This window comes from Rhinoraja longicauda, chromosome 37 (genome assembly GCF_053455715.1).
Source record: "Rhinoraja longicauda isolate Sanriku21f chromosome 37, sRhiLon1.1, whole genome shotgun sequence".
NCBI classification, from domain to species: domain Eukaryota; kingdom Metazoa; phylum Chordata; class Chondrichthyes; order Rajiformes; family Arhynchobatidae; genus Rhinoraja; species Rhinoraja longicauda.
Window position 1 is genome coordinate 9,229,625 of NC_135989.1, and position 110,378 is coordinate 9,340,002.

Sequence of the window (110,378 nt, forward strand, 5' to 3'; positions counted from 1 at the left end):
TTTCCTCTTCCCTGATTCTCAAGTCTGAAGTAGAGTCTCGACCCAAAACGGCACCATTCCTTATTCTCTCCAGAGATGCTGCCTGTCCTGCTGATTTACCCCGGCATTTTGTGTCTCGTCTTCGAGCAAAGTGTGAGCTTGAGTCCCTGATGACCTTTGGAGCCTCCGCCTCACTGGATCCTCCGCCTCACCTGAGCCTCCGTCCCGCCTCACCTTGCCCCGCCCTGCCTGAGCCTGGACAGAGTCGAAGGCGGAGGGTGGGGGAAAAAGAGGATGCATGGGTTACTTTGAAGTTAGAGAAATCAATATTCATACCACACCTGAGCCTCCGCCCCGCCTCAACTGAGTCTCCCACACTAAACTTTTAAAGGTTTAGTTTAGCGATACAGCTTGGGAACCGAGTCTGTGCTGACCAATGATCATCCATACACTAGTCATCCCAGTTTTTCATCCTATGCACTCGGGGCAATTTACAGAAGCCAATTAACCACCATAGCTGCATGTCTGGAATATGGGAGTCCCCACCCCCCCCTGAGCTCCGCCCCGCCCACCGCTGAGTGGCGGGCGCGTCAGCCAATGGGCTTGGAAGGGGAGCGGAGGCGGGACTCAGAGCGGGAATGGCGACTCGCTGGCTGCTGCTGCTACCCAGCCGCGCTGCGCTGGCCGCCAGGGCCGGCCTGAGCTGGCTGGCCGTCCGCGCGCTGACCGTGGTCTTCTGCGCCGCCTTCCTGCTGCGGGCCGCCGTGGTGGTGGTGAGGAAGCGACGGCGGGCTTTCGAGTGGCGGGTGCGGGAGAAGCCGCCCGCCTGCCTCAGTGACCCGTCGCTGGGGACTCACGGCTTCGTCCGCCTCAAGGTACGGGCGACCGTTAAACCGCCGCCTTTCAAACCGCGAACCGCCGCCGCCGCGCGCTGGCATCACGTGCACCCCCGTGAGAAAGTGTCCGTCGTCGTCTCGAACCCCCCCCGTCCGAAGAAGCGTTTTGATTCAAAGCGTCACCTATCCACAGATGTTCACCAGAGATGCTACTTGACCTGCTGAGTTACTCCAGCACTTTGTGTCTTTTTATTGGAGATGCGAGGACGTTTTTTTAAAAATGCTGTCATGCTGTAAAAACGGAGAGGATGAGACAAAGTTTCTTCCCACAGGCCATCAGGACTGTTAATTATTATAACTCAAGGGACTAAATTTTCTTTTCTGTATTATTTTTAATTTATATGCTGTTTAAAGGGGACGTACAACGAGATCTGGGTGTCCTAGTGCAACAGTCACTGAAAGGAAGCATGCAGGTACAGCAGGCAGTGAAAAAAGACAGAACAAGAGGAGTTGAGTATAGGAGCAAAGAGGTCCTTCTGCAGTTGTATAGGGCCCTAGTGAGACCGCACCTGGAGCACTGTGTGCAGTTTTGGTCTCCAAATTTGAGGAAGGATATTCTTGCTATTGAGGGTGTGCACCTAGGTTTATTAGGTTAATTCCCGGAATGGCGGGACTGTTATATGTTGAAAGACTGGAGCGACTAGGCTTGTATACACTGGAATTTAGATGGATGAGAGGGGATCTTATCGAAACATATAAGATTATTAAGGGGTTGGACATGTTAGAGGCAGGAAACATGTTCCCAATGTGCTTTGCCTGAAATTGGAGAAAGTAACATTTATGCCATTGGATTGAAAATTACCCAAGCAGAATAAGAGGGACAGTTCTTCCAATTTGCATGTGGCTTCAATTTGGTGGTGAAAGAGTTGCTGGGAATGTTGTAAAATAAAATGGGATTAGTGTTAGATTACTGTGGATGGGTGTTGCAGCTTTACATGCACATCATACACAATAGCACATCAAATGAACATAAAGTAAATGATCGGTTAAATTAGATAAACCAGACCACAATAGTGCAAGCCAAAGTACATAATGCAATCTTTGTGGTACAAAGTCCATGGTAGTTTATAGCTGAGGTAGGGTTATAAAATTAGCTCAGAAACCTGATGCTTGATGGGAAGAAGCTGTCCCTGATTGGAAATCGAGTTCCTCTGTTTTATATCTGACTAGACCAAGTCAGATAAATGCAGATGCTGAAACCATGGGCCCAAACCTCTCCTGCATTGGTGCAGCACCCTCTCCCCCCCCTCCCCTCCCTCCCCCCACTCCCCTCCCTCCCCCCACTCCCCTCCCTCCCCCCACTCCCCTCCCTCCCCCCACTCCCCTCCCTCCCCCCACTCCCCTCCCCCCCCCACTCCCCTCCCCCCCCCCACTCCCCTCCCCCCCCACTCCCCTCCCCCCCCCACTCCCCTCCCCCACCCCACTCCCCTCCCCCCACTCCCCTCCCCCCACTCCACCCCCCTCAACCACACTTATCCTCACCCTCTCCCTAGGAGATAGAATTAAACTTTAAAATGTGAACAACTTTAAAAATATAACACCGATTTCAATGAAACTTCTTTCATTAGCACCAAAGGGACGACGGTGAGTAAGGTGGACCTAAAATTGTTGCACTATCTTGTACCATTTTGGCTGTAGTTCAGGAACAAACAAACAAACAAGAGTTTTAGTATATAGATATTAACAGCATGATGATAGTGTGGCTAGGATGGTGTAGGTCTTTGATGATATTAGCTGCTTTTTTGAAGCAATCCATTTGATGGTAGGGAGGTCAATTCCCTTATGTACCAGACAATATCCACCCTTTCTACAGCCTTCCTTATTCATAGGCATTCAAGTTACCTTAGCAGGCCGCATGTTCTCCACTGTGCACCTGCAGAAGTTTGGTAGCGTATTTGGCGACATGCTGAATCTCCTTAAACTTCGAAGGAAGTAGGAGCATTGGTGAGATTCCATTGCTTCATTGGGTTGGGCCCAGGACAGATCATCAGAAAGCTGCTGAATCTATTGACACTCTCCACCATCCTGTTGATGAAGACAGGAGTAAAACAAAGTAATTTAGACCCTTGTTCATCACGTAATAGTCATGCATGATCCATGATGACATATCCAGCTCCTCATCTCCACCAAGTCAATCTCTACCGCTACACACTCTATCCTGACAAACTGCATCACTGAAATAAAATCTTGGCTTCAAACCAATTTCCTCAAACTAAACTGTGACAAATCCGAAATCATCATCCAATCACCAAAAACGCTCACCAAATCCACCCACAACTGCACCCTCAACGTCGACGGTTTCTCAGTATCCACCTCCCCTCACATCCGGAATCTTGGCATCATCTTTGATCAAACCCTCTCCTTCGACAAACACACTAAACACATCACCAAGGCAGCCTTCTTCCACCTCAAAAACATCGCCCGTCTCCGTCCGTCCCTCTCCTCCACAGCTGCAGAAATCCTCATCCACGCCTTCATCACCTCCCGTCTGGACTACTGTAACAGCCTCCTCTATGGTTCACCCTCAAAAATCATCAATAAACTCCAATACATCCAGAACTCCACTGCCCGTCTACTCACCCTCTCCCCGACCCATGACCACATCACCCCCGTCCTTTACAAGCTCCACTGGCTCCCCATCCCCCAGAGAATCTAGTACAAAATCCTCCTCATGACCTACAAAGCCCTCCATAACCTGGCCCCATCCTACCTGACTGACGTCCTCCACAGACACACTCCCACCCACACCCTCCGCTCTGCTGCTGCTAACCTCATGTCCCCCCCATCCGGACCAAACTCAGATCCTGGTGGGACAGGGCTTTCTCCATCGCTGCTGTGGAGCAGGTGAGCAGCACCAAATTCCTGGGGGTGAACATCACCGAGGATCTCTCCTGGAGCAACAACACCACGTCCATCGCCAAGAAAGCCCAGCAGCGCCTCTACTTCCTCCGCAAACTGAAGAGAGCGGGAGCCCCCACACTCATCATGTACACTTTTTACCGAGGCGCCATTGAGAGCATCCTCAGCAGCTGCATCACTGTGTGGTTCGGAAGCTGCACAGCCTCCAGCCGTAAGACCCTGCAGCGCATAGTGAACACTGCTGAGAGGATCACTGGCGCCTCACTCCCAACACTCCTGGTCCTTTACACCACCCGCCTCACCCGCAAAGCATTGAGCATTGTGGGTGACCCCTCCCACCCCTCCAACAGCCTCTTCACCCTCCTGCCTTCAGGGAGAAGGTTTCGCAGCCTGAGGTCGAGCACCACCCGACTAAAGAACAGTTTTTTCCACCAGGCTGTCAGGATTCTGAACTCTCTCCCCTCCCTCCCTCCTCTCTCCCCTGCCCCCATTGGACCTGGACTTTAACACCCCACACACACGCACATCCAGCACCAGACACTTTTTTAACGTTGCTATGGACAGGCTTTGCACTACTGTTCATTATTTTTTATTGTAATATATTCATCTTCATCTTTTTTTCATTGAAGTGACTATATTTTATATTGATTGTTGTTTGCTGTGCCTTTTTAATTTTAACTTAATTTAATGCACTTTATTCCTCGGGATTGTGGGAAACGGTATTTCGATTTTCTGTCTGTGTAAACTAACTGAAAATTGACAATAAAGTTGACTTTGACTTGACTTGACACTCTGGAACTCACTACCTCAAACCATCAGAGACTCCTCCTCACTCACCACATTCAAAACATCACTTAAGACTCACCTGTTCAACACTGCCTTCAACCACTGACCGTCGCTTCTCCTTATCCTTCCTTTTTTGTTCGTTTATTTATTTATTTTTATGTTTTACTTACTCTGTATAGCATCTTTGAGTTTCCAGAAAAGCGCTATACAAATGAAATGTATTATTATTATTATTATTATTATTATTATTATTATAAACATTGCCTTTCCCCAGAGTATTGTACAGTTTTGGTCTCCTTCCAAATAAAATAATTTGCTTGGAAATGGAATGCAGCAAAGATTCACCAGATTAGTTTCTAATTGATTTTTTAAAAATCCATTAATTTGGGAAATAGATTTTTTTAAATGTACCTGCCTGCATAAGATATTTCCACATTTTTACCACCCCCTACTAAGCCTTTGACTGTGCAACTCAGTATGGGTATTGAGGTCCTGCACTCTGGAAAAATGCTGACCTTTATAGCCACCTGAAGGTGCTTGAAAGATTCTAGTTTAGAGAATGCATGTTAGAATGTAATAATTACAAGGGTTACCATAACTTAAAAGATGGAAGTCCTTCTGTTTGAAAGCTACGGCAGTGGTTTCTTAAGCGACGGTTGTGTTGGATGGTAACTGACTTCTCAATCCACTTTCTACAGGATTCAGGGCTGAGATTTCACTATGTGGCAGCTGGCGAGACGGACAAACAGTTGATGTTGCTACTCCATGGCTTTCCTGAGATCTGGTAAACACTGTCCCCTGCTATTTACTTACCAATTTCTCCTGTCCATAAGAGCATTGACCTCCCTACCATCAACGGGATCTACCGGAAGCACTGCTTCAAAAAAGCAGCTAATATCATCAAAGACCTACACCATTCTATCATCATGCTGTTAATATCAGAAATAAATTAGAAAGTTGCCCATAATTTAGTCATGGCAAAATAAAGACTAATGAGGACTTTACATAGAACTGTACAGCACAGAAACAGGCCCTTCAGCCCGTAATGTCCACACTGGATATGATGCTAAGTTAAATTAATTTCCCCAGTCTGCACGTGATCTATATGCTTCATGTGTTTATATATTAATTTTGTCTTTTGTTGTATGTTTGCGTGATTGAGCTCCAATTACAAGGCTCAGTTTGAATGCCATTCATGCTGGTTCAATTGGTAGGGTATTTGAAGATACCAGTGCATTAGTTGCTATTGGGAGCCCAGTCAAGCTGATTAAAGTAAAGAATGAGCTGCACAAAGTGAATATTTGTGTCCTTTTCATCAATGCTGTTGTGGTGAGATCTGACCCATCCTGATGAATACATCTCCTTGGTTGTGTGACCACTGAAAATGAAATGACTCAATGCATTAGATTATATTAATTATAATCTTGAAGAAATGTGGAACAGGCTTGAGGTGCAGAATGTCCTTTTTCTTATGTTCTTACATTATCCCCTCTGGCCTCACCACAAATATCAGCACTCCAGCTATGGCCTTTTGCCTGTCATCCCAATTTTTGTAATTACTTGACCATTGGTGGTTTTCTCTTCTGCTGCAGAGGGCCCAAGATTTATATTTTCCTCCATTAATCTCTTTCCTCCTTGAAGGTGCTCTTTTATGCTGCCTAATTACCCTCTTCCCTAACAATTCCGTGCTATCTTAATGTCAAATATGAATATTTGAGGCTTCCTAGTTTGAGATGTGGTACTATATTAAAATAACTTTCGTAAATTAAGTTGTAAAACCATTAGCTGTTCTTCCACTTGGATTTAAACGATTCCATGCATTATTTGAAGAAAAACAGGTGCTCATCTGAATAGTCATTGTTGCCTATAAAGTAATTTAGGATGTCATTTAGATGCTGAGTGACATTATACATTTGAATCTTTAGACTTTAGAGATGCAGCATGGATACAGACCGTGTCTGTGCCGACCAGCGATCACCCCCATGCACTAGTTCTATCCTACACACTATGGACAATTTGCAATTTTTACTGAAGCTCATTAATCTGCAAACCTGTATGTCTTTGGAGTGCGGGAGGAAACCTGAGCACCCGGAGAAAACCCATAAGGTCACAGGGAGAACATGCAAACTGTACAGACAGCACCCGTAGTCAGGATCAAACCTGGGACTCTGGCGCTGCGCCACAGTGCCGCCCCGATCTGACTCATCCTGATGAATACATTTCCTTGTGTGACCACTGAAAAGGAATCTTTTTTAACAGGAAGAAATCAAAAAATACTGTGCTGTTTATAGGAATGAAAGCCTTTTATTGATTCTTCAGTATGTGGCTACAGGTACATTGTTACCAAGGGCAATATCTGCATGTAATCATCCGAAGTGTGTTGCAGGCCCGAGCTTGTTAATTGTTGCTGCGTTGGCAGTGTATTACCATCTCATTGACACTGTTTGTGTCACAGGTATTCTTGGCGTTACCAGCTGCGGGAGTTCAAAAGTAAGTACCGAGTGGTGGCAATGGATTTGCGTGGATACGGGGATTCTGATGCACCCCAAGACCGAAGTGACTACAAGATGGAGTATTTGCTGGCTGATATCAGGGGAATGATTGAAGCTCTAGGTATGCTAAAAACAAAATTATTATTTTGTATTTTTCATAGGGGTAGTTCAGGACTGCTGCATGCAAATAGCATTTATGTGGAATTTGATTTTCTGTAAACCCCTGATCTTATAATTTTGAAGGCTGTCATTTTTTTTCCAGAATTTGTGCAGGTCCAATGGGTCGCCAATGAAGAATTAAATTTAGTAAATGTTTGCTGATTTGGAGCCTAAAACTTACAATCTACACTTTTTTAAGCATACAATTGAACCAAAGCTGAGTTTACTTAATTGTTGCACTTGGCAGCCATTACGGGATCTAACTCACATTCACATACGTGGAAGAGAAACAAGGAACTGTAAATGCTGGAATCTCGAGCGAAACACAAAGTACTGGAGTAACGCATCAAGTCAGGCAGCACACGGAGAGGCAACATTTTTGAAGAAGGGTCCCAACACAAAATGTTGGCTGTCCATGCCTTCAAGAGATGCTGCCTAACCCATTGAGTTACTCCACCACTTTGTGTCTTGTTCACATATGTGGTGCATTGCTAGAAGAGCAACAAAATAAAACAACAGGTGCTGAAAACAATAAGTAGATAGAAGTGCAGGAAATACAAAGCAAATCAGACAATATTTGTGGAGCGAAAAAGACAGTTGATTTTTCAGTTGAATTACCTTTCAGCACAATTGGTAAACGGTGTTCATATCATATCATTATCATATATATATATGATATCATATATCATATATATACAGCCGGAAACAGGCCCTTTCGGCCCACCAAGTCCGTGCCGCCCAGCGATCCCCGTACATTCGTTGGGAGATCTGTTACACCCACTGCTGGAGTTTTAGCAGGCTAATTCCTGGGATGTGCGGGTTGTCCATCATGACATGAGCAACTAAAGAAATTAGATATACACTGATCAGCCAAAACATTGTGACCACTGACAGGCGAAGTGAATAACATTGATTATCTTGTTACAATGGCACCTGTCAAGGGGTGGAATATATTAGGCAGCAAGTGAACAGTCAGTTCTTGAAGTTGATGTGTTGGATGTAGGAGAAATGGGCAGGAGTAAAGACCTGAACGACTTTGACAAAGACCAAATTGTTATGGCCAGACGACTGGGTCAGAGCATCTCTGAAACGTCAAGGCTTGTGGGGTACTTCCGGTCAGCAGTGGTGAGTACCTACCGACAGTGGTCCGAGGAGGGACAAACCACAAACCGGCGACAGGGTGTTGGGCGCCCAAGGCTCATCGAAGCGTGAGGGCAACGAAGTCTATCTCGTCTGGTCCAAACCGACAGAAGGTCTACTGTGGCACAAGTCACAGAAAATTTTAAATGGTTGTCACGGGAGGAATGTGTCACAATACACAGTGCATCACACCCTGCTGTGTTTGGGGCTGCACACAGAGGACCAACAGCATATTAGGCAGGTGGTCATAATGTTTTGGTTCATCAGGTCATAATGTTTTGGCTGATCAGTGTATATTCTCTGGAGTTTAAAAGAACGAGGGTGATCTTATTGAAACATATCAGATAAGGGGACTGACGGGGTAGTTGCCAAGATGTTTCCACCAGCAGAAGAATCTTGAGCATGGGCACATAATTCCAGGATTAAGGGGTGATCATTTAAAACTGGGAACTTGGAATAGAAAAGTACAGCACAGTAATACAATGTCTGTGTTGAACAGCTTGCCAAGACCAGCTAATCTCATCTGCCTACACATGATCCAAACCCCTCATTTTCCTGCATATCCATATGCCTACCTAAAAGCCTCTTAAATGCTGCTTTCATATGGGGCATTCAAGGGCCACAGTCTTAGAATAAAGGGGAGGCCATTTAAAATGAGGTGAGAAAAAACTTTTTCACCCAGAGAGTTGTGAATTTGTGGAATTCTCTGCCACAGAGGGCAATGGAGGCCAAATCACTGGATGGATTTAAGAGAGAGTTAGATAGAGCTCTAGGGGCTAGTGGAATCAAGGGATATGGGGAGAAGGCAGGCACGGGTTATTGATTGGGGACGATCAGCCATGATCACAATGAATGGCTGTGCTGGCTCGAAGGGCTGAATGGCCTCCTCCTGCACCTATTTTCTATGTTTCTATATCTGCATCCACCACCACCCCTGGTAGTGCATTCCGGGTACCCACCACTCTCTTTAAAAAAAACTTGCCTTGCACACCTTTAAACTTTGCCCATCTCACCTTAAAGCTATGCCCTCTAGTCTTTGACGTTTAAACCCTAGCAAAAACATTCTCTGAAGACAGTGAATTTCTAGATCTCTACCCCAAGGGGCTGGGGAGGCCACATCGTTGGGAAGTATTTAATGAGGAAGTAGATTGAAGTTTAAGGGGAAACCTACTCAGCAGAGAAAATGAGACCTGTAGCAGATCAGCCGTGCTCGTATTGTGGGTGGAATTGCTTGCTCTGTCTATTTTTAATAATTTACTAATTTCAGCATCATTCTAGCTTTTCTTTGCATCTGCAAAGAGTTTTTAAGAATCCCAAGGAAAACTCCAGAGACTTGCTGGTGTGGAAGGAGAATTAAAACATCTTCATCGGGGTGTACAGAGGTAGCGACAGTTAGAAACTACTTGAAATTTGGCAGCTTCTTCTGGTGCCATGGAAATATCAGAACAGTACAAGAATAGGATATGTCAAGAACTTTGTTACATCTCTCATTCCTTGACCAATGGATAAGATTGGCTGGGCGTTATACTATCAATGACTTAGAAAGTGGTGGGTATATGGAATGAGCTGCCAGTGCAGGTATTTGAGTCAGGTATGTGGGTGGGAAAGGTTTAGCAGGATATGGGCCGAATGTGGGCAAACAAGAACTTGTTTCTGTGCTGTATGACTATTGGGCTCTGAACCTGGTGTTAGATTTACCCAGTGGTCTTTGTCTACAACTAGCAACAAGTTGGATTAACATCTTGCTTAATGTAGCCTAACTCAACAATCTGATAATACTCTTTTGTTGTGTTTTCAGGATATAGCAGCTGTATTCTCGTTGGACATGACTGGGGAGGTATCTTAGCTTGGAGTTTGGCTATTCACAACCCAGAGTTGGTGGAGAAATTAATCATCATGAATGCGCCACACCGAGACGTGTTTTTTCGTGAGTTGAAGGCCACAGTTTGTTTCCGGGAGGGAGAGAGATAGAGTGTTTAACTGCCATGTACTGACGATGGAACAGTGAAATACTTGCTAGCAGCATCTTAACAGGCCCCTAGGATGCAGCCTCCTCTGGAGGCTGTCCTCCAGACTGATCTTCACTGCTTCAAGCACTACCTTCTGGCTGATCATGAATGCAATGCAAAGCTCAGGCTGTGTACTGCAACGTTAATCACACATCGCCCAGGCATGTGAATTTTCTTTGGTTTTCCGCGGTTTTTAAATCCATTTTCTGCACTTTTTGCATGGTTTCTGCGTTTTTCACTTTGCCAAATAAACGGAGAAATCGGATCGAAAAAATGAAAGAAAAAAAAAGAGACGATGTACAAACTTGTAATGAACACTAGGTTCCGTTAGAGGTCGTTAGGGGTTCCACGAGAAATCCCCTCCGCACGCCCTGGAAGTCTCCCCGGAAATGTGGCACCTAGGCTGGGCAAGGCAGCTAATCTCGACCTCATCGGGACTTCCATGACCAATTTGTCAATTCAGTCGCTAGGGGTTCCGTGAGTAATCCCCCATGCCGCGGAAGTCTCCCCGCAAATCTGGCACCTAGGCTGGGCAAGGCAGCCAATCTCGACCTCATTGGGACTTCCACGGCCGATCGGTGGGTTGAATTTGCAACCTGCGGCCGGGGCTCTGGAACTCCAGCCCAGCTGGAGCCAGCAAATCTATTCCCCATAGCCAACTTCCTTAGCCGGCTGGATAAACCAGCAAAGCTCTGGAACCAAGAATGCCAGAAAATCAGTGGTGGAACTGTAATGAGTAAATATTAAATTTAAGTGCAAGATTATATAGCTAAATTAATTAAAACAGGGTTAAAATATAAAACACAGCAGAAAAGCCAATTACCACCTTTTTGGGCTGATTATCAATGAATGTGAATTTACTTCAAAATGTTATTAGTGTACAGTGACATATTCACATTATTTTGTAATGTCTGTTTTTACTTTGAAATACACTAAAAGAGGCTTGAAATTGGTAATTTTGTGTGTAGACTTTTGACCCCCCTTTATGCCTCATGCAAGCGCTCGGCTCTTTTCCACTTGTTTTTTACCTCTCATGCTTGATAGCCAGAGTGGAGATAATTGGGTGCTTCTTGTCAATTGTGCCTAGTGATCACAAAGTTACAAATGGCTAAGATTCATCTTAAGCAAGACACACAGATAACTTTTTTTTAAATTCAATATATTAATAACTAATACTCACACAAAACAACTCCTAAGTGCAACCAAAGACAGTCGATAGAAGTTCATAGTTGCTGAGGTTAGTGTTGTGTTGAGTAGTGTGCAAAAGCCTGATGGTTGTTGGGAAGAAGCTGTACTTGAAACTGGTGGTCACGGTTTTCAGGGTCCTGTAATTTCTTCCCAATAGTAGGAAGTTCTGTTGGCTCCGTGAGTCGCTTTAAGTGGAGACTGCCGGACCCCAGAAGGAACTGAAGTAGTATGTTTTCAACCTTTAACTAGCATTAATTACTGCCGGATGTGGGATTGTAATCTGAATTGACCACAAAAAGATAGTCAAAGCTCTTAGAGATATTAATGAGCAATGTTTTAAAATGGCATATAAATTTGTATCTTTGCAATTTGGTTCTTGCTAAACCAGCACACATACACTTGTTAATATCAAACTAGAAACTGTACTGGGATTCTGCTTTATATTTATGTAAAGGTTTAGAGCAGGTAATGTGAGTTGACATTCTGTGTTTCAGGCTACATGAAACGACATCCATCCCAGCTGCTGAAATCCAGCTATATATTCTTCTTCCAAGTACCAAAACTTCCAGAATTTATGATGCATATGGAAGATTTCAAGGTACACTACTCTCCTACCTTGAAAATATTGATTACTTCCTGATTGACGTGTTCTACAAAAAAAGGCACAACAGGCAGAGTAACAACATGTCAGCCACATCTCTGGGGAACATGGACAGGTGACGTTTTGGGTCGAGATCCTCTGAAGAAAGGTCCCAACCCAAAACGTCAACTATCCATTTTCTCCAGAGATGCTGCCTGACCCGCTGAGTTACTCTAGCACATTGTGTCTTTTTTTATAAACCAGCATCTGCAGTTCCTTGTTTCTACATTTGAAGTGCTCTACGGACCCTGGTTGCTTTTACTGCCTAATATTGTTCCTCATTTCCTTATGGATCAATGCTTGGAATTATGATGTTGTGGCCATTACAGAAACATGGTTGCGAGGGGGTGGTGGTGCTGGTCTAACATTTCTTTTCTCAACTGTATTTTGATCATTTCATATCATATACTTATTTCCCCAGGTTTTATTTTGCTTTAAAAATTGTTTTGACATTTACCGCTGTGTCATGTTTATTAGACTCTGAAGAGTGTTTTTATGAGTAAACGAATGGGGATCCAAAATAAAAATAATAGATTTACTGAAGAAGAGTTGGAGGCCTACGTGTTCAGTTTTTCTCGGCCTGGAGCATTGGTGGGTCCCCACAACTACTACAGGAACATTTTCAGGTAGGGAATTCAACCAATGACTGGACTTGCCTTTGTGCCTCAATGTGACAATAAACAAGATCATTGAATGTTTATCTTGTGGACAAAATTGTGAATTTGTACAAAGCCTCACTGTATATGATTTCATTACCATGCTATTGACGAAAAGTAAATGGTAATCTTTTTGATTTGCTAAATTCTCATATTGCAGATCATAGTGATGCTTGATCCAAAATAAAAATTGCCAAAACAAAACTGTTTTGGGGCCATGGTGGATAAAAAAAAAAAATTAAAGAAAAATTGATGTGCTGTGGTCAATATTCTTGCTGTTTTGAGTTTATTGTGCATTTTTATTTCCATATATACAGGCACTCGCGTATTGAAAGGCAGCACGTAATTCAAAAATGTGTAAATTAGACATGTACACGACTACACTGTCAGCAGTAAATTTGAGTGTGTTATCCTGAAAATACCAACACATAAAGCACTCGTATATTAAAGGAACAAGCCTGTTACTTCAAAAATACACGAATCAAATATGCATAAACGCAAAGTGCCTGTATACTCAATAAGAAGCATTCTGGCATTATGTTACATCAGTTAAAACTTTTAATAGGTTAATGTTTCCTTTCCTGCCATTTTGCTTTCTGTTATTGCTTTTGTTTTCTCTTTTGTCATCGTTCAGCACCTCTTTCATCTCAGTCTTAGCCTGTCTCTCTCTCTCTCTCACACACTGCTCCGATTGCCTGTTTTGTCTCCCTAGCTTTGCTAAGATCAGCCATCACTTGACTGAATGGTGAAACAAGCTGTAGAGGCTAAATGCTTCATTCCTAACCTTCTCCAGTTCAACATTTAACTGAACTTTAAATGCCCCTCAATTTTTTCAAGCAAAATAATCAACTGAGAAAGAGGTGAGCTATGAATAAAGTGGTGGAGTCACTCAGCATGGTAAACAGTCAATGGAGTGAACACTGGGAAGAAGGTTAAGGTTATAAAAAGAACTGATTTTGAACATTTGTGATAAATGTCCTTTCTCTTTTTATCAAAGTGTCATCTTGCAGCTGCTTTGGTACTTGTTTTTACTACTAGAGACTGTCAGTGAGCTTTGAACACCAACAGCAGAAGTTCTAGGTCTTGACTCTACTCTTATTAGCAACGCTTTAAGTCCATGGCATAGTCCTTTGCCTCGGAGAAACATTAAACTGACAATACACAGTGGGGCAATGAATGCTTTATGCATGGGGACCCCTGCAGAGCCTCTTGCTCTGAATACATTTAAATCACATTTCCATATTCTTGATGTTGGCCCCAAGTAATAACAAGCAATAGCATTTATATAGCATCTGTTACACAGTGAAATGTTTCCAAGGATTTCACTGGTGTGTTATTGGATAACATTTGGAATCAAGCCTAAGGAAAATATTGGATGTTCTTGGCTGAAAAGCCATGTTTGAAGAAACATCTCAGGAGAGAGGCAGCGAGAAATAGAGGAGTGTCACCATTCATAAAAATAGAAGATAGATAGGGGAAACAGGAGTCCATTTACCCCTTTAGACTGTTCCACCATTTAACTGTCTTCGCTGATTAATTAGTCTCTTTCGGTTGTAGTGATAAAATTATAAATTTATAATCAATGATTCAATCAAAAGAGAAATAGCGGATAGTTAATAACTTAAGATGAATCTTAGCCATTTGGAGCTTTGTGGTCACTAGGCACAATTGACAGGAAGCATCCAATTATCTCCACTCTGGCGATGTGTGATTAACGTTGCTGTACACAGCCTGAGCTTTGCATTGCATTCATGATCAGAGGAGCCAGAAGGTAGAGCTTGAAGCAATGAGGGTCAGTCTGGAGGACTGCCTCCAGAAGAGGCTGCCTCCTAGAGGTCTCTGGAGAATTATTTGGCTGCACACAATCTGAACATTTTATTCCCAAGCAAGAGGTATTTCATTTTGAAATTGGGGATTGAAATTTTTGCAAAAGGTTCAGATGATACAATAACTTCAGACACTAAGTTTCTTGCTTATATAGTTTGCTTGTTTCATGTTTGGCTCTCATATTCTCTCAAATTCTCCAGAAGGTTTGCTCAAGTTAATCGATTTTTTTGTTTTTGGTATTCGCTCAAGTAGCTGAATTTCTGAACAATCAGAACGTCAGCCAGTTATCTGTGTAGAAGAGAAAGACAGAAAAGGTCATGAGTTAGGGTGAAGCTTTTCACTGTACCTCGGTACACGTGACAATAAGCTAAACTCAAATTCAAAATTGCCTGCACTGGGAAAGGATTAAGCCGTCTCTCGACTGAACAGTCACAGTTCCTGGTTGGTGATTTCACTTAGATGTGATTATACTTGTGGAAGAAATGCCCTGTTACCAACTGAATGAAGTTTAGTTTAGTTTTGTGATATAGTGTGGAAACAGGTCCTTCTGCCCATCAAGTCCGCACCGACAGACAATCACCTGTACACTAGTTCCACAAATTAGGAACAATTTACTGAAGCCAATTAACCTACAACCCCGCATGTCTTTGGGATGTGGGCGGAAACTGGAGCACCCAGAGGAAACACACTCGGTCACAGGGAGAACATATAGACTCCATACAGACAGCACCCATAGTTAGGGTGGAACCCGGGTCTCTGGTGCTGTGAGGCAGCAACTCTACTGCTGCACCACTGTGCTGCAGCATTGGTAATTGTTGACTGAATGTGATTGCTTCTATTGCAGCAACCAACCAGCGAAGTGCCACAATGTGATGGCACCCACCCTGGTGATTTGGGGAGAGAAGGATATTGCCCTGGAGGTTGGCATGACTGCGCACATGGAACAATACATACAGAATGTGTTCCAACTGAAGGTCGTGCCTGGGGCCAGCCACTGGGTCCAACAAGACGAACCCGATGTGGTCAACAAACTCATGTGGACGTTCCTGGAGGAAAACGACAAGTAGACCTGAATCCACACAAACACATGCCACTCCTTTACTTGAATTACAGTTCATTTCAGATTATAGAATACACGATTTATCATGAATGAATTGAATTTGCACATTTATGAGTAATATAAAAATATTTTTATAATCTTCTATTTGAATGTTGTCATATAATGAGCTTCATAATGGCACATGGCTCCATCCTTGGTTATAAAACAAGAACTTGGTTATTATGGACCCAAGGATCTGCAGATGCTTATTTATTTATTTTTAAATCAGGTTTAACTGTCATGCCAAAGCATTGTTCACTCACTGTTACCACAGCGTACTGTGGCTAAGTTTCCTGCCTTTTACACAGCAGCCTCTCTAATAACAAATCAGGCCAATCTATGATTCAAAAAAAGACAAAGTGTGGGAGTAACTCAGTGGGTTCGGCAGCATCTCTGCATGACATGGGTAGGTAACGTTTCTAGTCGGGACTCTTCCCCAGACAGTATGTAATTTGGTTGGGGGGGGGGGAGGGTACCATCTATTCTCTGAATCGGTATCTGAAGTACCATCTATTCTTATTTGATGCATTTGTTGAATTGTATTTCATTGTATGATCTCTTAGAATCTGATGTTAACTAACTAAGCCTAAATGATTTGATGTCTCTGGCCTGGAGACTCCACATTGACCTATCATTTGGCATACTTTGTGGCTGAATGTGCAGTATTCTGACTGGAAGATTGTGCTCTCTGGTGGTGTGACGCATGTTGAGCTTTCAGACTTTAAAATACTGTCACTTCTTGCTTTTCCGCTTTCCCTTCTTGTAGCCTCTGTATCTACCTTTTCTTCATCTTTCCTTTTTTGTTTCTCTTGTTCCCTTTTCTCTACTCCATGATACCTGCTTTGAACAATATTAGCCCTTGCAGAGAAGGCACTCTATCTCAAGTTATATTGTGCAAGTTATCTTGGATTTCAAATTACTTAGATTTATGCTTGCCCACTCCTCCTTTCCACAACCCAGAATTGCCCAACCTTTTGCACTGAAGCTTTCCAATTCTCAACTTCAAAAACTATGCAATATGTTCTAGTTCTGCTTTTGGCTTTCTCTGTTGGTTGGCCTTGTTTGCAATATTATGTGCCTGAAGTTTAATTCATAAAACAGTATCAAAATCGGAGAAAACAGGTGCAACTTTATGTGAATGTGTTTAAACATTTTTTGGGGGTGGTACCTGGACAGCACCGCTGGCAGAGCCACTACCTCTCGGTGCCAGAGACCTGGGTTTGATCCTGACCTCAGGTACTGCCAAAATGGAGTTTGCACGTTTGTAGGCTATTTGTCCGCTGTAAATTGCCCCGAGCGTTAAAGGAGTGGATGTGAAAGTGGGATAACATAGAACTAATATGAAGTGGTCAGCACAGACTTGGTGGGCCAAAGGAACTGTTTCCATGCTGTATCTCTAAACTAAACTAAACCTGAAAGTTTTGCCTCGATTCTCTTGCTCACCCTCTCCCTCAACCCCAACAGCTGTAACGTCAGCAGCCTAAGAACTCCCTGTACTCTTTGGCTCATCTTTTTGGATCTGCCTTAAACGATTAAGCGTAAAACTCTATCCTCCCAGATAGTTGTAGCTCAAAAGGCGATTAGGGGTATTCCCATTCCAAACAAATTTCTTTAACTCAACTGGTATTGTTTAACATGGCATTTGCTCATCAATTGCTTGTGGTCTAGTAGAATCGTTCCACGCACAAATTACCTCTTACAATTCAGATCTGCTACAGCGAGATTTTTTAAAGCCTCATTCTTTGATAATTAATCTTCCTATATTTAGGAAGAAGGGTCTCGACCCGAAACGTCACCCATTCCCTCTCTCCTAGATGCTGCCTGACCTGCTGAGTTACTCCAGCATTTTGTGATACCTTCCTATATTTCAGATAGCTTTCACATTGCATTATTGTGAATGGACGAAAGGATCCTCAATTTGATGTATATTTGGTGGAAAATGGGGAGAGAATACGCTTATTTAATTCCCTTCACCTCAATGCTTGGTAAACACCAATTACTAGTTCAGCACAGAGTACATTTGTCAAAGTTATATAGGCAATTTCACAATCGCAGCATGTACAAAGGTGCTTTCCAACTAAGGAAGTGCAATGGATGGGTGGTCAATTTTGTACTTTAGAAAGCCAAAATGTTTGCAGCACAATTCCATTTAACAGTGGTAACTCAGAACAAGGATAGTGAGATGGTTTTGGAGCTGATGCAGCACTAATTATGATTATGTCAAATTAGCACTTGATCAAAGTATTTAGAAAAGAGTAATTGACCCAATGGACCTGTTGACTGAATTGTGCCATACACACATGCAATAGACTAAATCTTCCAGTCCATTGCATCAAAACCTTTGATGATAAGTATTAACCGCTATTTAATTATTGAAACTTTTAAGAGTTGAAGATCAAGCATCTACAATTTGTAATTAGCCGAGGGAATGGACATAAATGTAAAGATTAATTTTGTTTGTAATATGTGTGGAATATGTCAAATCTTCTAAATAAAAATTATGATAACTGGCTGGGATTTCATTTATTTGATGGAGGACGAGGAACTAAACTACCAGCACCAAGAGGGGGGAAGGCTTCCTGAGGAGACCTCCTTCCCATCCTGCTTAATTTGGTTAGGGACTGCCAGAAGCTAATGGAATTTTGGGACTTAGGATTGCTCTTCTATGATCTGTTTTTACCATTTAAACTTAAGGTCAGATTAATTTCAAGAATGCAGACAAAGATCAAATGGGAAAATTCAGATTTCACCAAGAAATTGATTATGGAAAATAAAATGCAAGGGTGATTTGGTTAAAAATTTCAAAGCAGACTAGATTTTATATTTCCATAGATTGAATTTTTGAGTGGATTTCTCAATATGCCAGAGACTTTAAAAGTGGAAATGGATAGAACATGTAGTGAGGAAAAGAACAAGAACCTAGAACATAATAAATAAGCTGTGATTCCTGCAAAAGAAAGGAAGACATAACATTTGTTTTTCCATCTCTCTTTACACCCACCTAGTCCTCAGTCAATGGCAGGAGGCAACACTAGGTTAACTAAGATGTATCAAATGCATGAATCGGAACAATTGCGAAGGGTGATGCAAGAGAGGAAGAAAAGTATTATATGTCAGCAAGCAGTAATTACAGGAGTAACCAGGAAGAAGACGTGATTGCATTTTGGAGAGTAGATGAGTTCAGAGGGAAAAGCAAACATCGGGGTAATAATGAAGCATGGCATCATACTTTTCCCACCCACAGAACATTTTAGGTCACCAGTAAAATACTTTGGAAGGGCAGTCACTGCTATTACATATTTGTGGTAGCCAATTTACATACAAATTAAATGAATCATCACTTTGCTAGTGATTCTTGAGCACGAAGTATTGGCAGGACACGGAGAACAAGCAGTTCTGCCTGGAACAGTTCCCCTGGAATAGGGCCACTCAAGCAGTAGAGAGGACCACAGTTTATGATCTGATTCAAAAAATGTTAGGAATGCAGGTAGAACCTTTACAAATAATGCATTAAAATATACTGTTACTGCCGATGTAGAAATTAGACTCTTCTCCGCTTAACTATACTACTACTTTTTAACCCACTGAATTGTTGGGATAATACATCGGACAGCACAAGATCTGGCACTTTGGCTCATGATATCAGTGCTGACCATAACACCAATTTAAACTGCATTCATCTGCATATGGTCAGTATCTCCATTCCATGTCTGTTCATGTGATTGTCTGAATGCCTCTTATGTTGCTATTGTAAATCCACCATTTCCCCAGGCAGTGTGTTCCAGGCAACTAGCGCTACAAGTCTGAAATAACTTGCCTTATACCCTTTGACACTTAGTATATATAATTTTATATACTACCCAGCGCTTTTTTTGCAGACAAAAAATGCTAACATTTTACGCATTCGATTGGCTCCTGTACCTCCATCTAGTTTTAATTTTTTTGTAGAGGTGCCACTACACAGTACTAGCCAGTAGATTCATAAAAACAGTATTGCTTCCATCGCATTACCCGCCATCTTTCAATGCTCCAGAGAAAACAATCCCATTTGCCTAAGGATCCTGATGGGGGGAAGAAAGCTAAAAGTGACAACCTGGTAAATCCCTTCTGCATCCTCTCCAAAGCTCCACATCCTTCCTGTTTTTAGGACAAGCAGAACTGCATGAAATAGTGTGAATGTGGCCAATGACACATTCAAAGATAGATTGAAAGGTCACTTTCCTCGCTGTTTATGGACCATTAAAGAGATGCAGCTGCCTTTAATTAACACTGGGAATGCAATATTAGGCTTCCAGTCATTGAAAAGATGAGGGACTGTTTTCCATACAGTACATCAGTCATTTGTAAATGAAGACAGCAATGCATCAATGAGGTGCAGTTTACCAAACATCACGTCCTCTTTTCTGTATTTGAGAGATTCCAGTTTAACCCCGAAGATGTAATCTTCACTGCACCTGATGACAGTTTCGCCATACATTCAGTCTCGGTTGAGCAATCCAAATGTTTACTCAATAGCTCTGATGTATGTTATTCTTAATTACTGGGTCATAGAGTCATGCAGCTTGGAAACAGGCCCTTTGGCTCAACATGCCTACGCCGATCAACATGCCCCATCTAAACTAGTCCCACCTGCCTGCGTTTGGCCCATATCCCTCTAAACCCATGCTATCCATGTACCTGTCTAAATGTTTATTAAACGTTGCGATCATACCTGCCTCAACTATCTCTTCCGGCAGCTTGTTGCACTCACTCACCTTTGTGTTAAAAAGTTACCCCTCAGGTTCCCATTAAATCTTTCCCCCCTCACCTTAAATTTATGACCTCTTGGTCTCAATTTCCCTACTCTGGGCAAAATACTTTTACGCGTTTACCCAATCTATTCCTCTCATGATATTGGTCACCTCTATAAAATCACCCCTCATCCTCCTGCGCTCCATAGAATAAAGTCCTTGCCTGCTCAATCTCTCCCCATAGCTCAGTCCCTCAAGTCCTGCAACAAATCTCTGAATCCTTTCAAGTTTGACGACATCTTTCCTATAACATGGTGACCAAACACAATACTCTATAAGTGTGGCTTCACCAATGAATGAATGAAAGAAGAAGAATGAATAAGTTTATTGGCCAAGTATGCATATACAAGGAATGTGCCTTGGTGCTCCGCTCACAAATGACAACACAAACATGCAGTTATCAATTAAGAATAAAGCACAACCACATCAAAACAATAAGGATACAACATTACGGTCTAAACATGTGGTTGAAAATATACTGGAGCAAAAAAGAGACTACAGACTTTGGTTATTGAGTAGAACTATCACTCGTGGAAAATAGCTGATTTTATGTCTGGCTGTGGCTGCTTTGACAGTCCGGAGTCGCCTTCCAGAGGGAAGTGCTTCGAAGAGTTTGTGGCCAGGGTGAGGGGTCAGAGATTATCTTGCCCGCTCGCTTCCTGGCCCTCGCAGTGCACAGTTCATCAATGGAGGGAAGGATGCAGCCAACAACCTTCTCAGCTGTGCGAATGATCCGTTGCAGCCTCCGGATGTCGTGCTTGGTGGCTGAGTCAAACCAGACCATGATGGAGAAGGTGAGGACAGACTCAATGATAGCAGTATAGAATTGGATCATCATTGCCTGTGGCAGATTGTGTTTTTTCAATTGCCGCAGGAAGTACATCCTCTGTTGGGCCTTTTTGACTGTGGAGTCGATGGTGGCTGCCCATTTAAGGTCCTTGGAGATGATGGTTCCAAGGAACTTAAATCACTCCACATATGTGATTATGGTGTTGTTGATGGTGAGTGGGGGAAGGGGAGGGGGATCTCTTTGAAAGTCTACAATTAGTTTCACCGTCTTGAGAGCATTGAGCTCCAGGTTGTTGCGATGGCACCAGGACGCCAGCTGTGTCACTTCCCCTCTGTAGGCAGATTCCTCCCCATCCTGGATCAGTCCGATCAGGGTAGTGTCATCCGCAAACTTGAGGAGCTTGACAGAGGTGTCTGTGGAGGTGCAGTCGTTGGTGCAGAGAGAGTAAAGGAGAGGGGAGAGTACGCAGCCTTGCGGAGCTCCAATGCTGAGGGTCTGCGGGTCCAAGATGTGCTTTCCCAGCCGCACATGCTGCTTCCTGTCCGTCAGGAAGTTGATGATCCACTGACAGAGGGGTTCAGGCACAGTCAGCTGGGAGAGTTGTAACTGTAACATGACCTCTCAACTTGTATACTCATTATTCTGACTGAAGAAGGCCAATGTGCTGAAAGCCTTCTTGATCACCCTACCACCTGTGACACCACTTTCAAGGAACTATGCACCTGCACTCTTAGATCCCTCTGCTCCACAACACTCCGCAGAGTCACTACCATTCACTGTGTAGGTCCTGCCCATATTAGACTTCCCAGAATGCAGCAACTTTTCTCTGAATTGAATTCCATTAACCATTCCTCAGCCCACCTGCCCAACCGATCAAGATCCTGTTGTAATATTTTTCAACCATCTTCAGTATCTACAACACCACCCACTTTAGCATCATCTGCAAACTTGCCAAACTTGACCAAAATGGCGGCGCTGCCCTAGCAGCTGCGGCTCACCTGCGGTCCATTTGTCTTTGTGTTTTTGTTGGTTTTTTTGTCTTAATTGTAGTTGTGATGTGGTGTTTTTGTGTTTGTGTACTATGTGTGTATGTGGGGGGGGAGGGGGGGAACTGTAACATTGTAAATATGTGTCCCTTCCGAACGGAGACCCGACCTTTGTTTTCTGGGCCGTGTCTCCGTTCCTGCTGCGGCCTACCATCGGCCCAACTCCTGGAGCTGTCGGCCTCCAGGGCTCTGGTTCGCAGAGCCCGCGGATCGGACTTACCATCACCGGAGCCGGCGGTCTTCGGAGGCTGCGGGAGCGGCTGCGACTCGCCTTGGGCTTGGCCCGCTGCGGACCGTCCGGTGCGGCCTGCAACCACAACAACCTGACTGCGGGCGAGGACAGCAGGAGAAGGGAAAGACATTGTGGCCTTCCATCACAGTGAGGAGAGGACTGGAGGAGGAGACTCACTGTGATGGATGTTTCTTTTTTGTGTGTTTTTGGGGTTGGGTAATTTGAATGCCTATTTAATGCTTTTATTGTTGGACTGTGTTTTGGGGGGTTTTGGGGTTGTGTAATTTGAATGCCTATTTAATGCTTTTATTGTTGGACTGTGTTTTGGGGGTTTTTGGGGTTGTGTAATTTTAATGCTTATTTAATGCTTTTATTGTTGGACTGTGGGTGACTGAATTTCGTCCAATATTGGATGACAAATAAAGCTATCTTGAATCATGTCATGTACGTTCCCATCCAAATCATTGATATACCTTTAAATCTGGTGACACTTCAGCATACAGTGTTGCCAGATCACACCTAAGCAAAGGTATTAAAAGGGCCAAAGACACCCATAGGCAACGGGTGGAAGACCACTTCAACACCACGGACACCAGAAGCATGTGGCAGGGTGTCAGGGACATCACTGGCTACAAGAGCAGCCCTGCCTGCCCCCACAGCGATATGGCATTGACCAACGAGCTTAACACCTTCTTTGCCCGCTTTGAAACTGGCAAAACCACCTTGAGTGAAAGAACCCCAGCCGAGGCGGTGGGACAGGTCTTGCAACTGAGCACACAGGAGGTACAACGCGCTCTGCAAAGGGTCAACCCACGCAAGGCTGCAGGACCGGATGGTGTTCAAGGAAGGGTACTGAAGGACTGTGCTGAACAGCTGGCTGAGGTATTCACCAGGATCTTTAACCTGTCATTATCTCTGGCTACGGTCCCCAAGTGCCTGAAGTCGGCTATCATAGTTCCGGTGCCGAAAAAAGCAAAGATCTCCAACCTGAACGACTACCGCCCGGTTGCCCTTCACGCCGATTGTCATGAAGTGCTTTGAGAGGCTAGTCCTCTCACACATCAAATCCAGCATCCCTGACTCACTGGACCCACATCAATTTGCATACAGGGCAAATAGATCTACAGAGGACGCCATCTCTCTGGCTCTTCACACTGTCCTGACTCACCTAGAGAGACAGGGCACGTACGTGAGGATGCTATTCATAGACTATAGCTCCGCCTTCAACACGGTCATCCCCACCAAGCTCATCACCAAACTCCACCAGCTAGGCCTTAGCTCGTCATTATGTGACTGGATCCTGGACTTCCTGCTGGAACGACCGCAGGCAGTGAGAATGGGCCCGCACCTGTCCTCCACTATCACCCTGAGTACCGGCACACCACAGGGCTGTGTTCTGAGCCCCATGCTCTACTCCCTCTTCACACACGACTGTGTTCCTGCATTCGACACCAACACCATTGTCAAGTTTGCAGATGACACAACGGTGATCGGGCTGATCACCAACGGGGATGAAACAAACTATAGAGCGGAGGTGCAGAACCTGGCGGACTGGTGCTCGGATAACAACCTGTCCCTAAATACCACCAAGACCAAGGAGCTGATCATCAACTTCCGTAGGTCACATAACGGGGAATATGCCCCGATCTCTATCAATGGGGTCAGTGTGGAGAGAGTGTCCAGCTTCAAGTTTCTGGGCACTCACATTTCGGAGGACCTAACATGGTCCAATAACACTGCTGCGCTGGTCAAGAAGGCACAACAAAGACTGTTCTACTTAAGAACACTGAAAAAGTCTGGTCTACCCCAACAGCTGCTGACGACCTTCTACCGCTGCACCATAGAGAGCATCCTAACGCATGGAATCCCTGTGTGGTACCTCAGCTGCACGGAGGCAGAAAGGAAAGCTCTACAGCGGGTAGTCCATAGAGCTCAGAGGGCCATCGGAACACAGCTACCAGACTTGGAGGGCATCTACAACACACGATGCCTCAGAAAAGCCACCAGCATCCACAAAGACTCTTCACACCCCTGCAACAGTCTGTTCGAACTCCTTCCATCGGGCAGACGATACAAGGCCTTCTATGCCCGCACCTCCAGACTCAGGAACAGCTTCATCCCCAGGGCCATAGCTGCTATGAACCGGTCCTGCTGAGCCGGATGGCCACAACGCATAGATCAACTTGCACTTTACCCTGTCCAAAACTGTTACAACTGTTCGTTTCGTTGGGTTGCTGCTGTCTAAATTACCTAAATTAGTGCATCGTATGGGAGGCGCATTCCCAATCTCGTTGTACCCCTGGGTACAATGACAATAAAGATATATTGTATTGTATTGTATTGTATTGTACATGTAGATGACAAACAGCAATGGGCCTAGCACAGAACCCTGAGGCACACCCCTAGTCACAGGCTTCCAGTCTGAATAACATCCTTCCACCATCCACCATCACCCTCTGCTTCTTTTCATGAAGCCAATTTTCTATCCCTTCAACTATCTCTCCTTGAGATCAAACCTTCCACAGCAGACTACTATGCCGAACCTTGTCAAATGCCTTATTGAAATCCATATATATAACATCTACAACTCTGCCCTCATCAACCTTTTTGGACAAATCTTCAAAAAAACTCAGGTTCATGGACTGCAACATCCGTCGTACAAAACCATGCTGTCTATCCCTAATCAGTCCTTGTCCATCTAAATGCTTATCCCTTAGAATACTCTCTGTAGGCAAAGCAGTCCAAAAACAACTGTTAAGTTATTTACACTTCCTAATCAATGAAAAGTAGATGTTTAGGGCAATGCAGTAGACAATAGACAATAGGTGCAGGAGGAGGCCATTCGGCCCTTCGAGCCAGCACCGCCATTCAATGTGATCATGGCTGATCATTCTCAATCAGTACCCCGTTCCTGCCTTCTCCCCATACCCCCTGACTCCGCTATCCTTAAGAGCTCTATCTAGCTCTCTCTTGAATGCTTTGGTTCAGTACTTTGGTTCAGTCCTGAATCAGTTTGGAAGCAACCCTGCAGCCGAAGTTGAATTCTGCTTGTTGTCAACCTGACACACCCAAACCCAACACTGTGATTAAGCATTTCCAATCCTGACCGAGGGGAACATTCCCTTTAAAAGTGTTGTACAACATCAGTAATGTAATTCCCAATCAGTGAAGGAACTGCCTCCGGTGGAGGAGATGAAGCAATGCCGTGGTGTTAAAGTGTTCAGTTTGTAGGAAATGCTGCCTGGCACTTCACGTCTCCAAAGATCATGGTAGCACTAACCTCAACGTATCTGATCTTCGGTAAGTAATTAGTGCTTTGTATCAGATTCAAAGATTTTGTATAGGATAAATCTGTGATTTTACTTGTGCTATTCATGAACTTCAAGAGATTGGACTCTTGTCGTTCTGCCTCTTTTCCAATTTGATCTCTGATCCACGACCCTCTTTCCTTTCTGTACCACAGTTATAACCCCACTTCCAAAACCATGATATTCCTCTCTCCGAGCTTTCTTTCCCACCCCCTACAATCAGTCTGAAGAAGGGTTCCGACCCTAAACATCGCCTATCCATGTTCTTCAGGGATGCTGTATGACCCACCAATTTACTCCAGCATTTTTTTTGTCCATTTTTGGTGTATAAACCAGCATCTGCGATTCCTTGTAATTACATGAGTTCTGAGTTCCCGTACAGATTTCCAAACAGGTAGCGAGGTACTGAAACATCTGGTGGCCTTAAGGAGAAGATATGTGTCAACATGCATATTATGGATTCAGCTGGGCACCTGGCACAACCTGGTGCATGCTAGGTGTTCACACATGGCTCTGGTGGGAGGGAGGGTCTGGAGATGTTCAGATTCCCACGGGGACTCATTCATTTCCAGCTAGTATAAACTCCTAACAAGACATTTCATCGGTGGAGCAAATAACAAACCACTGACAGAACTCAGAGGGTCAGGCTGCATTTGTGGAGGTACATGGATAGTCGCCATTTTGGATAGAGATCCTACATCAGAACTGAGAATGTGGATGGGAGGTAGCTAGTAACTAAAAACTAGTAAAGAAGATGGAACAGTATAGTATAGTGCAGGAAATTTCCTTTCAACCCACAATGTCCTTTGCCTGCAGATGATCCATATCCCTCCATTCCCTGCATAACTACACGCCTATCTAAAAGCCTGTTTATCCCTCCCCTGGCTGCATGTTTGAAGCACTCACTCCTTCGCTTAAAAAAAAAACTTGCCATTTACATCTCCTTTAAACTTTGCCCCTTTCACAAAGCTATGTCCTCTAGTCTTTGATATATCCTCCCTGGGTGAAAGGTTCTGACCGTCTACCCTATTTATGCCTCTCAAAAATGTATAAACTTCTGGAATGGTGAGAGGGAGAGCAGAGGCGTGTGGCTTGCAGGCGATAGTGGAACCAGGGTAAGGAGAGAACTAGGTTTGCGGTTCCATTTCTGATTTATGAACTGTTTGGGTTGTGAATCGTATTCAGGAGGGGAGCTCTGCCATAAACAAGAGAGGACTTGTACTCACTAGTTTTAAATGAGATGTCCTAGAATCCTCTGGTTAGAATGGACAAGGTCAAAGATTGTTTTTACATCTTCCCAGCTGACCCTTCTCCAATGTCACTTTACTTCTTAAATGCATTCTTGAAGAACTTACCAAAAGTTTAATCAGCTATTCCAATACCTATTCAGGGGCCTAGTGTTAAATATTGTTTAATAATCACTCTTGTGAAGAACCTTGAATAATTTTATTCTACTAAAGGACTATATAAATGCAGGGTGTTTTATCTGTTATTTACTTGAGTGTTTGATGTCTTTGTGGTTGAGTGAGAGAGAAAAAAAACTGAAGCTTCCCTCTTCCTGATAATCTTTGACTCATTGTGCTTCTCGAGATAATTTGTACATGAATGATTCGCATGAGTTGAACAATTCATCATGAGTCCCTTGTTTCTACTCTGTGATTTCCCTGGGTTAAAATTGCTTATTTGTCAAATGACTAACACTCTTGGGAAGTCGTTAAAACAAAGAACCAAGGCACGGAAGATTCAAAACAAATTAAGTTCTGCATTATCCAGGCAAACCGGACATTGGGTTATTTTGATGATTGAGCAATCAAGGCTAGACAAATTGGGCCAAAGGGCTGGTAAATCACAGATATTTACGCAAAATTTTGTCTAACCATAACTGAATGCACATTGTCACTGATCTGTGGGTGAACTGAGCTAGCTGCAACTCCAACTGCAGTTCTATGGTCATGGAGCTATAAAGCATAGAAAGGGGCCCTTCAACTTAACTTGGCTATAGCAACCTTGATGCCTCTCTTCATTTATCCCAATTGCTTCCATCAAGCCTGTATCCCTCTACACTACTTACACTATCTTTTCCTTACAGTTAGGTATGCTGGCGTGTTAATGAACCAATTTATCATAATGGGTGACAACTGCAATCCTTCCTTCAACACTGAAGGAAACAGCATCTTGATTGGTGAGTTGCAAACTGTTGAAGAAAGAGAGCTGTGAAGATCTAATATCTTTTTACAATCTTGGATCATCCCAATATGGTTCTCAGCAAATGAATGTTTTGAATTACAGTCACTGGTAAAGATTAGTTTAGTTTAGGGATCAGTGCGGAAACAGGCCCTTCGGCCCACCGAGTCCGAGCCGACCAGTGATACCCGTGCACTAGAACTATCCTACACACCTGGGACAATTTATAATTTTTACCGAGGTCAAATTAATTTACAAACCTGTACGTCTTTGGAATGTGGGAGGAAATTGGAGCACCTGGGGAAACCCCACACAGTCACTGGGAGAACGTACAAACTCCGTACAGACAACATACGTAGTCAAGATTAATCTGGATCTCTGGCACTCCGTACAGACAACATACGTAGTCAGGATTAATCTGGATCTCTGGCGCTGCAAGGCAGCAACTTTACTGTTGTGCCACTGTGCCGCCCTTTCCCCTTTCACCTTTCACCTTTAACCTATGTATCTTGGTTCTTGATTCCCCTATCCTGGATAAAAGACTCTGTGCATTCACCCTATCAAGTCCACTCATGATTTTATACACCTCTCTAAGATCACCCCTCATCCTGCTGTGCTGCAAGGAATAAAGTCCTAGCTTGCCCAATCTCTCCCTATAGCTCAGGACCTCAAGTCCTGGCAATATTGTTGTAAAACTTCTCTCCACTCTTTCCATCTTGTCAATTATGTTAATCGTGCAGTTTAGTCGTGGCCATTCATTCCGTACTGCTTTCAAATGTTTCCTCCATTAAATTCAATGAATGTGAACATGACCAGCAGTCACTAACATATTCCTACATTTAACATGAGCAACCAAAGGAGAATTTTTACCTCAATGTATGCTTCCCCACAGTCACGTCTTAGTGTCAAAACATTCATTGGGTTTCCACTGTGTATCTTAATTCTCCAAAGCAAAAAATGAACTCACTAATGCTTATTCTGCCTTTCAGATTATGAGACTTGTGATATAAATGCCGTTATTCAAATCAAGTCATGTGTTGCAAATGCATTGTGTTCCGTATCGTCTGCACGCTTGCACTGTGATTGTAACAATGCAGGCAGAATGGTTTCAACAAGTAATTTCTCTTCACAATCCTGCAAAGGTAAATCAGGATTCACAAATCACTCTTCTCTCCAGCAATAATGTATGTTGAAAAATTGTTGGTTCCAACTTGTAGACTCGAGCTACATTCTTCTGTTAATCATATGAATGCGAGAGTAACTAAGTGGGTCAGGCAGCATCACTGGAGGACATAGATAGGTGATGTTTTGTATAGGCACCTGGGATATAGTGTTTTTAAAAGATAAGACTGCTTATGCAGTTTCTTAGCAGGTCAGGCAGCATCTCGGGAGAGAAGGAATGGGTGACGTTTCGGGTCGAGACCCTTCTTCAGACTGAAGAAGGGTCTCGACCCGAAACGTCACCCATTCCTTCTCTCTCGAGATGCTGCCTGACCTGCTGAGTTACTCCAGCATTTTGTGAATAAATCGATTTGTACCAGCATCTGCAGTTATTTTCTTATACTATATATGCAGTTTCTTGTGTCTTCAATAAGTCACCGGGGAAATTTGGTCTCTGTGCAGTAAATGGGTAGTGCAAATAGATGGGCTCATTGTAGGAACAAGGAATTGTTGATGCTGGTTTACAAAAAAGACACAAGTGCTGGAGTAACTCAGCTAGGTTCCCGAAACATCACCTATTCCTTTTCTCCAGAGATAATGCCTGATCCGCTGAGTTACTCCAGAATTTTGAGTCTCTCTCTGGAGAACAAGCAAAGGTAATGTTTCGAGTCAGGACCCTTAAATCTGAAAAAGGGTCCCGACCCTAAATGTCACCTATCACCTGACCTGCTGACTTAAGTCCAGCACTTTATGTCTTTTTGCCAGGAAACCAGTCCTGTTTCTGGGCGCTCCTTCTTAATATAAATAAGGTGTTGCCTTGTGCTAATCTTGCTCTGCCAACTGCGAGTGCTCTGTGAGAAGGAAGTTGAAAATGAGACTGTGCTGCGGTTTCTGAAAGAACTTCCCATTCATTTTTAAATTGCTTGAGATCAAGTTTATCAGGAGCGTTTACACTGAGAATAATGTTTCTCAGACAAGCTCCGTGCAGCTTTATCCAACTGAAACCCAGAACTGTGTTGACCATCCTCAGCCAAAGACAGCAGGTGTGTGGGAATGGCTTTATGAAGAATCACCATTTCTTCAATCTTGTTGGGTCAACAATGAAGCTGTTATCTTGACATAGAGTCATACAGCATGGAAACAGGCCCTCCAACCAACTCGAAAAGCCAACCATCTAAACTAATCCTATTTGCCCATGGCTGGCCCATATCCTTCTCAACCTTTCCTATCCATTTACCTGTCCAATTGTCTTAAATGTTGTCATGATACATGCCTCAAGCGCTTCTTCTGGAAGCTTATTTCACATACCCACCATCCGATGTGTGCAAAGGTTGCCTCCTCAGGTTCCAATTAACCCTTTCCCCTCTCATATTAAACCTATGCCCTCTAGTTTTTGTTTCACCAACACTGGAAAGGCTGGGTGCCTTTCGAAGAAATTGCCAAAAATATATTAGATTTTTCTCTTCAACAACCCTCTCATCAGAAAACTATTTCCAAAAGTTATTTTCAAATATTTGCCTTTTTCTTTCCTTGCAGAGATTGACCAGAACTTTATCAGTGATGAAATTGTTTTCAACAAAAATCTGTGTCCACCTGGGTACTACATTTACGAAAGAAGATTCTACATTGGTAAGTTTTAGATTGGAACATGAAGCATGCCCTCTGGCCTGCTCCTTAACCTTTTAATAGGGGTGAAAATCAAATGAGGGCCTCCGTTAGAACTGTTCTGCAGTCCAGTCGACAGACAGACTAGCCATAATAATAGAATCAGAAAATGCTGGAAACGTTCATTTGATCAGGTAGCATCGACTGAAAGAGAAACAGTTGACGTTTCAGGTCTGAGACTCTCCAGCAGAACTGTTGACCTGGTTAGGTTTGCTCTTGGAGCCTCTCCACATGATCTACCAAATCAAAGCATCTTAGGCATACCCTGGTTCACCTACCAATCATACTGTCTTCTCACGGTCAATTGTAAAGAGAAAAGATTCATTGTGATGTTATTCAAACAGATTTTATGCTCATATTTTCAAATCAAGAGTCAAACGTGTTTAATTGTCATAGGTACTGAAAACTGAACAATGAAATTCTTTCCTGCAGCAGCATAATATTTATATAGTTTATTATTGTCACGTGCACTGAGATATAGAGAAAAACCTTTTTTGTTATGTGCGATCCAGTCAGCAGAAAGACTATTCTTGATTACAATCAAGCCGTCCACAGTGTGCAGTTACAGGATAAAGGGAATACATTTAGTGCAAGATAACGTCCTGTAAAGTCCATTTAAAGATAGTCCGAGGGTTTCTAATGAGGTAGATGGTAGGTCGGGACCGCTCTTTAGTTGGTGATAGGATGGTTCAGTAGTCTTATAACGTATAAGATTATTAAGGGGTCGGACACGTTAGAGGCAGGAAACATGTTCCCATTGTTGGGGGAGTCCAGAACCAGGGGCCACAGTTTAAGAATAAGGGGTAGGCCATTTAGAACGGAGATGAGGAAAAACTTTTTCAGTCAGAGAGTTGTGAATCTGTGGAATTCTCTGCCTCAGAAGGCAGTGGAGGCCAATTCTCTGAATGCATTCAAGAGAGAGCTAGATAGAGCTCTTAAGGATAGCGGAATCAGGGGGTATGGGGAGAAGGCAGGAACGGGGTACTGATTGAGAATGATCAGCCATGATCACATTGAATGGCGGTGCTGGCTCGAAGGGCCGAATGGTCTACTCCTGCACCTATTGTCTATTGTCTTGATAATGTAATAAACTAAAAAAGTTCAATAAATTTAAACAAACATTAGAGCAAAAAAGCCTGAGGTCCTGAGTGCAACTAAGACAGATAAATAGTTCATAGTTTAGATTGTGTTTGTGGTATTCAAGAGACTGATGATTGTTAGGAAAAAACCTCTTGAACCTAATAGTCATGGATTTCAGACTCCTATAATTTCTTCCCAATAGCATGAGTGAAATGAAAGCATGACCAGGGTGATGGGCGGCACGGTAGCGCAGCGGTAGAGTTGCTGCTTTACAGCGAATGCAGCGCCGGAGACTCAGGTTCGATCCTGACTACGGGTGCTGTACTGTAAGGAGTTTGTACGTTCTCCCCGTGACCTGCGTGGGTTTTCTCCGAGATCTTCGGTTTCCTCCCACACTCCAAAGACGTACAGGTATGTAGGTTAATTGGCTGGGTAAATGTAAAAATTGTCCCTAGTGGGTGTAGGATAGTGTTAATGTGCGGGGATCACTGGGCGGCACGGACTTGGAGGGCCGAAAAGGCCAGTTTCCAGCTGTATATATATGATATGATATGATGTGGGTCCTTGATGGCAATAGACAATAGACAATAGAAAATAGGTGCAGGAGAAGGCCATTCGGCCCTTCGAGCCAGCACCGCCATTCAATGCGATCATGGCTGATCACTCTCAATCAGTACCCCGTTCCTGCCTTCTCCCCATACCCCCTCACTCCGCTATCCTTAAGAGCTCTATCCAGCTCTCTCTTGAAAGCATCCAACGAACTGGCCTCCACTGCCTTCTGAGGCAGAGAATTCCACACCTTCACCACCCTCTGACTGAAAAAGTTCTTCCTCATCTCCGTTCTAAATGGCCTACCCCTTATTCTTAAACTGTGGCCCCTTGTTCTGGACTCCCCCAACATTGGGAACATGTTATCTGCCTCTAATGTGTCCAATCCCCTAATTATCTTATATGTTTCAATAAGATCCCCCCTCATCCTTCTAAATTCCAGTGTATACAAGCCCAATCGCTCCAGCCTTTCAAAATACGACAGTCCCGCCATTCCGGGAATTAACCTAGTGAACCTACGCTGCACGCCCTCCATAGCAAGAATATCCTTCCTCAAATTTGGAGACCAAAACTGCACACAGTACTCCAGGTGCGGTCTCACTAGGGCCCTGTACAACTGCAGAAGGATCTCTTTGCTCCTATACTCAACTCCTCTTGTTATGAAGGCCAACATTCCATTGGCTTTCTTCACTGCCTGCTGTACCTGCATGCTTCCTTTCAGTGACTGATGCACTAAGACACCCAGATCACGTTGTACGTCCCCTTTTCCTAACTTGACACCATTCAGATAATAATCTGCCTTCCTATTCTTACCACCAAAGTGGATAATCTCACACTTATCTACATTAAACTGCATCTGCCATGCATCCGCCCACTCACACAACCTGTCCAAGTCACCCTGCAACCTCATAGCATCTTCCTCACAGAAGGCGCCGCTGCCTTTGTGAGCCTCCTGCAGATCAGTTCAATGGTGGGGAGGTCAGTCCCTTCATGAGTGGGGACTGGGGCAGTCCCTTCATGAGTTTTCTTCTGGATTGTATGAAGAACTGCCTTGGAAAATGATGTTCACTTTCACAAAATTCCAAGACTTCATTGAGGAGAAATATCTAGGATGAAACCTTTAAGTGCAGGTCAAAGAAGAGTAATTCCATTATTTAGTTTCAATACCAACCCACAAAACGGAAGAATTTGCATTCATGAAGCAATATCGTCCCTGTGACCGCATGGGTTTCCTCCGGGTGCTCCGGTTTGCTCCCACATCCCAAAGACGTGCGCGTTTGTAGGTTAATTGGCCTCTGTAACTTGCCCCTAGTGTGCAGGGAATGGTTAAAGAAGTGGGATAACATAGAACGAGTGTGATCGGGTGGTCGATGGTTCGCATGGACTCGGTGGGCCGAAGGGCTTGTTTCCATGCTGTATGTTTCAATTAATCAATTTACCATTGAAGAAGTAGAGAACATGGCAGTAATTACAATTACCCAAAACCTTGCTAGTGAAACATTTTCTCACTGTTTACCCTTTGTGATTTGGAACCACCAGTTTAAGTCATCCCTTAAATATTTTCTACTCTGAGGAAATCGATTTCAGCTTCACCAAAGTCTCCATGCAACTGAGTTCCCTCCTCGGAAGCTTCTCCGATACCTCGATTTCCTTTTCATAGTTGTTGAAGCATAACAGTAACAGAGATGAAGATCAAAGAGAGCAGTAATGGCACTGAATTTGTTGGGTGTTGTGAGATGTTGTGCGGGTCATATGGAGAAATCCTATGTGAAAAGTTTACCGAACAGGATCAATCCTTATCTCTAACACCTAGACTAAGATTATTAATATATCCTACAATTTGCCAAAAGATAAAAACAGTCTTAGTAAGAAGATGAGTCCCGACCTGAAAAGTCATCTATCCAGGTTCTCCAGAGATGCTGCCTGACCCGCTGAGTTACTCCAGCACATTGTGTCTTTTTTTAACAATCGTAGTAACTTTTGGTTCTCTTTATTCCAGACTTCGATTGTGACAGGACGGGAAGTTTCTCAATTTTCCTTTGTAGTGTAGATAGAAAGTGCTTCGTTACACCCAGCTTGTACTACTGTGTCTGTACCAACCAGTACCCATCAGCTACAATGATAACCAAAAGCCCTTTATACGTGTGCAAAGGTAAGAAATAAGCCAGAAATTGAAACACCAATTTCTTTATGTAAACTGAAATATTTATTCTTTATAATTGTGTTATGCTGTGGTTATGTAGTGACACTCTAGTGCCTTAAGTATAATTGGAAGGAAGCTTTTGACTTTGGAGAAGACTGTAGACATTCTCTGCAGGACAACAAAAAACCTCTTCACTCTGTAGAAACAAGGAACTGCAAATGCTGGTTTGCAAAAAAGAACACAAAGTGCTGGAGTAGCACAGTGGGTCAGGCAGCATCCCTGGAGAATATGGATAGGTGACATTTCGGGTCTGAAGAAGAGTCCTTCGCTGAAATGTCACCTATCCATGTTCTCCAGCGATGCTGTCTGGCCTACTGCTTTACTCCAGCATTTTGTGCCCTATCTAGGCAGGAGCAGCATCATTCTGGGCTAGCTGGCTGATAGGCAACAGTGTGGACCAACAGAGTGGCATAGGCAGGAGGATGAACTCCGTCTTCCTGAGGGGAGAGCACCAGCTCGGTGAACCATCGAACAGTTGCCACTCCTCATTGATCTGCTGGAGGAGGAACTGTCGGGCGGCTGTGACACTGGCATCCCGGGGCTTGGTTTGTTGGCAGTGATGTGGCGTTATGGGATTTCAGCTTGAGATTCCCCTGCAGCAGAGCGACAGAGGAACGCGATCCATTGACTTCAATTGAGGCACCACACTTGAGTGTGCACATGAGCTGGTGGATTTAGCCACCTCTATGCTAGAAGAAGGGGTCTGAAGAAGGGTCTCGACCTGAAACGTCACCCATTCCTTCTCTCCTGAGATGCTGCCTGACCTGCTGAGTTACTCCAGCATTTTGTGAATAAATACCTTCGATTTGTACCAGCATTTGCAGTTATTTTCTTACACACTCTATGTTGGAAACGCTCAGCTTCCAATTCTGTGTGAAACCCTCTGCTAGGGCCGGATCCTTTCAATTCCTTGGTATTGATTGCGGACATTGTGGTGGGCTTTCCAATTTGGTTCACTCACATCGATCTTCCTTAGGAGAAGACAAAACGTGCTGGAGTAACTCAGTGGTTTAGGCAGCATCTCAGGAGAACATGGATAGGTGACATTTCGGATTGGGAGGCTTCTCCAGACCGATTATGCCGATGGGGTCCTCACCCCCTCATGCCCACTGAACGCACAGCCGTCTGCAACTCACCCTCTCTAAACACACAGCCTTCTGTAATTAATTATGACTACTCCTCCCGTCTCCAACATTCCCCCTCCTCATGAACCTCCCCCCTGCTGGCCTGCTCCCCTCTCTGGACATTTGTACTTCCAATTGCCGGCGTGACATCTCCACTCCCCTTACTCAATCCAATATCACTGGAGGAGCCATTTACGCCTAATTTAGTTAATGTCATTGTAGTATGGCTATGTTTAATATTTCTAGTTTCTGTCTTTTTTGCATGCTTGTGGGTGTGATTTGATACGTAATGGGGAGTGTCCACATGGGAGGAGGCTGGCGTAACCACAGAGATTGTGGGTCAGTTTAGTCTTGGAGGATGGAGAGAATACAGTTTTTTACCACACTCACGACTGCCACACTCACGACTGCCACACTCACGACTGCCACACTCACGACTGCCACACTCACGACTGCCACACTCACAAGGACCCCACGGTAACGACTACACGATTTTTACTGTATTGTTTGAAGAGGAAACGGTTGATAAGAAGGAAAAGTTATGAATTACTCTTTTGATTTGTGCGACTTTAATAAAGACCAATTAATCAAGAAACAGCGTTTGGAAGATTAGTTTTTGTTATCTCAGAGTGCGGTGTGTGCGTAAGCTATATCTCCATTCCATCCCCGAGAAATAATGGCTATCGAAGTTGGACTTTGAGAAGGTATAGAACCTGCCATTACAATCACCATCTCTGAACGCATGGCCCCTGCAGCACTCTGCGTCTTCTTTTATACACCGGCATCTGCAGTTCCTTGTTTCAACCTTCCTCAGGACTCTTATCACATCAAAGTCCACACCCCAGTCCTCTGAAGCAGCATATTGTCCACTGAGACAAGTCATGGGCTACAGGTTACTTGTGGACTATAACAAATGGCTCTACATTCTGCTGGCGAGCAACAATTTTGTGCTCCCAGCTGAGGCATATCGCCAATCATCGGTAGAGTAGTAAGTTTATGGTACAATGGAACGTTGCTATCTGTTAAATAGAGCGAATAGGATCAGGTCAACCAGAATCACAATTTCATACCTGTTTTTGAGGATTACCAAGTTCAATCGTCTCTGGAATTTTCTTTATCAAATGGACACATTCTGACCAATTTAGATATTGGCACAGAATTCCCATGGTAGTCAGCAAGGAACCCATGCTCTCTTGCTATTTGAAGCTATTAAAGTATAGCTTTACGAACCATCGGTATTGGTTTATTATTGTCACGTGTACTTGGATACAGCAAAGAACCTAGTGCGATCCACGCTTGTCATTCACTACATGAGTATAACAGGTCGTGCAAAGGAGAAAGGAAACAGAGTGCAGAATATAGTGTTACAGCTACAGAGACGTTGCAGATAAGTAAATGCAGGGAGTGCCATGAAGCATATTGGAAGATCGGGTTTAGGTCCTGAGTTTATTGAGAGGTCCATTCAAGAGTCTAGTAACAGTGGGGAAGAAGGTGATCTTGAATTTGGTGGAGGGTGCGTTCAATCTTTTGTGTCGTGAAAGGCAGGGGGGAAGAGAGAGGAGCGAATGACTGGGGTATGAGTGATTGTTGATTACGTTGGCTGATTTGATCTCAGTGGTACGGTTGCTGCCTCAGCACTAGAGTGTTGGGATTGATCCTGCCCATTGGGTGCTGTCTGTGTGGAGTCAGCACATTCTCCCTGTGACTGCATGGGTTTCTTCCGGGTGCTCCAGTGTCCTCCAACATCTCAAAGCTGTGTGGGTTTGCAAGTTAATTGGCTTCTGCAAATTGTTCCTAGCGTCTAGGGAGTGGATGAGAAAGTGTGGTATCACAGAACTAGTGTGAATGGGTGATTGATGGTGAGCATGGATCCGGTGGGCCGAAGGGCCTGTTTCCAAGCTGTAACTTTCAATCAAGCAAAACTCCTGTGCAGGGCGGCACCTCCAACAGCACAGCTGTATTGCATCATTGAAGTTGAAGACTGAATTAGGGTTCAGATGTTTGAGTGGGATTGGAATCCATAGCTTTCTGAGTCAGAAACTCAGCTGAAACTAAGCTACTGATGATACTGAACTTTGAGGTGAAAGGGTTATCTGCAAGAATAGGAATAAGGTCTGATTTGATTAATGAATCTAATAAAATACTGAGTAGGAAGGAACTGCAGATGCTGGTTTAAACTGAAGATAGATACGAAAAGCTGGAGTAACTCAGTGGGTCAGCCAGCTTCTCTGGCGAAAAGGAGTAGGTGACGTTTTGGGTCGAGGCACTTGTTCAACACTGATGTGTGTTTTGATTTCAGATGTTAATGAATGCCTTGTAGATCCGTGTAATCCTTGAAGTCTCCAGCTTTTTGTGTCTAATAAAATACTGAGTTTCCTCGGTTGATTCAGAGTGGAGTTATGACTAATCTACTGGTATTACAGCAGACATTAAACTGATGTGTGTTAAATACAGAGTGCTGGAAGAACATAGCGGGTTAGGCAGCATCTGTGGAGGGAATAGGCCGACGATGTTTTGAGTCGGGATTCTTCTTCAACACTGAAGTGTGTTTTTCATTTCAGATACTAATGAATGCCTTCGCGATCCGTGTGATCCTAGAGAAGTCTGCACAAATACACCTGGAAGTTACACCTGTACGAACACTACATGCATTGGTAAATGAAAATCAATAACTTGCATATTTTGCTAAAGTTTTAAAGACCAAGAGTTATAATCGATGCATTATTGCTTGGCCCATTGCTTGGCCCATGTATATATAGATAAGTAGGCGAGGAAGAGAAACAAGTGGTTGAAAGAGTGGTGGGACATACTCTACCTGAACCATGTAATGGGAAAAGAAAGAATGGTAACAATGGGACAGACTCGACCTGAACCATGCTGGGACAGGGATCCTAATGGAAGAGGCAAAAAGGGTTTCGAGAGTTGGATCACTTAAACCATAGGTTCAAATCCTGCCGCCCTCTTTTGAGACCTTGAATTAACATTCAAATTTCACTGTACCTCAATTGGTACATGTGACAATAAACTGACCTTGAACCTTGAACATTCTGGCACTGAGAAGCTGCTTTTACCAAAAGTGACTATGAAGCTATCTGATCATTCTAAAAGCCACGAGTACAATTAAATTCATGCCTCGAGAAAACTCTATTTCTATAGCAAATTTTGCAGCCCTTTTAGAACATCCTGAAGTGTTTTACATCCAATGAAATAGTTCTAAAGTATTGTAAGAAAATAACTGCAGATGCTGGTACAAATCGGAGGTATTTATTCACAAAATGCTGGAGTAACTCAGCAGGTCAGGCAGCATCTCAGGAGAGAAGGAATGGGCGACGTTTCGGGTCGAGACCCTTCTTCAGACTGATTTAAAGTATAATCACTGGTGTAGTGTAGGAAATTCATTAACCGGAATGCATGCAGCAATCTGGACACTGCAAGCTTCCAGAACCAGAGAATTGGTGCCTTGTTAGAAATATTGATTGAGGCACAAAGGTTGGCCAAGACACCAGGCTTATTTCCCTTCACTTCAAATGAGATCTCTTTAGTCCACATTGGGTTTCATTTAAATGCCTCATCGTAAATATGGCAGCTGTCACAGTGAACATTCCTTCAGTACTGTCCTAAGGAATCTGACTCAGCTTTTGGCATTGATCGTAAGTAATAGGAATAGAATGAGGCCATTCGACCTCTCAAATCTATTCTGCCATTGAATCATGGCTGATCTATCTCTCCTTCCAAACCCCATTCTCCTGACTTCTCCCCTTAACCAGTGACACCCGTACTAATTAAGAATCTATCTATCTCTGCTTTAAAAATATTCATTGGTCTCCACAGCCTTCTGTGGCAATGGATTCCACAGATTCACCACCCTCTGATCAAAGAAATTATTTCTCATCTCCTTCCTAAAGAAACGTCCTTTAATTCTGAGGCTATGACCTCTAGTCCTAGACTCTCCCACTAGTGGAAACATCCTCTCCCCATCCACTCTATCCAAGCCTGTCACTATTCGGTACGTTTCAATGAGGTCCTCCCTCATGTTGGTATTGGTGTGTTTTTGTCACTTGCATCAAGGTAGAGTGAGAAGCTTTTGTTTGCATGTTATCCAATTAAATCAGATCATACGAGTACAAACGTACAAGTAGTAAAAAGAGAAAAATACCAAAGTGCAGAATATAGTTTTGCAACAAACAGTGTGGCGTAACAGTTATAGAGTAAAAGTCTAGTGTTTGCAATGAAGGTAGATTGGAAGATTAGGACACACTGTAGCTTCTGGGAGGACAGTTCAGTAGTCTGATAACAGAGGGGAAGATGCTGTTTCTGAGTCTGGTGGTGGGGACTTGTAAGCTTTTGTATCTTCTGACGGATGGGAGAGGGGAGAAGAGGGAATGACCGGGGTGGGGAAATGTTCTTCTATTCTCATGTCTGTGGAGTGGGGCATCTCTTTGCAAACAGAGGAGGAAAGCTGTCTTCCTTTCCAGGTCTGAGATTGGTGTCTGAACTCTTATCATTTCTTTCATCTGCATTTTTTAAGTGGCCCATCAAGCCATTTTGTGATAGCAAAAGTGGCCCGTTGCCACTATTCAAGGCAATGGTCTTACAGAGGTACAAGAGATTTCAGATGTTGCAACCTTGAGCAAATCACAAAGTGCTAGAGGAACTCAGCGGCTCAGGCAGCATCTGGTGAGGGAATTTATTCACAAAATGCTGGAGTAACTCAGCAGGTCAGGCAGCATCTCAGGAGAGAAGGAATGGGTGACGTTTCGGGTCGAGACCCTTCTTCAGACTGATGAGGGAATGGTTATGCAACATTTCAGCTTGGACCACTTCTTCATGTTTCTCTCTTTTCTAGCTTTCTCCTCCCTCCCCCCCCCCCCCCCCCCACTCCAATCAGTCAGAAGAATAATCCCGACCCGAAACCTCACCTGTCCATTCCCTCCACGGATGCTGCCTGACCCACTGAGTTCCTCAAGCACTTTGTGTTCTGCTAAAGGCAATGGTCTATTTTATTTCACTCATTTTAAAATTCCATGTGTAAATGTTCTTACAGATGTGAACCAATTCAACAATTCGCAGTGCAGCTTCATTCACTGGGACAAGCAGGCACAGGTATTGGGGGCCTTGTCATTCTCAGGGGTCGATTCTGGATAAAGTACTAAAAGATATGTTTGAGTAAGAAAATAACTGCAGATGCTGGTACAAGTCGAAGGTATTTATTCACAAAATGCTGGAGTAACTCAGCAGGTCAGGCAGCATCTCAGGAGAGAAGGAATGGGTAACGTCTGAATCAGTCTGAAGAAGGGTCTCGACCCGAAACGTCACCCATTCCTTGTCTCCTGAGATGCTGCCTGACCTGCTGAGTTACTCCAGCATTTTGTGAAAAGATATGTTTGAAATGCTTTAATGCAGTTTCATAACCAACAAAGCGAACAATATGAGCTTTGGGAATTGAACATTTCCTAATTTCCTGTTGCCAGGTGCATAAATCCATGACCTTTGTGACTGTGTGTACATGTGTGATACACCAATGACTATGCATGCATCTTCAATTTATCTATGTATATCTGTGATATTTGATTCTACGTAAATGTCGTCCATTTTTGTACCCACGTGTAACTTATGAATACATGTGTAGAAGCGATCATAACCCATGTGTAAGTAAATGATGTATGTGAATATGTGCATATGTGTCTATATGTAGAGACACAAGAGATTGCAGATGCTGGAATCTTAATCAATATACAAAATGCTGGAGGAACTCAGCGTGTCGGGCAGCATATGAGGAGGGAATGAACAGACACGTTTCCATTGGGTCCCTTCTTCAGACTGATTTTATTCTATGATATTATATAATATATAATATTTTACTTATAAAGACCGCTAAGATTTTGAAAGTTGGATAACTTAAAACAAGTTAATTCACTGTTTCAAGGAATTGTAGCAAAATGTGGTTTCCTCCCACATCCCAAAGAAGTATGTTAATTGGCCTCCGTAAATTGCCCTTATGCAGGGAGTGGATGAGAAAGTGGGATAACATAGAACTAGTATGAACGGGTGATCGATGGTCGTTGTGGGCCTGTCACCATGCTGTATCTCTAAACTAAGGTAAGTAGAGTCAGGCAAGTAGAGGGACGTTGATTGGCCGTCCAGGCCGATAGTGGGTGATGGAGGAGTCACTGCAGCAACCTGGGGCTTACGTCCAGTACGTCCAGCATATGGACTTTGGACTTTTTCTTTTGTGCCAAAATATGGCGATGGGTGCAAGAATTCCACTGTGCAATGCATATGTGACAATAAAGAACCATTGAACCATTAAACTAAACCAAACCGAACAAGCACCAAGGAGAAATCTTCACACTTTTTTTTTTTCATTTTCACAGTTCCCCAGGTTTTCTTTCCACCAATATTGTTCTGTGATTAATTCACTTGTTATCTTGGTGAATGAACAATGCCAACAGAAGAATGGTACCCTTATAATAAAGGTTAGTAGCGGCTCGTTATAATTTGCATTGCTTTCCACAGATTTTGCAAAACCTCCTGTTATTCATTAGCGAGCAATTCTGAGTAAGTACAGCAGGCTTACCACATGCGACATGCAATCTATCGCAACACATTTCGCCATCCAACCCCCAGTCATGTACACATGAGGGGTAGGCCATTTAGAACTGAGATGAGGAAAAACTTTTTCAGTCAGAGAGTTGTGAATCTGTGGAATTCTCTGCCTCAGAAGGCAGTGGAGGCCAATTCTCTGAATGCATTCAAGAGAGCTAGATAGAGCTCTTAAGGATAGCGGAGTCAGGGGGTATGGGGAGAAGGCAGGAACGGGGTACTGATTGAGAATGAGCAGCCATGATCACATTGAATGGCGGTGCTGGCTCGAAGGGCCGAATGGCCTACTCCTGCACCTATTGTCTATTGTCTATTAACACTTAAACCCCCATCCTCCTCTACAATAATATCAATAATTCACATCCGGGGAGTTAGATTAAAAGTATTATGTATCACATTAGTTTTCACATTTGGATCACCAGGCGATTTCCTGCAGTTGGTTACTACAGGATTTCTTGTAATCCGTGGAATAGGACAGTATATTATTTACCTACTGGTTTTCAGGATTTTATATTTACTATTTTTAAGATCCAGACGGTAATCACTCTGTCAGCCTGAAATCTCTGTCCAAATTCTTGGCATCATGGAGGAGATATTGTTTAATGGAATTAAAGACAGGCCGGGAAATAAAGCAGAAAAACACAGAAAATATAAAGAAAATACAATAACATGCAAAAGAAGGGCAAATGCAGAACATGAACTAAAAAAGTATCCCAATCTGATACAGAATGAGCTGCCAGAGGAAGTAGTAGAGGCAGATACAATTACGATATTTAAAAGACATGGACAGGAAAAGGTTGGTGTGAACTCTCCTCGGCTGACAAAGTTAACTAGTTGTCTATCGCGGAGACTTTTAGAAAGGAGGTGAGGAGGAACTTCTTTAGTCAGAGGGTAGTTAATCTGTGGAACTCATTGACACAGAGGGCTGTGGAGGCCAAGTCAGTGGATATTTTTAAGGTAGAGATAGACAAATAGACAGGGTGATAAGGGTTATGGGGAGAAGGCAGGAAAATGGGCTTAGGAGGCAGAGATCAGCCATTATTGAATGTCAGAGAAGACTCAATGGGCTGATAAGCCTAATTCTACTCCTATAACTTGTGAACTTGTCGTTAGCATTGACGAGTTGGCTGAAGGGCCTGTTTCCACACTGTGTAGTTCACTATGACTTTTGATGTCTCTGCTCTGATCTAATGGTTTTCTCAATCATAGCTGACATCACAAGGCTTTGAATGGCTCAGTTCCTTTCCATACTCATTGCTGAAGATGCTCTGTGTTCTGGCAGCTGGCATTGTGCACTCATCTTTACCATGCACCTTCCCTGTACGTTATGGTCAATATATATCCCATATTCACCATCACTAACACTGATCATACCATCAATTCTGACAGGGAGTGAGGAGAGGGGAGAGGTTGGTTGTTATGGAATGATATCAGAGAGGGACAGGATTGAAAATTCATTAAGACAGGTGTCAGACCACTAGCAAGATGAAGAAAGAGAGGGAGAGTGTTAAATTTGTGATGAGTGATGGGATGGTGGGAGAGAGGTAAGCCTGAGGAATGGAAATCCAAAGCATCCTACTGAAAGACACTTCACCAAAAAAATATACACCATCACTCTTTCCGAGTTCACTATTTCATAACTGTTCCGGGGAGCACTGGAATACTCGTATCTAAACATAACAGGGGCATGAGTGAAGGCTTCATTCGAGATGAGTTGAGACAGACCAATAGTGTTTTGAAGAGGAAATAGCAGGTCCTGATGGTGGAGGGGATTTAGAATATAAAACAATACAGCACAGGGGCAGCAAGTAGTATAAGAAAATAACTGCAGATGCTGGTACAAATCGAAGGTATTTATTCACTAAGTGCTGGAGTAACTCAGCAGGTCGGGCAGCATCTCGGGAGAGAAGGAATGGGTGACGTTTCGGGTCGGGACCCTAGAAGGCCATTCAGCCCATAATGTCTGTGCTGTACGTGCCATAAGTGTTTTGAAGTGTTGCTCATGTCAGCTCACTGGGTTTGCAAATGTTGCCTGGAATGCTGGCTGGGGAAGAAGAATTTTAGACTTCAAAACTAACTTTATGTTGGAAAAATCTTTTAAAGTTTTCTCAGTACTTAAGCATTTCCTGTGCCAAAAATGATTTTTTTTTGCCCTTTGCAGAAAATAATTTCAACTGGAAGCGATCTTCTCGAGAAATATTCCCTATGGGACAAATTAGAAAGTGAAGAGAGATTTTATTTAGCATCTGTGTTCCTGCAGTCTGTGGAAAATGCTGCCATTGGTGCCACCTTGAGTTTATCAGATCAAGGAAGCAGCATTGAGACAACTAACATTGGTAAATTCTGAAGATATATTTTATTTGACATATTCTCTTACATTGTGATCTTGGAGCATATGTTGTGAGGAATAGCATTTACTAACTTTAGGCCAGGGTTCAGATTTATTATTGTGAACTGTGAAAGGTTTTGTATTGCATGCCATCCAAACAATTGGATATACCAAACATAAACACAATCAAGTTAAATTCAAGTACAATAGATGGAGCAAAAGGGAAGATACTGAGTGCAGAATATAGTTCTCAGCATTGTAGTGCATTAGTTCCATGAACAAACTCCAATGACCATCAATGGGGTAGAGTGTAGGAAAATAATTGCAGATAGTGGTACAAATCGAGGGGGTAGAGGTATACGTAACATAGACTGAGAACTGCAGATGCTGGTTTACAAAAAAGGACGGAACTTGAGGGAGGCAGCGTCTCTGGAGGACATGGATAGCTGATGTTTCGAGTCGGGACCCTTCTTCTTAACCTTCTTCCCACCAAAATCCCTCATCACCTGTATCTGCCTCATCAGACTTTGTCTGAGGATGAGGATGAGACGGAGCTTCTTCCCACAAGCCATCAGGACTGTCAACTTTTATAACCCCAGAGACTAAATTTTTGTCGACACTTTTTGTGCTATGTTTAGTAACTTATTAACTTTATTATATGCTGTAACTGTAATTCTTTTTGTGCACAACCCACAGGCATTGCCACTTTCATTTCACTGCACATCGAGTATGTGTATGTGACAAATAAATTTGACTTGACTTGACTTGACTTTCTCCCCCCCCCCCTTCCAACCACAATAAGTCTGAACAAGGTTCCTGACTCGAAACATCACCTGGCCAAGTTCACCTGAGCCGCTGAGTTACGCCAGCACTTTGTGTCTTTTTTTAAAACAGAAAATGTGAACACTCAGCTGTCAGGCAGTAGCTGTGAAGGGGAAAATAAGAGTCAATGTTCTGCTCTGATGAGAGATCATTGACATGAAACATTAACTCTGTTTATCTTTTCACAGATGCAGACTAATCTGCTGTTAACATTGTTTTCTATTCTTATTTCGGATTTCTGACATCTGTGCCTTTTTTTGCTGTTTCTCATTCACAGGTACAGATCCAGTTATACATTTCTGTTGTAGATATTTGCTGGATGCAAATTTGCTGTTTTATTTCATACATTGTGACAGTAAATATGCTTCAAAAAGTATTTAATTCGCTGTGACATCCTGGGCAATGAACTAGGGTTAGGAAAGGTGCCATGTAATGGAACATCTCAAAGGTTTATTCCTGGGAACTTTATAATTTATGCTCAGCAGAAGATGGAACATCCTTGGAATAAATGTTACTCCAACAGTATATATTTACAATTTACTTTTTTGTATTTTTAGGTGTGGAAATACTAAACCTTCGCGGAACTAATGGTGCAGCCTCTGACAGAATAAGTCTGCAGGCAAAAGGCAACACTGTGGATATAGATCGAAGGGCCATCACTGGAAATCAAACCGATGGTAACAGCAATTCATTTTATTTGTTTAGTTTAGTTTAGAGATACAGCGCGGAAACGGGCCCTTTGGCCCGCTGAGTCCACGCCGACCTGCAATCCCCAAACATTAGCACTATCTTACACACACGAGGGACAATTTACAACTATACCAAGCCAATTAACCTACAAACCTATAAGGCTTTGGAGTGTGGGGGGAAACCGGATATCCCGGAAAAAACCCATGCAGGTCATGGGGAGAATGTTAGGATCGAACCCGGGTCTCTGGTGCTGTGGTGCTAATTTGCTTGTGCTAATTCTTCTGAAATTGAATTATTCTCAGCAAATGTCTTATTTTTGTTACGAAGTAAAGGTACGGTTTACCATAGGCACAATGAATCTCAGATGCCGGAATCTTGAGCAAAACACAAAGTGCTGGAAGAACTCAGAGACGTTTTGGTCAGGACCCTTCTTCAGACTCAAAGAAGGTTCCCGACCCCTGTTCATCCCCTCCAGAGATGCTGCCGGACCTGTTGTGTTACTTCAGCACTCATGAATTACTGTCAGTTGTTTTTGCAGATCTTGAAACCCCGAGCAGAACACAAAGTGCTGGAGGAACTCAGCGGGTCAGGCAGCATCTGGGGAGCGAATGGACGGACCACGTTTCGAGTGAGGACCCTTTTTTAGACTGTTCTTTCCATCCCCAGTTGCTGCCTGAACCGCCGAGATCCTCCAGCACTTTGCTTTCCTCAAGATTCCAACATCTGAAGTATTTTGTGCCTCTGTGAGAACATTGCTGTCCTGAATAGGTGGCAACAGGGCCATTTTGGCGACCAGAAATGGATTGATGGGCTATTTTAAAAAATCAGATGAAAGCAATGATATTGATGAGAGGCTGAACTTTGACCGTTCAGACCTGCAAAGAAAGGCAGCTTTTTTGCTCAGGATTCCAGCATCTGCAATCTCTTGTTTCATCAACATTGAAAACCCAGTTGGTGGTCTTATCAGGAGTGGGTCTGTGGCCTTGGTAAATGACTTACTCTTGTGTATTTGATGTAAGTCGCTAACATGGAGTGTCTGTTTCCCAGCATGCAGAGTGACTCAGAAAGGTCTCAACAGGTACTGTATATATGCTGCTAGGTTTTATTCATTTTAATCATTTGCGCATAGATTAAGGCATCTCAATAGAATGGGCTGGGTTGGTATGCCAGCAGGTGCCAAAAATTGACATTAGTCTAAAGTATGAAAAGAGAACTTTAGCAGTAAATATGATATTATTCTTCTCAGAAAGTGCATGGACCATTGGTGGTATGAATACACACAATCATTTTCAGTTACAAAGATCAAGAGTCATGGGTGTTTAATTGTCAAATGGACCAGAACAAATTACAGCATCTATGGAGTGGAATGGATGGACGACGTTTTGGGTTGGGATCCTTTATTGGATAGTTTTCTTCCCTCCATCCCCATCAGTCTGAAGAAGGGACCCAGAAATGTGGCCTGCTCTTTTTCCTCCACAGATGCTGCCTGACCCATTGAGTTCCTCCTGCGGTTTGTTTTTTGCTCTTTGAAGAAAGAAGCAGAGTTAATGTTCCGGGTTACTGATCCTAATAATAATAATAATAATAATATATTTATTTTATATAGCGCCTTATCACATGCTCAAAGCGCTCATGCTCAATCCTCCATCAGTTCATTTGTTTCTCTCTTTCTCCATTGACAGATTTTGCAGCTGTGGCTTTGATTGCCTACAACAACATGCATTCCATCCTCAAGGGTTGTCCTTTCACCCTCAGCACAGGTGGAAATCAGACGGAATTTCACATAGCCTCCAATGTAGTTTCAGCTGTGATGACTAACAGAGAGAACCATGACCCCAAAATGATGACTAACTTCACGTTCAGGCTCACAGAGGTTTGTAAGGAGTTGTATTGATCTGGTCTGCTGTGTTAAATGCAGTGATGCAGTGCTCATTTTTTAGGTGCCGGAGCTGTCACTGTTAAATTCCCCACTAGTTAAAATTCCCCGCTGTTTACTTAGGCTTTTTTTTACAGAGGTGCCGTAGCGGCGCTCCAGTGAGCTCCGGCAGCACTGCACCCTTGGTTAAATGTTTCGTTTAGTTTAGAGATACAGCGCGGAAACAGGCCCCTCGGTCCACCAAGCCGATGCCAACCAGTGATCACCCCGTACACTAGCACGTTCCTAAACACTAGGGGCAATATACAATTGGCAGAAGCCAATTAAGCTACAAACCTGCACGTGTTTGGAGTGTGGGAGGAAACCGAAGCACCCAGGGAAAGCCCACGCAGTCATGGGGAGAATGTACAAACACCACATAGACACCACCCGTAATCAGCATCGAACCCTGGTCTCTGGTGCTGTAAGGCAGCAGCTCTACCGCTGTGCCACCATGCCGCCCTGTCTGTATCACTGATCGTAAACCTGTCTCTGAATGATATTCATGCTGTTTTTTAGTTTTAGCATGGAAATAAACCTTTCGGCCCGTCGACCATCGATCACTCATTTACACTAGTTCTATGTTATCCCACTTACTCATCCACTCCCTACACACACTAGGGGCAATTTACAGTGGCCAATTAACTCTCCAACCCTGCATATCTTTGGGATGTGGGAGGAAACCAGAGCACCCGGTGGAAGCCCATGAGGTCAAACTCCACTTAGACCTGGGGTCATGATCGAGTCCAGAATCTACCAGCTGCATCACTGTGCCTCCACCCTTATGGAATAGGTACACAAGGGTTAAATACCAACCAGATCCTTCCGTCAGACCGACATTAACAACCTTCCATTCAACCATTCAATGGATCAGATTATAAATGTGGAAGCTGGTGGAGAAGATTGCATTTAGCCCCGTACAGCATTTGTCCATTGTACGTCTGCAAGAATCCACTGTCTGTAGTCCACCAGCTTCTTTCATTGCCTCTGCTGGGCCAAATTAGCACAGAGTTGAGCCAGGGTCAGAATCACTCTGGGCATTGAGTTTTCCCAGGGACGGTTTCATGCCACGTTACAGCCAGTGTTAGCGTGAAAAGCTTGCTCTCCACAGGAACCTGTTGATGGCTGGGTAGTGCACTGTGCCCACTGGAATTACAGACCTGGAGAAAGTTACTGGACTCTCAATGGATGCAGTTTGCAAGATTTCAACAAAACACACACCCGCTGTCACTGCCACCAGGTCTCCAACCTCGCTCTGCTGATTGCGCCTTTCCATTGGAAGGTATAAATGTTTATTCATTAATGTTCTTCATGGAATCACTGACTTCCAACATGGCAAGGGGGAAGAAGTTAAGAAAAAGGTTAGCGTTAGCTATAGCTACACAAGGTTGACACAGGGGAAGTTGAGACGAAGGTGGGTGTCAGCTCAAGCAACACTTTGCCATATAACTCAAATGGCTCGCTCAAGTCTTGTGGAGGAAGAAATTTGCTCTCCTTACCTGAGTCCGAAGAAGGGTCCTGACCCGAAACAGTGCCTGTCCATTCCCTCCCCAGATGCTGTCTCACCCACTCAGTTCCTCCAGCACTTTGTACTTTGCTCAAGATTCCGGCATCTGCAGTCTCTTGAATCGCCTCCTTACTGTACCTGGTCTTCAGCCTCGATTTGATAACAAATTCACCATTGTGTAAGTGACACCTAACCATCCACTGACTTGGCCTTGTAGAATTCATGTTGGTAGTTTACCCACTACCCATGGTAGACCCTCTCAGACTAGGGGAGATAATTCACTGTCCCTTAACAAGGAACTAAACTGGCCAAAAGTGCTGCGAAAAAATAGATGTTAGAGGAGATCTGCTTAGGTAGTGGGTAAAGCAAGGTGGGTGATATACCTTTTTGAGATCCTCACCAACTTGTTGCAAATACATGTCTATTGTAGTAATTTGAGGAATGACTGGTAGAGTCTATGCACACTGCAGAGTCCAGTGCTCAGTCTATCCATTGCTGCACACTGACTCCAGTGTCTGGAGTTATACCTCACTGAAAAGAAAACAGTTGCGGTCGTTAGAAGTCAATCATCCCATTCTGTGTAGCAATCATGCAGGAGGTCCATGGGACGGTATCCTGGACCCAACCATCTTCAGCATCATGACCTTCCTTTCATTGACTCAGCTTCAGACAACATTTCCACCATTTACAGGACACTAGTTTGAAGCTTAGGAAAACAAACTGCAGATGCTGGCTTAAATCGGAGGTAGACACGAAATGCTGGAGTAAGTCAGCAGGTCAGGCAGCATCAGGAGATGCTGCCTGACCCGCTGAATTACTCCACCATTTTGTGCCTACCCTAGTTTGAAGCTTGATGGAATGGATGCACTTCAACACACTCAGAAAAATCATAGCATCCTTCTTGATTAGCAACACTATGCTATACATTCAGTTCCTCCATCACAAGTACACATTGGTCATCTGTAAAATCCACTGCAGTTACCTGCCCAGTCTACAATGACAGCGCTACCAAACCTCTACACCAGAAGGATCAAGGGCAGCTTCTACCACCACCTGCAGGTTCCCTTCCAAGTCAACACCATCCTGACTTTGATATATGGCACTGGCCCTTTCAACATCACTGGGTTTAAATCCCTGCCCAATGACACTGTGGGTTCTTATCTTCCGTGAGCAGACTGCAGCTCACCACCGCCTCCTTGAGGTGGGCAATAAATACTGACTGGGCCAGCAATGTCCACACGAATTAATTAAAAAAATTGAACAGATCTTTATGAACTTGTAATCAGTTAAGTTGTGAAGTGTTAATGGTTTAGTTCAGTTTATTATTGTCACGTGCACCGAGGTACAGTAAAAAGATTTTTTGCTGCGTGCTATCCAGTCAGCGGAAAGACTATATATGATTACAATCAAGCCGTCCAAAGTGTACAGATACAGGATCAAGGGTATAACATTTAGTGCAAGATGTCAAGTCCGATAAAGGATAGTTCAAAGGTCTTCAATGAGGTAGATGGGAGGTCAGGACTGCTCTCTAGTTGGTGAGATGATGGGTTCCGTTGCCTGATAACAGCAATAATGAAGAATGTGATTCTTCCAAAGCAGACTCTTTTAATGTGCTTTTCCTCTTCCTTTGCAGGGTGAACCATATGCCCTAAATTTAATTACGTGCATTGGGATTCCTGTGTCACTTGTGTGTCTCATTGTTACTATTGGAACCATAGCCCTTTGGGAGCAGCTTAAGAATGCTGTGGTTATCACTCACATGCAGCTGTGTGTGAGCCTTTTCCTGGCAGAGCTACTCTTCATTATAGGAATCAACAAAACTGGACACCGGGTAAGATGCTAGCGTTCCCCTGGGGAAGCAACTGAGGCTGCTCTCTGCAGTATTAATGATACAAATGGAAATAGGTTGTGCTAAATTATTGATTAAAAGAAATGAGGGAATCTCTGCAGGGAAAAGCAGCTTTAATCTGTCCCCCAATCAGTCTGAAGAAGGGTCCCAACCGAAACGTCACCAATCCATGTTCCCCTCCGACTAGGTTAATTCCCGGAATTTGCGGGACTGTCATATGTTGAAAGACTGGAGCGGCTAGGCTTGTATACACTGGAGTTTAGAAGGATGAGAGGGGATCTTATCGAAACATATAAGATTATTAAGGGGTTGGACAAGTTAGAGGCAGGAAACATGTTCCCAATGTTGGGGGAGTCCAGAACCAGAGGCCACAGTTTAAGAATAAGGGGTAGGCCATTTAGAACGGAGATGAGGAAAAACTTTTTCAGTCAGAGTTGTAAATCTGTGGAATTCTCTGCCTCAGAAGGCAGTGGAGGCCAATTCTCTAAATGCATTCAAGAGAGAGCTAGATAGAGCTCTTAAGGATAGCGGAGTCAGGGGGTATGGGGAGAAGGCAGGAACTGGGTACTGATTGAGAATGATCAGCCTTGATCACATTGAATGGTGGTGCTGGCTCAAAGGGCCGAATGGCCTACTCCTGCACCTATTGTCTATTGACTTGCTGAGTTACTCCAGCACTTTGTGTCCTTTTTTCAACTTTAATCTGTACCCCTTTTAAGAAACTTACTGGGCCACTGACATTGCAATGGAGAGATGGAGAGAACAATCACACTTTTGTAATTGTTCTCTCCATCTTCAGCCTGAAGAAGGGTCTCGACCTGAAACATCACCCATTCCTTCTCTCCAGAGATGCTGCCTGTCCTGCTGAGTCACTTCAGCATTTTGTGTCCATCTTCTAACAAACAAGTGATGGTCAGCGTGGACTCAAGTGGGTCAAGGGGAGAGTTTCCATGCTGTATCTTTCAATCAATCAAAAACAAATTTCCTCATAAACCTGGAAGGCTCACTACATCTTTATAAAATGAAAATTTTGCGATTTTGCAATTGGGCTGTGACAGCCCCTCATAGTGCTTCTTGTTGTTTCAGATTGTGTGTGGGGTTATAGCTGGATTTTTACATTACTTGTTCCTGTCGGCCTTTGTGTGGATGTTTTTGGAAGGAATTCAGCTCTACCTGATGGTCAGAAACATCAAGAAATTAAGAATTTCTAATTCGGAGAAAGCTGGCAAGTACATGTACGGATGTGGCTATGGGATTCCTGCATTAATAGTAGTCGTTTCTGCTGCTGTCTATCCTGATGGCTATGGATCACCCAACTAGTAAGGAGTGTATTATGTTTCTTTGCTTGTACAATAAATTGTTCAGTTATTCTTGACACAATCGCTAACTGTCTACTAAGGAGATGAGAAACACCTTTACAGTTTATAGCAGGGTTCAACACAATTATTGCAATGAATACAAATTGTTTTCAATGCCTATTTTTACTTATGTATAGAATCAAAATAAGAATATTAATAAATGACTCTCATGAGCCAAGACAGTACACTTTATTTTTGCCCATTATATCTTTCCCATTCTCATGGTTACCAGTTACCCCTGGGGTAAAGAGACAAATAGCTATATCATTCAAATTCTTTGCTGAGTACCTGTAGACTACTGAATCACCCGTATCATCACAGGCAAGCCTAAGGTTGCCTTTGATCATTTTCTACACCATTGCAGTAGGCACACCTGTATATCATGAGGTCTCTGGGAGAGATGGGGTGCTCCTGGGTATTCAAGACTGATGTATGATCAATGATCAATGGTACTTTATTGTCACACGTGCAAAAGCACAGTGAGATTCTATTTTTGCATACACTTCAGTAAAGTATTGCCATATCTAAACACAATCTCCAAATACCAAACAGAAATTGTGATTAATCCTGGCTAACATTTTGCACAATGATGATCTGATTTACTGCACTTTGATCAGCATGTTACACTGGTTAAAAACAACATATACTAATACTTAATCTCAATTCTTCTCTTGATTAACATCAGCTGCTGGCTACGGAAACAGAGGAGATTCAACTGGAGCTTCCTGGGACCTGTGTGCCTAATAATTGGGGTAAACCTCTAAATGATCTATATTGCGATTGTGATCTTCAAGTTAATTTTGGTACATATTACATTTCAAATGTGTGGTAAACTAATCTGCTGCTGAAACCTTCATTTATCCTGAACCCTTTGTTACCTTTACAACTTTCTTCAGCGAAGCTACTGCCTGACTCCTGAGTTACTCCAGCACTTTGTCTTTTTTTGTAAACCAGCATCTGCAGTTTTTTGTGTCTACAACCTCCTTGCTAGTCTTCCCACCTTGCATTCAACTGCTCAAGGTCAAATCTTAGGGATTTTCTCACTAAACCTATCTGCCCCTGTCCTCTCCACAAAAATGACCCCACCTCTCGATCAAACTTTGGTCATCTGTCCAAGTATTTTTTTATGTGACATGGTATAATGTTTGTTTTTTTACTGCACCCTATCAATGCAAAATTGTTGCTTATCCATCTTTTGAGTGAGAACAAGCCATTCTCAGAGCAGGTGCTCCATCTCAAAGCTGAAAGATGCCCCTGTATTACACGAGGGCACTTCATTACATTGTATAAGAAAATAACTGCAGATGCTGGTACAAATCGATTTATTTACAAAATGCTGGAGTAACTCAGCAGGTCAGGCAGCATCTCGGGAGAGAAGGAATGGGTGACGTTTCGGGTCGAGACCCTTCTTCAGACTGATGTCGGGGGCGGGACAAAGGAAGGATATAGGTGGAGACAGGAAGATAGAGGGAGATCTGGGAAGGAGGAGGGGAAGGGAGGGACAGAGGAACTATCTAAAGTTGGAGAAGTCGATGTTCATACCACTGGGCTGTAAACTGCCCAGGCGAAATATGAGGTGCTGTTCCTCCAATTTCCGGTGGGCCTCACTATGGCACTGGAGGAGGCCCATGACAGAAAGGTCAGACTGGGAATGGGAGGGGGAGTTGAAGTGCTCGGCCACCGGGAGATCAGTTTGGTTAATGCGGACCGAGCGCAGGTGTTGAGCGAAGCGATCGCCGAGCCTGCGCTTGGTTTCGCCGTTGTAAATAAGTTGACATCTAGAGCAGCGGATGCAATAGATGAGGTTGGAGGAGGTGCAGGTGAACCTTTGTCTCACCTGGAAAGACTGTTTGTGTCCTTGGATGGAGTTGAGGGGGGAGGTAAAGGGACAGGTGTTGCATCTCGTGCGGTTGCAGGGGAAAGTGCCCGGGGTTGGGGTGGTTTGGGTAGGAAGGGACGAGTGGACCAGGGAGTTACGGAGGGAACGGTCTCTGCGGAACACAGAGAGGGGAGGGGATGGGAAGATATGGCCAGTGGTGGGGTCCCGTTGTAGGTGACGGAAATGTTGGTGGATGATATGTTGGATCCGCTGGCTGGTGGGGTGGAAGGTGAGAACGAGGGGGATTCTGTCCTTGTTGCGAGTGGGGGGAGGGGGAGCAAGAGCGGAGCTGCGGGACGTAGAAGAGACCCTAGTGAGAGCCTTATCTATAATGGAGGAGGGGAAGCCCCGTTTTCTGAAGAACGAGGACATCTCGGAAGCCCTAGTGTCAAACACCTCATCTCCCGGTGGCCGAGCACTTCAACTCCCCCTCCCATTCCCAGTCTGACCTTTCTGTCATGGGCCTCCTCCAGTGCCATAGTGAGGCCCACCGGAAATTGGAGGAACAGCACCTCATATTTCGCCTGCGCAGTTTGCAGCCCAGTGGTATGAACATCGACTTCTCCAACTTTAGATAGTTCCTCTGTCCCTCCCTTCCCCTCCTCCTTTCCAGATCTCCCTCTATCTTCCTGTCTCCACCTATAATCCTTCCTTTGTCCCGCCCCCCTGACATCAGTCTGAAGAAGGGTCTCGACCCGAAACGTCACCCATTCCTTCTCTCCCGAGATGCTGCCTGACCTGCTGAGTTACTCCAGCATTTTGTGAATAAATCATTACATTGTATTCTATACTGAGGAGTCTTTCTTGATGCCAGTGATGCCTTGCACAGATGGAGCCTCAGAATGAGTTCGGGGATGATGAGCATTAAAATATGAATGAAAATTGTATATGTCTTGGTAATAAAGATTATATGGTGATTCTTCTTAGGTTTAGATTAAACATAGAGATGGTGAATATCAATGTTCACTGGTGATTTATGGCTAAAGATCTCGAAGGTATAACTGGTTGTTGAGTTTGTAAGAGACCTAATTAAACTGCAGCATCAAGGTTTCACACACGTACCTTCATGTTTCAGGCACAAAATGCTTGTCTAAGTATTCAGGCAGAGTTTAGTGGTCTTTGTTGGTGTCTGGTCAAAATACAGAAAATAGACCTGGGCCTGGAACAAAAAAATCATTATCCTCCTGTTTGTGTATGGTTCCTTGTGGGCTGGAGATGAGTTCCACAGATACTTCCCCAATTTATTCTATCTATTTTTGTTTTTGTTGTTTGCGTCTTCCAACAGATCAATACATTCCTTTTCCTGATAACGCTCTGGAATTTGAAGAAAGAAATTGCCAAACGAGATATTGCAGTGTCAAAGCTCAAAGACACGAGGTGAGTCCCATTATGATCTCCAGTCTTTTATGGATAGGAAAGATATAGAGGGACTATTGAATACTGTGTTTACAAACCTGCTGTGAAGCTGCAAATAAGAATGTCATTGTTCCATTTCGATACATATGAGAATGAAACACTCTTCACTCTTTAATCTTGACATGGACTAAACAAGGACAAATGGGACTGGCTTTGATGGGGCCTTTTGGTCGGCGTGGAAGGATTTGTTTCCGTGCTGTTTGTCTCTTACTATTTAAAGTGCTTGAGCTGCCAACTACCTCATTGGAGATTCTCGTTCAATCTTTAGTCAGACTTTTCTGGACTTTATCTTGCACTAAACGTTATTTATTTTATCCTGTAATCCACACACTGTGGTCGGCCTTTTGCTGTACCTCGTGTACACGTGACAATAAACTAAGCTAAGCAAAGCAATATTTCTATGGGTGTATTAAGCACTGGTGGATGACTTGCCTAAGGTCTCATTCTTCATAGATCTCTCCCATACCCCTATCACCTCCCCCTAATTCACCCGTTACCCACACATGTACACAAATTCACAGCAGCCAATTAACCTACCCGCTTGTCTTTCGGATATGGGTGGAGACCGGTGCAAGCCCCCAAGGAAACCACATGGTCTGCAGATGGTGGGTTAGGTTGCACTATGGACTTTGGTTTTAGCATTAATATGGTTACCATAATATTGTTATATTTGGATTTTATTGTATTTTTACCTAATATATATTATCTCTGTGTTATTATTTTTACGGGCCCGATATGCTGCATCAAGTGAGGATTTAATTGTTCTGCCATCGGTACATATGACAATAAAAACACTCTGGACTCTCGGTCGTGAGGAAAATGTACAAACTCCAAACGTATAGTGCTCAGGGTCAGCGTTAAACCTGAATCACAAACCTGTGAGGGAGCAATACTACTTGCTGTGAGGCAGGCTTGAGCCACTGCTACCCATATACCTAACTGCGATTGCAATTCCAAATTGTGCTCTAGCCTCATGTGACTGGATTTCATTTGGCCATCTGTGATCAACTTGAACCTCAAATGAACACTGTGCAACAAGGAACTGCAGATGCTGGTTTACAAAAAAAACACGCAAAGTGCTGGAGTAACTCAGCAAGTCAGGCAGCATCTCTGGAGAACATGGATAGGGGTGATATAAGAAAATAACTGCAGATGCTGGTACAAATCGATTTATTCACAAAATGCTGGAGTAACTCAGCAGGTCAGGCAGCATCTCGGGAGAGAAGGAATGGGTGACGTTTCGGGTCGAGACCCTTCTTCAGACTGATGTCGGGGGTGGGACAAAGGAAGGATATAGGTGGAGATAGGAAGATAGAGGGAGATCTGGGAAGGAGGAGGGGAAGGGAGGGACAGAGGAACTATCTAAAGTTGGAGAAGTCGATGTTCATACCACTGGGCTGCAAACTGGGCTGCAAACCTCATATTTCGCCTGGGCAGTTTGCAGCCCAGTGGTATGAACATCGACTTCTCCAACTTTAGATAGTTCCTCTGTCCCTCCCTTCCCCTCCTCCTTCCCAGATCTCCCTCTATCTTCCTGTCTCCACCTATATCCTTCCTTTGTCCCGCCCCCCTGACATCAGTCTGAAGAAGGGTCTCGACCCGAAACATCACCCATTCCTTCTCTCCCGAGATGCTGCATGGATAGGGGTGACATTTCAGGACGAAGTCCTTCTGTGGTCTGAAGAAGGGTCCTGACTCAAAACATCACCTATCCATGTTCTCCAGAGATGCTGCTTGGCCCGCGCGGTTGCTCCAATACTATTTGTCTCAAATGAAGACTGTCTTGGTTCAGTACTAAGAGAACTGAACAACACAAAGCGAAAGGGGCAGGGGAACTCTGAGTGAAAATATGTCATTTCATTACTCTATGATTTAATGCAAAATTAAATGCTTTGAAATTCATTAGATCAAAATGTGTGAAATAATAGCTGGCAGCATGTTATTCTGTACTGCTGAAATTCTATTCATTAACTTTAATGTCATAGGTTCCAGAGGCTGGATGTGCTGTCACTTGTACGTTTAGTGCAAGTGGTGGAGAGTACATTTTGCAGCTTAGTGTTCATGCAGACATATTGAACATGATGTGTCTCTCAGTGACCTTGCTTTGTTGCAGGATGTTGGCGTTTAAAGCCATCGGGCGAGTGTTTATTCTGGGTTGCAGCTGGATCATTGGCTTGTTCCACTTTGATGAGGATACGATAGTGCTGGCGTATTTGTTCACCATTGTCAACAGTTTCCAGGGCACCTTCATCTTCATCATCCTCTGTGTGTTAAATCCCAAGGTAGGGAGCAGAGATTTACATGACATTTTGGGAGAAAAAAACAGGCCACTCTACCCAACTGGTCTGTGCCAGTTTTTATCATGTTAACATGGAACAATGCAGCGCAGGAACATGTCATTCAGCTCACAATGTTTGTGCTGAACATGATGCGAAGTTAATCTAATCTCCTCTACCTGCATGTGATCCATACCTCTCCATTCCCTGCATATCCATATGCCTATATTAATGCCACTATCGTACCCGCCTCCATCACCACTCTGATCACAGTTTGCTTCTGGGAAATATCCTGGGACAGCATTTGCTTCCAATCCTTGAAATTACTTGTCATTATCCAACTTAAATAGTTTTTGCCTTATTTCCTTAATTAAGTTATGAAAGGGCCCTTGCATTGAACATTATGTGGAAACTAATATACTCTGCATCGAAATAAAATAATTGTTACTGGTTGGACGGAAGACATTTGGCCTTTGAGGCTCTGCTAGAATACCCATCCCAATAAACCCATTAATAAATTTTATGATTCACATCAGTTTTCTCTTTTCCAGAGAAAAGAAGCATTTGCTGATTCCCTTCTCAGTTCCCTCATTTATTGATTCCTTGTCCAATTCCCCTGTTCACTGGTCCTTCCTTGTAGCTGTCATTTACTCTAATAAAAAATGAACATGCTGGACACACCCAATGTCTGTGGAAAAAAAAGATTTAACATTTCAGTTCGAAGGGTCTTCAGCATTTAGTACATACTAGACAAAGTGGACCCATTGGGCCCAAACCTCTCCTGCGTTGGTGCAGCACCCTCTCCTCCCCCACTCCCCCCTCCTCTCTACCCCCAACCCCACCCCCCCCTTCCCTCCCCTCCTCCCTCACGTCCCCTCCCACCTTCCTCGCACTCCCTCCTTCCCCTCCCCGCCTCCCTCTCCCCACCCCCTTCCCCTCCCCTTCCCTTCCCCCCACTCCATCCCCCTCAACCCCCCTTATCCTCCCTCTCCCTCCCCCCTCCCTCCCTAGGAGATAGATTTAAACTTTAAAATGCGAATAGCTTTAAAAATATAACACCGATTTCAATGAAACTTCTTCCATTAGCACCAAAGGGACGAGGGTGAGTAAGGTGGGCCTAAAATTGTTGCGCTATCCTGTACCATTTTGGCTGTAGTTCAGGAACAAACAAACAAAACGAGAGTTTTAGTATATAGATGGCACTTTACAACATAGAGGAAAACAAATTAAAGGACACAAAGTGCAGGAGTAACTCAGCAGCTCAGGCAGTATCTCTGGAGAACATGGATAAGTAGCGTTTCGGGCCGAGACCCTTCTTCAGACTTGTTGAGTTATTCCAGTACTTTGTGCCTTTTTGTGTATTAGCCAACATCTGCAGTTCTTTGTTTTCACATTATCAGGATTAAGCTCCATCTGCCAATGACTTTGTATCTTCCATTAAGGTGACAACCCAGTGCAAGAAGTGGTTTTCTGTGATGTGTCAGAAGATAGTTTCGCCCAAGGATGCTGCCACAATAATACATCATCCAACCTCGATGGTGAGTGGCTTTAATTTGATCTCTGTTCAATATTCCACCAACACCAGAACAGTCACTGAACATTGATTGCTGAGTTGTTAGTAAAGCCGATGACTCTACCTTACCTTGACCAAGTCAAGTCAAGTCAAATTTATTTGTCACATACACATACTCGATGTGCAGTGAAATGAAAGTGGCAATGCCTGCGGGTTGTGCACAAAAATAATTACAGTTACAGCATATAAATAAAGTTAATAAGTTACTAAACATAGCACAAAAAGTGTCGACAAAAATTTAGTCTCTGGGGTTATCAAAGTTGACAGTCCTGATGGCCTGTGGGAAGAAGCTCCGTCTCATCCTCTCCGTTTTCACAGCGTGACAGCGGAGGCGTTTGCCTGACCGTAGCATCTGGAACAGTCCGTTACTGGGGTGGCAGGGGTCCCTCATGATCTTGCTTGCTCTGGATCTGCACCTCCTGATGTATAGGTCCTGCAGGGGGACGAGTGTAGTTCCCATGGTGCGTTCTGCCGAACGCACTACTCTCTGCAGGGCCATCCTGTCCTGGGCAGAGCTGTTCCCAAACCAGACTGTAATGTTGCCGGACAGGATGCTCTCTACAGCCCCAGAGTAGAAGCAATGAAGGATCCTCAGCGACACTCTGAATTTCCTCAGTTGTCTAAGGTGGTAAAGGCGCTGCTTAGCCTTACCCACCAGTGCGGCAATGTGCGTTGCCCACGTCAGATCCTCTGCGATGCGGACTCCCAAGTATTTGAAACTGCTCACCCTATCCACAATAGACCCATTTATCTCCAGTGGCGTGTACGTCCTTGGATGTTTAGCCCTGTAATGTCCAGCTTCCCAACAGCCATCAGGCTGTTGAACACTATGAATCCAACTCAACTCCGAACTGCCTTGGTTGCACTTGGAACTTTCTTGATTAGCGCGGTTGTCAGAGGTTATGGGGAGAAGGCAGGAGAATGGGGTTAGGAGGGAGGGATAGATCAGCCATGATTGAATGGCGGAGTAGACTTGATGGGCCAAATAGCCTAATTCTGCTCCTATCACTTATGACCTTACAATTTTGGGCTTTGTTTTCATAATATATATATTTTTTATTTATTGAACAATTTATTGTTTATTTTGGTAGCTACCGAGAGCTATGCAAGTAAAAATTTCATTGTTTTATTTCGGGACATATGACAATAAAATACTCTTGCCAACTGAAGGCATCAACGGTTGGAAATCGCCCAGGTGGAAATCTGTCTCCAGTGACTTTACTAAATAGGTAGCCTTGCGCCGATCACCTGTAATATTGATGTTGAGATGATACTGCCTTCTTTATTCTCCCAGCTGGATCAAAGTTTTGACCCCCTTGTTTCCTGTGTGTCAGTGTGGAAATACTAAACTATTAAATCATAGGAGACTTCACATCTGAGGCCAATCCTAGTCCCACCTTCCTGCAAGAAAATCCTAATTGACCTTTCTTCCTTTGCTTAGTTCAGAAGTTCTCAAGATAATTGTAGCGCTGTCTTTGGGATTTCTACCATGAATTTAGGGGCGGTGCAGTAGTAGAATTGCTGCCTTATAGCGCCAGAAATCTGTGTTTGAAACTGACTATGGGTGTTGTTTGTATGGAGTTTTCACGTTCTCCCCATGACCACGTTCTCCAGTTTCCTCCTACACTCCAGAGCCGTACAAGTTTGTAGGTTGACTGGCTTCTGTAAATTGTTAATTGTTCCTAGTGTGTAGGGTAGTGCCAGTGTACGGGCTGATTGCTGGTCGACGCCGACTCAATGGGCCAAAGGGCCTGTTTTCACATAGTATCTCTGTGGTCTAACGTCTAAATTGTACCACAGCTCACATCTTCCTCTCTCGTTCATATTTCTGTTTGAAGGATATGCCACACGTCTGTTGTTGTCTGAAGTTAATTTTTGTTTAGTTTAGAGTTACAGCATAGAAGCAGGCTCTTCAACCCACCCAGTTCACACTGGCCACTCTTCGTTCACATTAGTTCTACATTATCCCACTTTCTCATCCACTTCCTACACATTCGCAGCAATTTTACAGAGGCCATTTAACCTACAAATCTGCATGTCTTTGGGATGTGGGAGGAAACCTACGCAGTCACAGGGACAACATGCAAACTCTCTACAGAGAGCACCCGAGGTCTGGATGGAACCCGGGTCTCAGGCTTGTGAGGTAGCGGCTCTACCAGTTGTGCCACTGTGCCACCTTAGGTACTGAATGTCTTCATGAGAATTTATTTTCCTCTGCTATAGAGTGGCGATTAGTGATGGCATCCTTATCACAGCTTCAGTGACAGAGACCCAGCAGATGGTTTTCATCTTTGATGGTCGTCATCTTTGAGACAGCCATGAGAATGAACCTCACAAAGATACTTGCAACAAATCACCTTGACTATTTCAATCAAGAAGGACATGACTGTGTGCTATTGCTTAGAATTGGTCCACAGTTCTACAACACTTTGGCACAGTTTCTCCCAAATGCCAACTTCTGCTGCCCTGAAGCACAGCACAGCACGGGAGCACATACTCTCCGACAGGAATGGTGTCTGAACTCAGAAATAATTGTTTCTTCATCAAACCAAGATCCCGAGCTAATAACAGCTGTGGAAATGCCGCCATCACACCACAGTTTTTATGAAACATGGCAAGAGAAAGACACTCTCTGCATCCTGAAGGGAAACTAAGTGTAAGAGTGATTTTGCAGTTATTAGTTATTTTTGCTTATCTATCTATCTATTATTATATTACTAAAACTCTGTTTCCGTGTGTTTGTGTGTATGTGGACAGCTTAACTTTTGACGCTCGCGCAGCCAAAACGGTGCACCATAGCGCTACAATTTTTGGCTCCCCATCCCCCAGAGAATCCAGTACAAAATCCTCCTCATAACCTACAAAGCCCTCCATAACCTGGCCCCATCCTACCTGACCGACCTCCTCCACAGGCACACTCCCACCTGCACCCTCCGCTCTGCCGCTGCCAATCTCCTATCCCCCCACATCCGGACCAAACTCAGATCCTGGGGGGACAGGGCTTTCTCCATCGCTGCTCCCACCCTATGGAACTCACTACCCCAAACCGTTAGAGACTCCTCCACACTCACCACATTCAAAACATCGCTGAAGTCTCACCTGTTCAGTACTGCCTTCAACCACTGAAGGTCACCTCACCTTCTGTCTCCTTTCTCTGTTCGTTTACTTATTTACTTATTTACCTATTTATTCATTTCCCTATGTTCTCTAAATCTCTGTAAAGCGTCTTTGAGTATATGAAAAGCGCTATATAAATATAATGCATTATTATTATTATTATTATATATTAAAACTACTTTCATTCAAATTGAAGCTACATTTTTTAAAACAAGAGAGAATTTAAAGTTTAAAATTTTCATTTCTAGCCCATTTCCTGAAGGGTTTCAGCGTGTGACGTCACAATGGCACCCGTGCACCAATGAGAGATGAGCTCGCGCTCCCCGCCGGTGTTCAGCGTGTGACGTCACAATGCAATGCGACCCGCACGTCTTCAACAGATCAGCCCGCCCCCCCACCCCGGACTTTTCACTAATGCGCCCCCCCCCCCTCCCCGAACCTTTCACTAATGCGCTCCACCCCCCCCCCCCCCCCCCTCCCCGGACCTTTCACTAATGCGCTCCACCCCCCCCCCCCCCTCCCCGGACCTTTCACTAATGCGCTCCACCCCCCCCCCCCGGACCATTCACTAATGCGTTCCCCCCCCCCGGACCCTTCACTAATGCGTTCCCCTGCCGCCCCCCCACCCCCCCCCCCGGACCTTTCACTAATACGCTCCCCCGGACCTTCCACTAATGCGCTCCCCCGCCCCCCCCCCACCCCCCCCCCGGAGCACAGCCGCCCGTCCCGGCATGCCTCGCGCCTGCCACTCCTCAGATCGGGCCGCGCTGACCGCCGGGTGGTGTAGTCGCCTCTCCCGCTCCGTGAGGGGGGGGGGCACCCGCCCGACTGACGGCAGTGCTGACGGGGGATGGAGTGGGTGAAGGGGGGGAGGAGGAGGGGGGATGGACTGGGGGAGGGAGGAGGAGGGGTGGGAGGAGGAGGAGTGGGGGGAGGAGGAGGGGGGGAATTGAGTGGGTGAAGGGGGGGAGGAGGAGGAGGAGGGGGGGGAGGAGGAGGGGGGGAGCGCACTCCATTCCCACCTCAACCACCCTCCATTCCCACCTCAACCTCCCGTTAAAGCTCCCCCAAACCAAAACTCCATCCACACCCCCTCAACCCCACTTATCATCCCCCGCCACAACCCACCTCAACCCCCCTTATCCTCTCCTCACCCACTCCATCCCCCTCAGCCCCCTTATCCCCCCTCCCCCACCCTCCATTCACCCAATTTATCCCCCCGAGCCCCCTTTAAAACTCCCCCAAACCTCCACTGCATTGGTCTAAAACCCTCCCCTTACTCAGCTACTCCATTCCCACCTCAACCCCCCCTCACTCAGGCACTCCATTCCCACCACAACCCCCCCCCCCTTAAAACTGCCCCAAACCTCTCCTGCATTAACTGAAATTGTGTTTAGAATTTTTTTCAGAGCCCCCACTCACGCACTCCATTCCCCCCTCAATCCCCCTTAACTCCCCCAAACCTGTGCTGCATTAATTTAAATTGGCTTCAGGCTTTTTAAAGAGCCACACTCACCCACTCCATCCACACCCCCTCAACCCCACTTATCATCCCCCCCACAACCCACCTCAACCCCCTTATCCTCCCCTCAGCCCCCTTATCCCCTCTCCTCCATCCCCCATACGCCCAATTCATCCTCCCTGAACCCCCTTTAAAACTCCCCCAAACCTCGACTGCATTGGTCTAACATCCTCCCCTTAATCAGCCACCCCATCCCCTCACTCACGCACTCCATTCCCACCTCAACCCCCCCCCCCTTAAAACTCCCCCAAACCTTTCCTGCATTAACTGAAATTGTGTTTAGAATTTTTTTCAGAGCCCCACTCACGCACTCCATTCCCCCCTTAATCCCCCTTAAAACTCCCCCAAACCTGTGCTGCATTAACTTAAATTGGTTTCAGGTTTTTTTTTTAAGAGCCCCACTCACCCACTCCATCCACACCCCCTCAACTCCTTATCATCCCCCCCCACAACCCGCCCCCTTATCCTCTTCTCACGCACTCCATCCCCCAGCCCCATTATCCCCCCCTCTCTTCCACCCTCCATTCACCCAATTCACCCCCCTGAACCCCCTTTGAAACTCCCCCAAACCTCTACTGCATTGGTCTAACACTCAGCCACTCCATCCCCCCGCGTTCCCGGGTGGGGGCAGGGGAGGGGCAAGTGGGGGTGGTTAGGGGGGATGGAGTGGGTTAGTAGGGGGAGGAGGGGGGGATAAGGGTGGATTGAGTGGGGGGGTTGAGGGTGCTACAATACAAGAGAGGCTTTGGGTCCAGGCCTCACTCAATCATACCCTCTCCCCTTCCCTGTCCCCGCCTCTATGAGGAATGGGCCCAACGGGTCCACTTGGTCTAGTTAATATTATTACGTTGTATTCTGCTGTAGTTTGGACACTATAGAGTTAATGCATTGCTTACGTAGGGGCTGGGTGGAGCCAGTGTACGGGCAGTTGGGTACGTGCTGGCAGAGTGTGTGAGTCAAGGAGGTGCTGACAGAGGGTCAGCCAGATGCTCCGCAAAGATGAATACAAACCACAAAGTTATATCTGGCAATTCGTATCGATCGTATAGACTGCGGTAAGATATGGAATTTTACCTAGCAAATCAATAACCAGTCGATGACAAGAGAAATGCCAATATGTTTATTGCACCTTTAAATAAAGAAGACTAACTATTAAACGCCAAGGAGGATCTCTGTTATTATTTGTTTGAGTTATGCTTATCGCTGACCCGGTCTATGCGAGTGGCAGCTTGGGAGCTAATTGAGATAGACGAGAAGCTGGCCACTACATCGCGTAAAAATTCCTTCTTAGCTGAAGCGATCAGCTTGAATCCTCTTCTTCGGAAAGTTCAGAGAACTTGCCTTTGCAAGAGACGAAGTGTGAGGTCTTATCTGAACTGGAGTGATTCATCGTGAAATCTGCCTAAGCTGGAACGATTTATTGGAATTTACTCTGCGGAAAGTTCAGAAAGCTTGTCTTCGCAAGAGACGAAGGCTACGAGAGCTTACTGGCCAGTGAGAGATTTATTGCCAAAAGCTGAAGCATTATATCTGTCTCTAAGAGTTATTTGAAGAGAATTAGCTCTTGAAAAGTGACTGTGGGAAAAATCTGCAGAAATCGAAGTCTGCTTTAAATTGTTTTTTCTGTATGGGAAAACAAAGGCTGTTTTCGAATGATCAAGAGCTTGGAATGCGGACAGCGTAGCAACGACCTTGGGAGTCCCTGGTTACCAAGTCTTGTTGACATACCTAAGAGATAGTGGAAAAGAAAACATATCTGGCTTATGTTGACAAGATCAGAATGTCTGAAATTAAATCCGATGTTCAGTCACAAGGTGGCGATGGTGGAACATGGCCTAAAGTGACAAAAAGGGCCAGTAAGCTTACTCAGATTGGCAAGGACATGGCTTATGAAAACAATGAGAAGCTGTCAAAGGACCCAAACATTCTTTCCAGGTGAGACAGAGGTTCACCTGCACCTCCTCCAACCTCATCTATTGCATCCGCTGCTCTAGATGTCAACTCATCTATATCGGCGAAACCAAGCGCAGGCTCGGCGATCGCTTCGCTGAACACCTGCGCTCGGTCCGCATTAACGCCACTGATCTCCCGGTGGCCCAGCACTTCAACTCCCCCTCCCATTCCCAGTCTGACCTCTCTGTCATGGGCCTCCTCCAGTGCCATAGTGAGGCCCGCCGGAAATTGGAGGAGCAGCACCTCATATTTCGCCTGGGCAGTTTGCGGCCCGGTGGTATGAACGTTGACTTCTCCAACTTCAGATAGCTCCTCTGTCCCTCCCTTCCCCTCCTCCTTCCCAGATCTCCCTCTATCTTCCTGTCTCCACCTATATCCTTCCTTTGTCCCACCCCCGACATCAGTCTGAAGAAGGGTCTCGACCCGAAACGTCACCCATTCCTTCTCTCCCGAGATGCTGCCTGACCTGCTGAGTTACTCCAGCATTTTGTGAGTAAATATAAGATGGCTGTGAAGACTATGGAAAGCATCAAAGAGCTAATAAAATCAGGAAAGAAGGCAGAGGTGGAGCTCAATCTGGATCAACTTAACCACCTCAAGGAAGAAATCTACAGTATCCATTGAACATTGAGAGAGCTACAGTTAGCACCAGAAGATCAGGATAAGCAAGATAAATGGATACGGCAGGTGGACGAACATTTCGATGGATTTAACCAAGATGTTGGATGGCTAAGCAAAGAAGGTCATGAGGCCGCACCCTCCAATGTTGAGGGCGCCTTATGCAAGGGTGGCAATGACACAGACTCCATCAAACCTGGAGATAGTGCTTCAAATATTTCGTCCTCTGCGTTGAACATCAAATCTCGTGCATCTCCGACGCTTTCTGTGCGGAAGGAGGCTGAGGTGGAACTGGCTGTTCTTGCTGAACAAGTTGTGTTCATGGCACAGAAGCACGAGATTGAGAAGCTAGAAGGCCAAATGGAGGAAGAACAAAGGAAAGAAGAAGAAGCAGAATGGAAGAGAAAACAATTGCAAGAAGAAGAAGAACAGATGAGAAGACAATTAGATTACAAGAAGAGGAGTGATCAATTGAAAAGAGAGAAAGAACGATTGGAGTTGGAGTCTAAAATGGCAGCAGCCAAGACAAAACTCAGTGTACTTAGCGCTCCAAGACCAAGAAGCAGCTCGATAGTATCTGATAGGATGAGTTCTTATTCAGGAGGGGAGCTGCCCTAAGCCAGATGCCAGTTGGGCGGGAACCATCCGCGACTGAACCCTGGCATGAATGGGAGCCACAGGTTGTTCGACCAAAGCAAACAACCTGGAGACCATTGGTTAAAGTTAGTGGTACGGCACACTTTGCCCCACATCCTCTTCAAGGAAGGAAGACAGGATTTCATGAACCGAGGGATGAGCAGGGACATGCTCGCACTAAATCCCCGGAACGTCATGATGGAGACCAACGTTATTTATGTGAGCTATTACGGAAGCAAAATTTAGCAACCGAACTTCCGGCTAAACAAAATCTTTCTTCTACCCTACCGGCAACAGACATTCCTGTGTATGGTGGTGATCCCTTGCAATATCAACCTTTTATCAATGCATTTGAGAGAGGAGTAGAAAGGAAGACTGACGATGAAAGTGATCGTTATCATTTTCTGGAACAATATACAAGAGGACTAGCCAGAGAATTAGTTTGTAGCTGTCAACATTTGCATCCCGACCACAGCTATAAGGAGGCAAGAAGATTGCTTAAAGAACATTTTGGCCATGAGCAGAAGATTGCCGCTGCTTATATATCCAAAGCATTGGCCTGGCCAATCATCAAGCGAGGTGATATAAAGGCTTTACAAGCATTCTCATTATTCCTCAAAGGTTGTTGCAATGCAAGGCAGCAGCTTAAATACATGGATGAAATGAACGTTCATTCCAATCTGTTGATCATTCTTCAAAAGCTGCCTTACAAGCTCAGAGAAAGTTGGAGAGTTCGGTCATATGAAATTCAAAAAACCGAGAAACGTTCGCCTACATTTCCGGACTTGGAAAACTTCATAAAGGTACAAGTGGAGATACTGACGGATCCACTTTGGGGGAATATTGATGAGGCCAAAACACCAGCAGTTGCTAAAGGTCCTCCCTCCGGTAAGTCAAGAGAGAAGCCGAGGATGACCAAAAGCAGTTTTGCTACGGCTGCCGAACCCATGGAAGAACAGGCCCAAGGGAACCTGACAACTAAAGGAGAGAAAGCTGACTCACCTATCGGCAAGCAGCAAGATCCTTGTCTGTTCTGCAACATGAGGGGTCACACTCTGGAGAAGTGTCGGCAGATCAAAAAGAAGGAACTAAAGGAGAGAAGAGAATTTATACAAGAGAATAGAATTTGTTTTGGATGTTTGAAAGAAGGTCATATGAGCAGAAATTGCAAGAATCGTTTGACTTGTGCTGTATGTAAAGGAGAGCATCCTGAGATACTTCATTTTGAACAGAAGGACAAAGAAGGGAAACCTGAACATCCAACCAAGGAAAAGGCGAGCCAGAGTGATGCCACTCCGATGTGTGGACATATCGGGGCCGGTTAAGAAACTTGCATCTTCTCGATCGTACCAGTGCAAGTGAAGAGCTACAATGGGAGCACGGTGTTGCAAACGTACGCTTTCTTGGATGGTGGAAGTTCAGTTACTTTCTGCACCGAAAGCTGAAGGCTGAAGGTCTCAGGACAAAGGAAGAAGTTTACCCTGCATACCATGAATCAAGAAAAGTCTATAACCAGTTGTGTTATTTCTGGTTTGGAAATATCTGGTCTGGACAGCAGTGATTTTGTTCAACTGCCAGACATGCTTACCAGTAAGACCATTCCTGTTTCACGGTTAAGCATTCCTAGACAAGAAGACCTGGAGCAATGGTCTTATTTGAAGAATATCAAGATAACTGAAATAGACTCTGGTATTGACTTACTCATCGGAACTAATGCTTCCAAGGTATTGGAACCTTGGGAAGTGGTCCACAGCAAAGAGGATGGACCATTCGCCATGAAAACCTTGTTGGGATGGGTTATTTGTGGTCTAAATAGAGAGGACCATGACAGCAGCGTTGGAAAAGGCTTTCCTACAGCGGTTGTTAATCGAATATCCGTTATTAATCTGGAAGAACTTCAGGTCAAACAATACAAACATGTCTTCAATGAAGAATCCAGCAAGGTCAAGGAAGAAATGTCGAGAGAAGAGGTAAAGTTCATGGATATTATGAATCGTTCGGCAAGGATGACAGATGGACATTATTGTCCGGACTACAACGCGGGCAGGCAGGGCCAGGGCCAGGACGACCCTGCCTCCCGGTGGCAGCACGGCTGGGTTGGAGGCGACTGGAGGCCGGGTCTCCTGGGACAGAAGCCTCGCCGGCGCCCCGGGGAGACTGGAGCCTGGGGCCTGTACCCGGGTCTGAGGAGCAGCAGCAGCCGGCAGACGGCGCTCCCCGCCCGTGGCGCTGTGGACTACCGCCCGGAGAGAACCGCCCCGGTCTCGACCGTCCCCCCAAGCTGTGGGATCAGCCGCAGGACTACCCCCACCCCCATGGAAGCGGAAGTGGCGGAGCCTAACGGCTGCGGCTCGCTAGCAGTCTGTTCGTCTTTTTTCCTTTTTTTTTTGTTGTGTGTCGGTGTTGGGATTGTTTTTGTTTTTTTTTGGTTGTGTATGTGTGGGGGGTGGTGGTGTGGGTGGGGGGGGGTGGCGGGGGGGTGGGGGAAACCTTTCTCTTTTAGGTCTCTTCCTCACGGCGCGGGGTGCGGCTCGGCCGCGGGGCCTAACATCGCCCGGTGCGGCTCGGCCGCGGGACTTTTCATCGCCCGGTGCGGCTCGGCCGCGGGACTTTACATCGCTGGTGCGGCTCGGCCGCTGGACTTAACAGTGCCCGGTGCGGCTCGGCCGCGGGACTTAACATCGCCCGGTGCGGCTCGGCCGCGGGGCTTTACATCGCTGGTGCGGGCTCGGCCGCTGGACTTAACATCGCCCGGTGCGGCTCGGCCGTGGGACTTAGCTGCGCAAGGCTCGGTCGCGGGGCCTTCCACCGCCCGGCTCAGCCGCGAGACGTTTCAGCGCCCGGTGCGACTCGGCCGCGGGGACTTCCATCCCCTTGCGGGGACTGTGCGGGTCGGTCGGGGACGAGCTGTCTGTCCGTGGGCGTGGGGAAGAGAGTGGAAGTTTTGTTGCCTCCATCACAGTGAGGGGGTGTTTGGAGTCACTGTGATGGACGTTTGTGTTGGGGTCATGTGTCTTGTGATCTTTTTTGTGTGACTGCTATGTAGTTTCGTTCGGTACCTTGGTACCGAATGACAAATAAAGCTCTGTTGAACTGTTGAACGATGTCTCCACTGCCTTGTGTGCATGCCACAAGTGCAGTCGGCAAGTCGTTGGTTCCAGCGGCTTTAGGTCTTGTCTACCTAGCACGTGAAGCCTGGGTTCGGCGGATTGCGCGGAGGAAACTACCAGAAGGTTCAACGGGCAGAAAGACGATCCCAGCAAAGCGCCGTGGAGCGCAAACAGGGCAGAGTGAGACACTTAGGACACTTCTGACCTGTCCCCAGCCGAACCGACGATGTCTTGCTGCTGGAACTGTAAGGGGTTTCTGCGCCGAGCTTTCGCCCGACCTAAGGTCCCCGTGCCTTGCTCTGATCCCTTGACCAGGCCGTGCACACTGGTTCCCCGTGAGTGGTGCGACCCACTCACCCCTTACGGTTCTAGACACTGGGCTTAGATGCAGGAGCTCTTATAGTGCAGAAAAAATTCAACCAGACCAGATTTTAAAACCAGGGTTTAAATGAAAAAGGCTTTTATTCAGCACTTGGGACTATTGTCCATGAATACTTATACAGTTCTATAATACATGTCTATGAAACACATACCGAATCACACGAATACTTATAACTATGAATCATAAAACACACACAGTTCTATAAGACATATACACGAATACCTTTTACTTATGAATTCTTAAACACAGTTCTGCAAGACACATACACGACTGTAAGATGGGGAACGCACAACGCATCGCAACCTTGACCAACACATATTTTAGTACACACCCAACGTTTATTCACAACCACCCTCCCCTCTACACTAAACTATGTCCAGGATATGTAGGATTTGGAATGCATGCTCACCATGGGGCTATTACTGGGGTTACTGGCTGTTCGTTTGGCAGTATTTCTCCTCGAGTTGCGTGCCTGTTCCTCTCTCTTGCATCCGTTTTCTTGCCTGCTTGCGTTCCTTGCAGGTTTTCTTCTTGCCTCTTGACTTAACTTTTTCACCCAAAAGTAGTGGCCAGTTATACTGTTTCTGACCCGTCCTATCTCCCGCCAGATCTTGGAATCTCTTTGTTCAAAAAGATATGTATGAGGTTTTCTTCTGATCTGCGCTTATGATCGGGGATACCGGGGATGGCCAGACGGTGTTAATTGGGATTTCGTTGTGAGGTGATGGGTGTTAACTGGTTTCCCATCACCTACCAGGTAGTTTTCTATGGGCTATTGTGCCCCCTCACTGAGATGAACTGTTTAGGTCGGCTTGGGGCATTGTGAGTATGTTGATGTCAGCGCCCCAGTGTCTGGACTCCGACCTGGTTTCGTAGGTTTCTGCATGGCCAATACCCATCCTTTGTTCTGGCCGTAGCTTTGCAGAAACCTAGAGACTGGGTTGTAAGGTTTTTACTTTTGTGGCTGGTCACGAGGTCCTGCGGCCATTTTAGGACCCACAGATTGTGACATCCTTTGTTAATCTGACCGCAGCCTTTCTCCGCTATCAGCCCCAGTCTCTCGTTTAAAATGTCCAAACTGCAGCTCTTTGGTATTGTGTTGCTTTCAGAATGAGGGAAAACTTCTCAAATCTTACAGAACCCTGATAGGCCAGGACGAGAGAGTGAGGCCAACGATCTGCGCAACTCCCCCTCACTTAAATCCAAGTCAAGCGCAAGTCATGACTTCAACCTCGGCCAGCATACCGCGGCTGGCGGCGATCCCAATCAGCGGCTGAAATAATAAGACAAAGTGAAGTCATGGTCGTCTTCGAACCCCCCGAAGGACGAACAACAACATTGTCGGACTTACCTTTCAAGCAGGAGAATACCAGCATGTCTAACAATCGGTGCATTGCAGAGCAGCGTATCCAGAGCTTGAAACGCAAGTTTAATAAGGATGAAAAGTTTTGCAGTGAATACACATCTTTCCTCAAGGAAATGGTCAATAGTGATTATGCTGAAAGGGTACCAATGGACCAGCTGAACCGTAATGATGGGAAACTCTGGTACATCACTCATCACGGGGTGTATCACTCGAAGAAAGGAACCATAAGAGTGGTCTTTGACTGTGCGGCAGTCTTTAAAGGGACATCACTTAACTGCCAGCTGCTACAAGGTCCAGACCTAACTAACTCACTCATTGGAGTTCGCATCAGATTCAGGCAAGAGCCGGTTGCTTTGATGGCGGATATCAAAGCAATGTTTCATCAGGTCAAGGTATCGGAAAAAGCATGTTGACTATCTGCGATTTCTATGGTGGCCTGATGGTGATGTGCAAGACCTTGTGGAATACTGCATGAAGGTACATCTTTTCGGAGCCGTGTCGTCACCAAGCACACTTTTCGGAAGAGGTGGTAGACACGGTGAAGAACAACTTCTATGTGGATGACTGTTTGAAGTCCATGCCTTCGGAACTAGAAACAGTCCGGATGGTAAAAAACCTGACTGACATCTGCCAAATGGGAGGATTTACGCTATTGAAGTGGATTAGTAATAGCCGTGCTGTATTGGCATCCATCCCTCAAGCAAGTAGGGCTAAAGAGATCAAGGAGTTGGACTTGGATCAGGACAATCTGCCGATGGAGAGAGCACTAGGATTGTACTGATGCGTGGAAACCGATGGGTTCAAGTTCAAAATTGCTGTACAAGAACGACCATACAACATACAACATCCTGTCAGTAGTTGGCTCTATTTACGATCCTCTAGGATTTCTGCCACCATTTACTCTGCCTGCTAAGTTGATTATGCAGGAACTCTGCAAGGAGAAGCTTGGTTGGGATGGCGATATACCCCAAACTTTCCATCAGAAGTGGACAGGATGGCTGACGGATCGTGACAAGATTGCAGAGTTTGAGGTGGACCGGTGCATGAAGCCTACTGACTTTGGTCAAATCAGAAATGTACAGCTACACCACTTCTCAGACGCAAGTGAAAGTGGTTATGGCACTGTTTCATATCTGAGACTGGAAAATCACAGTAAGAAAGTGCATGTTGCATTTGTAATGGGTAAGGCCAGAGTGGCACCATTGAAACAAATGACGATTCCCAGAATGGAACTTACAGCTGCAGTCTTAACTGTTAAAGTCAATGTAATGCTGAAAAAAGAATTACAACTTCAGCTAGACAAATCAGTTTTCTGGACTGATAGCACAACAGTGCTTAAATACATCAACAACGAAAACAAACGCTTTCAGACGTTTGTTGCTAACAGAATCACTGTCATGAGGGATGTTACTGACGTATCGTAATGGAGAAATGTTAGTACGAAAGAAAATCCCGCAGATGAAGCCGGAGGACTAACGACAGACCGCTTCTTGAACTGGAAAAGAAGGAGGCTGAAAACTCCTGGCTGATGGGCAAAATATTGGAGACCATACCGGACGCACGTGGGCACATGCACCGTTTGGCTGCAGACCAAGAACAATATCTTGGAAAGACCGATAACCAAGATATATCTGCTACTGGAACTGATACTTGACTTAATATGGATTGATGATTTTGTTGATTAACTACTGTAATAGATCAGATGCCAATGTATAGTGCATGCTTTGATTATGTATGGAGTTTTGGCTCCTCCTTTTTTTTTTGTATTAGTAATTGTTGCGCTATACACTTATAACAATTAGGGGCCGGTGTGTAGGAGCCATTTTGCAGTTATTAGTTATTTTTGCTTGTTAATATTATTACCTTGTATTCTGCTGTAGTTTGGACACTATAACAGGTATAACAGGTATATAACAGAGCTTTATTTGTCGTTCGGTACCGAAGTACCGAACGAAACTACATAGCAGTCATAGAAAAAAAAAAAGAACACAAGACACATAACCCCAACACAAACGTCCATCACAGTGACTCCAAACACCCCCTCACTGTGATGGAGGCAACAAAACTTCCCCTCTCTTCCCCACGCCCACGGACAGACAGCTATAGAGTTATTGCAATGCTTATGTAGGGGCTGGGTGGAGCCAGAGTACGGGCAGTTGGGTACGTGCTGGCGGAGTGTGTGAGCTGGGAGGTGCTGACAGAGGGTCAGCCAGATGCTCCGCCAAAAGATTTATTAGCAAAGATTAATACAAACCACAAAGTTATATCTGGCAATTCGTATCGGTCGCATAGACTGTGGTAAGATATGGAATTTTACCTAGCAAATCAATAACCAGTCAATGACAAGAGAAATGCCATATAATATAAGAAAATAACTGCAGATGCTGGTACAAATCGAAGGTATTTATTCACAAAATGCTGGAGTAACTCAGCAGGTCAGGCAGCATCTCGGGAGAGAAGGAATGGGTGACATTTCGGGTCGAGACCCTTCTTCAGACAAGAGAAATGCCAATATGTTTATTGCACCTTCAAATAAAGAAGACTAACTATTAAACGCCAAGGAGGATCTCTGTTATTATTTGTTTGAGTTATGCTTATCGCTGACCCGGTCTATGCAAGTGGCAGCTTGGGAGCTAATTGAGATAGACGAGAAGCTGGCCGCTACACTAAGATCTGGGTAACAAAAGCTAAACATGACCAAACATCCAATTCTGAGAATGGATTTTAATAAAACTGCTCCTTGTAATCCATTTCTTGAACTGTGATAGATATTTTTTGTTGTTTATTTGCACTGTTGAATATAACAGGTTTCACACAGGCACTCCAGCATTCCTCTTTCTCAGAATGCTCTAACAACAGTTGTAAATCATGCAACCCCAACAGACACATACCCGGGCTCACGTTTTCTTCAAAACCAACCACCATGGCAGCTAAACAAATGTCCCATTACCTTTTGACCTCATTCTCCCTTTCTACGATTTTATTCTTTTACAATTTCATTATTTTACGGCGTCAATATGTAGAGAACCTGGGCTCAGTTTATCAGCCCTTTACATCTTCCAAGAAGGTCACTCCCTCTTCTCCCCTCTCCTATCGGGCAGGAGGTACAGAAGCTTGAAAACTCAAACCTCCAGATTCAGGTATAGTTTCTTCCCAGCTGTTATCAGGCAAATGAACAGGCCTCTCTTCTACTAGAGCATGGTCCTGACCTCCCATCTACCTCATTAGAGATCTTTGAACTATCTTTAATTGGACTTCAATGTTATATATTGCACTGTTGTACTCTTTATTTATGCACTGTGGACACTTGTGTTCATGTCTAGTTTCTTTGACTGGACAGCCACAAACAAAAGCTTTTCACTGTACCTCGATGATAATAAACTAAAACTAAGCCATGACTTAGGACAAAGATGATGAGGAATTTATTTTGTCAGTTGGTGGTGAATCTGTGGAATTATTTGCCATAGACGGCTGTGGAGGCCGTCAATGGATATTTTTAAGGCTGAGATTGACAGATTTGTTGATTTGTACGGGTGTTAAGGGTTATGGGGAGAAGGCAGGAGAATGGGGTTGAGAGGGAAAGATAGATCAGCCATGATTGAATGGTGGCATAGACTTGATGGGCCGAATGGCCTAATTCTTTTCCTAGAACTTATGACTTTTTATCCAGCTCTTAAAATTGAGCATATATTATTTCTGATTCCTAAAGTAGAGGGGTCTCAGAGGGACAACTGAACTCAACCAATGCTGGAGTAACTCAGCGGGTCAGGCAGCATCCCTGGAGGGAAGGAATGGGTGACGTTTCTGGTCGAGACCCTTCATGTGTCGTTCGCCAGGTTTGGAGACGGAGCCAATCAACTTTGGAGGCGGGCTTTCCCAGTGCTTATAAAAGCGGATGGGCGCAGACTCCGGGCGCCACTCTGTCGATGGTCTCGGTGAGTTGGAGGTAGTTGGCTGGCGGTGAGGGGAGCCCTCCCAGTCAGATCCTTCCTGCACCGCCGGAACCTCTACCAGCGCACGCTGCCCTCGGGACGGCTGCTATGGAGAGGAGACGGTTGCCCACCTCTTCACAGAGTGTGGATTTGCCAAGAGAGTCTGGAGAGGTTTGCAGGGGCCCCTGTCACGATTTATTCCGAGCAGCTCCGTCACAGAGGAATCTATGATCTACGGACTGTTCACAGGGACGCATCCGGAGACTGACATCGAGTGCTGCTGGAAGGTCATCAACTCGGTGAAAGGCGCTCTTTGGTCTGCCCGAGCTTTGTTGACCTCCCAGCCGAGCGAGCTGTCCGTCGGGGTATCTTGCTGACTGGGCCCGCTGCAGACTGCAGGAGTACGTGCTGAGGGACGCACTGAAGCTCGGTGCAGCCAACGCCAAGGCCCTGTGGGGGAGGACCACAGTCTAGGGTCCTTCCGCTGCTGGACATGGGGGGCAGAGTGTGGTGGAGACGCCCCTCCAAATAAGGGAAGGGATTCTGTGTAAAGCTGGCAATGAATATCTGTATTGAATGTGTAACCTCCGGGAATGTTGGATGGAGTTTTTGAAAAGAAAATGTTTTGTAAATATTTATTACTGGAATAAAGTATTTTTTGATATATATATTTAAAAAATATATATATCACCCGAAACGTCACCCATTCCTTCTCTCCTGAGATGCTGCCTGACCTGCTGAGTTACTCCAGCATTTTGTGAAATAAAATAGTTTATTGGTAAGGGTTGGCTCTTTGACTCCTCGAGTCTATACTTTCATTCATCACCCTTGTGGTCGATTCTGTAACTCAGTCCGGTGATCCCTGTATTCGTTGACACTCGTTGACACTCGTAAATCCAGATTTATTTTGAAGTCTGCCCGAGGCTCCACGATTATTGGGCTGACGATGGCTAGGCTCTGAGGGAGATGGGTAGGAAGGAACTGCAGATGCTGGTTGACACCGAAGATAGACGAAATGCTGGAGTAACTCAGCGGGTCAGGCAGCATCTCTGGAGAGAAGGAATGGGTGAAGTTTCGGGTCGAGACCCTTCAGACTGGGAGTCGGGAAAGGGAGACACAGAGATAAGGAAGGGTAAGGTGTGAAAACGAGATGAGCCTATCTGAGGGAGATGCGTTCCCAGAGATCAGCGTATGGTGTGGGAGATCCTTCAGGGCCCGGCTTTCTAGAGGTTAACCGTCGGGGTTCTACAGGAGGACGGCGAAGCTTATGGTGGCGGGAACGTGAAGATGCCAACCATGTCGAGTTGTTACCGTCATCTCCGAGGACATCCAGCTGGCCTGCCTCATCTGCGGGCAGTGCACCTGCAACCTTCCTTCATCTTGACTCCCACAAAGGCTCTTTAATATATATATATAATAACCTTCCAACTGAGTCGCCGTCTTTTTGTCATTGTTTGGCTTTCTCCTTCGCTAAAATATGGGTACCCGTTTATTATTGGCAAGTGTGATGAGATACAGTGAAACTTTGTGTGCCATCCAGTCAGACCATTCTATATACACGAGTACGATTAAGCCACACATAAGTACAACAGATAGTGCCAAAGAGCTGCAATCTACTGTGTAGGATATTCGCGGATTAAATCTTCAAGGTAACTAGAATGGTTTGTGGATAATGGTGGGGCTTTTGACTCCTTGAACTGCACAGCCATTCACCAACCTTGTGGTCTTGTCTGCACCTCAATTTGGCAATCCGCTTGTCGTTTGATGCATGGCGGCTGGAGCTTGAAGATACCAAACTGTGGACCATCCACATTGAGATGTTACCGTTATCTTCGAGGACATCCCACTGGCCTGTCTCATCTGCGGGCAGAGCACCTCCAACCTCCCTTCGTCCTCATTCCAACAAAGGCTGTTGTAAAAGCCAGTTTAAAGAGCTATAACCTTATACCTGAGTCTCCGTCTGTTTGGCTTTCTTCATTGCTAAAATGGGGTACAAGTTTATTATTGGCAGGTGTGATGAGATACTGGGAAAACATTTAAAGTACTGTGTTTATTATTGTCTCATGTATCGAGATACAGTGAAACTTTGCAAGCTATCCTGTCATCATTCTATACACATTAATTCAATAAAGTCAAATACGTACAACTCGCAGTGCCAAAGAACTGTGATCTGCCAGAAAACAGTTTGAACAAGGATTTAGTCTTCAAAATAACCAGAATGATATATTAGTAATGGTGTTCTTTTTTAATCAGAGCCTGCACTATCATTCACCAACTCTGTGGTTGTGTGTGTACCTCAGTCTGGCAATCCTGACAAGTCTAGATTTATTTAGACCTCAGGCTCCCAGTTCTCGAATGCCCCAAACACTCCATCTTATTTAGTCCAACAAAGGCCCTTTCAAGAGCCACCGAAAAGAGCTATAACCTTCCACTTGAACCATAAAGGGGACAACATTTAGTGCAAAATTAAGTTTGGGTAAAGATAGTTCAAAGGTCTCCAATGAGGTAAATAATGTCAGGACTGCACTCTGGTGAGATGATGGTTCTGTTGCCTGAGAACAACTGGGAAAAACTGTTCATGAAGTCAGTCACAGTTGCAATGTTTAAAAAGCACGTGGACAGCTACCAAGATAAGAATGGTGTAGAAAAATATGGTTCTAATGTGGGCAAATGGGATTAGCATAGATAGGCAAACATTGGCATGGTCAAGGTGGGCTGAAACACTCCTCCTTCTGTGCACAAAGGAAGATGGTGATTGTTTCAGGATCCCACCACTCTGGTCCTTGAGAGAATTGCAGGAAGTCACACTTAATAGTTTTTGATATTGGATGAAGCTACTTCTTCAGCAATGTGCTCAGCCCAATATTCAGCTGCTTCAGTAAAGTGATCCCTATAGGATGTACTGCCTTAAAAAGGCAGACAGGATGATCAAAGACACATACCACGTTGGCCACCCTCATTTCACTCACGCCACCAGGAAGAAGGTATGAGTCTGAAAACCGTGACCACTAAATACAGAAACAGCTTCTTCCCAACAACCATCAGGCTAACAAACGTGACATCCGCTGACTAAACTTGAATGAATAAGTTTATTGGCCAAGTATGTGCATATACAAGGAATGTGCCCTGGTGCTCTGCTGACAAATGACAACACAAACATACGGTTAACAATTAAGAATAAAGCATAATCTCATCAAAACAATAAGGACACAACATTACGGTCTAAACATGTGGGTGAAAATAAACTAGTGCAGAAAAGAGAGTACAGAATCAACTGCAAAATGTCTTAGTTGCACAAGGCACCTGTTGTTTAATTTGCACTAATATTGGGATTTATTTGCTAAACTTATTGTGTGTATATGTTATTTATTTAATATTGTGTGTACAAACTGGGTATGCTGTTGCACGTAACTTCATTGCTCAGAATTTTATTGACAATTAAACACTCTTGAAAACGAGTGGACTTCCTCAATAATAAGTTATTCCAGCATTTTGTGTCTACAGTTGCTTCGTACACAAAAAAATACACCTGGTGGGTCACAATGGTGACTCTCCTGGTCTGGCCAAGTTGGAAATGCTTTACCTGTTACCGTTGACATGCTTTAATCCCCTGTCTAAATTGTATTGCACTGTCTAATTGTATTGTACTGCACTGTCATCCCCTGCCTATATGTTTTGCATCTGTATTGCACTATGGCCCCTGAAGGCACTCTGTTTCGTCCCATTCGTTACATGGTATTTAAGGAGTGGAATGACAACTGTTAACTATTATAACTCCAGGGACTAAATTTTCTTTTCTGTATTAATTGTAATTTATATGCTGTAATTGTAATTTTTTTTTGCACAATCCGCAGGCATTGCCACTTTCATTTCACTGCACATCGTGTATGTGTATGTGACAAATAAACTTGACTGGTTTTGAAATCCAGATGTTGTTGCATTGAAGGGATGTTGTTCGTCCTTCGGGTTCGAGGATGACCATGACCTCACTTTCAGTTGGACGATTGGTGACTGTGGGTCCGGAAGTGACTGGTGAGGCCAATCCGGGCCCGGAAGGCATGCCCACACGTAGGACACAAGTGGATGGGTGCTGTAGTGGAAGTGGAGGTAGCCCGGGCCTTGCATTTCCTCTGGGCCTCTGTTCTCTGCTGCACGGGCTCCTGTGGTGAGCTTGCTACGCCAGGTTGGATGGTCCAGAGCAAGAGACTCCCAAGTGCTGAGGTTGATGTCCAAGTCTTTGAGGGACACTGGGATAGTCTTTCCCAGTAGACGGGCCGAACGACGGGCTTCCAGTCATCGTGACGCTGCTGTGGTGAACCAATCAGGAACAGGGGGCGGGCTTTAGATGGGAGATTGACGTTGGAGCGGTGCAATCAGCCGCGGGTTTGGCGGGGTGGTGGCCAATGAGGAGGCGGGGGCGGGACGTCGCCATTAGCCGGAGCCGCCATGTTGTCTCCCCGGGTGCGCGTTTTCCCTTCGCCCCAAGAGCTGGGCCCAGCCTTGGGACGCTTCGTGGTGGGCGCCGCCAGCCAGGCGGTGCAAGGCCGCGGCCGCTTCGCCGTGGCCGTGTCGGGAGGCGGGCTGGTGCCGCTGCTGGCGGCTGAGCTGCCCGCCGCCCTGGAGCGGGAGTCCCGGCAGCCCGGCGCCGACAGCCAGCGCTGGATCCTCGGCTTCTGCGACGAGCGCCTCGTCCCCTTCGAGGACCCGCAGAGCACCTGCGGCCTGTACCGGGTAAAGGCCACGGCCACGGCCACGGCCCCGGGGGGAGGAGAGGGGGAGGGGGAGGGGGAGGGGGAAGTGGGTGGGTGCAGGGAGAGGGGGGGGGGGGTGGGTGCAGGAAGGGGGGGGGGGGGGTGGGTGCAGGGAGAGGGGGGGGGTGGGTGCAGGGAGGGGGGTGGGTGTAGGGAGGGGGAAGTGGGTGGGTGTAGGGAGGGGGGGGTGGGTGCAGGAAGTGGGTGGGTGGGTGCAGGGAGGGGGAAGTGGGTGGGTGCAGGGAGGGGGGGGTGGGTGCAGGAAGGGGGGGGGTGGGTGCAGGGAGGGGGGGGTGGGTGCAGGAAGGGGGGGGTGGGTGCAGGGAGAGGGGTGGGTGTAGGGAGGGGGAAGTGGGTGGGTGTAGGGAGGGGGGGGTGGGTGCAGGAAGTGGGTGGGTGGGTGGGTGCAGGGAGGGGGAAGTGGGTGGGTGCAGGGAGGGGGGGGTGGGTGCAGGAAGGGGGGGGGTGGGTGCAGGGAGAGGGGGGGGGGGTGGGTGCAGGAAGGGGGGGGGGTGGGTGCAGGGAGAGGGGGGGGGTGGGTGCAGGAAGGGGGGGGGTGGGTGCAGGAAGGGGGGGGGTGTAGGGAGGGGGAAGTGGGTGGGTGTAGGGAGGGGGGGGTGGGTGCAGGAAGTGGGTGGGTGGGTGCAGGGAGGGGGAAGTGGGTGGGTGCAGGGAGGGGGGGGTGGGTGCAGGGGGAGGGGTGGGTGCAGGGAGAGGGGTGGGTGTAGGGGGAGGGGTGGGTGGTGGGTGGGTGCAGGGAGAGGGGTGGGTGCAGGGGGAGGGGGGTGGGTGTAGGGAGGGGGAAGTGGGTGGGTGCAGGGAGAGGGGTGGGTGTAGGGGGAGGGGGGTGGGTGCAGGAAGTGGGTGGGTGCAGGGAGAGGGTGGGTCGGTGGATGGGTGGGTGCAGGGAGAGGGTGGGTGATACAGGGGGAGGGTAGGTGGTGGGTGCAGTGAGAGGGTGGATGGGTGCAAGGGGAGGGTAGGTGTTGGGTGTAGGGAAGGGGGAGGGTGGACGGTTTTGGGGAGGGGAGGGGTGGGTGGGTGCAGGGGGAGGGTGGGTCATTGCAGCGGTGGTTGGTGGGTGAAAGAAGTGGGTGCAGGGGAGGGTGGGTGGTCTGTACAGGGAGGGTGGGGGGTGAGTGTAGGGAATGGAAGGGTGAGGGGTGGATTTAGGGAATGGGGGTGGGTGTAGGGAATGGGAGGGTGAGGGGTGGGTTTAGGGAATGTTGGAGGATTAGCAGAGTAGTGTATTGGTGACTTGGAAAAAGTCCATTGGTGACTTCGCCTTTGTAAAACTAAAATAATCACAATTATTTACCTCTGGTCCTTTGGGAAGACTTGTTCCGTTAGACTTTTATAAGGAAAGCTCCCAGATGAATGAAACCTTGCTTGGGATGGCTTCCATCTGGTTTCTATCTTTTCCTCTTGTGTGCCTTGCCACGTTGGTGCAAAACCATTTTTCAGTCTTAAGAACGGTCCCGACCTGGAAACATCACACGTCTTTTTTCTCCAGGGATGCTGCCTGACCTGCTGAATTACTTCAGCACTTTGTGTCGACTGTGGGTAATAATGAAACAACAATATACCACTGACCCACTAATTATACCCCTTTCGTGCCCCTAAAGCACTATGGACTGCTAGAAGCTTAGAGGAAGCAAATAGTAAATGTAAATTACATTTACAGCAACACTTGTATTTCTTGCACGGGCAACTCGAGCGCCAGTTAATGAACTGCCTTTGAATGTCCCGATTGATGACTGCCCGTGTGGTTGGGCACCGATTTCCCAGCAGGACAACCATTCTGACCCAAATCGACCTGAGATACCGTCCTGCAAAGTCGGCTATGGGAACAGATCCACCAGCTCTGATCGGGCCGGAGTTCGAGCTCCCCGTCTGCATGGGGCAAATTCGACCTGCCGATCAGAAGTCCGGCCAAGGAAATCATGTGATGTCGAGATCCGCCACCTCGGCAGATCCGGCCTAGGCACCATATTTCCAGGGGAACTTTTTTTTGGGGGGGGGTTCAAGTGCACTCTCGTAATTTAGTCCAGATTCTAGGACATCAGTTGGTGCAAAATCGGTGGTGGACCTATATTGAACGATGTTAGTCTGTGGGGGGTATTACGTTTTCAGACTAACCGAATTTAAGGAAGACAGAAGGAACGACAGATGTTTTCATCTTGAGCAAAACACAAAAGGGTGGAGTAACCCGACGGGTCAGGCAGCATCTGTGGATGGAATGGATATTTCGGATCAGCACCCATCAGAACGAGTCTGAAGAAGGGTTCTGACCCAAAACGTCACTTACCCATTCCCTTCACAATGCTGCTTGACCTGCTGAGTGGCTCAGATACGATGAGGGGTAGTCCCCTTCTGTTAAATAGTTTGATCCATTTCTCCCATTCCAAATTTTCCTTCACTGCTCCTAGCCAGTGTCCATGGCAACTACATTGTGCACTCTGTATCTTCCCCTTTGCTCTATCTATTAAACAGTTTGACTTGATTGTATTTAGGAATAGTATTTCCGATTTGTGTGGATAGCGTGTAAGCAAAGCCTTTCACTGTACCTTGTACACATGACAATAATAAACCTAAAACCACTGCATTATCTGTTTCAGAAGCAACTGTTCTCCAAGATCTCCATTCCCAATAATCAAGTGGTTGCAATTAACCCCTCGCTGCCTGTGGATGAAGCTGCAGACAAGTACGCGGAGAAATTGAGAGAGGTACGGTACTGACCAGCATTTAATGGTGTGACGTTCACCTGCAGCATTCAATTGATCTGGTGCAATGGCTAGGACAGAGATTGAGGCCTGCTTTATCTTCATATTGGGCTAAAGGTGCTAATGGGTTTTGGGGATAATTGGAGGGATGACAGGTGAGGGAAGGATTGTATAGAGCGGTGTTTTTTGATGCAAACTAGTTCCAGACTGGAATTGTCATTAATAACAACAAAAGTATGTGTGTGTGGGTATAGTAAGAAAATAACTGCAGATGCTGGTACAAATCGAAGGTATTTATTCACAAAATGCTGGAGTAACTCAGCAGGTCAGGCAGCATCTCAGGAGAGAAGGAATGGGTGACGTTTCGGGTCGAGACCCTTCTTCAGACGTCTGAAGAAGGGTCTCGACCCGAAACGTCACCCATTCCTTCTTTCCTGAGATGCTGCCTGACCTGCTGAGTTACTCCAGCATTTTGTGAATAAATGTGTGTGGGTATATATATATATATTATATAGAAAGAAGGGGTTGCTGTTGAAAAAGATGAGAGCTTTGAGTTTTATAAAGTTAGAGATACAATACTGGGTTTCTTTTAAGGAATAACAAACCAATTCATGCTACTGCATTGTTGTAAGGATGAGGTGTAAGAGAGAGAGAGTTAGATTTAGCTCTTGGGGCTAAAGGAATCAAGGGATATTGGGGTGGGGGGAGGAGGAGGAATGAGGTACTGAATGAGGTACTGAGTACTGTGTGCAGTTTTGGTCTCCAAATTTGAGGAAGGATATTCTTGCAATGGAGGGCGTGCAGCGTAGGTTCACTAGGTTAATTCCCGGAATGGCGGGACTGTCGTATGTTGAAAGGCTGGAGCGATTGGGCTTGTATACACTGGAATTTAGAAGGATGAGGGGGGATCTTATTGAAACATATAAGATAATTAGGGGATTGGACACATTAGAGGCAGGAAACATGTTCCCAATGTTGGGGGAGTCCAGAACAAGGGGCCACAGTTTAAGAATAAGGGGTAGGCCATTTAGAAAGGAGATGAGGAAGAACTTTTCCAGTCAGAGAGTGGTGAAGGTGTGGAATTCTCTGCCTCAGAAGGCAGTGGAGGCCAGTTCATTGGATGCTTTCAAGAGAGAGCTGGATAGAGCTCTTAAGGATAGCGGGGTGAGGGGGTATGGGGAGAAGGCAGGAACGGGTTATTGATTGAGAGTGATCAGCCATGATCGCATTGAATGGCGGTGCTGGCTCGAAGGGCTGAATGGCCTACTCCTGCACCTATTGTCTATTGTATATTATAGATGATCAGCCACGATCATATTGAATGGCAGTGCTGGCTCGAATGGCCTACTATTGCACCTATTTTTCTAAGCAAACTACCCAGATATACAATGTCCTGGATGCAATCAAAATGCACATTGTTTGCATTGTGACAAGAAACCCATGTTGGGCAGATTAATTGAAGGGTACAACATGGAAACAGGCCCATCGGACTGCCAAGTCCACGCTGGCCATTGATCACCCATTGACACTAGTTCTATTTTATCCCACTTTCAAATTACCCTCCTGGGGCAATTTAGATGCCAGTTAACCTACAAGCCCGCACGTCTTTCAGATGTGGGAGGAAACCAGAGCACCGATGGAAACCCACGTGGTCTGAGGGAGAACATGCAAACTCCACACAAGTCAGGATCGCACCTGGGTCTCTGGCACTGTGAGGCAGCAGCTCTTCCAGCTGCACCACTGTGCTGCCCCACGTGGTGCTTCATGGCCATGTGGAATTTGCCAGTGCTCCATATGTCACAGTCATATGGCACAAAAGCAGGCCCTTCAACCCAACTCGCCCTTGCTGACCAAATGCCCCATCTAAGCTAGTCCTGCATTTGGCCCATTTCCCATCAATGTACCTGTCCAAATGTCTTTTAAATACAATTTTTGTACCTGCCTCAACCCCCTCCTCTGGCAACTCATTCCATATACTTATCATCCTCTGAGTGAGAAAGCTGCCCCCTCGGGTTCCTAAATCTTTCCTTTCTCAGTGCCATACGTGTACACCCGTGTCTGATCTCTGCCAACATTGTCACCTCGAGCAATGCTTCTCGTTTCTGGATCCCGTCTGTTGTTTTGATCCTCCGTCTGTGTTTTCCTCCTCCAGCTGTTTCCAGGCGAGAACATACCAGTCTTTGACTTGTTGATCCTGGGAATCGGGCCTGATGGGCACACATGCTCCCTCTTCCCGGACCACCCCCTGCTACAGGTAACCCAGACTCTTCGTGTTGGAGGGAAGTTATTTCCAAATAGATGGATTTGCTCTGAGATGATTACTTGATTAAACTCAGAAATTGTAGCTGGTAGATTATTAACTAGCAGGGGTTCCTTTAAAGCTTTTTTGGTTGAGGTAGATTCTGTGTTCTCTGGATGGAAAAGTTTACTCTCATAGAATCACACTGCATGGAAACAGGCCCTTTGGCCCTACTTGCCCATACTGACCAAGATGTCCCATCTATACCAGTCCCACCTTCTCATGTTTGGCCCATATCCCTCTAAACCTTTCTTGTCCATGTATCCGTCCAAATATATTTTTAATGTTGTAATAGCGCCACCCTTATTTACCTCCTGGCAACTCGTTTCACATTCCCACCACCTTCTGTGTGTAAAGGTTGCTCCTCGGGTTCCTTTTAAACCTTTCCCCTCTCACCTTAGACCCATGTCCTCTTGATTCCACTACTCAGGGTAATAGACTGTGCATTTACCCTATCCCCTGCATGATCTTATACGTCTCTATCAGATCATCCATCATCCTCCTACGCTCCAAGGAATGTAGTCCAAGCCAACTCAACCTCGTCCTTTTGCTTAGGACCTTACAGAGAAATCTCTTTCAATCAGAGAGAGAGACACACAAAATCCTGGAGTAACTCAGCAGATCAGGCAGCATCTCTGGAGAAAAGAAATAGGTGACGTTTGGGGTCAGAACCTCTCTTCAGGGTCATTTACCTCAGCGCAACTTCAGGATGCAGCCAGGAACTCTACAGGGAATGAATATTTTGCAAGTTTACCCATTGTTGTAATGCAGCACTGGAGCCCATGATTGCGGTAAAAAGGATATCCTGTAAGGAAGATGGACTGATTGGAACTTGATAACAAAAGTTGGCTCTGCGCTGTACCAATCTGCACAGCCAAGATCCTGTAAATAGTGATGACTAATTAATCTGTATATACCATGTAGAATGAAGAATGGGGAGTACAACAGGGAAAATTCCTGGGAAAACTCTATCGGCCTGAGTTTGTGGAACGGGATCTGGTTTAACATAACATAACAACACTTTATTGTCACTCGGCTTTTTACACCGAACGAAATTTCAGCAGTCACACAAAACACAGCAAAAAAGAAAAGAACACAGGACACCCGACCCCAACACAAACATCCATCACAGTGACTCCAAACACCCCCTCACTGTGATGGAGGCAACAAAACTTCCCCTCTCTTCCCCCCGCACCCACGGACAGGCAGCTCGACCCCTACCGAGGCAAACGACACGCACAGCCCCCGCAAGGGGATGGAAGGCCCCCCGGCCGAGCCGCCCTGGGCACCGAAACGTCCCGCGGCCACACCGGGCGATGTTAAGTCCAGCGGCCGAGCCGCACCGGGCACCGAAACGTCCCGCGGCCGAGCCGCACCGGGCGATGTTAAGTCCAGCGGCCGAGCCGCACCGGGCACTGAAACGTCCCGCGGCCGAGCCGCGCTGGCGATGTTAAGTCCCGCAGTCGAGCGGCGCCGGCGATGGAAGGCCCCGCGGGCGAGCTGCGCCCCGGGGAAGAGACCTAATAAAAGAAAGGTTTCCCCCGCCCCACCCCCACACCACACACCCCACCCCCCCACCACACATACACAGCCAAAAACAGAAACAAAAACCATCCCAACACCGACAAACAAAAAAAAAGAAAAAAAGACAAACAGACTGCCAGAGAGCCACAGCCGTTAGGCGCAGCCAACTCCTCCCAGTGTTTAATGCAGAAGATAGTATCTTTGGAGCAGTATTTTCTACAAATGTGCTGAAGTGAATCTGTTCATTTTGGAATCGAGGAGGGACCATGAGTGGCTAGGTATTGCAGGTCCTGGAAAGCAGCGAGTTGCTTGCTCTGATCATGCCATCTGCAGTTGCTCCATCTGTGTCTGTATCGCAGTATGTGCTTCTGTGCCATACATTGAAAGCAGAGTAAGGGGTGGGTGGCGTGTCGTTCCTTGTTTATAAACTATTTAATTGTCTCATTGTGACAATAGACAATAGGTGCAGGAGGAGGCCATTCAGCCCTTCGAGCCAGCACCGCCATTCAATGCGATCATGGCTGATCACTCTCAATCAGTACCCCATTCCTGCCTTCTCCCCATACCCCCTCACTCCGCTATCCTTAAGAGCTCTATCCAGCTCTCTCTTGAAAGCATCCAACGAACTGGCCTCCACTGCCTTCTGAGGCAGAGAATTCCACACCTTCACCACTCTCTGACTGAAAAAGTTCTTCCTCATCTCCGTTCTAAATGGCCTACCCCTTATTCTTAAACTGTGGCCCCTTGTTCTGGACTCCCCCAACATTCGGAACATGTTTCCTGCCTCTAATGTGTCCAATCCCCTAATTATCTTATATGTTTCAATAAGATCCCCCCCTCATCCTTCTAAATTCCAGTGTATACAAGCCTAATTGCTCCAGCCTTTCAACATAGGACAGTCCCGCCATTCCGGGAATTAACCTAGTGAACCTACGCTGCACGCCCTCAATAGCAAGAATATCCTTCCTCAAATTTGGAGACCAAATAAGGGGTAGGCCATTTAGAACGGAGATGAGGAAGAACTTTTTCAGTCAGAGAGTGGTGAAGGTGTGGAATTCTCTGCCTCAGAAGGCAGTGGAGGCCAGTGGCTGTGGGAGGTTTAGGTGACCTGTGGCTGTGGGAGGTGTTGGATAAATGTAAGTGCTTTTAATAATTGAATAGAGGGCAAAATAAATGAAGGGCAGAAATGAATGATGTTGATGTCCATTGAAATGTTGGAAATGTTTCACAATTAATATTGGTGATTAAAGCCAGCAAATTTTAAGGACTCCATTAATGTGTTATTGCATCTGTTTTGAAACAGGAACAAAGTAAGATAATTGCTCCAATTAGTGACTCTCCGAAGCCACCACCGAAGCGCATAACTATGACCCTTCCCTTGCTGAATGCTGCCCGCAGTGCCCTCTTTGTAGTGACAGGCGAGAGTAAGGCATCAGTATTAAAGGTAAGAAGCTGTCCCAGGAAATATAGGAACACAGCCATTGTAAATCTAGATTGAAGCTATTTGTACCTAAAGCCTACCATGCCATCCTTAGTTCCAAGACCTTTAATTCCCATTGTGAAAAAATCAATCCCAATTTGTAATTGAGACCACACATGCTTCTTCACGGGTCTTGTAAAAGCAAATGTAATTATTATGCAGCAAAAAGAAGAGCTGTACGGCTGATACAAGTGTAATTTCACCCAAGCCAATTCTGTGTTTTGCTCCTTATTTTTCTGCATGATTATCAATCGTAGTGTGACTGGCGTAACTCAGCGGGTCAGACAGCATCTATGGAGGGAAATGGACAATTGACATTGTGGGTTGGGACCCTTCGTTTAGACTGAGAAAGGGAATCAACCAGTGTAGAGAGGTGGGGTCGAGGTGGCAAGAATGAACAGGCGATATATTTAGGGAAAGAACTGCAGATGCTGGTTTAAATCAAAGATAGACACAAAATGCTGGAGTAACTCAGCGGGTCAGGCAGCATCTCGGGAGAGAAGTAATGGGTGACGTTTTGGGTCGAGACCCTTCTTCAGACTGATTTAGGTACGGGGGAGACGGGTTGATTGGCAAATATGTCAGGTCGAGGAAGGAAGGGGTGGAGACGGCAACAGACACTGGGGGTGATCAGTGGAGAACAAAAGGCTGCAGATTCTGGAATCTGACAGGAAAGGGTGAAGAATGGAACTGAATAAGAGGTGGTGCTGGATGGGACCAACAGTGGGAGTGGATGGATAATCAGAAAGGGAAGGGAGGGGAAGAGGATTCAGGGGTAGGGAAAAGCAGAGTGATAGGGACACTCAAGTAGATACAACTGTAATTTGATCCAAGCCAATTCTGTGTTTTGCTCCTTGTTTTTTTTTTTGCATGACTATCAATCGTAGTGTGATAATTACACAGCGTGGAAACAGGCAACTTGGCCCAACTCGTCCACACTGGCCAAGATGTTTATCTGACCTAGTCCCATCTGCCTGCGTTTATGGGTATGGGGAGAAGGCAGGAATGGGGTACTGATTGAGAATGATCAGCCATGATCACATTGAATGGTGGTGCTGGCTCGAAGGGCCGAATGGCCTCCTCCTGCACTTATTGTCTATTTAACCATCATCCTTTAAACCTTTTCCATCCATGTACCTGTCCAAATGTTTTGTTAGCATTGTAGTTGGACCTGCCTCTACAACTCCCTCTGGGCCACTCATTCCACATGTTCACCACCCTTTGTGCGGGAAAGGTTGCCCCTCAAATCCTTAAAAAAAAAATTATTATCTTATCAAAAATCTGTGCCCACTTGTTTTATACCCCCCTACCCTGGGAAAAGACTGTGATTTTATATACCTCCTTCTGATCACCTTTCAGCCTCCCACGTTCCAGGGGGTTAAAATCCAGCCTCTCTCTAAGTTCTCCTTATTCCTGGTAACATCCTTGTGAATTTCTTTGCTGCATCCTTTCCATTTTAATGTCAGGGCGACCCAAAATACACATAATATTCCTAGTGTGGTCTCACGAATGACTTGTATAATTGTAACATGACAACCTAACTAAGGACATAAAGTTCCGAATTAACTTAGTGGGTCAGGCAGCATCTTTGTAGAACATGGGCAGGTGACCTTTTGAGTCAGGAACTTCTCGAGACTGATTGTTTTGACAGCCATCCCAACTGTTGTACTGAATGTCCTGATCGATAAAGGCAAGCGAGCCAAGTGTCTTCTTCAAGAATCTCAATTAAATTAGTGCGACACCGTTTCCCATGCACAAAGCCAAGTTGACTATCCCTAATCACTCTTTACCTTTATAAATCGGCGACCAAAACTCGGCACAATAGAAATAGGGGTGAATCTACACACAACTCCAAAGCTTCTTGGATGTTGGCACTGGTCCCCACTCTTTGATTGGTTAATTAGGGACAAAATGCTTGGGTTAGGTTAACATTTGTAGTAGACTGGAGAACAGCACCTCGTATTTCACTTGGGTAGCTTACAACCCTATGGTATGAACATTTAATTCTCCACTATTTGGTAACAAACCAAACAATATCCATCCATCCCCCCACTCCAATCTAATTCCCCCCTTTTCTTCCCTGTGCTATGTGGATAGACACCCATTTCTTCCACAATCCCATCTCCTCTTTCTCCTTACCCCCCCCCAGCCCCTTCCATCTATATCCCTTCCTCTAGTTTGACAATTCACGCTTCTCTTTATTTCAGAGCCTTTTGTCTTTTCATCTCTGGCTTTTGCCAACCATCTGCCTATCAACCCCCCCTTCACGTCTCTGCCTATCAGTTGCCGGATTTTGTCCCACTCCCATCTCCCTTGCAGCTCTCTGCCCCCCACTACTGTGTCTGACGAAGGGTCCTGGCCTGAAGCGTTGCCTGTTCATGTTCTCCTGGCCCGCTCAAGTTATTCCAGAAATTTGTGTCAGTATTTATAGCAGTGTTGAATTTCTAAGTAATCTGCCGTTTGCCTTTGCCCAGGATATTCTTGAAGGCAACCAGGAAAACCCACTACCTGCTGCTCGGATCAAGCTGGCCAAGGGCGAGGTGCACTGGTTTATTGATGAGGCTGCCGCAAGCAAGCTGACCATGAAGGTGGAGCGCGTGCATAAATAGACACCGCCCTCCCTCCTTACGCAAGGACTTGACTGAATATGTAAAGTCTTATCGGGCTGTTTTTTATTTTATTAACCCCAGGCAATCTGCAAAAGTGCAGTGACGTTTTGAATCATAGACACAAGGAACTGCAGATGCTGGTTTACATTAAAAATGCACACAAAGTGCTGGAGTAATTCAGTGGGTCAGGCAGCATCTCTGGAGAAGAGATGGATCTGAAGAAGGGTCCTGACCTAAAACTTTGCCTATCCATATTCTGCAGAGATGCCTGACCCACTGAGTTACTCCAGCACCTTGTGTTTTTGAATCACGGATTGGTTTGGTTTGTTATCTACAGGCTTGGTATCTGAGAGGCTGCCCTGTAAAAGGCAGGGAACTTAACCAAAGTACTCGAGATAACAGTGAGTGAACAATGCATTGGCATGGCCATTACATTACCAAACCAACAAATTGATAAAGATTATGAGTGAGGAAATACTTAATAAACTCTTGATTTTTTTCTTTGTAAATGGTGTTGCACTGGAATTTAAAACTTTTTTCTCTTATTATTATCCACATTTCAGGTGTTGGTATTTGGGTTCTTTGGTGGCTAGTAATGCATGAGTGTAGACTTTCGCCCCTCCAGCACATTATTTAGTAGTTCCAGGTTTCTACTTTGCATTCCACTCTGGGTCCAAAGAGACTGTCATTCTGCATTAACTGCTGCCTGCCAGTGATGAGATAGGATTTGTACCTAAATCACATCGGTAATTGAGGTTGTTTGTTTTGCTAATATTTTGGGGAGTGCAAATGGTGGATTTAAAAATGGGAAATATTAGGAAATGCTCAGATGGTCAGGTAGCACGTGTGGCCCACGTTTAAGGCGGCACAGTGACGCAGCGGTAGAGTGGCTGCCTCACAGAGCCAGAGACTCTGGTTCAATCCTGACAATGGGCGCAGTCTGTACGGAGTTTGTATGTTCTCCCTGTGTACGTAGGTTTTCTCCGGGTGTTCCAGTTTCCTCCCACACTCCAAAGATTTACAAGTTTGTAGGTTAATTGGCTTTTGTAAATTAGTGTGTAGGATAGTGCTAGTGCACTGGGTGATCGTTGGTCGGCACAGACTCAGTGGGATGAAGGGCCTGTTTCTACACTATATCTCTGTAGTCTAATATGTGGAGGGAGAAAAAGACCTGAAGTCTCCTCCTCCCTCCACAGAGTCTGCTTGACTTGCTGAGTATTTATAGATTTGTTTTTAACATGTCCAGTTCCTGCGGCATTTTGCTTTTTGTGATTTAGAATCGTTGAACAATGGACCGAGAACCTGTGTTAGTTTCAGTGTTTAACTTAAACTGCTATGAATTTTTCACGGAATCTCTGTAACTGTGCATTAAACTAATTGATCATGACCATGCTAAATCTTGTACTTAGTTGACTATGGTTTGTTGCGTGAGAAATAATTCATCCACATGGGTGAAGTCAACACATTGGCAACAATTTGCCAGGCACCTGCTGGTTAAACATGCTACTAGTTTGAAGTTGGTACTGAGATTAAATACGAAGTACTTTTGCAGTCGTTTCCCATCGACCCAGTTTCTATTACCCACCGCTGGTGTGTGTAACTTGTGTGCCATCAATGCCAATTGGATATTGTGCGATTGATGAATGAGGGAACTCTGTATTATGCAAGCCAAATTGATTATAACGGGCACAGATAAATTAAAGTTAATTTAGAAATTGGCAAGTAGAAAAAAAGCTGTATTGGGGGAAAGAATGTTTCCATGTAACCTTCCTGCAGTAGTCAGACAGCATTGACTCAATGCCAACTGCTACTTTCAGCATTAAGTCCAATCCTGTGGGGGATAAAATTAACGATTGTGAAACTGAAAGCCCTCAATCCCCCCTTGTCTCAATTACATAATTGTTTTGCTCAAGTGACCTTCTAGAACATGAGGTTTCTTAGGAACACAACTATCGCCTTATTGTAGAAATACTTACAATTGGCACACAACTGTTTCTTCATGATGTGCAAAATCAAGGTGTTCCCCAGTGAATGTTCTTTCTCTGGACATGATTTATGCTCGTTGTCAAATAAAAATGTTTCCTGGGCACATTTGTTTGTAAGACTTATCGAAAGGCATTTACTAGTACATGGAAAAAAATCTTTGTCAGTTAGAGATTGGTTCCCTCTGCTTCTGGAGCTGGGGATCTGTTGAGAGTGGGTGAACAGACATGGCGAGCATTGAGGTAGAAGGTTAAAAGGCACAATTGTTAATCTTTATTTTAAACTGGTGCAAGGATCTTGGCCAAGGGGAGAGTAAATGAGAGTGGAGACCAAATCATTGGGTATTTTTAAAGTGCAGATTGATAGGATCTTAATGGTGTTGAAGGTTATGGGGGGAAGCCAGGAGAATGGGGTTGAGGAGGGAAAAATAGATCACCATGATTGAATGGCAGAGCAGACTCAATGGGCCGAATGGCCTATTTCTGCCCCTTATGATTCCATCGTGTAGAAGAGTGGGCTAGGGCCAAGTATTTGTGGCCAGGTGGCTTCACTATATTAACATCACATGGTAAGCTCACTTCTGACTGGCACTCTCTCGGTCGCCCGTGTCCAGTGGAGTTCCTCTGGCATGTTGATGTAGCTCCAGGTGAAGGTTTGTTGGGCATTGTTGAGTTTTTCCACTCGGTGAGGAGGGGGGACTATCGAGCAAAATTCCAGAGGTGGGTTAGCTATGATCGGGGCCGACCTCCTGTAGGAAGATGGCTGCGGTTAATGAAGGTGAAAGCTCCCAGTCTTGGGACATCACTGCAGAGTCCCACAGGACAGAATCTTCAATGTCACTACAACTGCTCCGATGATTGATCTTTCATTCAAACCTCAGACCGAGGGTTGGTCACTTCAGTACACCGCTCCTCAGCAAATGAATCGTGCCTGAATTTGGGAAGATTTGGACAACATTCAGGCATGGGCTGATAATCCTTAGTAACGTCTGTTCCATCTCCGATAGAAGAATCTAACAATCTACTCTGAACGTTCGATGGTGATACTGTAATTAAGTTGCTTACCATTGCTAATTCTGCTACTGGCAAGTTACTGTTGACCAGAAACGGACTTGGATTGTGTGAGATTAGAGACGATATCCTGCAACAAGCCATTATGAAACACTCCACTTCGGGATACTTGCTGGTCCAATATACAATGGCTTCACATCAGTTTTTTGGTACTCCTTCTGCCACCCCAAAGTCATTCATTCCCTCCACTACTCAAGCAGTGGGGAACCTCAGGGAACCAGCAATGTGAACTGCAGTTACTTCCACTGCCATTCCCCCCCCCCCCCCAAATACCACCAAACAGTTCTTCCCAAATCTCTTCACACTTTTACTGCAATGGAGACAAGAAGAAGAGATGGTGAATCACGCACACTTCTCAGAGGCAGCGGGTAACAGTGCAAGCTTCTTATCCGTTTAATGAATGATGGGGTGTCCAGTCTTCGCCTGGGATTCGTGTCAATGTGGAGTTTTCAGGTATGTGGCCGGTTTATTGATTCAGTGTGAATGAGATTGCTCAGTCGGTACATTGGAGGTTCACTATTGCAAGCTGATTGTCTGAAGACAATCAAAGACTTGATTGACACAATCAATCAGAGACTCAAAATCCTCCCGAATCACATTTCATTTATTAGGGACAGTGCAACAACTGGCACTTCCCAGATGTGGAGCTGAACAGTATCCAGGTCAGTTTGATAATTTGCACCATGGGGAGAGGGTGCCGGAGATGGAGCCCAAAGTAGACCAAGAATCTTTTTTTTGATTTAGAGATACAGCGCGGAAACAGGCCCTTTGGCCCACCGAGTCCGGGCCGCCCAGCGATCCCCGCACATTAACACTATCCTACACCCTAGGGACAATTTTTCTTTAACATTTGCCCAGCCAATTAACCTACATACCTGTACGTCTTTGGAGTGTGGGAGGAAACCGAAGATCTCGGAGAAAACCCACGCAGGTCACGGGGAGAACGTACAAACTCCGTACAGACGACACCCGTAGTCAGGATCGAACCTGAGGCTCCGGCGCTGCATTCGCTGTAAGGCAGCAACTCTACCGCTGCGCCACCGTGCCGCCCTAATTCTTTTACAACAAATTCACATTGTCTGAAACAATACAATGGGGACAACTACTATGTGTAGGAAGGAACTGCAGGTGCTGGTTTACACTGAAGATAGACACAAAACATTGGAGTAACTCAGCGGGACAGGCAGCGTCTCTGGAGAGAAGGAATGGGTGATATTTCAGGTCGAGACCCTTCTTCACAGTGTCTGAAGAAGGGTCTCGACAAACATCACCCATTCCTTCTATCCGGAGATGCTGCCTGTTCCGATGTGTTATTCCAGCATTTTGCGTCTATCTTCGGGGACAACTACTACATTGGTTTGCACAAGTCTTCAGGTTATTCAGGTGATAATTATATCTCCTGCCAAAAGACATGGGGTTAAGATGCAAGGTCTTGTTCTCAGGTGGAGCACTTTGAATCCAAGTGATGACCAGAGTAAAGTAAAGCACTTTATTTTCAGGAGGTACAGGAGGCTATTTGCTTTGGCAGAGCAGCTGAAGTCTTGGGTCAATAGTTATGATCAGCCAATAGTTCAGCCAATCAAAGTTGAGGTGAGGCAAATGGAGAGCTACGAATTGTTGAGATCCCTAATGAGGGAGAAGTGAAATATTCAAAGCTGGACAAGGGCAGTAAAATCCAAAGATTAGTCATAGTAGCAGTGGGGTGGACATCTCAAATCACAAGTAAACACTATAGATAGCCAACTCCGCAATCCAGGGTCTTACACCAAGTTGGGATGCAGAATGATCTCAGTTCAACATTGAAACAACGGTTGAAACATGTACCACCATATGCGCTGAATCCATACTCAAAATGTACAGCAAAGTTTTTAGATCTTTGTCCAACAGGTGAGAATGTTGCAGGCTCAAGACTATTCCCCATAGAAATCTATGGTATTCAAATGAATGCCAAAGATTAGACAAACAAACAACTCCTAACTATACTCCTCACTGCATATCCCTTCATAATGCTGAACAACTCGACCATCCTTTACTCTCCAACCTATATTTTTTTATACAGCCTGCATTTTCTGGGCAACTATCATCAACATTGATCCATTTCAACAGCCTGAATCTCCACACTTTCCATTCAATGCCAGAACGAATTAATTTATTGCAAGAAACGGTAATTGTTATTGGACCCAATGGGAAGAATGGTGAAGGTAGACACACAATGCTGGAGTAACTCAGCAGGTCATGCAGCATCTCTGGAGAGAAGGAATGGGTGATGTTTCGGGTCGAGGCCCTTCTTCAGACTGATGTCAGGGGAGGGGGCAGGCCACAAATAGGAGGTAGTTGTTCCAATGTCCCCTAACTAACATTTGTCCCTTGGGGATACATCAATGATCCACTGGTCAAATTGATCCTTTAAGAAACGTTATTCTATATTCCAGTTTCTCCACCCTTCCCCATTTTACTCCCACTTTCATGGTGCATCCAAGTTGCCACTTAATTGTTGACTTTACATTTGTGCAGCAGGAGAAGTAGTTTGTAATAGGGGTAAAGCAACTGTTCCCCACTTGACCAACCCTACACCCAAACACATTTCTGTTTGTTTCAAGCACAATCTGAGACCCAACCTAAGTTACGCCTCAAGAAACCCACATCACCACCTCAATCTCAAAATGCTTAGCACATTGGCATGCTAATCTCACTATCCCCAAAGTCCTTTTCTTTTGTGAATACCAATGTAAAGTACTTGTTTAGTACCTCGCCTACATGTTCTGACTCCAAGCATAAGTGCCCTCTTTTAACCTTATGCTGTTTTCTCCCTAATTACCCTCTTGTTTTAAATAAAAAGCCTTGGGATTCTCGTTAATTCAACATGCCAATGACATTTTGTGACCCTTCTAAATCCCTGCTTGAGTTCTCTTTTGCTTTCTTTATATTCCTCAAAGGGCCTGTCTGATTGCGTCTTCCTAAACCTTGCGCCATCTAAGCGTGGTGGGTTACACAATGCCCACGTGTTTAATGAGCAGCTCACTGTTGCAATGTGACTGATCGGCTTTGCTTGAGCATTCATCCTCTTCAGTTCCCCCTCTCGCTCTGCAGCTGAAACATCAATGGCAAGCGACGGGCAAAAGGTGGTGCTGATTACAGGATGCTCATCTGGAATTGGTTTAAATCTTGCTCTCCAACTCGCCAATGATGCCAAGAAACAATTTCATGGTAGGAATTTTACTAACTCAATGCTAATTCAAACAAAATAATATTGCATGCAAAAGTGTAGCTATATTACTTAGCGTATTAAATAAGTGGAGATGGTATTCTTTATGTCCTTCAAATAGATTCCTTTCGGCTTGATAAATGATTTAAAACTTTTTCCACATACTGATCTTTATGGATGAATAATTATTGAACGTTACAAAGATTACAATAGCTTTAAGTAAACACACCAAATTTTCATAGTGGAGCATTCAACCAAGTAAAACCAATTAGTATATCACAAGCATTTTGAAATTTGATCTGTGTTTACTTTGGTAAGTTGGAAATTTCCCCGGTTGCATCTTCTTAATGACAGTATTGTTAATGATTAGACTCTCCTGCGTATTTTAGTGTGTAAAAGTTGATCATTTTCTTTGGTCTCAGGTCTATGCTATTAGAACCAACGCATTATAGAAAGTCATCAAGATTTGAATCCAAAGTAGACTTGGCATTCATGCTGCGTTTTAATGTTAAATTTTGTCAGCCCTTGTACATGATATTGAAAGTGTAATTTTTCAAGCCTGTTTGAAGGCTTTTTACAATGCAAGGTTCCTCCCTGCTTCCTCTGTGATTAATCTGGAACGCTGCTTTAGTGGTGGGGTTGCTCTCTGTGGCAGTGAGATCTTAATAGCCAGAGAAGTGTGCTTTACTGAGAAGGTATCCACAGCAAATATGGTGGTTGGAGCACCTAGTAACATAAAGAGGAAAGGCCGGAGAGGTCTAGAAAGCATAACCAATTACAATTCTCATCTGAAACACAGTATTCAAGGAGCTATAATTATCTGGCCTGGAAGATCATTGTATTCTGTACATCAATCATGGTATGCACTCAACAAATGAAATTTCAGTATCTTTTGATACTGGATTCTATTACATTGCATATTTTACCTGGCAGGTGCATAAGTTGCCATAGAATTCAAACACGTGGTTATTTTGTCAGGCATGATCCTGTAACTCTCAACAGAGGTCTCCAATTGCTATTCCTTCTTTTAACATTTTTCTTCAACCATTCCCGTTAATTCAATTGTCATCTCAATTTACAATGCACACCATACTGCAAGCTTGAAATCAAGAGCAGCTTATTATAAGAGGATTGGTTTCTTTACAGAAACACGTGGTGCTTATCACTAAGGGATAGTTCTTCCATTGAATTCTGATTAACACACCACCAGTATTAACTCCTTCGTGTGGTATTTTCCTTGCAGGTTTCTAAATATTATTTTAATCATGTACTAAACTGTTGGGAGATGCAAGGATATTTTTCTGTGAGCTTGGACTGAGCAGTCGTCTACTTTCCATTGGCATCATAAACACACCTCTTCTACCCTTATCTGACACCTTTTGTCTTTTCATCTCTGGCCTTTGTCCCACCATCTGCTTATCAAAGCTTCCTCTCACCTGTATCCACCTATCACTCGGCAGACTTTGTCCTGCCCGCTTCCCCTTCCACCTTTCCCCCTCCCTACTACAATCAGTCTGAAGAAGGATCCCAACCCGAAACTTCACCCATCCACGATCTCTAGAGATGCTGTTTGACCCATTGAGTTACTCCAGCATTTTGCCTTTTTTTGTAAACCCACAGTTCTTTGTGTCTAGACAGAAACATTACAATTCTGTCAGTCATAAGCAAACTCAAAAAACACGTTAAATCATACAAGTGCAAATTTAAATGTGTAGAGTAATAGGTCTACATCGGAGTAGATCGTTGCTGAGATACTGTTGTGGTTAGGGTTGTACAGTGTGATTCTGTTCTTGAATCTGGAGGTCACGGTGCTCAGACTCTTGTACTTTCTTCCTCATGGTGGTCGTGAGATGAGAGCATGGGCAGGGTGTGTGGGTCCTTGAGGTTGTTAGTTGACCTTTTGAGATGGTGCTTTCGTTAGATCTCTTCATTGGTGGGGAGGTCAGTATCGGTAATGGAATAAAGGTCGTGTTAACTAGTGACAATCTCCTACATCTCTACCAAAAATCAAATGTTCGGTTTGGAGTTTCAGAGATACAGCGCGGTAACTGGCCCTCTGGCCCCCCGAGTCTGCGCCGACCAGCGATCCCTGCATGCTAAACTATCGTACACGCACTAGGGACAATTGACCTACAACCTGTACATGTGGGAGGAAGCCGGAGCTCCTGGGGAAAACCCACGCAGGTCACAGGGAAGAACGTACAAACTCCATACAGACAGCACCTGTAGTCTGGATCGAACCCGGGCCTCTGGCGCTTTGAGGCAGCAACTCTACCGCTGCGCCACCGTGTTTGGGATTAGCTGGATTACTCTTTCAGTGACCTGATTCGTGTGATGATCTGCTGTGTAGACTAGGAGCCTGAGAAGCTGATGAGAAACTTAGGTGTAGGTTCCCGTGAAGGAGGGAACACCTTGCTTAGTGATTTTGTTCTTCGTTCTTTTTTTCTTAAAGTTATTGCTACGATGCGAAACTTAAGTCGTAAAGGAAAGCTTGAAGAGGCTGCTGGAGAGAGACTGAACGATACATTACACGTCCAACAGCTGGACGTGTGCAGTGATGAGTCGGTGATAGAATGCCTCAACAGTCTTCAAGGTGAAAGAGTAGACATTCTGGGTAAGGAAGTGAAGTGTTTCATGTCTTCCACAGTAAGTCTGTTTCCACACTTTCTCCATGGGCTGTTGGATCCACAGGATGGGAAAGGTGCAGAAGGATATGGGCCAAACGTGGGCGAGTGTAACTGGCTCAGATGGCATATTGCCTCAGGGAAGTCCTTCAGCAATGGTGATTAACCTCCGACAACAAGAACCATCTTCCTTTGTACAAAGCATGAGTCAACCATTACAGTGTTTACCCATTGATGCTCATTGACTTTTACCCAGAGTCGGGGAAATCAAGAACATGGATTAATTAAGTTTGTTGGTTTCAAACTAGAATGGACATTGTTTTGCTTTCAATACTTGTGTACATTTGTTATTTTTGATATTGATTAGTAATTATTTTGCTTTAATGTGTCCAGTGAACAATGCAGGCATTGGAATGATCGGTCCAATAGAAAGCCTAAGCATGGAAGAAATGAAGAATATATTCGACACAAACTTCTTTGGAGTTGTCCGAATGGTTAAGGCAGTGTTGCCAGCTATGAAGAGAAGAAAAAGTGGTCACATTGTCATGATGAGCAGTGTGTCGGGACTCCAAGGTACCATGATCTCTTCAATCTAATTCACGAGTAGATCTCTTGTTCATTGTGGCAGAAATTCTGGAATAGATCTGTGCAACCAGAATTGTCAGACTTGTGCTTTTAAGTGAATCATGATTCAAAGCCATTATATTAAAAGGTTTCCCTGCTGGGGTCAGGCATTGAGATACTGGCTGGGTTGGGGGCTCCACGTCTTTGGAGTGTGGAGATAGATGAGAGTCAAACCACATTGGTAAATAATATATAGGCCAGCCGAGATAAAAATGTGAGAATTAATGTCATTCCTGAAAAACATTAGTGAACCAAATTGAGTAGTAAGGCAACCAGTCTGAAGAAGGGTCCCGACCCAAAATGTCACCCATCTTTTTTCTCCAGAGATGCTGCCTGACCTGCTGAGTTACTCCAGCACTTGGTGTCTACCTCTGGTATAAACCCACATCTGCAGTTTTGTTTCTACAATAGTTTCATAGTTATTGTACATGTCACCAGATTCTTTTTTGCTATTTTGAGTTATTAATTTCCATTATTATTATTCAATTCCAATTATTTAATTACATGAACTAAAATTCTCCAGCTACCATGGTTGGATTCGAACTTGCAACTCTTGAGTAATGGTGCAGAACTCTGATTGCTAGTCTAGTGACATAATCATTATAATATCGTACTTAAGCTTCAGTTACTTTGGACTTTGCTGTGATCTGGGTAAGAGTTGTACTAGACATTGGTGAGGTTGCACTGTTCAGTTTTGGTCACCCTGCGAAAGGAAGATATCATGAAGCTGGAAAAGGCACAGAGATGATTTATGAGGATGTTGCCAGGACTAGTGTGGATGAGCCAGGGGGAGAGGTTGAGCAGGCCAGAAAAAACTTACCTTTGCTTGCCATTGCTAAACAGATGCTGTAATTTGGTTGACTGATTATTTTGCAACTGCAGCTGAGAAGTTAAACAACACTGAGTTAGGCCTTTTGTGCGCCCTCTCCCCCCAGTAGTGCCCAAGTTGGCTGACTGGGCTAGCTCCATTTGGCCCATTGTTCTCCAAACCTTTCCACGCACATATGTCCAAATGCCTTTAAAAAGCCATTTCGTCTTCAATATTTAATAAAAAATGTTTTTTTTTTTACACACAGGAATTGTATTCAATGATGTCTATGTTGCCTCTAAGTTTGCAATGGAAGGATTTTGCGAAAGTCTTGCCGTTCAACTTTTGAAGTTCAATATATTGTAAGTTAATATATTTACCTGTGTATACCAAGAATGTTTGCAGAAACTAGTCCATTCATTAACCTCTTCAAGAAATATTTGGTACAGCGAATCTTGTTTGTAGCCGAACACTTATAAAATGTTGTAATTGATGCTCACGAGGGGAAGAGTTCATTTGTGGGCTGATTGATGCAAACTGTGGTAGTCTGTGGGCTTTTCCCAAGCAACGTGCTGTTTGATGGGGGCGAGATCAGTGAGTGGGGAATGAGGGAAGCTCACTAGTTGAGGTATGGGAAGGAGAGATCGGTTAAATCGGGCCACACGGTGGCGTAGCGGTAGAGCTGCTGTCTTACAGTGCAAGAGACCCGGGTTTGATCCCGACTACAGGTGCTGTCTATACGTTCTCCCACTCCAAAGACGTACAGGTTTGTAGGTTAATTGGCTTGGCATAAATGTAGTGTAGGTTGGTTACACTTTCGGAGGTTGCAGGGTGACCTGGACAGGTTGAGTGAGTGGGCTGATGCATGGCAGATGCAGATAAATGTGAGGTTATCCACTTTGGCGGCAAAAACAAGGAGGCAGATTATTATCTCAATGGTGTCCGGTTAGGTAAGGGGGAAGTGCAGCGAGACCTGGGTGACCTTGTACACCAGTCACTGAAGGTTGGCATGCAGGTACAGCAGGCAGGCAGTGAAGAAAGCTAATGGCATGTTGGCCTTCATAATGAGAGGATTTCAGTATACGAGTAAAGAGGTTCTTCTGCAGTTGTATAGGGCCCTGGTAAGACCACATCTGGGTATTGTGTACAGTTTTGGTCTCCTAATTTGAGGAAGGACATCCTTGTAATTGAGGCAGTGTAGCATGGGTTCATGAGATTGATCCCTGGGATGGTGGGACTATCATATGAGGAAAGATTGAAAAGACTAGGCTTGTATTCACTGGAGTTTAGAAGGATGAGAGGGGATCTTATAGAGATATATAAAATTATAACAGGACTGGACAAGCTAGATGCAGGTAAAATGTTCCCAATGTTGGGGGAGTCCAGAACCAGGGGCCACAGTCTTAGAATAAAGGGGAGGCCATATAAAACTGAGGTGAGAAGGAACATTTTCACCCAGAGAGTTGTGAATTTGTGGAATTCTCTGCCACAGAGGGCAGTGGAGGCCAAATCACTGGATGGATTTAAGAGAGAGTTAGATAGAGCTCTAGGGGCTCTAGGGATATAGAGAGAGTTAGATAGAGCTCTAGGGGAATCAAGGGATATGGGGAGAAGGCAGGCACGGGTTGCTGATTGTGGATGAAAAACCATGATCACAATGAATGGCAGTGCTGGCTCGAAGGGCCTCCTCCTGCACCTATTTTCTATGTTTCTATGTATGTAGAGTAGTGTTAGTGTGCGGGGAAACTCGGGGGGCCGAAGTGCCTGAATCCCTTCTGTATCTCAAAATTAAATAAGTGCATTCCAACTTCAGACCGTCTAAATTCTGTATAAGATGTTCTGCTATAACATGTCAGTTGTGTTCTGAAGAAACCTTGTTATAGAAAATCATTTTATAAAAACAATTGTGCCAAAGGGGAAAAGAAAAGCAGAGTTTTAAGGGCTCAATAGTTTCAGACTCAGTTATTTTTCCTTGCAAAATTTTCAAAGAAAGTCTTAAATAATAATTACTAAGCTAAAGTAATGAAGGCTGAATAATACATTTATTTAATGGAGTAAATTGCACAAGTGCCCATTAAAGCAATTGCTTGTCAATCCCAAATTGCGTGTCACAATGAAAGTAGAAGCTGTGCTCTAGTGACATTGGTGTCTGGTTACTGGGGGGAGGCACCATGGAAACTTATTTCCCCCAAGACAGCTTTTTTTCCTACTTGTCAAAGTAACTTAAGTAGTTCTCCAATTCCTGAACAAAATCACATTACATCCAATCCATGTTATGGGACAGACATTATAGACCTAGCAATATTTAATAGGAGCACTTTTCTTTTCATTTCAGTGTTTCATTGATTGAACCTGGCCCTGTAAACACAGAATTCGAAATGAAACTCTTGAAAGAAGTGTCTTGCTCAGAATTTCCAGGAACTGACCCTGAGACGATCCATTATTTTAAAGATATCTACCTGCCTGCTGCTCATGATATTTTTGTGACATTGGGGCAGTCACCCGAGACTGTTGCAAAGGTAATATTTTCAAAAACAGCTACAAATATAAGAGCACCACCTGTTGTCTATAACTTACCAAGGGATGAGTCAGTATCTAATCTTTTGCAGGCTATTATTTTAAATTTAGTTGGTTTAATTTTAAAAAAAAACATTTATTGGTAATAAGATGGGATGAGTTGTGCAATCAATAAAGCTGATCATTGTACAGCAGCCAAAGTCTGCTTAAGGAGTTAGGGAGGAAAAGCTACAGCATCCTCCCCCAGAGAGTACAGGATTGATGAATGATATGCATTACATCTAATACATTAGTGTGGCTACTGAACATGATTGATAGGGGAATTATCTGGTCTGCTCACGGTGTGAAGTAGAGACCTTCAGCAGGGCAGCGCATCGCCAGAGACCCGGGTTCGATCCTGACTACGGGTGCTGTTTGTACCTTCTCCCTGTGACCTGCGTGGGTTTTCTGCGGGTGCGCCAGCTTCCTCTCACACTCCAAAGACGTACAGGTTTGTAGGTTAATTGGCTTCTGTAAATTGCCCCTAGTGTGTTGGATAGTGTCAGTGTATGGGGATCGTTAGTCAGTGCAGACTCAGTGGGTCGAACAAATCTCAAACTTAAAAACACAAATTGCTGGAAATTTGGAAACAGACAGCAACCATAAAAGGAGGCAGTTAACATTAAGTTCAAAACTCCTGGTCGGTTCTAACTGGGTAAGAGAAATCCGAAACCTTGTCATATCTGACCAAGGCTCTTGGACATGAGACGTTAACTGTTTCCTTTTCCAAATCTGATCTGGTGCCTGCCATGCTGAGTGTTTTCAGAAATATCTCAATATTTTTTGAGATATTTCTGAAAACACTCAGCATGACAGGCATTAAAAGACTGAATGGCGGTTGATTTCATCAACATGGGGAAGATACTAAGCACAATAGCAGCTCGACACAAAAGGCTAAAGTAACTCAGCGGGTCAGACAGCATCTCTGGAGAAAATAGGTGACGTTTCGGGTCAAGACCTGAAGAAGAGTTTCGACCCGAAACGCCACCTATTCCTTTTCTCCAGAGATGCTATCTGATCCGCTGAGTTATTGCAGGTTTTTGTCTCTATCTTTGGCTTACAGCAGCATCTGCGGTTCCTTCTAAGTACAAAAGCAGGTAAAGATTGTGGGAAAGAAGGTGAAGAACATGTAGGAAGGAACTGGACTTGGCGGTTCAAACTGAAGAAAACCACAAAAAGCTGGAGCCACTCGGCGGGACTTAAGGAATGGGTGACATTTTGAGTCTGAAGAAGGGTCCCGACCCAAAACATCACCCATTCCTTCTCTCCAGAGATGCTGCCTGTCCCACTGAGTTACTCCAGCTTTTTGTGTCTAAGAGTGATGAATGATTGTTGACCTAGGATTTACTATTTTTAGCACTTCACTAATTATTTTTCTTTTTACAAGGCAACCGTCAAAGTGATAAAAATGGAACAACCAGTTTTTCGCTACCAAACTAACATGCTGTACACACCACTAACGGCAATGAAGTATGCCGACAATACTGGAAACCTGTCTGTCCGAACGTTTTACAATTTACTTTTTAATCATGGGACTCTCTTCAAGATAAGTTTAAACTTTCTCAAAGTTGTCACTTGCAACTGCTTTCGTAATCATGCAATCTCACCAAACTGATCACGAATGTGAAGAACTAGCTTCCAGGAAATATCAATGTCAGCAGCAGTTGACAAAATGTTAGATACGAAAAGCTGGAGTAACTCAGTGGGACAGGCAGCATCTCTGGAGAGAAGAAATAGGTGATGTTTCGGGTCGAGACCCCTCGATCAGACTCAGTTGCTCCAGGTTTTTGTGTCTATCTCAAGTAGTTGAATTGTATTTTGCACTTCCTATACAAATCCCTCAAGTTTAAAGTGCTTTTGCAAATATAATTTTTCTATGAATTCTACAAAGGGGATTAAATATATCGACAGTAAAAAGATACAATAATTCTGCAACAGTAAAAATTGGCTTAAGTATTCAGACATGAGAACCTATCGGCAATGACCATGATATACTTGATAACCCCAATGATATACTTGCATTCCATATGATTAGTTTTTTAAAGAGCTAGTTAACGTGTAGGTAGCTGTTTTTTGCACAGAGTTATTTATTGTCCTTAGCATAAGTTGGTATATTCAGTTAGATAGATAATGCTTTAGGCTTGGTTTTCTTAGTTGAGTGATAATCCTCGAGTTAGATAGCACAAGTACTTTGTGTTTTAATTGTAATTTAATTTGTTCAATCTCTAGCCAAATGAACACACAAAATGAAATAAACTTCCTAACTCACTAATCTGATTATTTGTATTAGTATAATTATATTACTTTATCGTATTAATATGTTCACATTTAACTTTTTTCCCCCTGGGGATGGAACTAACGGGGCGGATGGGAAGGGGTGCAGAAATCAATGTCGTTTCCAGAATGCTGCCTGGATTAGAGGGCATTAGCTATAAGGAGAAGTGGACAAAGTTGGAAAGTTTACTGTGGAGCATTGTAAGTTGAGGGGAAACCTGACAGAGGTATATAAAATGTAGACAGTCAGAACCTTTTTCACATGGATGGAAGTGTGAAAGACTAGAATTTTAAGGCTGTACAGGGAATGCTTTTTTTAATATACACAGTGTTGAATGCTGGGACTATGCTGCCAGAGGTGGGAGTGGAGGTGGATATGATTGTGGTATTTAAGAGGCTTTTAGATCAGGAGATGAACAGTAATGGATCACATGCAAGCAGGGGCGATTAGTTCATCATGTGTGGTATGGACATTGGGATGATCCTGTCCTATTGTATGTAAATCTGGATTTTCAAAGCCATTACATAAAGTATAACACAATATATTTAGCTAGCATTTGGGGGATTGGGGATAATAACAGATACAAGAGTGGAAAACGGTGGGGATAATAACCGATGAAAAGACAAATGTAAAGTACCAGGTTACAGGAAATGATCTGGTAGGTAGTTTGTAAAAGCGTGGTGGTTTGGTTGAAGTTTTCCTATATTTTGTCTGTACTCAGATGTGATAATGTGAATGAAGGATGGGTGGTTTTAGTTTTAGAGATACAGCGTGCAAATAGGTCCACCGAGTTCATGCCGACCAACAATCACCCGTCCACAAGTTCAAATTTACACATTAGGGACAATTTACTGAAGCCTACAAACCTACATGTCTTTGGAAAGTGGGAAGAAACCAGAGCACCCGGAGAAAACCAACGTGGTCACATGGAGAATGTACAAACTCTATACAGGCAGCACCCCTGGTCAGGATTGAACCCGGGTCTCTGGCGCTGTGAGGCAGCAACTCTACCGCTGCGCCACATTGTGGGCTTCAACTGGACCACCCCTCTTCGCTCTGGCCACCTTTGAAGCTCCTGTTCAGAGCTGACCAAGAACGGATCGCATTTAAAATTCACTTCAAATTCCAACTCAGAACACAAACTCACCCCTGCTGGTCACGTACTTCCGTACGCCATGACTCCACCAAGGTAAACGTTAGTTCACAAGCATCGCTTCAAATGTTTAAGCTTTGCTTTAAGTATGCAAATGCAACATAAAAGCATGCTTTTCCATAAGTTTGAAAAATCTAGATGTGTAAATGATAAATAGAGAGGCCTGTGAGTAAACCCAAAATCAGGCCACAGCAGGAACGAGGAACCTGGTCGGCAACTCATGCTTCTGATCTTTGAAGGAAGCTCACCACCATTCTCTAGGGAAAATAGTGATGGGCAACACATGTACATCTGTTTTAACAAGTGCTCCCATAATATAATGCAAGTGATGAATTAGGGAACATTATTTGTATAACACAGGCTGAAAACATATCTTAGAATAATTTCAGTTATAACCACTTCAAATGGGAACTGGAGAACCGCTTAAAAGTTGCATTGAAAATTGGCAAGCAGATTTTAAAACGTGGTCTTGGTTATAAATAATATCGGCAGGGTGGGGGAAACAATTTGTTTCCATGTAATCAGACACCACTTGAAATTGCAGGTGCTGGAATCTTGACCAAAAGAACAAAGTGCTAGAGGTCAGGTACAATCTGTGGAGGAATGGACAAGTTATAGTAGAATTAAGGCATTCAGCCCATCAAGTCTACTCTGCCATTCAATCATGGCTGATCTCTGCCTCCTAATCCTATTTTCCTGCCTTCTCCCCATAACCCGTGACATCTGTTCTAATCAAGAATTTGTCTATCTCTGCCTTAAAAATATCCACTGACTTGGCAATGAGTTCCACGACGACGTTTCAGGTCGACATAAGACTGCATCAGTGTCTGAAGGGCCCCGACCTGAAACGTTACCGGTCAATTCCCATCCCAGATGCTGTCTGACCTCCTGAGTTTCTCTAGCACTGTTCCGTTTTACCATTGACACTTTGCAACAATCCTCAGTTACAATGTAACATATAGCAGACCATATTTTAACCTGCAGTAACAAAATTGAGTTTCTACTCGTTAAAAATACGTTTTGAAACTCCTGCAGGAAAAATAATTTTGATATCGCGAGTCTAGACTCTAATCCTTCTCCAAACGATACAATTGTCTTTATAATGTAATTTTCCATATCAAAAGGTTTCTTAAGAATGCAACTATTGGATTGTAGTAAAACTACCTGAAACTGGTGGATTAATTAGAAAGCTCAGTGGTAAAGCTCACACCAGCCAAGGCCCAATGGAAATACTGATGTCCTCGACTTTCATTCATCATCTAGGCTGATAATCATCAAATGCTCATTCATAATTTCTGAAATAAATTAATTCCAAGGTCAAGATTAAAGCACAACAAAGTAATTCAAAGTGTTTAAAGAAATGACTGTAAAAGTCTATTTAAATTACTTCATTTCAACACATGCCAGGGTAAAAATGAATCTCCATGGCACATACAAACAGGCAACAAGGCTACTTACAGACTGGCTACACTGCACAGAACTAGGCCCTTGCCTCACTAAGTCCGTGCCAACCATCAGGCACGCATGTGCATTATTCCTTCTGTAAAGTTCCATTGGGCAGAAGATACAAAATCATGGCGTTCCACCAGATTCAAGAACAGCTTCTTCCCCACTGTTATCAGTCTCCTGAATGCCAAGGCTCATATGCCAAGAATGAATTCCTAATCTACCTTGTTGCATCATTTATCTGCAGCTGTAAAACTATATCCTGCACTTTTAATTTTCTCTTTTGCACTACCCATTGTCATCTAATATTCTGACCTGGAAGATATGCAAAACAAGGTTTATCCACAATATCTCAATACACGTGACAATAACAAAACAATACCAATTAAATTGTTATTAAAGTCGCAGATTTGAACTGATTAAGTGCATTCTTTTGACTGAATGAAACCGTACTTTGTAGCATATTTCAATACGCACAAACCTGAAACGTCACCCATTCCTTCTCTCCAGAGATGCTGCCTGTCCCACTGAGT

At 44.8% G+C, this 110,378-nt stretch overlaps 4 protein-coding genes across 4 annotated transcripts; all 4 read left to right on the top strand.

The window, feature by feature from the left end:
* The first annotated feature begins 617 nt into the window (after positions 1–617).
* Positions 618–18,235, top strand: LOC144610499 (epoxide hydrolase 4-like). Its single transcript, XM_078429251.1, has 7 exons — positions 618–854; positions 5,219–5,304; positions 6,976–7,133; positions 10,110–10,238; positions 12,003–12,106; positions 12,626–12,774; positions 15,476–18,235. The coding sequence occupies exons 1-7, from the start codon at positions 618–620 to the stop codon at positions 15,696–15,698; spliced, it is 1,086 nt and encodes a 361-aa protein (XP_078285377.1). The 3' UTR covers positions 15,699–18,235.
* Positions 18,236–25,854: 7,619 nt separating this feature from the next.
* Positions 25,855–62,425, top strand: LOC144610706 (adhesion G protein-coupled receptor E3-like). The gene is made up of 19 exons (XM_078429607.1): positions 25,855–25,888; positions 27,986–28,078; positions 29,070–29,222; positions 30,778–30,870; positions 34,535–34,687; positions 38,424–38,516; positions 40,907–40,965; positions 42,237–42,338; positions 44,627–44,801; positions 46,174–46,293; positions 47,989–48,179; positions 49,333–49,503; positions 51,362–51,559; positions 52,664–52,896; positions 53,621–53,687; positions 56,100–56,191; positions 58,344–58,512; positions 59,949–60,044; positions 62,303–62,425. Exons 1-19 carry the CDS (start codon positions 25,855–25,857, stop codon positions 62,312–62,314), a joined length of 2,304 nt encoding a protein of 767 aa, XP_078285733.1. The 3' UTR covers positions 62,315–62,425.
* An 18,666-nt stretch (positions 62,426–81,091) lies between these two features.
* pgls (6-phosphogluconolactonase) lies at positions 81,092–94,137 on the top strand. The gene is given in 6 exon segments (XM_078429415.1): positions 81,092–81,142; positions 81,144–81,446; positions 84,085–84,192; positions 86,342–86,443; positions 89,316–89,456; positions 91,967–94,137. Coding segments are annotated over 6 exon segments (813 nt in total). The 5' UTR covers positions 81,092–81,118; the 3' UTR covers positions 92,102–94,137.
* A 4,118-nt stretch (positions 94,138–98,255) lies between these two features.
* On the top strand, positions 98,256–107,205 carry rdh8a (retinol dehydrogenase 8a). Its single transcript, XM_078429314.1, has 6 exons — positions 98,256–98,361; positions 100,812–100,973; positions 101,377–101,556; positions 102,684–102,777; positions 104,751–104,934; positions 106,359–107,205. Exons 1-6 carry the CDS (start codon positions 98,256–98,258, stop codon positions 106,584–106,586), a joined length of 954 nt encoding a protein of 317 aa, XP_078285440.1. The 3' UTR covers positions 106,587–107,205.
* Positions 107,206–110,378: the final 3,173 nt, after the last annotated feature.

Coding starts and splice junctions, on each gene's coding strand:
- LOC144610499 (XM_078429251.1), top strand. CDS start 618: ATGGCGACTCGCTGGCTGCTGCTGCTACCCAGCCGCGCTGCGCTGGCC. Junction 5,305..6,975: donor CATGGCTTTCCTGAGATCTG/GTAAACACTGTC, acceptor TTTGTGTCACAG/GTATTCTTGGCGTTACCAGC. Junction 7,134..10,109: donor GGGAATGATTGAAGCTCTAG/GTATGCTAAAAA, acceptor TTGTGTTTTCAG/GATATAGCAGCTGTATTCTC.
- LOC144610706 (XM_078429607.1), top strand. CDS start 25,855: ATGGTAGCACTAACCTCAACGTATCTGATCTTCG. Junction 49,504..51,361: donor TTGCGCCTTTCCATTGGAAG/GTATAAATGTTT, acceptor CTTCCTTTGCAG/GGTGAACCATATGCCCTAAA. Junction 52,897..53,620: donor GGCTATGGATCACCCAACTA/GTAAGGAGTGTA, acceptor GATTAACATCAG/CTGCTGGCTACGGAAACAGA.
- rdh8a (XM_078429314.1), top strand. CDS start 98,256: ATGGCAAGCGACGGGCAAAAGGTGGTGCTGATTACAGGATGCTCATCT. Junction 98,362..100,811: donor TGCCAAGAAACAATTTCATG/GTAGGAATTTTA, acceptor TTTTTCTTAAAG/TTATTGCTACGATGCGAAAC. Junction 102,778..104,750: donor CTTTTGAAGTTCAATATATT/GTAAGTTAATAT, acceptor TTTTCATTTCAG/TGTTTCATTGATTGAACCTG.